General features: G+C 37.2%; 4 protein-coding genes and 1 non-coding gene across 6 annotated transcripts; 2 read left to right on the top strand and 3 right to left on the bottom strand.

Moving 5' to 3' along the window:
- The first annotated feature begins 10,662 nt into the window (after positions 1-10,662).
- On the top strand, positions 10,663-13,120 carry LOC108987785 (abscisic acid 8'-hydroxylase CYP707A2). Its single transcript, XM_035685350.1, has 7 exons — positions 10,663-10,931; positions 11,024-11,342; positions 11,465-11,851; positions 11,972-12,146; positions 12,228-12,334; positions 12,426-12,544; positions 12,694-13,120. The coding sequence occupies exons 1-7, from the start codon at positions 10,729-10,731 to the stop codon at positions 12,803-12,805; spliced, it is 1,422 nt and encodes a 473-aa protein (XP_035541243.1). The 5' UTR covers positions 10,663-10,728; the 3' UTR covers positions 12,806-13,120.
- Positions 13,121-51,512: 38,392 nt separating this feature from the next.
- LOC118347792 lies at positions 51,513-51,620 on the top strand. Its single transcript, XR_004800939.1, has one exon. It is a non-coding gene; the product is annotated as a small nucleolar RNA R71 (small nucleolar RNA).
- Positions 51,621-70,677: 19,057 nt separating this feature from the next.
- On the bottom strand, positions 70,678-84,270 carry LOC109001427. Of its 2 annotated transcripts, none has more exons than XM_018978706.2 (9): positions 84,038-84,270; positions 83,852-83,920; positions 83,707-83,736; positions 82,224-82,256; positions 79,079-79,149; positions 78,417-78,498; positions 74,753-74,845; positions 74,483-74,564; positions 70,678-70,834 (listed from the first exon to the last, which is right to left on the bottom strand). In XM_018978706.2, exons 1-8 carry the CDS (start codon positions 84,158-84,160, stop codon positions 74,508-74,510), a joined length of 558 nt encoding a protein of 185 aa, XP_018834251.1. In that variant the 5' UTR covers positions 84,161-84,270; the 3' UTR covers positions 70,678-70,834; positions 74,483-74,507. The 2 variants fall into 2 exon arrangements, with proteins under 2 accessions (XP_018834251.1, XP_018834250.1); XM_018978705.2 differs by lacking the exon at positions 70,678-70,834 and adding an exon at positions 73,892-74,124.
- A 4,252-nt stretch (positions 84,271-88,522) lies between these two features.
- LOC109001428 (AP-4 complex subunit epsilon-like) lies at positions 88,523-107,888 on the bottom strand. The gene is made up of 11 exons (XM_018978708.2): positions 107,039-107,888; positions 106,365-106,550; positions 99,787-99,999; positions 99,561-99,671; positions 98,968-99,165; positions 98,731-98,862; positions 96,288-96,344; positions 96,066-96,182; positions 94,796-94,873; positions 91,613-91,756; positions 88,523-90,208 (listed from the first exon to the last, which is right to left on the bottom strand). The coding sequence occupies exons 1-11, from the start codon at positions 107,639-107,641 to the stop codon at positions 89,120-89,122; spliced, it is 2,928 nt and encodes a 975-aa protein (XP_018834253.1). The 5' UTR covers positions 107,642-107,888; the 3' UTR covers positions 88,523-89,119.
- Positions 107,889-140,223: 32,335 nt separating this feature from the next.
- Positions 140,224-142,109, bottom strand: LOC109001429 (protein MODIFYING WALL LIGNIN-2-like). The gene is made up of 3 exons (XM_018978709.2): positions 141,575-142,109; positions 141,261-141,466; positions 140,224-140,917 (listed from the first exon to the last, which is right to left on the bottom strand). Exons 1-3 carry the CDS (start codon positions 141,677-141,679, stop codon positions 140,680-140,682), a joined length of 549 nt encoding a protein of 182 aa, XP_018834254.1. The 5' UTR covers positions 141,680-142,109; the 3' UTR covers positions 140,224-140,679.
- Between the last annotated feature and the right edge of the window lie 2,070 nt (positions 142,110-144,179).

Genomic DNA, 144,179 nt, shown 5'->3' on the forward strand with positions numbered 1-144,179 from the left:
GACTAATCATTTATTAAAGTAAATCTACGTATAGACCTTCTAAGATTAGCGATGCTAATTTGTAAAGAAATGTGCTACGAACTTCCCCTTGTATCTAAATAAGTAATCTAGTGCAAGATCCATTAAAAAATATATTTATAAATATATTTTGCTTATAATAATTTTTTATTTGTAAATATATTTATAACTAATAGTCATTAATAAATTACCAATCCAAAAAATTGAATGTTGCTCTTAGACAACGTCCGCTTGATGTTAACTCGAGTGTGGCTTGAGCGAACATCACACAGATTGTTCACTCGAGGCTTCGCTCGAGTGCGGCTTGAGTGAAGTAATGATAGTTTTTCGTTACATGAAAAAACTTGAAACCATCTTTAAAATCTCCCATTCACCGTTTGGATAAGAGGTAAGTTTTTCGTACAAAGTGAGGTGAGATGAGACCTCTATATCCAAATTGGACCTAAAAGTAAGAATAAAACATTAAAAAAGAAAAATTGTCTATAAATTTAATAAAAATTTCTAGATAATTTGATAGGCCACGTCGTTCATCAAGAATCCATAAACCAAATCCCAAATATTTGGGATGATCTGGTACGTGAGGAACCGGAATGCATGGGGCGCGACTGGGTCAGCAGGAATTTACGCATGAAGTGCGCATGAAGCCTCGCACGAACGCACGAAACCGACTGGGTCAGCGCGCAGGACGCACGCACGAACGCCTGAAGCAGAAGAACGAGTCTGCAGAAGAAAGGGTCTTCAGTACTTACGTTTACGTTTATGTTAGTTTCATTTTCATTTTACGTTCTGTTTTATTTGTTGTATGCTCTGTTTCATGAGCAATATTTTCGGTTCTTAGTCCGCAAGTTGAGTCCGCAAGTTTCCTTTTATTTAGTCTGCACGTTCCTTTTATTTCGAGATGTAAGCTACCTAACTCTGCTATTTAAGCAGACGTGAATGGTGAATGAAATCATCGAAAATTTATTGAGTCAAATTGTGGTACATTCTCACCCGAAGAGAATACAAATTTCCTTTAGTATTTTCTGTTCTATACATTTGGGACCTATCATTGGCCTCAGAGCCAGGTTCATTTTAATGGGAACCAATAAGGAGCGTATCGAGCAGTTGGAGGTCGGGCTTGGTGGAGTGCAGGATGGGTTACATAGGATGGAGCTCGGCATGACCGATAGGCTTCGTCAGATGGAAGAAACTCTCAATCGCCTTTCCGATGTCTTGCTTGCCAACCAAGAAGTTCCTAATCACAATCAAGAAGGCCACGACGGGGGACGTATGGTGGTATCCTCCAAAACTGCAAAACTTGAATTTCCTCGATTTTCAGGAGATGATCCGACGGAGTGGTTCAATCGTGTGAACCAATTTTTTGAATTTCAAAATACTCCAGAAGCTCGAAGAGTTTCTTTGGCTTCTTATCATTTGGAAGGAGAGGCCAACCAATGGTAGCAATGGATCCGCAGAACATTCCAAGAAGAAGGGCGCGCTCTCTCATGGGAAAATTTTGAAGATGAACTCTAGGCTCGCTTTGGGCCTTCGGAGTGCGAAGATTTTGACGAAGCCCTTTCAAGGATTAAACAGACGGGTTCCTTGCGTGAATACCAGAGGGAATTTGAACGCTTGGGCAATCGAGTTAGAGGCTGGACACAAAAGGCGCTGATCGGAACATTTATGGGTGGTTTACGAACAGACATCTCAGACGGGATTCGCATGTTTAAACCACAAACATTGAAAGAGGCCATCAGCTTCGCACGCATGAGAGATGACCAGCTGGCAAGACAACGGAGATTCATAAGATCTCCACCTCCAGTGCGGGCCCCCCTAGCGCTTCCGCCACTAAACCGAATAGCACCAACAGCACCTGTTGCCCCAGTTCGACGTCTAAGTTGGGAAGAGATGCAGCGAAAACGACTGCAAGGCCTATGCTTCAACTGTAATGAACGATTTACTGCAGGGCATAAATGTCAAGGGCCCCGGATTCTTATGTTGGAAGGAGACGATGAAGATGCAAACGTTGTCTGTGATGGTGAAAATGAAGAACCAATCGGAGAGGAGAACCACGAAGGGCCTATCGATCCAACAATTACGTTGCATGCATTAACAGGTTGGACAGCACCCAAGACCATGCGAGTGGCTGCCAGAATCGGTGCACACAACGTCATTACGCTAGTCGATAGTGGGTCAACTCACAATTTTATTAGTGAGCGTATGGCCAACCTACTTCGATTACCAGTGATACCAACTAAAACCTTCACTGTGCGGGTAGCTAACGGCCAGAATCTTAAATGCCACGGGAGGTTCGATTAGGTACCAGTAAATTTGCAAGGCATCAAATTCTCATTAACTCTATATGCTCTACCACTCATAGGATTGGATCTCGTTTTGGGAATTCAATGGCTCGAACTACTCGGGTCCGTGGTGTGCAACTGGAAAAAGATGACCATGGAATTTTCTTGGGGGAACCAGACCAGACTATTGGTGGGAATCGATGGCCAAGATATTCAAGCGGCAACTCTTAAAGAATTATCCAAAGGTGTTTGCCCAGGCCATACCATCTTTGCTTTGTGCATGCAGGTCACCAATAAAGAAATCCAAAACCAGATACACCCGAGCATGCAAGCTGTGCTACAAGAATTTTCGGATGTCTTCACAGAACCGTCGAGCTTACCACCTGTCCGTGAAATTGATCAAAGCATTCCATTGAGAGAGGGAACCGAACCAGTAAATGTGCGGCCATACCGCTATGCGCATTATCAAAAAGATGAGATTGAAAAACAGGTCCAAGAAATGCTAAACTCAGGACTTGTTCAACCAAGTACTAGCCCATTTTCATCGCCGGTATTATTGGTCAAGAAAAAAGATGGCAATTGGCGTTTTTGTACAGATTATCGCGCACTCAACGCAGCAACAATTAAAGATCGATTCCCAATCCCCACTGTTGAAGACATGTTAGATGAACTCTATGGTGCCACGTATTTTACCAAACTCGATTTACGGGCTGGGTACCATCAGGTACGAGTAAATCCTCTTAATATTCCTAAGACTGCTTTCCGAACGCATAATGGACATTACGAGTACTTGGTTATGCCATTTGGCTTATGTAGTGCACCATCTACATTTCAAGCCATTATGAATTCCATTTTCCGTCCTCATCTTAGAAAATTTATCTTAGTTTTCTTTGATGACATATTGATCTATAGCCCTAATTGGGGTGCACACTTAGAGCATGTCAGGCAAACCTTAGAAATATTGAGGCAACATCAATTCTTTGCCAAGGCAAGTAAATGCGCCTTTGGGCTACAGGAAATGGAATATTTGGGGCATATTGTTACCAACCAAGGAGTCGAGGTGGACAAAAATAAAATAGCAGCAATGGTGGCATGGCCACGACCTACTAATATTTCAGATCTGCGTGGATTTTTAGGCCTGACAGGGTACTACCGAAAGTTCGTCCAAAATTATGGCATTATAGCTCGGCCACTTACCAACCTCCTCAAGAAAGGCCAGTTCGGGTGGACCGAAGAAGCTGAGACTGCCTTCCTTGCACTTAAGCAGGCCATGACATCAACCCCTACATTAGCAATGCCCAACTTCAACGACTCCTTCACCATTGAGACAGATGCCTCCGGCGATGGAATTGGAGCTGTATTATCCCAACAAGGCAAACCAATAGCATTCATGAGTCGAGCCTTGGGAGTGACAAAAAAAGCCTGGTCCACGTACGCCAAAGAAATGTTAGCCATCATTGAGGCTATACGTTTGTGGCGCCCATACCTTCTGGGTAAGAAATTTTACATTCAAACTGATCAACGCAGTCTCAAGTTTTTTTTGGAATAGCGGGTCGCCACACCAGAACAACAAAAATGGGTAGCAAAGCTTCTCGGATATGACTATGAAATACTGTATCGCCCTGGACGTGAAAATTCAGCTGCAGATGCACTATCCCATAAACAGGGCAGTCCTATTCTTCACGGAATTTTCATTCCGCAAGCCAGTTTATGGGAGGAAATCAAGCAAGCCGCAGCGACAGATCCGTACGTCAATTCAAAGGGTCGTTTGGCAACTGACCAACCCAACGGACCATACAAATGGCGTCACGGGCTACTTCTCTTCAAAGACAAAGTTGTCATTCCAGATGACAGAGCCCTACGCGAGAAACTGCTGCATGAGATTCATGATACCAAGATGGGCGGACACTCCGGCGTTTTACGCACATGCAAACGATTGAGGCAGCAGTTCTATTGGCCCGGCATGCATAAATCAGTCCAAGAATACATCAAAGCGTGCGAGGTATGTCAAAAGGTCAAAACCGAAACACTAAATCCTGCAGGACTCCTTCAGCCATTGCCCGTTCCCTGTAGAGTGTGGGACGACATCTCCTTAGATTTTATCGAAGGTCTGCCAATCTCCCAAGGCAAGGACACAATTATGGTGGTTGTCGACAGGCTGAGTAAATCAGCGCATTTCCTTTCATTGACCCATCCATTTACTGCTAAAACCGTGGCAGATAAATTTGTAGAAGGAATTGTCAAACTCCACGGAATGCCCCAATCCGTGATTAGTGACCGAGATCCAATTTTCATTAGTAAATTTTGGCAAGAATTCTTCAAAATGTCAGGTACTAAATTGCAGCTCAGTTCCGCATACCACCCACAGACCGACGGACAAACGGAGGTAGTCAATCGCTGCCTTGAACAATACCTGCGATGTTTCGTGCACCAGTGGCCTCGCAAATAGAGTTCTTATTTACCTTGGGCAGAATATTGGTACAATACCACCTATCATAGTTCTACAGGGATGACTCCATTCCAGGCACTATATGGCAGGCTGCCTCCTGCCATCCCATCGTATACAGAAGGACTATCCCCAGTTCACGAAGTCGACCAACAACTACTCAATTGAGATGAAATACTCCAACAACTCAAGAGTAACTTGGCCAGCTCAGTTAATCGAATGAAGCAAATTGCAGACACCAAGCGGAGGGATATTTCGTTTCACATCGGCGAACGGGTTTTGTTGAAGCTACACCCTTACCGTCAACAAACAGCTTTCAAACGGGCCCATCAGAAATTAGCTACTCGTTTTTACGGGCCCTACGAAATCTTACAGAAATGTGGACCAGTGGCGTACAAATTAAAATTGCCGGAAAGCTCACGCATTCATCCGGTGTTTCATGTATTGCTACTTAAACAATACAGGGAGCATGACGGCCATAAAGAGCCAACGCCGACAGCGTTGCCACCCATCTCAGATGAAGGAGTTATTGAACTCGAACCACAAGCAATTTTGGACACTCGCTGGATCAAGCATGGAGGACAGCTTCTCGAAGAAAGCTTAGTGCAATGGAAGCATTTGCCCACGGAAGAAGCCACCTGGGAACCCACTACGGCATTACTAGACAAATTCTCGCATACCATCCTTGAGGAAAAGGATCCGCTGGTTGGGGGGAGTACTGATAGGCCACGTCGTTCATCAAGAATCCATAAACCAAATCCCAAATATTTGGGATGATCTGGTACGTGAGGAACCGGAATGCATGGGGCGCGACTGGGTCAGCAGGAATTTACGCATGAAGTGCGCATGAAGCCTCGCACGAACGCACGAAACCGACTGGGTCAGCGCGCAGGACGCACGCACGAACGCCTGAAGCGGAAGAACGAGTCTGCAGAAGAAAGGGTCTTCAGTACTTACGTTTACGTTTATGTTAGTTTCATTTTCATTTTACGTTCTGTTTTATTTGTTGTATGCTCTGTTTCATGAGCAATATTTTCGGTTCTTAGTCCGCAAGTTGAGTCCGCAAGTTTCCTTTTATTTAGTCTGCACGTTCCTTTTATTTCGAGATGTAAGCTACCTAACTCTGCTATTTAAGCAGACGTGAATGGTGAATGAAATCATCGAAAATTTATTGAGTCAAATTGTGGTACATTCTCACCCGAAGAGAATACAAATTTCCTTTAGTATTTTCTGTTTTATACATTTGGGACCTATCATAATTATTATATACTTTAAAGTTCTAAAGCTGGTTCTTGGCGGATTGGTTTCAAGCTGGAAAGCTTTTTACCAAATATGTATGTATATAGAGTTAATTATTTGAATTTAGGAAAACTCTAGGCGTCTCCTTCCCCCCAACCCCCCTCGCTCTCTCATAAAAAATTAAGGGCACTAGATCTATTTTTGCTGGAGAAGTCAGCCTCCTCCTCCTCCTCCCTCTCATTCCCTCTTTCCTCCATTCATCCATCTTGTCTATCAAAATTTCTCTTGTTTAGTTTTATTTTTCTTTCTTCAAGGTCGAAAAAGATAGATTTACAACTTTCCGACAACCCCAGAGAGACGCACGGCACAAGCAGATTCACAGGTTGAAAATCTTCAAAGAAAACTTGTCGTTTTGCTAAAAAATACCGCGCGTGGTTCTCTTGCGCCGACCACATCTGTACGTGGCTCTCCCCAGCCACCCCATCTAGCAGCTCTTCTCGATACACGTGTCAGATCACCAGATTCACCACTACCAGACCTTTCAGATTTGACATTTGTGGCTGAATAGAAATAAGTGTGTAGCTTTCATGGGCCGTCACAGATTCTGAAGTTTACCAGAGTTTGTCCAAATTGTATTTTGTCCATTTCACATCTTTCTTACTACTTTCTTTATTGTTAATTAAAATAATAAAAAAGAGTTCGTTTCTTGGACGTTTGAAGGGTGAGATTGAGTCTCTGTTTAGGTAGAGAGTGTTGCTTCTTGGACATTTGTCTGTAGAGAGTATCAGCAATAGTGAAGATCAGGCCAGTCATAAAAGGAAATAGTGTATTGGTGAAACTTTAAATGCATTATTTTGATTTATGATGTCATGTTTGTTATGAGAACATCCCAAAATGTATTAAGTCATGAATATAAGTTTCTCTAATGAATGAATGATGATAGTTTTCTTTAAAAAAATATTTGTATATATATAGAGATATTTTCTACTTATCATCTTTACACACTACACTTATTTTATTTTTATTTTTTCTTAATTTTTTAATTTTTTTTTAAATTTGGTTTTATTTTTCCTAAAGTAATTGATTTTTGCTACTCATTATCCATACACCATACATTTAGTAAGAGAAAAAAATTAAAAACTTATGTGTGGTGTGGTGTGTGGATAACGAGTAGAATTTTTCATTGATAAAAGGTTTGAAAGAATTAATTGTGGTTTTGATTATAAATGCTAATTAACATAAGCATCATGTACTGTTTGTAGCAAGGAGATACAGATTAAAACTTCTATAAAAAAAATAAATAAGATTAAATCTTATATTCTAATTTTAAACTTTTTTTATTTTTGTTACCTTTAGTTTAATAAATCGCTAAGACTCCATTAAATATGCAATATCATCTCTAATGGTAGAGTGACATCATGTGTCAGTAATTTTAAAAAAAGTTAAAATAATATATTTTTTTTATATTTACAGTCATAGTAAACTCCGGACATCCCATTTTAAAAAAAATAAATAAATATGAAACCAACATAAAAAAATTAATTTCTCAAATTTAAAATCAGAGTAAAGCTAGAAACTACTCTGTCTTTAAGGTAAACTATAAAAAAAACTATTTTAACATTAAATCTGAAGATAAAATGAAATAAGAAAAACAATATGTCATTAATCACTCTTATAACTAGGGCATAAATCCTCATCACCTTGGACGTGAAAAGGGTTTTGTTTTTTTAACTTTTTTTCATCAATGGTATTCAGAAAACCGATATACAATTTTTAAACGATTGTCTATTAAAATATTATTACTATTGTTTTTAAATTCAAACCTATTAAATAAATAAAATTCAAATAATTTCAAAATGAATTAATAATTTTATTAATAGGGAGTCGTGCAAAATTGATATATCGCTTTTGTGCATAATAGCATTTAATTCCAATGAGTTGTGTAAGCAATGAGCACATCGATTTCTTCCAATTATAATCTCCTTCTCCACACGGGAATCTCTCCTAATTAATTAATTTGCTTCTTGTTCCTTTGCCGCTTTACCCACGTTGCTATCTGATATCTGATATCTTTTCTTCTTTTATCCTTAATTATTCACTCTATAATTAATCTTTCCTTTTTGCAGAGTGCGATAGACTGTTTTCATGCAATCTGGGTGTGACGTAACGCACTAATGTTCATGTAATGTCTGCGCATGGCCGCATGCTTTTATTATTGTTATGTAGTTAAGAGTGTCAAATCGTGTTTACAGATTATGTTTATTTCGTGTCAAGTCATTAACATTTAATTATATAGATCAATCTAAATCTAACTAATTAAGTTAAACGTATCAAATTTTCAAATCCTAACTCAATCCATTTAGATAACAGGTCGTGTTGTGTCACTCTTTTTTATCAGTTTAATAATTAATCAGAAATATGTTAACATTACACTACTTATTGAAATCCGTTTGTTTCATTTTTTGACCTGAATCCATTAATATCAAACTCAAATCTGCTAATTTCATGTCGTGTTCGTGTTGGGTTCACGAATTGTGTCACATATTGCCACCACTATATGTAGTAGGAAAGTGTTGGATGAACCATGCATATATAGATGCTTGTAATATTAAGAAATTAAATATTCAGAGATTAGATTACGATTTCAAGAGTATTAGGTAAGAGGTTGGTTGATCGAGGATTTATATGTGCTTAATTTTCTTTCTATGCTTCTACACATAACATATACATTTATATATATATATATATATGAAAAATTCTTCTCATCATCTTCGTAACATATGTAATTTTTATATTTTATATATATATGTTTTTAAAAATGTATAATATATGGATGATGAGTACAATAAATAAACTAATTTAAGAAAGATTAAAATTAAAAAATATGCGTACGTGTACGAAGTTACACCATACAGAACATGATTTGTTTGAAAGGTCAACAGATACATGATATTAACTTAATAGGCACACATGTATGGCTTAATGATACAAAAATGACTTTTCTAGATCATGCTCCAGATCAATCAAAATAAATAAATGGTTTCATATAAATCTTAGGAAACCATTTATTTATTGTGGGTTTGGATTCGGAAAAAGTCATAATTATAAGGGTGTAATCACTCAGGATATATAGTGACTCGATAGTTATTGGATTACTGTTAAAGTGGTTTGGTATGTACTCGTCTTGAATTTAAATATGAAAATGTATTCATCTTATAAAATTGATATTAATTGATTAAAAATTCATTGAATTTTTTAGTGAAATTGCGGTCTAAGGTCTATGACTTAAATTGGCTTTAGAGATTGCCTGTAGCTTCCTTCTATTTAAGCCTCTCATTTCCGGTTCTTAGCGGCTAGGGTGCTACTATGATCATGTCCTACAAGAGAAGTTACATCTAATTATCCCTCCTATAATTTGTTTTTTAGAAAAAGACCATTATAATGGACCCAAAAATTAGGCATGAAGTTAAAACTTATAGAACTTAAATGTAGACCTCCACCCGGTAGAGTCCACCGTAGATTAATCACCATTAAAAATCAATAACCATACATTCTATGATAGGAAATTAGGAAATTAAGATTTAGGTGCTATTTAGATAGCGAGTTGAGATGAGCTGAATAGAGATGAAAGTTGAAAGTTGAATAAAATATTGTTTGAATATAATTTTTTAGTATTATTATTGTTTTAGAAATTGAAAAAGTTAAATTGTTTGTTATATTTTATGTAAAAATTTGAAAAAATTATACTAATGAGATGAGAAGAGATAAAATACTTTTACTATCCAAATGAGGCAATTCCTTAGACTTCTTACTAGTATTATAATATCTAAAATAAGAGAAAAATTGACACATAAAATGAGTTAAACGACATTTACAGCTATCTAAACGAATTTTTTAAATAAAATTAAATACTCAATAAATATTGTGCGGCCGATTTCACGTGTCAATCTTCTAGGTCTTAAGAACTCTAAAATATATTTGAATTCAAGAAATTAATAATTATTCTCCCTTGTTGGGTCTTGAATCAATTCAGTCTAAGGTGGTGGAACCTCATTGAATAGAGTCCCAGCCCTCATCAGCTGACTGCCAGCAGATTGCTTGGGTGCCCATAGATTTTACAGGGGCCTTTAGTAAATTAGCTCCAAATATCGGTACGGACCCTTAGGTTGAATTTGATTATTGAATTAAGTTCAACTTAATTCAACTCAAGTCACATCAAATACATTATTAATGAAATTTATTACTTTTAAAAAGATGTTTAACTGAAAAAGATTGTGAATATTATGTATAAAGAGAAGTTGAGTTGAATTTGAATGCTAAATTTAATTTAAAATTAAACTGAACACAATTTAAATGAGTTAATCTAAGTTCGCCTTTTCTGGTCACTAAGGAGTCCAGGCGCATTGCGCGTTTGCATTTCGTTTTTGTTTTGGGTTATTTAGAGATAACCCACACGCAGAATGCTTCGTGTACGGCCTACGGCCGGCCAAGTCATACTAATTACACGCTCTTTCTCATCCCCTCCTCTCTCCCTCTCTAGACTCACTCTCTCTCTAACAGACCGAAACATGAAAGAATGGGCTGTAGGAGATTCCGTGTGTGGGACTCTCTCCTCTCTCTCTCTCCCTCCCCAAAACACTATATATACCCCCAACCCACCTTCACTTCTTTCCTCACACAACTTCTTCTCCATTACTTTCAGCTCCCAATCCTACTCTCAGTCACACCCACAAGAATCTAGTCGTCATGGAATTTACATCCATGTTCCAGTTTTGCTTTCTAGCCTCCATTTCCCTCATCTTTCTTATCCATTATCTCATCAAATTCTACAATTCAAGTCGCCGGAAACTGCCTCTCCCGCCCGGCACCTTGGGTTGGCCTTACATAGGCGAGACCTTTCAACTCTACTCTCAGAACCCAAATGTCTTCTTTACCTCAAAACAAAAGAGGTTGGTCTATACACCCAAGTCTTGACGTTTCACGTGATTAATTTGATAGCTACTGGTTTTATTAATGGTTGATTTATCTTTTTGATACGTAGGTATGGCTCAATCTTCAAGACCCACATATTGGGGTGTCCGTGCGTGATGATCTCTAGACCGGAAGCCGCGAAATTCGTGCTGGTGACGAGAGCTCATCTTTTTAAGCCCACATATCCTGCAAGCAAAGAGAGGATGCTGGGGAAACAAGCCATCTTCTTTAACCAGGGAGACTACCATGCCAAATTGAGGAAGCTTGTTCTTCGCGCCTTCATGCCCGAAGCAATTAGAAACATCGTTCCCGACATCGAAGCCATCGCCAAAGATACTCTCCAATCTTGGGAAGGCCGGTTAATCAACACTTTCCAAGAAATGAAGATAGTGAGCTCCCAAGCTTGAAATTTCCCTTTGAACTCAATAAACAGAGCGAAGCAGGGCTCCTTCCCCTGTTTCAAATTGTGTTCTGTTACCTAACCAAATATATGTGTTCTTTCGCTTTGCAGTTTGCATTCAATGTTGCCCTGCTTTCCATATTTGGAAAAGATGAGGTTCTCTACCGAGAGGATCTCAGGCGGTGCTACTGCATTCTTGAGAAAGGGTACAATTCAATGCCCATTAATCTACCCGGCACACTCTTCAACAAATCCATGAAAGCAAGGGAGGAGCTTGCTCAGATTTTGGCCAAAATTCTCTCCACCAGGAGGCAGATGAAGCTCGACCATAACGACTTGCTCGGGTCTTTCATGGGTGAAAAAGAAGTCCTCACTGACGAGCAGATTGCCGACAACATCATCGGAGTCATATTCGCTGCTCGTGATACCACCGCCAGCATTCTGACATGGATCCTCAAGTATCTTGGCGAGAACCCCAGTGTTCTTCAGGCAGTCACTGTAAGAATCCTTAACTAAAAACCAATGATCTTTTCATGACCCAGATTTTCAAACATCTAGAAAACAAGGAGGAGTTCACTTACATTTTCTAGTGCTTATGATTTTTTTTTTTTTTAACAGGAAGAGCAGGAGGCCATAATGAGGAGTAAAGAAGGGAGTATTGCAGAGAATGTTCTCTCTTGGTCTGATACCAAAAAGATGCCAATCACTTCGAGAGTAATCCAGGAGACACTTAGAGTTGCCTCAATTCTATCGTTTACTTTCAGAGAGGCGGTAGAAGATGTAGAGTATGAAGGTCAGTTACTGCAAAATCTACTTTTAGTAAATATACTCTTCATTCCTTTGTACTAATTTGTGTTTGGAATTTCTTCTTCAGGATATCTTATACCCAAAGGATGGAAAGTATTGCCACTCTTCAGAAACATTCACCACAGCCCAGACTTCTTCCCAGAGCCTGAGAAATTTGATCCCTCAAGATTTGAGGTAAATTTTGATTCAACAAAATGGATTCGATTTACTAATATATTTTACTTTCTAGAGCAAGATTCTAAATTGTTTTTGAATTATCTGACAGGTTGCTCCAAAGCCCAATACTTTTATGCCATTTGGCAATGGGATCCACTCCTGTCCTGGGAATGAGTTAGCAAAATTGGAAATATCAGTCATTCTCCATCATCTGACCACAAAGTACAGGTAGGTAAACTTCAATGATAGGATCAATGGTTCAATAGTCTTTGGCCTTTTTCACCTAGTTATAATGTCCATAAAAGGCCAGCTTCTAAAAATAGCATTACTTGGGAGTTTCTGCGTTCTGACATGGTTTCTGCATCAATTATCTGCAGGTGGTCTATGGTTGGTACACAGAATGGGATTCAGTATAGCCCTTTTCCTCTCCCCCAGGATGGTTTGCCCATCAGATTCTCTCTGAAGAAAGAGACTACTCCAGAAAGCTAGTTCCAAGCACAATAATGACTTTCTATATACAGAAAGAAAGGAATCTGCAATTGAAGAAAGAAAAACTCGTCCATTAATTTTGGGACAAGACACCCAAAGGAACAAATTTAAATATTAGAATGCCAAAGGAAAGCCAAGTGTACAGAAGAGCATTCTTTTTCTTTTCTTTAAAGGGATGAGGAGAAAAGTTCCTCAGGGTTTAGGTTGGTTTATATAGATCTAGGAAGGGTCTTGTTATTTGCTTACGTACCAATATAATGTGCCGCAAGGCGTCGGTTTTGAATTCAATGACCAAGATTTTGATTCCACGTGATTTGACAAGTTGTGTTTCCTCCCTCTACCCGTCTTTGTTAATCACAATAACCCTTCTTATATAATTATGTTATAAAAATTTATGTGCAGTTATTAATATAATCGATTACATCATTTTTTTAATATAAAATAACTCATTTGACCAATCATATCAGTGGAGTGTACAATAATACGCAAAAGTATTATGTGCGGCAAGCAATTTTTACCACACAAAGTGCTTTTTCGCGGCGATTGAAGGACTCCCCTGATATGAATTCTTAAAACAGTAATTATTGACTTATTGCAAACAAATAAATTCCCATTGTGTACGTATATAGATTTTATCTTCGGCTCAAAATTAGGCTCCAACTGTTGTGTAGAGTCCAATAGCTTCATAATGAACTCATAATTTGGCCAGTACGTACGCCATATCATTAAATATATATATATATATATATATATATATATATATGTAGAGAGAGAGATCTGTATTGCTTTGAATATCCTTGTTTATCATTTGTGGAAGATAACTGTTAATGATTTAATTTGCACAATAGATTGGAATGGAGAAAATAATTATCTCTAGCTTACGAGATGATTTAGGTTTCAATATGATACTCTTTGCGTTCATCTATATGATAAATAATAAATAAGCGAATAAAATTAAATAAAGAAAGATAAAGATTTACGTAATTCGGTATAATGTCTACATCCATAGATTATTTAGGGGTAAAATCAATTATAATGGATGTTTTTACAATCTTTCATGGCCTCATATATCGCACATTAATACAAAGAATTTAAAAAAGATTCTTTGGAGTCATTGTTTGTGGTGGAGTTTGGGCATAGGAAACTTCTGTGTAAAGAGCTTGTGGAGAGTCTAAGGAGAGTTCGTCTGATTTGTGGGGGATCTCCTCATATATATAGAGGTCTATTTTCTTAGTTGGGTTCATCCCTTTCCTTTTAAGTGTATGAATCACTTTCTTCTTAGGTGTATGTATATATTTTTTCTTAGGAGTCCGAGTCAGCTTTTCTTATTCCTTCATGACTTTATCTCTTAACTTAATTTTTTATCTTATCTCAATACTAAATTATAAACTGCTGATTTCACCCATGCGAGAACTTAATTTAATCCTTTACTTGACTTTGCTTGAAGCAAACTAACAAACATTGTAGGATATATATAGCTAGTGCATGCTGATCAGTTTGATCATTTTCAGAGGTCCACCACGTACGAATGATACTCACAATACTTATCAGTGTTGTAAAAGGTCAAATATTACAAATTAGACAATAGACATGCATGGCAGGATCGAAAATCATCGCGCGTTATATTAATTGTCCTGGTAGCGCATAAACTTAATTAAGAAAAATAAAAATGCACGCATGTTCAATTTTCAACTTCGTAGATATGCATGCACAAGGCATTTTACATGAATTGGTCATTTTCAAATGACACAGAATCTTGTAATTGACATGTCCTAATTTCCCCTTCACATCCTTTTACAAGAATGGAACCCGAATCGAGGCATATCAGATTCCCCTTGGACATGCAATATCTTCAAAATCTAAGCGAAAATGCTGACTTTTGGTCTCATTCTTAAGACAGGTGTCTCACATGTATACCATGCAGATGTTGTTGTACTTGTTAGCTAGAGTTTCGAAAGGTTGATGCGTTTGCATATTCCCTTTCAAAAGCGTGGAAAGCGAAAGGAAGAAAAGAAAAATCAAATTAGTGTACTCATCATCTTATTATTGTCATGGTTTTAAATGTCAGAGTGAGAGAAATTGTCTTTATAAATATCTGATTTATTATAACTTACAAAAGCATACATCTACAAAAATATTATTTTGATAGCCCGTTAGTCATAATCTTGATCGCTATCTCATGTCCACTTTGTACACGAGTCATCGGTGTACATACATACATATATTCAGATATATATAAAAAATGATATATAACTTACAAAAGCATACCTTTTTGTGGATCCCCTAAGATGGATCATTCGGAATACTACTTCTATTATTAAACCAATTGGGTTTATTTTTCATTTTTTATATCTTATTTTGGAAAGATTATTCAACCTCCTCTTTTTTTTATGAGTTGCAATTATGAAAGCATAGTGATCATTAAGAAGCTGTCGATTTAATGATACTTTTCTCCCATGAAAATTAATGAGGTGGACTATAACATTTTCGGTCTTGAGATTGGACATGTCTTGAGAAAAAAAGCATCACAATTTTTATCCATAAAGAGACGCATGAGAATCAAAAGAACTGCTCCGAACACGTGTAGGAGGGTACTGCCGCTATAATTAGGGGGAGAGGAGGGTCCAGGGATATTATATGATTTGGGTTTGCAGCTTGCTCAGCAGACTGAAGTTTGATGATCATATACTTCTCCAATGTCCAGAGTTAAGGTGGGTCTTGAATTTTTTAGGGAAAGAAACGTGGACCTTGGACTTTTCTTAAAGCCCAATAACATTCAAGGACCTATCATAATTAATTTGGTCGATGTAAGCACACTAGCAATTGTTTTCAAGTCGATTTCAAAATGGTCTCAAGGCAGTCGACCATGTTGTACGACCTTCTCTACATTTTTTTATGAATAAAAAGGGTAGGAGGGGTAACAAGAGATGATTTTTTTTTTATCTAGCTGTGATTGCAACAGCACTACTCTATCCGTTGAGAACCGAACAAAAGTGTCCTTTAAAAAAAAAAGAGACAGAGGTCATATGTCCAAGAGTGACCTCCTCTCAAATTTTATTAAAAGCCCTCACTTGTGGCGGAGGAAAACCGTGATAACAAAACTGGACACTTGGGATTTACAAGTATTCAATAAAACCACCCCATATATGAAGCCAACACAAGCCAAAAACCAAAACCAGAGAGCAAAAATAAACAATAAACTATAAGTCAAGACCAAACTAAACAAGCCTATTAAACTAGACCGTGTAAAGCTTCTACCATGCCCCTTCAAGAGCGGGATCTAACCTTCCGTAACTGTGCCAACCCACTTCGTTCCATTCGAATAATACCCTTTAGCCTGTATGGCAATTCCTCTGTTGTATACCAGTCCATATTGAAGCCACTACTTCCCATTCGAGCAAGGAAATCCACTGCCATATTCCCCTCCCGAAAGACATGTTGAAGTCGAACAAAAGTGTCCTAAATGACAGAAAGCCACAATTACTTCCTTAAGTCGGATTTGAGCCATAGCCTAGATTTCAACCTCACTAAGGAGTTCAATAAATCCTTATACAACTAATACTAATATTCGATTTGAACACAAGAGATGTACTTGTTAAACCATATGAGAGTAACTCAAGCACCATTAAGTCACTACCCTTGATGGAATACGACCTTATCTACATACTAGATAAGAGAAAACATTAAGATGCTATAACACTAATGTTGTCACCGATCATTGCTACATGTGATACCATTATTATCATCGTTGTTGTTGTCACTGTGAAGGAAGTTATTCCTTGGGCCGGACTCGGAGAAAGGCCCAAGTAGAAGCCCAGATGTGAGGTCTGGGCAGGGTCGAGTGTGCTAGGAGGACTTGGGTCGGAACCCGGGCATGAGATCAGGGTCGGGCTGTGCACACGTCGGAAGCCCAACTAGAAGACATGAGAAAGACTTAAGGAAAAAGGGATGCCACACTCAGTGCAACCCAGAAATGTGCATAGAGCGGTGCAACCCTGCATTAATGCGGCACCGAGAGACTTAAAGGAGAAGGTATGTTGCATTCAATGCAACCCAAGAATATCCAGGGCAGTTCACATCGTGCATTAATGGAACAGAAGACACTTAGGGATCGAAGAAGGCTCACCGCATTCAATGCAGCCTGGGACATGACAAGTAGACGTCATGAATATCCGATCTCCTACAAATCAACACCCCATTACCATGGAGACTTGATTGACAAGTATAAATAGGCGCCTCCAGCAATCGACAAGCAGGTTAACATCTACATATATTTCTACTACTTTCTCTCTTCATCTCCTACATTGAAACTAACTTGAGCATCAGAGGTACCACGGACCCCGAGGTCCCCATCTCCTCCTTGTAGGGAAAAATCTGAGTACTGTCAGCGTGGAATCGCCAAGGCCCGCGAAACACAACATCAACAGTGGGGCCTTCTGTGGGATTTTCTGTTTCCCATAAATAGAGTGTCCTTCACATGCCGGCGACAACACGCTCTCATAGCTAGCGACTTGAAGAAGCAAGATCCAAAGATATGGAAGGAAGACTCAATGAACAGGTTGCGACCATACAGAGACTCATGGACGACATGTAGACCTTTCGTCGAGAGAATACTGTCCTGGGAAGGGGCGACGGGGAACCAGAAGTAGATCAACAGAGCCATCACTCTGAGATCTACCAACCCCCCCCCCCCCCCAAAGCAACAGTGGCGGAGGAAGAACGACGTAGAGTGGACCTCTAGATCCATAAGCTCCAAAACAAGTACGATGAGGTGGCTATGCAGATAGGCCCACCATCAATTGTGGATCAACTTCTCACCAACACTGAGCTGCCAAACAGTGCTAAGGTTATGGCGGTACCTTTACCTCCGAGATTCAAAGTTCCATAGATAGACACATATGACGGGTCAAAATATCCCTTGGAATATCTAGAAACTTTCAAGGCCGATATGACCCTGCACGGTTTCCCTAGTGAGGTCGCATCCAGAGCTTTCCCCTTTACATTGAAGGGAGCAGCACGAGCTTGGTTCAGATCCCTACGGCCTAGGACCATCATCAACTTCACCGAGTTGGGTTGTCTCTTCTTAACGCAATTCATGGCCAACCGAAAGAGGAGAAGACCCACTGCCACCTCCTAACTATGAAGCAAAGGGACGATGAGAGCCTCAAGTTGTACCTCTCTCACTATAACAAAGAGCATATGACGACGGATGACGAAGATGCGAAAATCACCATGGCAACATTATTAGGGGGAGTCTGGCCTTGCAACCCCTTCATGATGGAAATTGCTTGAAAGACCCCAACTTCGTTAAAGGAATTCATGGACTGCCAGACAATTTTATAAATGCCGAAGACACACTCCAAGTGCTAACAGCTCCTAGATAGACTGAAATGGAAAGAGCAGACAAAAAGGCGGTGGACCAGAGCAGAAGGCCCATCCAAGAAGGTGACAAGCAGAGAACCCATGAAACAAAGCAGAAGGAATAGCAGATTTCACGTGGAAAATCCATGCCACAACTACATTCCAACTTGGCGGTAGAAACTGAGAAAGAACCAAACTCCTAAGACGAGCAAAGACGGGATTCAGCCTATCCTAAAAAATTCACCTACCACAAGACTGGCGCCCACCGAACCAAAGATTGCTTCACCAGGAGGCAAAAAATGGAAGAAATGGAAGCTCAGATAGACCAACATGGTGACGAGAGACGCAGTCAACAACGCGATGATCATTGGTGCCCTAAGAGAAGCAGAGGCTCTGCACGGAGGAGCAAGAGCCCCGCCCGGAGGAACAGGAGCCCCGCCCAGAGAAACAGAAGCCCTGCCAGGAGATGAACTATAGACCGGCACCAAGTGAGCCCGCATCGAGGAGTGAGAATAGAATAGAAGCCCCAATAGGTGAGATACATACAATAGCTGGAGGATATGCCAGAGGAGGGACTACCTCATCAGCATGAAAGGTCCATGATAGAAAAGCCAGGTATGATGAAGTGTTCACTACCTATAGGTCAGCCCCTGGTGCCAAAGGCCAACCAAGAAAGCACTTTATAACTTTCAACGAGAAGGACGAAGAAGGTTTGATGTGCCCCCATGATGACGCCCTGATCATAATGATGCAAATTGTCAATTATTTGACAAGGAGAGTGTTGATCGATAATGACAGCTCCGCTGACATCCTATTCTGGGAGGCGTTTATTCAGATGGGGATCACACCAGACCAGCTGCGCCCAGCGCCAACACCTCTCAAAGGCTTCACCGGAGACATGGTCCAACCTATCAGAGCAATCACTCTACTCGTCTTGGCCGGAACAGTCCCCTGGATGATATCCCTCATGGTAGACTTCCTTGTGGTGAAAGCCTCATTTTCCTACAACGCAATTCTCGGACGTCCCACCCTGAACCACACGAAAGCAGTAACTTCCACATACCACCTCAAGGTAAAATTTCCAACTCCAGGGTGGGAGAAATGTGTGGTGAGCAAAAAACTACAAGAGACTGCTACGCGGGAAATGAAGCAATAGAGGTCCGAACTCTCAAAGAAGACCAAGAAGGAATCATCCTACCCCCACCCTCGGCACTAACTGAGCTGGACAAATAAGTAAGAGATGAAGAGGCCCTACGGTAGGCAGAGCCTAAAGAACCCTTGGCCCTGGTGCCAGTGGATCCAAGAAGGTTGGAGGACACCATCCGAATGGGGACTAAGATGGCCACCGAGCTGAGACAGGCCATGAGACGAGTCCTTGCCGAACATCAAGACGAGTTTGCGTGGAGCCACGAAGAGATGCCAGAATTGATGTGTCCATCATCGAACACCATCTCAACATGGACCACGAGGCGAAAAGAATCAAACAGAAATGTCGTAGCTTCAGCATAGAGAAGTATGCAGCCATTGCTGAGGAAGTAGATTGTCTTCTAGCCGCGAGGTTCATCAGAGAAGTACATTACCTCGAGTGGCTCTCCAATGTCGTCTTCATAAAAAAAAAAAACAAGTGGAAAGTGGAGAAAGTGCATAGACTTTACTAACCTAAATAAAGCATGCCCAAAGGATAGCTTCCCCCTACCACAAATAGATTTGATAGTGGATTCAATGGTCGGACACCCCATACTCAACTTCATTAATGCATACTCAGCATACAACTAGATCAGGATGCACCTAGACGATGAAGAAAAGACGACATTCATCATTGACCGAGGCTTCTACTGCTACAAAGCAATGCCATTCGGTCTAAAAAATGCAGGAGCAACATACCAGCGATTGGTCAATCGAATGTTCAAAGATCAAATTTTGCAGAATATGGAAGTCTATGTAGACGACCTTCTAGTCAAGAGTAAGAAACCAGAACAACACCTTGGTGATCTAAGAGAAGTTTTCGCAGTACTCAAAAAGTAAAAAATGAAGCTCAATCCGCTGAAATGCGCGTTCAGCGTTGAGTCAGGGAAATTCTTAGGCTTCATGGTCTCCGGGCATGGAATCGATGCCAATCTCGAGAAAGTCAAAGCAATTGTGGACATGTTGCCACCCAGACGATTAACGAATTCCAAAGGCTGGCCGAAGGGTGGCTGCCCTGATCCATTTCCTTGCAAGATCAACCAACCGTTGCCTTCCTTTCTTCAAAGTCCTTAGGAAAGCACGGGAATGGAACGATGAGTGAAGATAGGCCTTTGGCAAGTTAGAAGAATACTTGGCTCATCCACCAATCCTCAATCAGACCGAACCTGGAGAGGACTTAACCGCGTACCTAGCAGTGTCACCAAATGCTGTATCCACTGTCTTACTCGGAGCGAAGAAGGAGTTCAATGGCCTGTCTACTACATAAGCAGAGCCTTCCAAGGAGCAAAAACCATATATCCTCAAACGAAAATGTTAGCATTCGTGTTGGTCATTCTCGCCATACGACTAAAGCCATATTTTCAAGCCCACCCAATAAAAGTACTCACAAATGTCCCACTAAGGAAAATATTACAGAAACCCGACATATATGGCCAAATGACTAACTGGGCAATTGAACCGAACGAGTTTGAGATTGAATACCGGCAAGTATTGGCAGATTTTGTGGCTGAATTCTCAGACTTTCCGAAAGAGATAATCATTACACCCCAAGGCAAACCCTGGCAAGTCTATGTCGACTGCTCATCTTGCCGAGCTGGGGGAGGAGTAGGGGTGCACATAATCACAAAATCCGTTGAAGAACTCATCTATGCGCTCAAGCTCGTCTTCAAAGCCACCAACAAAGAGGCCGAATATGAGGAATTACTTACTGGTTTGACAATAGCCAAGTCATTAAGTGCTGCTTAGGTCAAAGTAAAAGTTGACTCCTAGGTGGTGGTCGACCAAGTAATGGGACAATTTTCTACTGAAGGAGAAAATCTAAAGAAGTACCTCCAGCAAGTAGGAGAGGAACGTGAGCTCTTTTAGTATTCCCACGTATAGCAAGTCCCGAGGGGAGAAAACCTAAAGGCAGATCGGCTAGCAAAAGTCACCTCAGGCCAAGAAGAAACACCCCTTCCAGATAACACCACAATCCAAACTATTGACATACCAACCATCAAGATCAGAGTATCCACGATCTAGATATTACAGCCCCCAGATTGGGCCATCGACATCATAAAATTCCTTTAGGAGGGACTTTGTTCTAGATGAATGGGAAGGGGCAAGAAAGATCAAGAGCAGAGTGGCTCGCTTTACATTGGTGGAAGGAATCTTGTATAGGAAAGAACGCCTCCTAAGATGCATCTCATCCGATCAAGCCCAATATGTACTGGCTGAAATACATGAAGGAGTCTGCGGAAACCACTTCGGCGGAAGAGCACTAGCAGCACGAGCCACACGAGCTGAATACTATTGGCCTAACTCCCTCAGAGATGCAGAGGAACTTGTGAAAAAATATTCCAAGTGCCAAGTGCACGCGCCTATTCCCCATTGTCCTCCCGAAGAGCGCACCTCCATCACCACCCCCTGGCCCTTTGCACAATGGGGACTCAACCTCATTGGTCTGCTCCCTAGGGGCAAGGGAGGGGTAAAATTCGTTCTAGTGGTGGTCGATTACTTTACAAAATGGGTGGAGGCAGAAGCCCTAACAACGATTACAAATTTCTTCTGGAAATCTATAATTTGTCGCTTAGGTATTCCCCAAAGTTTCATATTAGATAACAGACGACAATTTGATTGCTCCCATTATTGAGAGTGATGTTCCGAACTCAGAATCAAAACTAAATATTATTCATCTCCAGGACACTCGCATGCGAATAGATAAGTAAAAGCCACAAACAAGACGATACTCAACATCTTGAAGAAAAAGCTGGGAAACCAAAAAGGGAGATGAGCTGAGGAATTCCCCTACATACTATGGGCCTACCAAACGTCAGTAAGGACCCCCATGGGAGAAACTCTTTTCGCCCTCGTTTGTGGGACCGAAGCCATAATACCAGCGAAGGTGGTTGTACCCATATACCGTGTACAACACTACAACCAAGAGCGCAACAATGAAGGATTGAAACAAAACTTGGACTTCTTAGAAGAAAGGCAGGAGGAAGCAGTAAGCCAAACAACGACCAATAAACGAAAGGTTAAACGATACTTCAACAACGAGTTTGGCCTCGGAACTTCAAAGTAGGAGACATGGTTCTAAAGCAGACTGGAGTCACCACCTAGGAAGAAGGAAAACTAGGCCCCCGATGAGAAGGGCCTTACTTAGTAACGACAACTAGGAGGCCTGGCTCTTATCGTCTTAAGGATCAAGAGGTCTCAAACTACCCCACCCATGGAATACTGAGCAATTAAGGAAATATTTTGTATGAAGGCCGTGATGCCACCCCATAGTGTAAGATAACGACTTGTTAATAAAATTTCTATGAACTAATTTCAACGTTCAATTCTCCTGTCCCTTGCTATGAAACTTTAAACAAGTAAAGCTCAGTCTCTTGATTGGTTGTGATGCATTAACTAAAACCCAGTCTCTTGATTGGCCATGAGGCATTGGTAAAGCACCAAAACCCTGAGCTCTGCCCGTACATTAGCCACTCGGAACACAAGTCCCTTGACTTGCCGACCTTAGTGCCGAGTTGCTGCCTACAATGGCTTGGCTAAGGACCAGAGCTCCCGAGCTCTGCCCTAAACAATAGCCAGTTGGAATACAAGCTAGTCTTTAGACTGGACTTGCAGCCTTTGCGGGGTACAAGCCCAGTCTCTTGATTGGCCACGATGTTTTGGTTAAGGACCAAAGCTGTAATAGCCCGCCAGAAATTCATTGGTGGAATTTATATTGACTTTAGGAATCTTGTAAAAACCCCATAAGTTTTTACGAATCGACCAATCGCATAGGTTTTAGTCTGTCAACATAGTCAATGTTATCACTCACTATGGTGCTAGAAATATGAGTTTTATTTATTTAAGGTGGTTAGAAGTGTCAGAATGCATTATGGTCTATGACATTAGACTCCGTGAATTATTTAGGATTTTATGGCGCAATAAGTTTATTTTCATATTTTCGAACGAAGTGCCTGTTTGAAATTATGAAATTATTTTTAGGGGCACTTCGAGGTTGAATTTTGGTAATATTTTCACTGTAGGTTAATATGAATATTTAGGAATTTTTAGTGCTAAGTTTATAATTCACTTTTTCAGAGTAAATAGTAACCTCGGTAAGCGCACCAATTGTTTCAAAATCACAGTGTGGAATGTCCAAATTAGATTATAGAAGTTTTATTTGGACACTTGGCAAGATCTTAGCCACACTTAGTGGTTAATATTAGACACTTGGCACCATGAGGAACGTTTGTTGGATTTGAAGGAATGAAGGTTTGAGATCATGCCACCTAAGTAAACTTTGTTTCATCTGATCAACCAAATTGTGCCAGACCAAAGAGGTTTTCAATCCTAGTGAAATCCTAAATGGTGAGAGTCCAATTGAAAGCCCAACAGCATGGTTGAAATCAGAACCCTAAACGGTTTCTCCAACACCCTAAATTTGGCCTCTAAACATTTTCTAATCCAATTTCTAGCACTGTGTTTAATCACTTGATTAAATCACTTTCACATGCTATTAATCCTTCAAATTTGTGTTAGAACATCATTATCCAACCTTTTTAACCTTGAAAAATTGATTGGGCCATGTGATATTGGATTTGGGCTTGATAGCAACCCAAACCCTCTTTAAACTCCAAAATTTAGGCCCATTCGGTTTAGGCCCACGAAATTGACCACATTAGCATTGCTTCATGGCTAAGTTTTGTACCCCTACTTGTCTGGCCAGATCTTTACAAGAAGGCCTAGAAGGTTCTTGAAGTACAAAACTAAAGGGCCACCTCACTCTTTCACTCTTACACTCCACCTTGAGAAAAGATCTTGGACTGATTTTTATGAGAAGAAAAGGGTAACACTCAAGCTTCCTTTCAGTCCTATCCCTTTCCATAACTTGTTTAAGAGGCTCTCCAGTCCACTTCCCATGAAAAGCAACTCTCCTTTACACTTTTCCTCCATAGAACACAAAAGATACTCTTGGACAGTTGTTCTTACCTCTTTTGAACCCCTGTTTCGAAGCTTTTGTAAGTGTTTTCTTGCAAACTTTCCTTCATTAAAGTTCTTTATTTTGGAGTCTAGTTTATGTGGATACCTTATTTGTTCCATTTCGAGATCATTTGATAGGTAAAAAGTTATTTAGACCCTAGAAAGGTCATTCTGGGCGGTAAACTGGAGAGTATGTTATATTTTGGAGTTTTTGACCAAGCTAATGAATAGATTTTGGTCCGAAATTTTTATGGAGTACTGTTAACATGTGTATATGATTATTGGTTGAGGATTTGTTGCATGATTAAAAGTTTTGGTGAAATATTTTCTTAGGTCTAGAAACTTAGAAACTGGAAGAGGAAAAACAGTTTCTGTTTTGAGAAAGTTTAAATCTTTTATGATTTAATCTTATTCCAATGGCTTTGATATTTTTATTGGAAGATCCTAAGCCTCTTATATACATGTTAGAATGTTATTTTGAAGATATTTGATGTTAGTTTCGAAGATATGAAATTTTATGCAAGGAGATATTCGGTTAGGCCAAAGTGATGATGTTCTTGGCTAAATTTATGTTTTGGTTGATGTTTAACCATGTGATCTTGAGTTTGATGCTTGAATCTGTTTTAGAATATCTTTTTAAACAATATCATGTTTTGATTTGAAGATCACATAATTATAAGTCATTGATCAAGAGGTTGATCAAAACCAGTTAGAAACAAAAATCTGTTTTGAACTTAGAAGAGAAACCAAAAAGTTCAAGTATGGTTTTAGTGATTTTGATGACTTTTGTTCAGGATTCAAAACATGATTATTCTTAGGAATATTTTATGAGTATAGGAGAAAAAAAAATTTGGTTTAATCATGAGTTTTGAAAGTTGAAAGAATTACAACAAAAATCAAAGGAAATAGCCTTTGTAAGTTTCGGCCCTATAGAGTTTTAATGGTTGTGTTTAGTTTTAAATTTTTCTGAATTGATATTTGAGCTTAGGACAAAATTTACATAAGGTATGTAGATTTTGGTGATTTTTGGAGTTAGGATGCAACATCCTTAAGTTAGGGGTAAAATGGTCATTTTCCCACATGTAGAGGGTAAAATGGTCATTTTACTCGAAGTTGATATTTTTTCATATTCCTAATTGTTAGTGATTAAGTTCTAATTTTTAGAAATTACTACTTTCAGTTTCTCGTGATCGCACTTGAGTTTTATCTCGAAGCACGAAGATCGAGGTAAGTTAGCTTTTAACTTACTATCAGTGTAATGTGTATGAGTGATCAGTAAGAGAACTAAATTGCATGTATGCATGTTATCATATGTGCCATGCCAAGTCATTATATATTTATCTGTTACACAGAATTTATTCTGTCATGAATTATTCATCTGTTACACAAGATATTCTGTCACGTATTTCTATACATTACAAGTATGTTATGTTAAGTTAAGTATGTCATATGTTACATGTATTTCATGTCACTGTCACATGTTACGCCATGTTAAGAAATGTTGTCTGTTACATGGTATGCTATGTTATGAAATGTTGCCTGTTACATGTATGCCATGTTATAAAATGTTGTCTGCTACATTTATGTCTCAAAGTATATCATGTTTGTCATCTTACGTTCATGTCACGTTATGCTACATCAGGACTTCTGTCTTTTATGTCACGTTCATGTTACGTCACATTACGAAATGTCATGTATGCCAGTTAAGTTATTCATGTCAATCATGAACCTAAGCGCTAGGATGGGGTAATATCCTAGTGAAACTCCTTTTTTCACGCTGGAGTGTCTAAATAGGTGTGAAATTCCCTGAGTTGATGAAGTACAGTCAACAGGTTGCGAATGGGGCTTAATTAGTTGGTCACCGGAGCGCGCTAGGAACTAATGCCGATGGTGCCACACATTATGTTACGTGTATCTACAGCAAGTGTGGCACAAACAAATAAGTCATGGGGCCACAACAACTGTGGAGCATGAAGTATGGGGACACAACAACTGTGGAGCATACATTATTTGAGACACAACAATTGTGACATGTAGAATACGTGGGGCCACAACAACTGTGGAGTACATATTAACGCACTCACAGTTGGTATAGAAACCTGTGATGTGATGCAGTAATCGGCAGGGACACACGGCTCAATGGGACTTGTGTAGCACCCGTATGGTCACTTTAATGATTAAGTCTATTGAATAAGATTCCAAGTTCATACATTTCACGTTCAAGTCATGTTTCACATTATGTTATGTTCAAGTTTACGTTCACGCAATCATGGTAATCCCATGAGACAAGAATATGTTTCAAGTTCATGTTATGTTATGTTCACGTTTACGTTATGTTCCAAGTTCACATTTATGTTATGTCATGCTCAGGTTCATATTATGTTTCAAGTTCATGTTCAAATTATGCATGTTCACGTTCATATTATGTTTCAAGTCCATGTTATGTTTCAAGTTCACGCTCGTGCTATGTTTCAAGTCCATGTTATGTTCCAAGTTCACGTTCATGCTATGTTTCAAGTCCATGTTATGTTTCAAGTCACGTTCATGCTAAGCTTCAGTTTCAGTTTAAGTTATGCCAGTTATGTTATGTTGTATGTCTAGTTATGCTATGAGTACTTATTATTTGATTATGCATTCATGTTTTTACTTCCATGCATGCATCATTAACCTGTGTGGAAGCTTCCTGTTAACTTGCTGAGATTTGTAATCAAATCTCACTGTGGTAGTCCCAACTACCATTCCCCCTGAATGGTAGATTTTGCTACAGGATCTGAAGGAGAATCGAGAATCGACCAACTGGAAATGATCGACTAAACAATGGTGTGACGTAGATGGTAGTACAGTAGTTACCTCATTACTATTTGTATTTGTGGTGTTCAATCTCCAACACTCTTTTGATCACAACTATTTTGGACTAGTGTTGTGATCTCAGTTGTTTAGTACGCCATTATGTATGAAGTATGTTTTAAGTATTTGGGATATTTCGATTTGGTGCATAGTATTGCTGAAGAAAAAAAATTATCCGCTGCCAATATTGCATAATGCTAGATGCATGTTAGGAATATTGCATCTTATATGTCATGAACGGGGGCAGGTAACCTTGTGTTGCATGTCTTGACGCTTCAAATGTACGTCCGATCCCAAGCGGAATTTGGGGCGTCACAAAAGCCCTAAGCTTTGCCTGAACAATAGCTACTCGAAACACAAGTCCCGCGACTTGCTGACCCTTGTGCCAGGTTGCTGCTTGTGATGCATTGGCTAAGGACCAAAGCCCCCGGGCTTTACCCTAAACAGCAGCCAGTCAACACACAAGCCAGTCCCTAGACTGGACTTGTCGGCCTTCGCAGGGTACAAGCTAAGTCTCTTGATTGGCCACGAAGTATTAGCGAAGGACCGAAGCCTTGAGCTCTGCCCGAACATTAGCCACTTGGAACACAAGTCCTTTGACTTGCCAACCTTTGTGTCAGGTTGCTGCCTACATTGCATTGACTAAGGACCAGAGCCCATGTGTTCTACCCTGAGCAACAGCTAGTCAAAACACAAGCCAATCCCTTGATTGGACTTGCTGGCCTTCGCAGGGTACAAGCCCAATCTCTGGATTGGCTATGAAGTATTGGCTAAGGATCGGAGCTCTGAGATCTGCCTGAACAATAGCTACTCAGAACACAAGTCCATTGACTTGCCAACCTTCGTCCCAGGTTATTGCCTACGATGCATTGGCTAAGGACCAGAGCCTTGAGCTCTGCCTGAACAATAGTCACTCAGAACACAAGTTCCTTGACTTGGTGACCCTTATGCCAGGTGATGCATTGGCTAAGGACCAGAGCCCCCCGGGTTATGCCCTGAACAATAGCCAGTCGAAACACAAGCCAGTCCCTAGACTGGACTTGCCAACCTTCGCGGGGTACAATCTCACTCTCTTGATTGGCCACGAATTATTGGCTAAGGACCAGCTCTACCCGAACAATAGCCACTCGAAACACAAGCCCATTGACTTGCCGACCTTCGTGCCAAGTTGCTGCCTACGATGCATTGGCTAAGGAGCAAAGCCTTGAGCCATGCCCGAACAATAGCCAGTCGGAACACATGCCAGTCCCTAGGCTGGACTTGCTGACCTTCGCAGGGTATAAGCCAAATCCCTTGACTGGCCACAAGGTATCAACTAAGGACCAGAGTCCTCAAGGGACACAAGTCAAAACATCATCAAGAGAGGCAAAGGAAATGAAAGAAAACAATAGGAAAAACGGCAAAAATAAAATGCAACAAGGAGAAGGCAGAAACCATACATCCAGGTACATGAAATCATTATATTGTTCATACAAGATTACAAAGAGAAAACTACAATGTAAAGTCGCAAAGATACAAGGAAATTACATCATAAAATCTCAAAGCTACAAGGAACAAAAAGAAAACTTAATAAAGAAGAAAAACAGCCTAGGCAACTCCACGTCGGCAATCTTAGAACTCTTTCTAAGAAGGAGGAGAAGTGTTCTAGTGGATCCTCGGGCGAAAAGCCCTTCTCCACTGCCACCATGCCCCTTTCTGTTCTTGCCCTTCTCTACCGTGAACACGCAGGCATCGAGTTCCAGTACAGGTGTTTGAAGAGATTCTGATATCCCGAGAAACCTCCAGAGTTGAGCCTCGTCAGCAAATGGGCAAGAAGAAGCGAAGCACAATAAGCAAAAAGGCAAGAACAAGAGGCCCAAACCAACAACAAAAGATGGACGTCTTCGCCCTCCGACGTTCAAACCACCGTATCCAGCGACAGCCTGAACACCACCAGAGGATTTGTCGTCCACTAGAGCGTAAAGATGCCATCAAAACCATGAAAAGGAAAGGAAAATGAAGATACTAGAACCCCAAACAGAGGGGCAAAGTCACAAACCACATGAGAAAAGGCAGAAGCAAATAGGATGGATTCCTCGACAAAGAGAAAAGTCCTTTTATTGGCAGGGTTGGTGTTTGGCACGGCAGGCATCATAACTCCACAAATCACCCTGAGTGGCCACACCCTCCAGAAAAACCAGAATCCCTTGATTACCGCAATGTGCTGACTTAATGCAGACTTGATGCATATCTACCAGTACAACGTGCAGAATTAATAAAGAAGTTAATGCAGGATTAATGAAGAATTAATGCACAACTGTTGGGTTAATGATAGTATAAGACAGTCATGGCACATAAATCAAAAAGGTGCCATTCAATGTAGCTTTGAAACTGGCAAATGTCAATGCAAAACGGAGCCATGGCGCAGAAATCGAAGAGACACCATTTAATGTAGAAGCATAACTGACGCTATGGTGCCACGTATGTAAAATGAAAACGGTCGCTCGGCACACGGCCAAGCAAACAGGAAACTTAATGGGAAGCCCATACAGGAAAGAATAAATTCTTCTCGGACACGTCCTGAAAGAATTGAGCAGAGTAACTGTTGGGATTCATCCCCAACAACAGTATGCCCTGCTTGGTTTCCATCAACAAAATGCCCTGCTCGATTTCCATCAATAGAATACCTTGCACAGTTTCCGTCAATAGTATGCTTTGCCCGAAGTCAAACCATGGTCCAAGCCAAGTCCAAGGATAAAAGGAAGGAAAGTGGAAATAAGCAAAAGGAGCAAGGAAAGAAAACAAATAAATACGAAAGGCAAGAAAGAAAGACGGAAAAGGAAGCAAAAATTCAACCATGATCAGCAAAATTGAAGGTATACTCATGTATTAATTTTTCAAGTTACACTAAAAGCCCATGCAGGCCTGAAAACAAAAAAAGAGCTAAGATTATGGAGGAACATCATGGAAGGCTAGAGGCATCTCCTTTCTACCTAAAGTCTTCATATGGTGATAAGACCCACGATCCGGAGGGAGTGTTTGAAGGTCGAAGGTCTGAAGGTCGAAACTGGGGTCCTACTTCAGCTGGTCTGCAGGCACTCAAAACCTTCTTTTTACCTGTAGAACAAAGCATCATCATAGAGGGTAGGAGCCAATCTGAGCTGAGACTCAATGAGATCCGCCCATTGCCCAGCAACCTCCATCAAAGACTCCAACCGGGTAGCTTCGAGTAGGAGTCGCTGAGCAGAAGCCATTAGTTTCTGCGTCGACAAGGTAGTCCTGAAATACTTGTGAAGAAGACGAGAATGCTCCTCGGTGGAACGCCTCTTCTTTCTCGCTATCATCTCGACTGCCCCTTGGTACTTTCTCAGCTCATCCCAGGCAGACTCTAGCTCACGCTCTAGCTTCCCAACCTCCGTCTGGGCATTTCCATTTTCGGCAAGAAGGAGTTCGAACTTCTCTTGAAGGTCGTCACGCTCCTTCCTAGTGGATTGCAACCCTTGGGCCTTCGAAGTGATCTCTAGATCCTTCTCCTCAATCTCCAAATCCCTCAACTAGATCTCCTTACCTTTCAGCTTTATCTCTAGGTCCTTCATTCGAATCTTATGATCTTTCGCCCTGATCTCCCGATCCTTCTCCTCATTCTCCTTCCTTTGAGCCCAAGTCTTCTGACGGCAGAACTCATTGTCCTCCAGCAGAGAGTTACACTCCACGAATAGATCATGGAGGTCTTCACTCATCTTCTTCCCCTACAGGTGCATGAGGATGTTCAGTGCCTTCTGAGCCCTAAGCTCCTCCTCAAGAGAATCCCAGTGGCCTGAAGATCAGGAAAATAAAGTTATAAAAAGAAAGCAAAAGTTAGAAACAAGTTAAACAACGAAAAAGAAACACACTTATGCTGACAAATAGAGGTCTAAACTTTCGAGCCTATTTCGCGGTTGTTTCAACCTGGGCCTTCTCGAAACCCAGTCCTGTCTCCTGCGGCTTAGCTCCCCCAAGAGAAGAAGAGGATCCTACACACACCAACGACAGAACAACCTAAGGAGACACGGACGATAAGCCAGACTCCTCCCTGCCTTGAACAAAAGTCTCACCCTAGGGAGTCTTTGTAACGCCCTGGTCCCACATGAATCGAAGAGTTACTCCCTATAACTTAAAACTCACAATTCATCAATATATTTATAGACTCATCAAACCTCTATAATACTGCCTACTCTTGCTCTCCAGTAGAACCATCAAGATTATCTGAAAAATAATTGGAGATAAGGGGTGAGTTATCAACAACGCAATAAGCAGAGGACATGTACTAGTGTGTAAACATGAGCATTTTCACAGAGTTCAAAATGTAGAAATAAAACATTTCAGTATCAATATGCAAATCTCAAAAATATATATTATCAGAAAACCAGAGCGACTTTTCGAACATTTCATATTCAGAAACCAACTTTTCATATTCAAAGACTCCCTTAGCACAACATGACTGAACATCTTCATCTTATTATAATATATCAGAACAGAGACCATGTTTAACCCCCGTGGTAGGGTTGTGCATCCTGCGGAAAGCCAAGCAGAACATAAATCACCAAGAATATCAAAGCGATTGCACTCAGAACAGAAATCCACTATTATATCCCGTGGTAGGGCCAGAGGTCATTATTATCTCCCGTGACAGGGCCAGAGGTCACTATTATATCCAGTGATAGGGCCACATATCAGAGCAAAACAAAATCAGAATCACCATATCAGAATCAGAATCAGAGTCAGAACAGAATCAGAAAGTCATGCCAAAGGTTTTTCAAGTGCCACATCTTATCAACACAGAGTACTGAATAGAATCAGATCACAAAAACATAACATATACACAAAATTTCATATTCGCTCTCTTTTTCAAAGTTCAGAAACAGAATGTCAAAAAGAAGCTCATGTCTACACCAGTCATGACAAAAAATACTTTCTTCTTAAACAGAATCTCATGAATAATGCAGAACAAATAACTAAGGTAGTTCAAATTTCTTTTCATAACCAAATATGTATATTTTCCAAAAAGCCAACCTCAGCTCATTTTATTTTATGCAAGTCTAGCATAGGAACCCCGCTTACCCGAACTTTTTAGCTTATTCAGAAATTCTCCACAACAGTACTGCACAATTGTCACTCGTCACCTACAAAATTTCATGTAACTTAAATAAATCTCCAGTGAACAACAAAAATCTCATATTACACCTGAAGTACCTATTTTAATTCCTCAATACTTAAAAATTCTCTTAACTCTAAAAATCATCACTTTCTAATTTCATCAATATCCACTTAAACGAATTCATACTGAAGAGAGTAATCGAATAAATATTATGATAAATGAATACTGGTGTTTTTAAAATACTAAAGTACCCATAACATATTATAGATTAATAGAATACTATGGCTACTTAAAATCCCATAAAATAAGGCCAACTTAAAGATGAGTTCAATTGAAAACTAAATAGTTCAAATTAACAATATAATCATTTTTTTTTATGTATAATAAAAACCAAGCCCAATCATTAAACCACAACCAATTAAACCAAGCCCATTAAAACATAAACCCATTAAACTAAAACCACGTAACCACATATAAGAAAACATCATACAAAGGGGCAAAACTATAATAAAATTTCAAAATTATTCTTCTTTCTACGTACGGGCTGAATACTTTCCTATTTCGAAACCTTACCGAGAGGGAAAGCAGACATGCAGCAGATCCTTGTTCACCAAAGGGGTCCTCGTGACAATGGATTGGGGCGGTATTGGGTGGTCGGCGACATGAAATAATACTGAGAGAGAGAGAGAGAGAGAGCGCAAGGCTACGAGTGGCAAAGTGATGGATGAACTGATGACGGTGTACAAAAACAGAGAGAGAGCGATGAGAGGGAGAAAGCACGGAGAGTGAGAGGTAGAGAGAAAAGAGAACATGGTGAGAAAGAGGGACTTACGTACGATGGATGCGGGAGTAGCATGATCAAGCTACGGCCGTGTCTTGTGGTCGTTTCAGTCGAGAAACATTGGCTGTCAATGGAGGGACATGGGGTCTTGCTTCCTTTGGTAGTGCTCTATTTTTTAGAAGTAAAAATAGAGGTGCATAAGAAGGCCAAGCAAACAGTTTTGGCTGTCAACAGAGGTGCATGGAGTTGGGTGGTGGGCAGGCGATGGTGTCCAGACGTGGTGCAATGGTTACCCATGGTTGCTGAACTCCACGTATGAGCGGGACGTTCTCACGGTAATGGCCCGTTGCTGCGGCTAAGGCCATGAAGGAGGTGGGCACCGTGAGGCTTTGAGTCTTGGTGATGGTCATTTACGGTGGAGGGATAGGCATCGGTTTTACGTGGAGATGGAGGTTGGCATCGAACTAGGAGGGGCTAGGTGGTGTGGTTGGTTGCATCGACGATATAGGGCAGTTTTCAAAGGTATAAGATGAGAGTGTAAATTTATATAGGTGAAAAGAAAACCCTAGAGAATGAAAAGAAGATAGACGTGCATGGGTAGTGCCGTGCGTGGGGGAAAAAATTTGGAAAAAAAATAAAAATAAAATAATACTAATTATGGTCCAACAATAAAATTATTCATTAAAGCAAAGAGTAATTTAAATGCAAGCATTAATTAATATCAAGAAAGCACATCAAAATAAATTTCACAACTTAATAATTATAAAATAAATTCAACAAGAAACTAAAAAAATAATATTTAAATTAATTAAATATTATTTAATTATTTTGATGAATTTAAATTTTAAAACAAGAAAACAAGATAACGTCTACGCGGTCAAAACAAATAATCCTTAAATAATCCTTCACTAAAAAAAAAATACACTAAAAATATGTGGTATTACAGCCTTAGAATGGTCAGAACCCTTCCCGGTCGGGGGGGATGTGGGCAAAAAGCTATCCTCCACCAGGATAACGTCTACGCGGCTTGGAGATTTGTCGTGACTTGGGAAACCGCATATTCCTGAGACAAATAGTCAACAAGGCATGAGGCAATGGTAGAAGAAGGAGGAGTTCGAGCAAAGGAAGAACAACTACCTGAGAGGTCGAAGGAGGAGGTATCACATCTAGAGCAATCAGAAGGATCAACTCGGAGATTGAAGAAGAAATCACCCCCATAACCGCCGGTGTGCCCAGCTCGGAAATAGGGGGAGGGGTAGGCTTCAAGATCTTTGAAGAGGTCAGGACTTTTGGGGAGCTTGGCTCCACAACCTTCTTGAATGTCGGTTCCACAACCTTCTGGGGGGTCGATTCCACAATTTTCAGAGGCGTTGGCTCCACAACTCCAAAAGAGATAGCCTCCATAGCCATTGTAGAAGATGTACTAGGAGTGGTGTCAAGGCCAGTCGACTTGGGAACTACAGAGCAACTCGGGGGAGTCAGACCCGACGACTCTGGAGGAGATACAGGAGGTGTCATCAAGCATTCACCAAATGTAGCCTCCACCTAGGCAAGCCTTTTCTCGAAGAGAGTTGGCCCACTAACTAGAGGCTCAGGTCAAGGGACCTCCACCTGGTTAAGCGTCTCCTCGAATGAAGGAAAAACTCCCATTATCGGACAGGTATCACGAGTGGACGAATTGTTGAAAGATTTGGAGAAGAGGAAGGCAATGGCAATGTCATCCGCCTCGTCCTCCCAAACGAAACATGAAAGAAAAAGAAAATTGACTCACATAGCATAAAAAGAAGAAAAGAATGTCATAGTTTACCAAATCTAAAAAATGTTACCTATCAGAAGACCTTCCCGTGGGACTAGGCGAGAAGGAAAGGAACTTGTTCTCGGAGAAACTCGGTGAAAACTGCTCTCCCCACTGCGAGGGGTGCCCAATGAAGATGGACGCATGAAACTCACAGGAGCCCTCTAATCAGGAAACCTAGAACCCGGGCAGGAACCCCTGGGGGCTCTGTAACCTTGTGTTCGAGATGCCGAGCAAGGATCATCATACTCACTAAAAGAAGACCCTATTGGTGGGTGGACCGATGAACCAAAAGGCTGCCACGACTACGGGCAGATGGGGTAGTTTAGGATGGCCTTGACGGATGAGGGTGAAGGCCCCCAGCCCCAGGGCGAGCAGACCCAGAGCTGCTTTAGTCTATTCTTGGCCTGTTCCCATGGTCACCTTCTGGCGGAGAGGTGGCCCAACATTTTTCCCTAGGGGGGAAGGAGGAACCATCAGGAACTCCCGACCAAGCACATGTGAATGATGGGGAAGCATTATGTAACACCAAATATTAATATCTGTCAATAGCATATCAGACTTAGAAAGGGTGGGGTGAGCTGCCACCCAGGACATCACGATGTCAACCCTAAATTCTTCTCTCTCTGACAGTTTGATGGAAAGAGATTTGGAACTTGGCACTTTGGCCCAGACCACTCGGACTAGGAACTCCTTACCTTCCAACTCCTCTTCTGGGAACTCCCAGCTCGAACTAGACTCGAAGAAGAAACATCGTTGCCACTATTTTATCAAAGAATGATGGAAAGGTGGCCTTCTGGCAGAGAGGTGGCCCGACGTTTTTCCATAGGGGGAAGGAGGAACCATCAGGAACTCCCAACCGAGCACATGCGAATGATGGGGAATCATTATGTAACGCTGAATATTAATATCCGTTAGTAGCATATCAACTCGGAAAGGGTGGGGTGAGCCGCCGCCCAGGACATCGCAGTGGCAACCCTAAGTTGTCTCTTTGACAGTTTGAAGGAAAGAAATTTGGAACTTGGCACTTTGGCCCAGACCGCTTGGACTAGGAACTCCTTACCTTCCAACTCCTCTTTCGGGAACTCCTAGCCTGAACCATACATGAAGAAGAAATGTTGCCACTCTTTTATCGAAGAATGACGCTTTTCTAGGGAAACGAAGTGTTTCTCTAAAGAATGGGATTGGAAACTCCCGAGCTATCAAATCGGGATAGTCCTCTGAGGAATCACCAAGGGCTATCCGAAAGGCAATACAACTGGCCATCATAAAACGCCAAGCATTGGGATTGAGTTGCGCTGGGGCCAATCCTAGGAAGTCCAAATTGTCTCTAACAGGGCGGTAGAACGGCAACCGCAGTCCATTGGAGAACATAAAGGGGTAAAGAGTAGCTCATGTCGCCAATCCATCAACATCCATCGCAGGGGCAAGAGGACCAGGAACCTCCAGAACAGTATCTGGAGGGATATTGTATAACCTATGGTATGCACGAAGGTCGTCATTGGTCACAGTGGACATCAACAGTTTCCGAGCAAAATAGTTGAAACGGGCATCAATATCACCTTGGTTAGTCATGGCATAAAGAATAAGAGGTTAGAACTTTGAAGTCTCGGGAATGAAAGAGGATGAAGGTCCAAGGAAGAAGATGAAGGAGAGGGTTGAAATAAAAATAAAAAATGGCAAAGGAGAGAAGGAGGAAGTAATGGGCTCAAATAGTGCGATTGGATGACTAGATTTCTGAAATGGTAGCACGAAATTTGAACGGATTAGTCAACTGTGGGAAATCGGATCAACAGTTACCAACAGGGCGCGTACGTCACACGAACTGATCCCGAACGATGAGTGCAGGAACAAGAGTCTATCCGAGGAGACAACTTCAATTAATGGGAGCACGGACAAATCATTAGCTCTATTCATAGGGGAGGAGACGCATCTAGGGATCGTTTCGCAACCCAATAATCTAGAGAAAGTGAACGGGTGAATGTGCACGAGTGGATATCACTTTCCTCCAGAATTCCAGCACAGGGTGGAGACTCCCATAAAAACTCCTTGGTTTGAATTCATAGGGATACAAAAAAAAAAAAAAAGTTCATAATTTCTAACCCACAAGTGCGCTGAAAATTCGCGAGGTATTATGAAAGGAGTTATTCCTTGGGCCGGACCAGGAGTAAGGCCCAAGTCAAAGCCCAGATGTGAGGTCTGGGAAAGGCCGAGTGTGCTAGGAGGACTTGGGTCGGAACCCAGGCATGACATCTAGGTCGGGCCGTGCATATGTTGAAAGCCCAACTAGAAGACATGAGAATGACTTGAGGAAAAAGAGATGCCGCATTCAATGCAACCTAGAAATGTGTAGGGTAGTGCGCCCCTGCATTAATGTGGCACCGAGAGACTTAAAGGAGAAGGTATGCGACATTCAATGCAACCCAGGAATATCTAGGGCAATTCACACTTTACATTAATGGAATAGAAGACATTTAAGGAAGAAGGCTCGCCGCATTCACTGCGGCCTGGGACGCGACAAATGGACATCATGAATATTCGATCTCCTACAAAGCAACACCCCACTACCATGGAGACTAGACCGACAAGTTTAAATAGATGCCTCTGGAAATCAACAAGCAATTTAACATCTACATACATTTCTACTACTTTATCTATTCATCTCCTACATTGAAACTAACTTGAGCATCGGAGGTACCACGGACCCCGAGGTCCCCATCCCCTCCTTGTAGGGAAGAATCCGAGTATTGTTAGCATGGAATCGCCTAGGCCTGCGAAACACGACATCAACAATCACCATCTAACAAAAAGTAATAACATCTATTTTGTTACCAACCACCATTATTTGCACCACCACCATTGCCATCATTATCATTATTAGTCTCGCTAATTGTTTCACTTGGCGGGTAGTCGAATCATCAAACTGAATCTATTAGTCTTTTTCTTCAATTTGTCTTATATTTCAAATTAAAAAAGAGTGGGAGGACATTGCAGATGTCCAACCTGGATAGGACTTTTAATGACAACAGTGTTGGCAGTGGATAAAATGAGGGAAAAAATAGGGACTTTCAAATTCAAGTGTCGGTCATTTTTCCCCCACTAATTTGTTATGAAATAAGGTGGTAGACTTATTCTATAGACATTTCCTAATGAGAGATTTTAGCAGATTAGGGTTTCCTTTATGTCCTACACCTTTTCTAAATCAAGCAATTAAAGACAAAATCAAATACTACAATCAATAATTGAATATAGATATTGTTGTTGCCTACGTACCTATCTCCATTGAATAATGAGCCTCCCAATTATGAGCCAAAGTAGATAGGGTTCAGGGTAGTAGAGAATGCCAATTGGAGTGAAGGGGTGGCTTGATTTCAAATAAAAAGTTGGGTACTCTCCATTCGTATAGTGCCCTCGCCAAGTTGGGAAAGGTCTTCTTTTTTGAATTACGTAATGTGATTGCACCATTTTTGGGACCTATATATGATGTTGGAAAGGACTACATGTACAACATCACCTTTAGGTATTGAGAAGGCCGCTCTTGATGTAAGACAACTCCACCAACTGATGATGTCAATGGTACTCCTTTGAAGCACACAGTCCAACAACTGTAAAGAAAGGAATGGAAAAAGGGACCCCTGACTCCATTTAGTCTGATAATTAACAAACTTTTAGACAAAGGAAATTAGATTTCTCCCTAGGAAGGCATGAATTACTCAAAAGTTCACACCCTCTGATTCATCCAAAAGAGAAGGAAATGACAAGTTTTACCCTATCTGCACCCGAAGCCAATCCCCTACCAGTCTTACCACCATGCCACAAAATGGGAGCTCTCATGGGTCCTTTTATTTCTAGCATAACAACGGTTCGAGGTAACAAAATAGTAAGTAACAGGCATCGGTTCATAAACACTATAAAACAGAGATGGTTATGGTGCGCTGTACGTTACTCAGCTCATGCAAAACTTTGGCCCGTTATGTTATATATGGAAGAGTTGAATTTATTGTTAGTCTGGTTACTCAAAGCCAGCAATTGGTTGCCGAATTTCACCCCACAACTAGAAGAAGATCGCGCTTCAGGAGTCATGCCATTGTGTCTTGTAAAGGGTTTTCAATAGGGAAAGTAGTTTATGTGTCAACCTAGAACTAGATGATGGGTCAAAATTCTTACTTTTTTGAGTAAAAATTAGTGATTAACCTAAATCTAGTAACATTTTTCTGATTTATTTGATAATAGATGTTTATTTTTGTACTATCTACTTTACCCTTGAAGTGAGAAAAGCAACTAAGTCAACACCTATTTGCTAGGGATCTACTGGCCCGAATGCTTGAATCTATTCCACCACAAACCCCTTTGTTCCTTCTACAGGATACTACTACAGGATCTTCACTACTTTTGTTCCTTCTTTGTTTATAGCTCGGGTTAGTCCCCAAGGGTCAGCTTTGATTTTCTCGAATCGTGTCAGTCTGCATCAAGGAAATCTCACAAAAAAAGGATAACATATATCATATATATATGATTACTGACCAAACCTCTCAACCAAATTTCTTATTTCATTGCCTCTACTACTGCCAAATATTTTCCTCTATATATGGTAGATATGTTGACTGTAATGTTGCCTTCTAACTAATGGCACAACTCGAGAGAGTGAAAACATGATCTCCTCTTATCCAAATCACCGGCATAATGTGAATCAACATACCCCTCCTGAGATCCCAATCATAGATGTCAGCAGTAATTTTCGCAGTGTGGAAGAAATATAGTAATCATTTCTGTAGGAAAGCACTGGACTGCAGTAGTTATAGCAACATGAGGTGAAGTTCACCACACAACGCACACCTTACAAACTAACAAGTGGTTCCTGGGTAAAGAATAATCCCCGAATGGAAAACAAAAGGATAAACTATTGTTGGGGAATAGACTTGCTTTGCCACACTAAATGATGCCAATTCACAGCAAGGCTGTGAGACCGAATATCATCCCAAGCAAGCTTGATATTCAAAAAGCACACAAATTAATGGGTCCAATCCCTACATAAAAGAAAAATACCCAGAAGCGAACATGGGGGGACAGGCAACACTCCAGGCCCTTTCGGGGTTAGCCAAGTTTGCCCCTTTCACTTTGGACAACCGTCCTTATAGCATCATAAAGAGGGCCTCCCTTTCATGATAAAAGATGCCTCATTTATTTGATCTCTATAGATAACAAAGATTATATTTTCAGGAGGAAGGTCAAGAAAATGGGTTGGCAGAAATTGCTTCTATTCGTTATATTGTTCTTCATTACAGCAGAGTATATATTTATATAGCAGTGTACAAAATCGTGAAAACAACGGAATCAAATCCTGACAAGGAAGGTACAAATATTCTAACAGAATTACAGCTCATTTGTATTTATTCTAGAAGATTCTGGGGTCCCTAATTTCAACCGAGATGTTGAGGAGCTGTGATCATCCGTGACTTGGGCAGCTGAGTTGTATTGCTTTTTGCTTTGGTGGCATATTTTGGGCAGATCTCAACACCCCCCCACAAGATGGAGAGTGGATAGTGAGAACTCCCATCTTGAGTAAAAGAGAGGACAATAATGGGGATGGAAGTGCTTTGGTGAGTAAGTCGGCTAGCTGTGAGCTTGAAGGAGTATAAGCAGTAGAAATGATCCCTTATTGAATTTTGTCACGAATCAAATGGCAGTCTAATTCTATATGCTTGGTACATTCATGAAAAATGGGATTAACTGCAATGTGCAAGGCAGATTGGTTGTTGCAATATAAAGTAGCAGGCTGAGAGTGCATAACTTTGAGATCAACAAGAAGATATTTGAGCCATATAATCTCACATGAGGCAGCTGCCATTGATCGATATTCAGCTTTAGCAGAGCTTCTAGAAATGGTAGTTTGCTTCTTGTATTTCCAGGAAATGAGAGATTGACCAAGGAATACACAATAACCAGTGGTTGATCTTCTTGTATCTGGACAAGAACCTCAATCCGAATCATAATATGCAGTGAGATGACAGGAAGAGGATGCAGCAAAAAATAAACCTTGTGCTGGAGAGTTCTTGACATATTTTAGCACCTTATATGCTGCTTGAAGATGAGGAAGACGAGGGGCTGCCATGTATTGGTTGAGCAAGTGAGTTGATTAAGTTAAGTCTGGCCTTGTAATAGTCAAATAAAGTAGGCTGCCAATAAGTCTCCTGTATAGACTTCGGTCATCAAGCAGAGTGCCTCCATCTTTTGAGAGCTTGAGATTAGAATCCATGGGTGTTGTGCTCAGTTTGCAACCAATGAGACCAGAATCATGCAATATATCAAGTGCATATTTACGTTGACAGAGATGAATACCAGTGGAATTTCTAGCCACTTCCAGACCTAAGAAATACTTTAGTGTGCCGAGATCTTTAATCTTGAATTTAGTGTGCAAAAATCTCTTGAGAGCTAAAATAGCTTGAGGATCATTAGAGGCCACGACTATGTCACCAACATATACGACTAGTGCAAGAAAAGAATGTCCAGATTGCTTGGTAAAAAGACTATAATCAGCTCTAGATTGAAGAAAACCAAAGCTAAGTAAGGATGATGAAAATTTAGCATACCACTGACGAGAAGCCTGTTTAAGGCCATATAGACTTCTTTTCAGCTTGCACACTTTGTCTTTCCCTTTAACCAAGTATCTCGGAGGAAATTTCATGTAAACCTCTTCGTCTAATTCTCCATGTAAGAAGGCGTTGTGAACGTCAAATTGATGAAGAACCCAACCTTTAATAGCAGCGAGAGCTAAGAGAGTTTTGACAATCACGAGTTTGGCAGCGGGGGGAAAAAGTTTCGTGATAGTCAAGTTCTTCTTGTTGTGTGTATCCTTTGGCAACGAGACGTTCCTAGTGTCTTTCAATGGTGCCATCTGCATGGTATTTAATTTTGTAAACCCACTTGGATCCAATAGCAGTTTTTCCTTGAGGAAGATCAATAATGTCCCAAGTTTTGTTTAATTCAAGAGCAGCAATTTCACTGTCCATTACTTTGCACCACTCAGAAGATTGGGCAGCTTGTTTATATGATGTTGGTTCAGATTGTTTAATAATGGAAGCAGAAAAAATGGCATGTTGGGGTGATAATTTTTCATGTGAAATGACAGATGATAAGGGATATGGATGAGTAATATGTGAAGTACCTTCTTCTTGGGAGCAGATCAATGAAGGAGAAGACCCACCAGCTTGTTGACAGTAGTAATCCTGCAAGTAAAAAGGTTGTTTCTTGGGTCTTTCAGATCATCGAGGAGCTATTTGGTGTTTGAAAAATGTGAGAAGGGGAAGAGGTGAATATAGGTGATTGAGGAAGAGGTGACTGAGGTGGGGAAGTGATATCTGGTGGAGGAGTAGAGTCTAAACCGTGAGGGATGATTTCTGGTTGATGAATTGGTGAAGGAATATCTGGTGGATGGATAGAGTCTAAGCTAAGAGGATTGATTTCTGGTTGGTGAGTTGAGGGGGTAATATTTGTAGGAGGTGTAGTGTTGAGGCCAAGAGGAATGAGGGGATTGTGAATGGAAATGGCAGTTTTGTATGGGAAAATTTGTTCATAGAAAATAACATCACGAGAGTTAAAAACTGATTTGGTTTGTAAATCCAATAATTTATAACCTTTTACTCCAAAGGGGTAACCAAGAAGGATGCATTTTCTGGCACGGGGGTCAAACTTGTGGCAATGAGTTTTCAAAGTGGAGGCATAGCATAGGCAGCCAAAGAGTTTTAGGTGGCTATATGTTGGTTTTACTTTGAATAAAAGTTGGTAGTGTTTGATTTTGGAGATTGGGAGAAGGGGTGCGATTAATTAGATAAGTGGCAGTCATAACACAATCGTTCCAATATGAAATGAGAATGCCAGATTGAAACCGTAATGCTCAAGCAATGTTCAAGATGTGTTGGTGTTTGCGTTCTACAATCTCGTTTTGTTGCAGACTTTCAATGCAACTTTTCTCATGGATTGTACCTTTTTCCATATAGAAATTTGTCATGGCAAATTCCACACCATTGTCTGACTGAATGGTATGGACTTTTGTTTGAAACTGTGTCTCTACTAGAGAGCAAAGAGATTGAAGAAATGGTCGAGTTTGTGATTTGTTTTTCATTAAATAAAGCCATGTTGATCTTGTGAAATCATCAACGGTTGTAAGAAAGTATTTGGATCCATCATAGGCCATATGAGAACAAGGTCCCCATATGTCACAATGGATTATATCAAAAGGTTGTTGTGCTTATGTTTGAGTAATGGGAAATGGTAAACGGTGCTGCTTTGATAAATGATAAGTATCACATGGAGAAATCTCATTCATGAATTTTTGTTTTGATAAGTCTTTTTGTAACAATAAAATACGGGAATCCGAGGGATGTCCCATTCTACAATGTCATAGTATGTGTTCAGAATGAGGGCTAGAAATAGAATTAAAATGGAAAGGTAAGTCAGAGGAGGTGGCAGTAAGGGCTTGAGCAAGTACTGTTGTCAACTGTAAATGGTATAAGTCATTGTGAGCCTCACCCTTCCCAATCGTTCTCCAAGAGGAAAGGTCCTCCACAAAACACTCATTGGTGAAAAATATGAAACAACAATTGATGTCCTGAGTTAACTTTCTAGTTGAAAGAAGATTAAAAGTAAATGAAGGGATGCAAAGAACATTTTTCAAAATAATGGTAGGGGTGAGTTGAACCATGCCTCGATGAGTGACAAGTGCTTGGTTACCATTTGGTAATTTAACATAAAAAGAAATTTTGGTTGGTTCTGAGGTGTAAAGGGAGGTGCAATAGATAATGTGATCTGTTGCACCCATGTTTATAATCCATGGAATTTGTGAAGATAAAGAAGATGGATTAAAAGCAGAGAGACATAAGGGAATACCAGATATGGCTGAAGATGATGGATGAGTAGATACTTGATTAGCCGAAGGTATTGGGGTCTGAGATTGCAGCAAAGCAAGTAGATTGTGATATTGCTCTTGAGTTAGAACATGTTTTGTACCATTAGTGATCTGCTCTTGGTCAGAGATGTTGATTTGGTTAGCAAATGAATCCATGAGCCTGATCCGATTGTGAAGCTTGTGGCCTGGTGGGTAGCCATGTAGCTTGTAGCACCTGTCAACAGTGTATCCAGCAAGATTACAGTGAGTGCAGATAGGTTTTTCCAAATTTGGATTGGCTTTAAAACATTTTTCCAAAAAATGTTCTGAAATTTTGCAATTAGTGCAAAAAGGTCTGTCTCTTTTTGGAAAACCAGATTGTTTTGTGGGGTCTTTGTTGTAGGTAAAATGATTTATGGTTGCAAAGACAAGTGAATCATAAGGGATGGGAGGATTGGAAAGTTGTTTACGCTTTTCTTCTTGCTGGACAAGGGCATATACTTCGCTTAAACTTGGTGGTGGCTTAAGTAAAATAACTTGGGCCTTGATGTTAGTGAAAGAATCATGAAGTCCCATGAGAAACTTCATCATCCAGTCACATTGCTGGTTGGCAATGACAGTTTTCATGGCACCACATGTGCAGGTTGGTATGGTTTCAAAATTTACGAGTTCAGCAAGCAAGCTCTTCAATTTTGAAAAATAAAGGCTAACTAAGTCGTCTCCTTGAGAGAGAGCATTGATAGATTGTTTCAACTCATAGAGCCGAGGACCATTGTTTTGTGCAAAACGTTGTTCTAACTCAAGCCAAAGAGCAAGAGCAGTTTCAACATACACAACAATGTTCTTGATTTCCAAGGACATAGCATTTTGTATCCAAGTTACAACCATGTCATTGCATTAAAGCCATGGTTCTAACAAGTTACTGGAAGCAAATGGTTGAGAGATAGTTTCATCGATGAGCCCTAGTTTCTTTTGATACGCAAAGATATGCGAATGGTGCGAGCCCAAGAGTGATAATTATCAGTAGTTAAAAGATGATTTGTGAGTAGTGTGACAGGGCCATCGTTTGGATTGAGAAAATAGGGGCTAAAAGGGTCTTTGGGGTTGAGGTTAATGGTTGCCATTTTACTGGCTTTCTGATACCATAACAAAGATTATATTTTCAGGAGGAAGGTCGAGAAAATGGGTTGGTAGAAATTGCTTCTATTCGTTATATTGTTCTTTATCACAGCAGAGTATATATTTATATAGCAATGTACAAAATGGTGAAAACAAGGGAATCAAATCCTGACAAGGAAGGTACAAATATTCTAACAGAATTACAGCTCATTTGTATTTATTCTAGAAGATTATGTGGTCCCTAATTTCAACCGAGATGTTGAGGAGCTGTGATCATTCGTGACTTGGGCAGCTGAGTTGTATTGCTTATTGCTTTGGTGACATATTTTGGGCAGATCTCAACAATAGATTCTGATTGTGATTGTCTTAAGGCCTAAGATATATTTAAGAAGAACCCTAATGAAATCCCTTTATAGATAAATTACCAGCAATCCCTTCCCGTAAAACTTATTTTCCTTTCTAGATGCACCGTGCACAACTTCTGAAGTGGGAAGGGGTTTGGGTTAGACTGCAGCGGAAGTGAAAGGTAGTAGTTACAGGTAGTGAAGCTAATAAGGAGGAGATCATTGTGATTGGGAATGGGAGCTCTATCACTCAACTCCCCGAGACTCATTTTGCTGCAATTTCTTTATCGGGAGAATAATATATATCATTTTTCTAGGTGCTCAGCAAGGGAGTGGGATTAAGTATTAACGATGGATTGTGTTGGCAATTTCTCATGTGAATTTAGAGCACTGTCCCCCTTCCTACGGTTTCTTATAGTGACACACAAACCACGCCCCCTCCCTCTCTAATTGTTTTTTTTTTTATAAAACCATACTACTGTAGAATTATGAAAAACAAAAAAATAAAATTTTGGCAATATGGTGACACTCCTGTGAGGGTATTTGTCCCACAAGTTAGTGATGGACAAAGGGAATTGAGTGAGTGCAATTGTGCACCAATGACCCCTATTTATAGGCCATCATACACCGGTTGGCAAAGGGTATAACCATTTGTAACTTAATGGTTGGCAAATGACACAACCTTAAGAAGTGACACAACCTTTTATTTAGATCAAAATGTTGTCTTTTGACACTTTCTTAACTATCACCTCCCATGGGAACCATCACCATGGAAAGGGTGTCAATCCAAGGGGTATACCGTTTGGTGATCACACCCCTTAGAATTACATCTCCCAGTTAATCATACAAAACAGTGATGATCCAGTTGAGTATTTTACCTTAGTACCAATATAAGCTTTCTACTACTCAACTCTCATCTGCATATTCTTGCAGATCGGTGTCAAAGCATGACAAGCCTCTACATGCACACATTTTTTTCATTACCTTATCTGACGACACCCTCCACCATATGTGCTCTCACTGACCACATATAAAGGGTGACTTCATTTCACTAAAAAAAACTTTAACGAACAGCATCAATTCTCTGTGACTAGATCAATAATAGATATCTCTATCACAATTGACGACTTCAACCGAATACATAACACATGTATCGACCTGTACTGAATTTTTGTTAAGTACTTCCTCTAGAAGCTATTCTTGAGGCTTTTCCTAATCACCTTATCAGCGACTTTACAAATGATCGACCAATTATTTGGTTAATCAACCTGCACTGAAATTTTACCAAGTACTTACCCTAAGGGCATTCCTGAGGTTTTCCTTAATTACCTTATCAGTGACTTTACAAATGACCAAAATTTTCATTTAGGTCTCACAATAACTTCAATTTTCTAGGCGTCCCCAAAATTTCCTGAGTTATGTGTCGACCATGACGTTGCTTCACCTAGGTTTCTCTGAACCCCATTCTAGTCACATGTTCTTTGAATTTCTCCAGAGATAATCCTTTGGTCATCGAATCTGCTACTATCTCGGTCAAAGAAATATAATTAACCTTGACCTCACATCTTTCTACTATATCTAAAATATAGTGATAATGCACATCAATATGTTTTCCATTGGAACTCTGTGCAATGAGATGACAGATTGATTATTATAAAACACATTGATTGGTTTTATGGATGTACCCAAATTTAAGCTTTCAATAAAGTGTTTCATCCACACTGCATTACTCACTACAGTACAACAAGCAATATATTCTGCTTCCATAATAGACTTAGTAACACAACCTTATTTCTTACTCAACCAAGAAACTGATGTTCCACCAAATAGAAATATATATCCAGTTGTAGATTTTCTATCATCTATATCACTTCCAAAATCAGCATCATTATAGCCGATTAATTCTAGATCACTAATCCCAAAGCACAATTTCAAGTTTTTGATACCTTGTAAATACCTTAATATACACTTCACTGCTTGCCAATGTTCCTTACTTGGATTGGATTGATATATGCTTACCAATCCTACTGCATGAAAAATATCTAGTCTTGTACTTGTCATTGCACACATGAGGCTTCCCACAGCTTGAGCATAGGGAACTTTAAGCATTTCGTTTAATTCCTCCTCATCTTTTGGGAACATAGTTTTATTTAAAGCATGACTTTTGCAAACAGGTGTACCTAACGATTTACAATTTTCCATACCAAATCTTTTAAGTACTTTTTCTAGATATTTTTCTTGATCTAAATACAACATCTTTGAATTTCTTCCCCTAGAAAATCTTATACCAAGAACATAGGTTGTTTCACCCATGTCTTTCATTTTAAATTTAGATTTCAAGAATTCTTTTATTTCATTCATCATATCTAGACAATTACTTGCCATTAATATATCATCAACATATAATGATAATAATGTTAATTTATTATCATTTTTCCATATGTATATACAATGATCTAGTAGACTTATTTCATATCTCATTTCCAAAATGGCTTGGTGAAACTTCAAGTACCACTGTCTTGAATATTGCTTAAGTCCATACAGTGACTTCTTCAACCTGTAGACTTTTTCTTCATATCCTATAATTTGGAATCATTTTGGAAGAATCATAAAGATATGCTCCTTTAATTCACCATTAAGAAAAGTTGTCTTTACATCTAACTGATATAATTCCAAATTCATCTTGGCAACAATAGACATGATAATCCTTACAGATGTGAACTTCGCCACAGGGAATATGTGTCTACAAAGTAGACACCTAGTTTTTGAGTGTATCTCTTGGCCATTAACCTTGTTTTATACATTTTCAAACTACCATTAATTTTAAATTTTCTTTTGAGAACCCATTAAGAACCAATAGCTTTTCTATCTTTTGGAAAGTCATCCAGAATAGGTGGAATAGTGCTGGTATCTTCAAATATCAACCTAGAAAGGTGGTCAGCCACCACATTCTTAACACCCTTCTTGTCCTTAATTGTGAGATTGAATTCTTGCAAAATCAAAATCCATCAGATTAGTCGCACCTTAGCATCCCTCTTGGAGAGAAGGTACTTAAGAACGACATGATCAGTAAATACAATGATAGGTGATCCAATCAAATAAGCACGGAATTTATCTACCGCAAATACTATAGCTAGCAACTCTTTCTCAATGGTAAAGTAATTTATTTGAGCGGTGTTTATAGTTCTACTAGCATAATAAATAACATAAGGTTTTCCCTCCTTTCGCTATCCAAGTACAGCTCTCACTGCATAGTCACTTGTGTCACACATGATTTCAAAGTTAGGAAGACTCCAATCAGGTGGTTGCACAATAGGTGTGGATGTTAATCTGTCAATTAGCGTTTTAAATGCATCTTGACAAGCATCTGTCCACTCAAATGGGGCATCCTTTACAAGAAGGCTAAGATCATAGAAAATTTTTGTGTAAACCTTCTATAAAAACCAGCATGACCAAGGAAGGATCTTACCTCTTTAACAGTTTTTGGAGTTGGCAACTTTGAGATTAACTCAATCTTGGATTGGTCAACCTCTATATCTTTAAAAGAAATAACATGACCTAATACAATACCAGAGGATACCCTGAAATGACACTTTTCCCAATTGAGCACAACGTGTTTCTCTTCAAAGCGAACCAAGACTCTCTTCAAAATTATCAAACAAGTGTTAAAGGAGTCACCAAAAATAGTTAAATCATCCATAAAAACTTCCATACAATTTTCAGCCATGTCACTAAATATGCTCATCGTGCAGCGTTGAAAAGTAGCAGATGCATTACACAATCCAAATTGCATTCTACGAAAAGCATACGTACCAAAAGGGCAAGTGAAGATGGTTTTATCTTGGTCTTCTAATGCAACTTCAATTTGATAGTAACTAGAGTAACCATCCAAAAAAGTAAAAAGGGTAACCAGCAACTCACTCAAGGATTTGATCAATAAAAGGGAGGGGAAATGGTCTTTTCAAGTGTCAGCATTTAATTTTCTGTAATCAATACACATCTGCCACCCAATCACAAGCTTTGTAGGTACTAGCTCTCCCATTTCATTCTTCACCACAGTAACGCCTGACTTCTTGGGGACAACCTGCATAAGACTAATCCATTTACTATCAGCAACAGGATAAATAATCCCTGCATTTAACAATTTTAACACTTCATTATTTTCCACATCTTTCATGGTGAGATTAAGTCTGCATTGTGGGTCTCTACGACGGTTAGCTCCTTCCTCTAAATTAATTTTATGAGAACAACATAAGGGGCTAACACCTTTCATATCAGCAATGCTCCAACCTATAGCTGACTTATGCTCATCTAAAGTGCGAAGCAATTGCTCACCTTGAGAGTCATAAAATTCAGATGAGATAATAATAGGAAAAATATCACCTAGACCGAGGAAAGCATATTTTAAACCTTTAGGCAAAGGTTTCAATTCGGCTTTTGGTGCCTCCGAACTTGAAATAATCTATTTTTCACTTCTCTTGGGCAACTCCTCAATTTTTGGTTGACAAGCCTATGTGCCATGATCCTGAGTTCCATGAAAAACAGCACAAACATCAACAACATCAGATGAATCACTAATAGTATGTAACTCAGAGTTAATAAGGAAGTATTCAGGGGGTCAGAATCATAAGCTATGTGAACTCCAATGTCTATGAGTGCGTCAATCATGTATGTTTGGTGACACTCATAATCTTCTATCGGTTGTTTTCCAACATGAGAAATATTCACCTCGAGAGTCATATTCGCAAAAGAGAGTTCCATTAGACCGTTCCTGCAATTAATAAGAGCATTAGCAGTAACAATGAAATGTCTACCTAAAATCAAGGAAATTTTAGAACTAGAATTAACAACAAAACTGGTGTCAAGAATTAAGAAATCAGCAAGATAATAAAATTTATCAATTTGAATCAAAACATCCTCCACCACACCCCGTGACACTTTGACTGAACGGTCAGCTAGTTGCAATACCATAGGCATGGGTTTGATTTCTCCCAACCCTAACTGCAAATAAATTAAATAAGACATCAAATTTACACTGGCTCCTAAATCTAGCAAGGCTTGCCCAAACTCATGATTCCCAATATTTCATGCAATGGTTGGACAACTAGGATTCTTGTACTTAGGAGGAATTCGTTGCTCAATTAGAGCACTAACTTGCTCTGTCAGAAATGTTGTCTTCTTAACATGGTGCTTCCTCTTAATTGTACACATATCTTTGAGAACTTTTAAATAAGTAGGAACTTGTTTTATAACATGTAAAAGAGGAAGATTGATATTTACCTGCCTGAAGTTCTCCAAGATTTCATTGCTAGAATCCAAAGTTCGTATACCAGATTTTAAAGCTTGGGAAAATGGTACCTTAATTGGGCTCTTGATTACCTCGACTACCATGAGCAACTCGGCACTATCATTGCTTTGTTCTTCTTCTTCAACATCCTCTGGCTTATTAGTTGTTGGCATGTGTAAGAACTTACCATTTCGTGTCACAATGGCATTGATCTCCTTCAAATTTCCTTGAGCCATATGTTGACCTTGGGGCATACGTTGAGCTTGAGAAGGGAACTTGTCATGCTCATTCACACTCAACAAAGTCATCAACTTGGAGACAGGACTCTTTATCTCATTTTTCTCAACAACTTGCGTAATCAAAGACTCAAACTTTTGATTAGTTTTACCTTGTGCCTCAATAAAAGCATGCAAAGTATCTTCTAAAGGGTTTCTATAAGAGGGAGATGCATGATATGGTGTAGAGTACTTCCTTGATGGTTGTGATTGTGCAGGGTTGTGAGTGTTAGACTTCCCATGGAAGTTTGGGTGATTTCTCCAACCAGGATTATATGTATTTGAGTAGGGTGAAAAGGGATTTTTATACATGCCAAGAGAATTGCAATGTTCCCATACACTCCTCTGATCTCAGTAAGTGTTGGGCAATCTTGTGTAAGATGATCTACTCCCTGACAAACAAAACAAAGTTTAAAGGCATTGACTTGGGGAATATTACAAGCTGCCATAGTTTCCTTCATCTTCAATGCGACTAACTCTCTAGTTAGGCCCTCCATCCTTGCCTTCACGTTATCTTCTTCTCTAAGATGATAGATGCCTCCACTTGAATGAGTTTGATTGGAGCGTGCTAGATTGGTACTGTCAAAAGCATTTGGTCCTGTCCAAATGTGAGCTTTTTCTACAAGTTCATTCAAATACTATATTGTCTCATCCGGATCCTTCTGCAAAAATTCATCATTACACATCATTTCAACAAAATGACACACTCTAGAAGTAAGACCTTCATAAAAATAGCTAACTAGACACCAGCTTTCATAACCATGATGGGGACACAAGCTAAGTTACTCTTTAAAACGTTCACATGCTTGATAGAAAGTCTCACTATCCTTTTGTGTAAAAGTTGAGATTTTCCTTTTCAAAGCATTAGTCTTATGATGAGGAAAGTATTTTTTGAAATAGATTTGGGTCATCTCAACCCATGACCCAATCGACTGTGGTCTCAATGAATACATCCAACTCTTCACCTTATCCTTTAGTGAGAAAGGAAAGAACTTAAGCCAAATAGTATCTATAGTGCCAAGTTGACCATGAAATTTAGCAACAACCTCTTCAAACTCCCTAATATGCACATATGGATTTTAACTCTCCAAACCATGAAAAGTAGGGAGAAGTTGTATCATACCTGGTTTGCGATCCATTGGAGGAATATTAGGTGGAAATATAATGCATGATGGTGTTGTTGTGCATGTAGGATGAAGGTACTCATGTAGAGTCCTAGGTTGATCTTCGTGCACACTTATGTTAGACGAAGAAAATCATGAATTAGAATGTGTATCAAAATTAGATGGCGTGTCAAATAGATTATCAAAGAGGGTGTCAGTGTCTACTTCAGGTCTCCTTGCAAATCTACCTAACCCGTCTCTATATCTATGCATGCAACACTAAAAGAGAAAGGGGAAAAAAAAGTAAATCTAAAATTAAAAGAAAGCAAAAGAAAGGAACAAGTTTACCACCGCCATTGGTGTGTCAAATTTATCAAACCAATTCCTTGAATGTGCTTTTTGAACCGTCTCTCCGGCAACGGTGCCAAAATTTGATTATGCCCAAAGAATAACATGGTTGTCGCAATATAGATTCGGGTGTCGAATCCACAGGGAGATGGTAGAAACACTAAAAGAAACTAAAACTTTAAGAGAAAAAAAATCAAAGTAGCAATGTAAGATGAATCTTTTCTAAAAAGAAATAAATTAAAGAGCCAAAATGTAATAATGAAAAGGTTTGACCAGAATTAATAGCAGCGAAGCATCAGGAATCCCTTACTTGAACTTGATAATTCTATTCATAATAGATTCATGGGATACTCAATAAGAGATCACAGCACCAGACTCTCTAACCGAAAAATATATCTTTATAACCAATTTGTTCAAATGTAATTCTTGAAAACCACTTTTCTTTTGAAAGCACGAATTGCTATCCTATTAGACTTAGATTCAAAGATAACAATATACTCAATAGCAATACAACAGCAGAGAATCACACCAATAAGATTGACAACCAGATCTGAACGTAAACACCTCAACAATCCCATAGAGAAAGCATGACTGAATCTATGAAAAACATTGGTTACAAAATTATCCAAATACAAGAAAGACTAATAAGAGATGATAAACAAGAATTGTATCAACAAGAAAGTTTATTACATGAATCCAATAGAATTGAAATCATCAACATTCAAGAAAGTTCATCCCTAGCTTCACCAAGGAATTAGCTCTCCATTCAAAAGAAGAAGAATACTTTTTCTAGAAGATGACTTTCTCCAAACCCTAGCACCCTCTCTACCAAAACAAGAAGGGATTCTCCTTTTCTCCTCCTTGGCTCTCTATTTTTGTGATACCCCGTATTTACGTGTATTTTGACTAAGTAACTTATTACATTTATTAAGATTATGAGTTTTCTTGTTTTAAATTTTAGATGATTTAGGTGATATTATTTTATGATTTTTAATTATTAATTCAATGTGTTTTCTTGTTATTAATTATTTTTCATTATTTAAATTGCTATTTAATTTAAATTAGTTGTTTGTGGGTTTTTAATTAATTTATTATTAGATTTAATTATTTTATTTTAATTTAAGCACTACATTTAAATTATTTTAATTGACTTATTGTTTTGAAATCTTTTTCGTTGGATCATTTTTGTGATCCAATATGTGAGAATTGGACCTCATTTCTTTCCCTCCATTTTTCTTTTTCCTCTTTTTCTTTTCTTCTTCTCTTTTCTTTTTCCTTCGTTTTTCTTTTTCTCCCTTGCTTCCTCCTACGCGCACGAGCCCCTCTCTCCCCCTCCCCGTGCGTTTTCGTCGTCCTCCAGCCCGCCACTGTGCGCCACCGTCTGGCTACACCATCCCTCTCCTTCCCTTCCCCACCGGCCAGCGACCACCCCCCTTCAATCCCAGCCCCTTTCGCACTGCCGTGAGTCCCCACGCATGGCTAGAAGAAGCCGCAACCTTCTCTTCACTCCAACGCCACCGTCGCGCCACCTCCAACCACCATTTTTTCACCACATCTTCCTCGACCTCTTAGCAACCTAATGCACCCAACCCCAGCTTAGATCCGCCACCAGTGAAGCCCCACCATCAACATTTCCGTTTTGGGCTTTTTGGTCTTCAACCGCCCTCTAGGCCACCACCCACAGCCAACCACCACCACCATTAGCTTCACCGACATCCCTAAGCCCTTCTCTAGCAATCTCGGGTCTTGGTTTGTCCTTGTTCAAAAGTGAGTTTTTGAGACCCACGGCCGCAGTGCATTTTGCATTGTTCTATTGGTGTGTTGCTGTCTCTTGCACCTCCGTGATCCTTCGGAAATTATAATAACACGTTGTAAGTACTTTCCCAAATAACTTTTGAGATATAAATGTATTTTTACGCTAACTCATTTATTTACTGTGATTGGTTGGTTGTGCCAAACTGAGTCTGAGGAGTAAGGGGGTCGGATGGATTGGAGGATGGAATTGTTTGTGTGTTTAGTTTATATTGGTTTTGGTTTGTCCTTGTTCAAAAGTGGGTTTTTGAGACCCAAGGCCACAATGCATTTTGAACTATTTTGTTGTTGTGTTGCTGTCTCTTGCACCTCCGTAATCCTTCGAAAATTATAATAAAGCACTGTAAGTACTTTCCCAAATAACTTTTGAGATATAAATGTATTTTTGTACTAACTCATTTATTTACTATGATTGGTTGGTTGTGCCAGACTAAGTCCGAGGAGTAAGGGGGTCGAATGGATTGGAGGGTGGAGTTGTTTGTGTGTTTGGTTTATATTGGGATTTTTTGGTTGTTGGATATTGATGTCGTGTCTTGTACATTGCATGTTTGCACGCATGTTCATGTTTGTAAATGGAAACTGGATTTTCGTGTAATTGCATTCATGTTCATGTGTTTATTGAAAACTGGATTTTCATGTGAGAGAAAGGAAAGAGACTGCAGGGATCGTGGTAGAGTCCTGCCTGTGATTCCCGCCTACGGTGCACGCGATAGGGATGGTGGTAAGCAGGGATGGTGGTTGTGTCCCACCTGCGATTCCCGCCTACGGTCCATGCGGCAGGGATGGTAGTATAGTCCCGCATGTGATTCCCGCCTACAGTGCTTCTATATGTACTCATTATGTACAAAGGAACTGTACGGATGGTGGTAAGCAGGGATGGTGGTAGAGTCCCGCCTGTGATTCCCGCCTACGGTGCACGAAGTAGGGATGGTAGTAAGTAAGGATGGTGGTAGAGTCTCGCCTGTGATTTCTGCCTACGGTGCATGCAATAGGGATGGTGGTATAGTCCCGCCTGCGATTCCAGCCTACAGAGTCCGATAAATGGTTGGATTTTGTGTGAATCATTTTCTGGGAAAATGCCGGATTATATTTTTGGGCCAAAATGGGATTTTGGCGTGTGTTGGAAAACATTCATTTTCGGGAAAATGAGGTTTTGGGGTCTGTTTGTTGGTTGCATTAATGCATTTTTATCTTATGAGTTGTTTGGATTATTACTTACGTACGGTACCGTTTTATGGTATCGCAGATTTTGATGCAGATGAGGATGACGAGCCTTAGGCTTTGGCTCCGCTGGAGGAGTGACCTGGGGTTGCTCACGTGTATCGAGATTTATTTTCCCACTTGTGATGTATTTTGCCCTTTGTACTATATTTTGGGACAACTGTATTACTCTTTAAAACATTTTGTTTTAAATGGATTTGTATTAAACAATTCTGGTACTTAGTTGACTTACTTAAATTATCCGCTACGTTTTTGTTGTACACTTTCTGCATGTACACATACTTGGCACTTATCGTTGGGATGCGTGACCCATGTTGTCATCATCCCGACGTCACGATCCCCGCATTGCCGCACGAGGGGTCTAGGCGTCACAATTTTCCTTACTTTTCACGAGCCATCCCAATTAGGAAAGAAAATTGCGTGCAAACTTGGGTAGGTAATACTCCAGATTTCCAGGTGCATATTGAGGGCCCTTGTTCGCTTAGTAGACAGTTGAATTAGAAAAGTTTTATTTTGGAACAATTGTAACCCATTCAATTCACTTTCCAACGCATCTTTAATTGCCTTAATTGGATATCAAATGGCGAAGATATGACCATAATACTAACAAGTACTCAGAGAGGCTGCAAAGTCTGAATATTTTTCATTAATTGCTCATTCCTTCCTTGTTTATGACTCGAATTTCTTTGACCTTGGATGTCTGAAATTCTCCATTGATTGTTCTTTTCTTCCTTATTAGCCAGACTTCAGTTTAATCATTTTTAAATTCATTCCTGCAATAAAATCATTAGACACTTAATCAAAACTCGGGCACTATGGAATTAAAGTTTAAATTGGAAAAACATAATCAAAATGCCCAAATAACACATATAATTTAGCAATTAAACTCGTAAAAGCTATGTTCATAGTACACTTTCATGCACTTATGAGCTCCAAAACATTATTTTTGTTTATCGATTCTATTTCATCTTTCATGGTCTCAAGTCATCTATCTAAATTGATACTATTAATTACCTCAACAGAATTTTCAAAATCATTTTCTAAATTTTTCAAACTGGTATTTAGTGCATAATGATCTTGAAATAATATCAATGATCGTATGGTTCTTTTACTCCCACTATCTCCAACATCAATACCTAAAGATTGATTTTCATCTGAATTTCTTTTGTTTTTATTATTTTGTATCTGAATAATATCATAATTTTCATTGTCACACTTTGTGGAGATTTGATGATTTTCTAAATTATTTAATAAATCTATCTAATCAACTGGAGTAATAAGGTTTGTATTTTTCAAGAAACCGTCATCTCTACTTTCTATCAATCCTCTTTCAAAATGATAAAATCTGTAATCACCTTCGTTTTCTACATACCCAATAAACCTGCATTCCCAGGTTTTACTTTTTCAGTTTATCCCATAGTGGCCTTAGGATAAGCACTTATGCCTTACAACCCCATACTTTGAGTTTACTTAAATCTGGTTTATGTCCCGTCCATATCTCGTAAGGTGTAAGAGGCGGTTTTGCTTTGGTTTTAACTCTATTTATTATATATGTCGCAGTCGATAATGCTTCACCCAAAAAAATGTGTTGGTAGATCAGCATATGCCATCATCAATCTCGTCATATCCAATAGAGTTCTATTTCTTCTTTCTGCAATGTCATTTTGTTGAGGTTTATATGGCATAGTATAAATGTATCTTATACCATTCGATTTGCAGAAATTATCCTAAGCTTCAAATTCACCTCTTCTATCACTATTCAAACCTTTAATGGGCCTACCCAAGTGGGTTTCTACTTCTACTTTATATTCTTTAAATTTCTCAATTGCCTCAAATTTATGTTTGAATAAATAAATATGCTCATATCTTGAATAGTCATCAGTGAAAGTAATAAAATACTTCATTCCTCTATGGGTTTTAGTTCTAAAAGGTCCACAAACATCAGAATGTATCGTTCAAGTAAATCTATGGATTTCCAACTTTTTGAAAAAGATTTAATACTAATTTTTCCTTTGATACATGGTTCACATATATCAAGATTATTTGAGTTTATTTGTGGTATTAATCCACTTTTATACATTCTCGTCATCTTATTTTTATTTATATGACCTAATCTTACATGCCATAAATATGCACAATCAGTAGACACATTCAAATAATCAGAAATAGATACTTTATTCATATCAACATTCAGTACATACATATCGTGATCTTTCACGCCTTTCACTGAAACATTACCCTTACTTATTACAACGGTTCTAGACTTAAACTTAACTGTGTAGCCTTTCTAATCTAGTACAAGCACTGATACTAAATTCCTATGAATATTAGGTACATATAATACATCACTAAGTAAAATAACGAAACCATTCACTTTAAATTTACATATACCTTGCCCCAAGATATCGCAATATGTGTTGTTGCCCATATACACTTTGTGCTCTCTTGTTTGTTTATCGTCAAGTTTGACAAACATATCCTTATTCTTGCATATATGTCTTGTTGCTGCAGAATCATCCCACTATGAATCTGACGCTGGTTCCACTAGCATAACTTCTAAGACTGTCATCATAATTTCTTTGCTTTCTTGTGCTTTTTCCTTATTATGACATTGTGATTTGTAATGTCCATTCTTTCCACACTTAAAATAGTTTCCAATAAATCATAAACAATTTTGACTTCATCTTGTTCTGTGCAAAATGCTTGTCCAGAGCCATCAATAAATTTGATGATTCATCATCTCTATTCCTCATTTTCATCATTTCTCCTTCAAGTACTAAAAAGTACTAGAAGCGATGTCATTGTTATTTCATTTTCACTGTGTTAAAGAAATAACAATGTGATCCCAAGATGGAGGAAGACTATTTAGTATGGTTGTAACTTGCATTTTATCAGTGAGGGGATGACCAGTATTAAATAATTCTTTTGCAATCAACTCCATTTGAAGTACATGATCGCCGATGTCATCATTCTCTTTCATACATGTTCGGTTATACTTATCTAATAATAACTGTATATAAATATCCGACCTTAAACCATACTTAGCATCAACTGCATCCATAATTTCTTTAGCAGTTTCACAGTCTTAAAAAAGAGGAAGGATATGATCATTTGTACAATACAAAATTAATGCTCTTGCCCATGTATTGTGTTCTTCCCATTTATCTTCACTTGGTTCGCTGCTCTCACTTTCATTCAGCCCATTTTCTACACTTTCTTATGGCTTTGGTGTTGTTAATGTGTATAAGATATTTTCATGGGTTAGAAGAAAAGTTATATACTTTTTCCAGGCCTGAAAATCTCTTCCATTCAGTTTTTCTATCCTCGAGTGATTAATACTTTTCTTCAGTGCCATAAATAATAAACCTTAAAAAATTTAACAACAAATAGATTGTAGAAATAATAAATGTGTTCAATTGTAAATAAATTAAATATAATAGTTCAACTGTGAAAAATTAAAATTATTACAAATTTAATAGTAATAATAATCCTTGGATTTAATCTAAGGTGGCTGCGTTGAAATCCTCCTACTATATTTTAAATGAGGAAAATAATCAAAGTGACGTCCCATTCAAGGATTCCTACGAACTTTCCTTGATGTTTCTCCATTATCAAAGAAATTTTGGCGATCATCTCTACTAGCAGGTGCTCTATTTTGATTTGGCACAAAATTTGGAGCATAACGGCTTTTGAACGAACCAAATCGGGCTTGAAATGACCCCGAACGACCTGAAATACCAAATCTGGCCCGAACTGGTTCAGAAAACCAAGTCAACCTGTTCAGTCGGTTCAAACTAGGTCCAGGAGAAGAAAATCGGTGGTCAACAGCTCGGTCAACGATGCGGTCAATGGCTCGGCTGGAAGGGGGTGAAACAGCACCGTTTGAAAAGGGCCATTGCTTCTCTTCAGTGGCCAAAACGACACTGTTGTTTGGTACTATGGGTCGAACGACTATGTCGTTTGGCCCAAACAATTTTGAATTTTGAGAATCGTTGGACAGTTTCATCCAGGGTCTTCTTCCTCGCTCTAGGCCTCTTCCGAAACTGTGAAACTGAGATCCTCACTTCCGTTCGGCAAAATGGTCAATGGCGTTGAGGATTCCGATGTGTTCTAGAGATCCTTGAAGTCCAGCAGTGGTGATGAACTCTGGCAACCCCTCGTAATAGTGACAATGGGTGATGAAATATTGAGAAATGCACTATTTCTTTGTGTAAAAATATCTCAATAATTTTTTTCAAAATAATAACAACTTACAATATTTTGAAGATTCCCAATATACTCTAGGCCTCCCACTGTGATTTGAAAGAGTTTCTCTCTTGGATTTGAAAGCCTCCAAAGATGGTTATAATATACAAGTGTGGTTGCCAAACCAAGTACTTGTCTATATCATCTTCTCAATGAGTGAAAAAGTTCCATCTGACATGACCTGTCTCTTGATATCATTGTAGAATTATGAAGAACAAAGAGAAACTAAATTTTGGCAATATGGTGACACTTCCGTGAGGGTATTTGTCTCACAAGTTGCTGATGGACAAAGAGAATTAAGTAAGTGCAATTGTGCACCAATGACCTCAACCCCTTTCTCGCAACCCAATCAGACAAAGGACGTTTGTGGATTTATTATTGAATACGCCTCAGGTTATTCCTGAGGTATCTATTCCTTTTCGGCAGCCTAAGCATGTGGATGGAGAAGTGTTTGTGCAATTTACAAAGGAAGAATTGGATCGGTCTGCTGTTCCATTTAGAATTTCTTTGGTTTTGAAGTTCTTGCGGCAAAGGCCTTCTCTGGATCACATTAGAGGGTTCATACACAGCCGATGGGGCCTTTCGACACAGCCAGTGGTGTCTGTGATGCGCAGGCCACGTAATGTTTTTGTAAGGTTCTCTAATGAAGAAGATTTCTTGAAAGCCATATCTCGTGAAAGTTCAGATATTGAAGGGGCTGCCTACCGAGCTTTTCAATGGACGATAGAGTTTAAAGAGGATGAGGAACCAGTGCAGGTACCAGTGTGGATTATGCTCCTTGGTCTTCCTCCGAACCTATATCAAGAATCATATCTCCGGACTATAATGGCTCCAATTGGAATTTATTTACATAGGGATAATGCTACAAGATGTGCGACTAGAACTGATGGTGCAAGAGTGTGCGTGCTGATGAACATTGATCAAGATCCATTAGCTGCTTTTTGGATTGGAACACCACGGCACCCTAATAGTTTTTTCCAAGAAGTGGAGTATGAAACTCTACCAGCATTTTGTTCATGCTGTAAAGTGCAAGGGCATAACCTGAAAATGTGTAAGACTAAGATCAAGGAAGGGAAAGAGCCCAAGAACGTGAGGAATTATAAATCAAATAGAGTTTGGGTTCAAAAGGAGAAGGAAGCTGAGACCAAGAAAGATCCACCAGTTCAGATTATTGAGTCTTCCTCTGTTTTGGTGACTCAAAATTTAGAGGACAAGGTTCAGATGCTAAAAGACGGAAATAATGAAGGGGCGGTGTCTTTAGACGCTGAAATTGCTAAGGAAGGATCTGAGTTGGCTGAGGAAGAAGCTGAGTCGTTGGTGCATAAGCAAGATTTGACAATGGTTGCTGAATCAAGTGGAGCTCAGTTTGCTAGAGAATTGGCTTTAGTTCTGGGTGAGGACCAGATGTTGCAGCCTGTGGTTATGCCTCATATGGATGTACTGGGAGATAATTTTGAGGGGCATATTGGAGGTACAAGGGTTCTTGGTACGGAGGATTTGCAGCTGATGAATTTAGGTCAAGATCATATTGGTATGGAATCTAAGTCTGAAGATGAAACTGAGTTGGCACATCCTGCTAAGGAGAAGGATGGATGTTCTGATTCTGAATTAACGAGACCAAAGGTAATTCCTAAACGTATGCTAAGAAGTTCTAAAAGGGTTCCAAGCAAACCCGTGAAATTCATTCTATGATGAATAAAATAATCTTTTGGAATATAAGAGGGATTGGCACCTCGAAAAAGAGATTAAGATCTTTGGTTCGGGTGCATAAACCTTCTGTTCTTTTTCTAGAGGAGCCATTCAGGGATGATAGTCATCTGAGTTATTGGAGGAACTATTTTTCGTTTAGTGAATGTCTCTCTAATGCGGACAAGGAAGGAAAGATTTGGTGTTTTTGGATTGCTGGGTTACATGTGGATGTCATGGGAGGATCAAATCAATATATTTCGTTGATGATTAACTCCTCTGTTTTGATATCTGTTGTTTATGCTAAGTGCCGGTATTTAGAGAGGCGGGTTTTATGGGAGGATCTGCTTGTTATCAATACATTGCAGTTGCCTCATGTTATCTTGGGGGATTTTAATATAGTACGGAATGACAGTGAACGACGTGGTGGTTGTCCGAGGCTGCTCACGGCAATGGATGATTTTTGTTCGTTTATTGATAATGGTGGCTTGGTGGAGTTGTCGTTTTTAGGGAATAAATATTCATGGTGCAATGGGCAACCGGGGATGGTTCGTTCATGGGCACAGCTGGATAGATCTTTATGCAATCTCAAATTCCTTGAGGCTTTTCCGTCGGTTCACAATCAATATCTACCCAGGAGGTCTTTAGATCATTCTCCCATGCTATTGGGGCTTTCGGATTGTCCAGCCAGGTATGGTCCTTCTTCTTTTAAGTTTCATTTTATGTGGACCACTCATGAGGATTTTTGGCATTGTGTGTTGAGTTCTTGGGAGGTTCCGATATATGGTTCTGGGTTGTGGAAGTTAGCAGGAAAATTGAAGAGATTAAAACAGACACTCAGAACGTGGAATAAGGAGGTTTTTGGTTGGACTAGCCGACATATTAAAGAACTAGAAAAGAGAGTGGAAGAAGGTGAAACTAATCTGCAAGAGAGGTATTCAGAAGATGTTGAAATGGATGTTTTAGCTAATAAGATGGAGTTGGATGTTTGGTTAAGAAGGGAGGAAGATCGGCTTGCCCAACAGTTTAAGCGTGATTGGATATTACAGGGTGAAACGTCTTCTTCTTTTTTTAAAGCTTTACAAACCAGGAATCATAATATGGTTTTGGAAATGAATATGAATGATGGTCGAATTCTTAGTAATCCAGAAGCTATTCATGAGGAGGCTTGTGTTTATTTTCAAGATTTTTTAAAGGCCAATCAATCGAATGTATTGCCTAATTTGGCTGACTTGATTTCGGGAGAAGTTTCGGAAGAGGAGAATAATATTTTTGGTGGTGCTCCATTGATGGAGGAAGTAAAAAATGCTCTTTTTTCTATTCCTAAGGATAGTAGCCCTGGTCCGGATGGTTTTGATTCGGGGTTCTATCAACATTGTTGGTCTTTAGTTAAAGATGATTTATTTGAAGCAATTACAGATTTTTTTAGTGGGATTGAATTTCCTAGGTTTTACACTGCTTCTTATATTGTTTTACTTCCAAAAATTCTTAAACCAACGTCATTTGGGAATTTTAGGCCTATAAGTCTTTGTTCCGTAGTTTATAAAATATGTTCTAAGATCCTAGTAAACCATTTTTCAGGGATCTTTAGTCGTATTATTTCAAAGGAACAAGGAGCTTTTCTTTCAGGTAGAAGTATTTTTGACAATATTAGTCTCACTCAGGAGCTTATTCATGATATTAATAAAAAAATCCGAGGTGGTAATATTTTGATGAAAATTGATTTTGCTAAAGCCTATGATACGATTGATTGGGAGTTCTTATTTTGTGTATTGGAAGGTTTTGTTTTCTCTCTGAAAATTCGCCAGCTCTTGAGGCAATGTGTCACTACACCTTGGTACTCGATTGTAATGAATGGCACTACAAAGGGGTTTTTTAAAGGTGGAAGGAGTTTAAGACAAGGTGATCCTTTATCCCCATACTTGTTCATTTTAGTGGAGGAAGTTCTTACTCGTTTGATTAAGAAAAAGTATGATGAAGGTAGAGTTAAGTGTTTTTCGCATCCGAGACATAGTCCTATTGTTTCTCATTTATTATATGCTGATGATATGATAATTTTCTCAAATGGCGGGAAATCTTCTATTTTGGAAATTGTTGGTATTTTGAGTACTTATGCTTCATGGTTGGGCCAGCAGGTTAATAATGCTAAATCTCATATCTTTTTTTCTAAGCATGTTAATAATATTAGACGGAGGCATATCTTATCTATCACTCACTTCTCGGAAGGGGTGTTTCCTTTTAAATACTTAGGGGTTCCTATTGTATCAGGAAGATTGAAGTCCTTACATTTCCAAGATATTGTTCAAAAAATTCGAAATCGGGTTGAAGGTTGGAAAATAAAATTCCTTTCCGCTGGGGCGAGATTGATTCTTTTAAAACAAGTTTTGTCGAGTATGCCAATACATCTTCTCTCAGTGCTGAGTGTTCCAAAAATGGTGTATAGACAGATTAATAAGATCTTGAGTACTTTTTTCTGGGGTTCGGTTAATGGGAATCCTAAGAAAAAGTGGGTTAATTGGGAGAAGCTGTGTAGACCTGTGGATGAGGGAGGGCTTGGGTTGAGGATGTTAAGTGATGTTCAAAGGTCGCTACATTCTAAATTTGCCTGGAATCTTCTATGTTCTGACTCTATTTGGAAAAAATATTTTTCTGCAAAATATATGCATGGTATGCATCCGTTGGATATTAACGTAACTAGAGGTACCAGTTTCTGGAAGCCAGTTGCTAAGGAATTGCCGTTTGTTCTCTTGCATTCTAGGTGGAGAATTCGTGAGGGGAATATTTATTTTTGGAAGAGTTGCACGATTGTGGGTGATTTGAATCTAAAAGTTAATCAGGTTATGTTGAATAATAGCTGGGACATGAATTATTTGGAACAATTAGTAGGGTCCGGTAAAGCTGCAGAAATTACTAATGAAATTAAGGGTCAAAGGATAGGTGAGGATAAGCTCATTTGGATGGGTAGTTCGGATGGTTTTTTCACATCCAGGAGTGCCTGGAGTCTTGTTCGGGGGAGTTACAATAAATTTGAATGCACGGATTGGATATGAAATGATGTTATCCCTAAAAAGTTTTTGGTGTTTATGTGGAAGGCCATGAATTTCTGTCTGAGTATGGATGATCGTATAAGGAAGCTGGGAGTGCCTTTAGTGTCAAAGTGTGAGTGTTGTCAACAAGGTGCTATAGAGGAGTTTGATCATGTTTTGTATAGTGGGTACATGGCGGCCGTCATTTGGAAATTTTGTTCTAATATGTTGGGGATTCCGTTTGTACCAAATCGGTCTTGGAAAGCAACAGTAGAGGCTTGGTTTCGGAGGGCATCAAAATCATCACAACTTGGTACGTTAATCGGTTTTGTTCCGATGATAATTTCCTGGAATTTATGGAGGTGGAGATGTAAAGCCAGGATGGAAGGTAAGAAAGAAAATGTACATGTTCTATGGAGATGGGTTAAATACTAGATTCATTGGGTTGGTATTAAAATTAATAAGGCTTCTCGGTTAAGGGATAATGATTTGAAGGTGCTAGATTTTTTGAATTTACCTTTTATTGCAAGAAAGAATGATGTTTTGAAGGTAGTTAGATGGGAAAAGCCAAAGAGAGGGTGGCTTAAAATGAATGTGGATGGTAGTAGCCGCAATAACCCGGGATCATCGGGTGCAGGAGGTGTTGTCAAGAATGAATTCGGGTCTGTGGTATATGCTTTTTCCGAGTCCTATGGGCATGGGAGCAATAATCGTGCAGAAGTTATGGCCCTATGGTCAGGCCTTAATTTTTGTAAGCAATGGGGTATTAATAATCTTGTCATTGAGATGGACTCTTTAATTATAGTGAATTGGATTAAAAATGGAAGATGTACTCTTTGGTATTTAGAGGATTTTTGGGAAGAAATAGTTGGAATATTGGGAGAAATAAACTTTTATGTTAGTCATATATATCGGGAAGGAAACATGGCTGCCGACTTTTTGGCTCATCTAGGCAGTAGTGGTGTCTCGCATGTGTGGGTAGGTCAAACGAAGCTTCCACATTTGCTGAAAGGGATTATCAGAACAGATGCATGTGGTCTACCTCAGATTCGTAAGTGCAAAATGTAATTTTTTTAGAATATTTGGGAGTGTATTTTTTTTTTTTTTTTTTTTTTGCCTTTTGAGTACTTGGGCTTTATTTTATTTTTATTTTTTTTCTTTCTATTTGTAAAAAAACCAAGTACTGTGATTGTTACCACGGTTTTCCTCCGCCACAAGTGAGGGTTCATTAATAAATTCTGGCAGGGGTCACTATTGGACATGTGACTTCCTTCTCTTTAATTGAAAAAAAAAAATTGTGCACCAATGACCCCTATTTATAAGCCATCATGCACTGGTTGACAAATGGCACAACCATTGATAACATAATGTAACAACCTAATCCTATATTATTAGGAATAAATGGATAATTTTATTAAGCTCAATAAATGAGTTAAAGCTCATAAGAGAGTTATCGGATAATTTATTTTAACCTAGAGTTAAGCCTATATTATTTAAAAAAAAAAAACCTAACTGATTTTGCTCCATGTACTCCAAGCCATGCACGTCTCTCTCTGTTAGTCACACATGCACATCTCTACATCTATTTATACACTTCATGCACAGCCCTTTTTGCACATACTGTCTTTCATGCATTCTAGGGATTTCAAAGCCGCAACAGCATCCTCCCACGCCAAAAACTACTTCACTTCACAAAACCACCAGCCGCAACATACCATCGAGAGACCACGTACGCCCCAAACTGAAACCAGCCACTGCCCAGCCAACGCGAAACCGCAGCACCACTGCAACCCAGTTTTCATCCACTCGAAAAGGGGCGCAAACCTCCTTGCACCACCACCGGCCTGGGTTTTTTCAAACCACCAAACAACCTTCTTGGTTCTCCCTTTCACACGACCAATGCAGCCCCTATTTTAAGCAAGGGAAAAAAAACAGAGACGTCCCTCTCAGCCACCATCCAACGTCAAACTGCTCCACACCGTGACTCCAGCCAACCACCCAGACCTCACCACCAAAGCCAGTCGTGAACCCACGGCAGAAAACAACACCCTCAACCTCACCGAAGGACCTCTGTTCTTGCATCCGAAAACAGAGCACGTCTCTTCCCTTCACAAGCTGCCCAGCCGTGAACCACCCTCCACCACCATAGCAGTCAACATCCCCAAGCTTGGCAGCACCTCCCAAGAACACACGATGAAAATACCACCGCCCTCTCTCTCTCGATAACTTGCCTCCTCTCCTCACGACGTGTCCTCTCCCTCTCGTTCATCTCATCTCTGTCACTGTTCATCTCTCTCTCTCTCAGTTGCGTAGTCACCCACTCGCCGGAGTTGCCATCGATCCCAGCCATGAGTCGCCGCTAGTTGTTGATCAAGGTAAGCCACTACCCACTGCCTCTCGAAGCGAGGTCATCTCCTCCCTTCAAATGTCTAAGATCCTGTACCTAGAAACACATAATAGGTGAGGGTGTAGGTAAATTACAAAAATATCCATGCCTAAATATTTTTAGGAAGATTTTAGGAAATATAGACTATTTTTAATATTTTAGATTATAAATAAAATCACATGTTTAATTAGAAATTTATGCAAATTATGTGTTTATTTTTTGGGCGACCGATTACGTGCTGAAAATAGTAGATTAGCGCTGCAAGGTAAGTAGCATAATCATACCCTTACACATATGTACGGTAAACGGCATGTCTTTTATAAAAACGTATTATGCTCATACGGCCAAACATTAGAAACTCTATTTTATGTACCCAAGTCATGATAAAATTATTAAAATCCATGATTTTATGTGAATATTTATGCATTAAACTATTTATGAAAAATTCATGATTTTATGTGAAGACTTATGCATTAAATTATTTATGAATTCACGATTTTATGAAAAGAGTTATGCATTAATATATTTATGAAAAACCATGCATGATTTTATGTGAAGATTTATGCATCAAAATATTTATGAAAAATCATGATTTTATGTGAGGAGTCATGTACCACAACATGTTATGAAAGAATGCGATTTCATTTGAAATCTATGATATAATATGACAAGTATGCATGCGATTTCTTTTGAAATCTATGATATAACAAGTATGCAAGTATGATTATGATAAAGTGTAAATGATAAAATATGTAACGGCCTATGTTATGGTATGAAAACAGTACCTATGTTATGAGCATATTGCATTGTCAGGTCGTACATGCTGGTAGTACACCCAGTATGTCTTCCTTATGTATGGATTCCACAACCCGCAGCCACGGGCGGAATCGGAATCTACTTTGATTCGCTAACCCTAACTCACGGGGGTCAACAATGGGTATCGGCCTGTGACAAGTAAAACATAAGTTCATGTTCATGTTATTTACATATGTATTTATGAATATGCAGGTTTTTCAAGAAACCTTATCTCTATTATACTTACTGTATAATTTGTTGCTTATTGAGTATTCGACTCATTTTTGTACATTTTTATGTTTTTAAACCACCCCAGGTGAGGACATTTATGAGGATGAAACTACTTGATAGGACTTGACCTAGGGAGGCGAAGCAGATGCCTAGATAGTTTATGTCATGTTCAGTTTATGATTTAAAGTTTAAATAAATTATTTTGATAAGCACAGTTTTTTTTAATAAGTGCTTCCGCAGACTCTATTTTGGATTTTAAATATTTTATAAAATTTGTTTTCTTTATGAAATCTTTATCATTTGGCGCATCATTAAAAGAAAAGTTTTTAGTCAAGTTTAGTAGTAGCACACTGGCTCCCCGAAAATTCTAAAAATGTCTTTATTCGGGAGCAGGGTGTTACACTTAATAGTTGGCAAATGACAACTTTAAGAAGTGACACAACATTTTGTTTAGATCAAAAGGTTGTGTCTTTCGATACTTCCTTAACCATCACCCCTCATGGGAACCATCACCATGGAGAGGATGTCCTTCCAAGGAGTACACCGTTTGGTGATCACACTCTTTAGAATTACAACTACTTCTCCATTCATTTGTACCAAAAGTTTACAAACAATCCATATCACTCCATACACTCAATTTCACACGTTGCATTCCATTTCCCTCACTACATTCCATTTCCTTCACTACAATAGCATTAATCTCATATGATCCCTCTTCTATCCATATCTGCTCCCCATCCATTCGTAGAGCCATCTGTGCTAATGCACGTGCTGCTCCATTTCCTTCACGATAGATGCAATCTACTTGCCAATCAATTTTTGAGAATATGATCTGTTTTAAATCTGCCAATAGTTGCCCTGTCCAATCAGTCTTGCTTTCTTTAATTGCTTGTATCACATTCTTTGCATCTCCTTCAAACACTACTTCTTTAACCTCTAGATCAATACATATTTCCATTGCTTTCCACAAAGCACAGCTTTCTACTAGGAAAGGTTGGCCAATAAAGGAAAGACGTGCATGAAGAAAACAGAATCTGACCCTCCCTCTCTAATTAGTAAAAAATAATAGCATCCTTATTGTCCCTAACCACCATTAATTTCAATGTCACCATCACCTGCCATTAAAAATTAATAGAAAAAACTATTTGTAAATTTATTTATTCACACACCAAACACACTACTAATATGGAAGACTGCCACATAAATTAGCATTAAACTTATTTGTATTTTAACTTTTTCTTATAACTATAATCAATGTCACAGTTAAGTAATGTGTTTAAATAATGGCTTATAAGTAGCAAAACTCAAAATAATAACATCAGTATTATCACTGGTCACCATTATTTATAGCACTACTATTGTAATACCCAAGCCCAAACCCAAACCCTTATTAAGCCCATGTAGTCTAATTTTACTAAGAAAACAAAAAAAGGAAAGTAAAATATAGTGTAGGGCCTTGCAAAAATTCGAAAATCTGACTCCAACTCTACATAGTCGGAGTTGGAGCTACAATAAAACGGAGTAGGAGTCAAAGTTTTTTTTGCATTTAAAGTTGAAGTCGAATTTGCTGTCTAATCGACTCCTCTCCGACTCTTACTCCGACATCACCTTCGACTCCGACCTTGACTTTAATAAATTATGTATTATATATATATTGATCATATATACTCATATAAAAAGTCTAAAACTTATATAGATAAATTCAAGATTATTAATAGACTAATAATCAATTATATGTACTCACTAGTATCACAATCATACATATTACATATATTAAGATAGATGAAACTTGACTAGCTATTATTGAGTCATGTAATATATATATTATATATTATAAGACTATTAATTGATTTCCTAGATTCCAATATAGTAGTATGTAACTAGATTCTAACACAATAGTTGGCTTGTATTTGAATGGCTGGTTGTGTTTCCTATTTGTAATTTATTCAACAGTGAGTGATTGGATGGACATGCCATTGGACCATGATGGCTCATGGTTGCTCTTACTTGCTAGTTGTTAGTTGTTATTTGGAACCCTGGGTGTTAGCTTGGGCCTTGGCTAGATGGTTAAACTTCAATTAATATTATAATATCCTTAAAAAATTATAAGATTATAAATTATTTAATAATTTTCATTTTCATTTTCAGTGATCATATCAACATGCTCAAAGAATAAGAAGTAACTGATATAAACCAGAAACATGAGGAAGAGTTCTCGAAATTGTTTGAACAACAGGTAATGAATTATTTAATGCGTAGTAGGCAAAATATAGAATATACAAATGACTTGTTCGTTTAATTTTTTAAAGGATGAATTCGAACTAAATTTTGATCGAAGAGATGAGCGTGAGATTGTTGATGAGCTTATTTGTAATACATTATGCAAATATAAAGCGAAATGTCATGAGCATTACAATAAGTTCGACAACAAAGACGGGCGTGCCAACATCCTTTTCAGGATATCCGACTTTGTGAGTAGGAAAAATTTGGTGACATGTTTGAAGATCCTACATATAAGGTAAATGACTTATTTTATGTTTCATATTTTATAGTTTTCTCTTGTTAATATTTATTAATTATTTGTAGGTATAAAATTCTACAAATTTTATTCTTACAAATAAAGCAAATAAATCAAATTTGAAGATTTATCATCATGCAGGTTCAAGATCTTTCCATCGCCTCTCTAAGAAACTAGTAATGCTATTTTATATAATAGTTTGCTCAAGTTTTTTGTTTGCCGTATTCTAATAAGTTTATATCTATAAAATATGTATTTTGTAGCAAAAATCAGATACCGATCACAATCTGACAAAATTATATGATGCATCACATACTGATCGTAATGGAGAGTAGACTCATTTTTATGTTCATAAAAACTATGTAAGCATATAATTATCTATTGTTTTGTGTAAATACAAATATCTATTTTAACTAAACATATTTACACATTTGTGACAATATTAATTCATTCTCTTATGTGTAGGTAAAAAAGATTGCCCTACGTGTTGAATCTACATTTTATCAAAGTTCCTCAACAAGTGATATTGACATTTTTAAAAGATTTCTGGGTCCATGTTTAAGATATTTGAGGGGTTTGAATCGTTGCGTCAAGCCTTCTAGCTCGTCCTCATCATCCAATAATGCCTCCAACACTTCTAGAGCTTTAGAGTAAGCGATGCTTGAAATCGAGCAATTGAGGACAAAACAACATGAGCTAGAGGCTTAACTGGCATAACAAGCAAACAGAAATGAGCTTGAAACAACAATAAGAGGATTTCAGGAGAGAGATGCAACTCCAAATATAGATGATGATGCAACAATTCAGGCCTCCTAGGCTCCTAGCAACTAATTTAATAATTTACCTATTGTTTGTGCATGATGAACAATGTTTTCTTTATTTAGTTTGCACTTATGAGACTGCTTTTTATATTTATTGAAAAAATTCTAATGTATTTTTATGATATTATGATTGTGTATTTGGTTATTTAATGATAAAAAAAAAATTCCTATAGTCAGAACGCCCAAAAACTGTTTGAACATATTGTTAGTCTAACCAATTGAACGGCTACACAAAACATTCGAAAAAATCTGTAATTTCCATTCGAACATAAATACAATTACCATTCATGCGTAATAAGCGTTCAAATGAGTTCTTACGACATCGAACATTACATATACGTTCGAAAACTATATTGAACCTTTGAACGTCTTACCCTCATAATATGTTCAAATGTATAAGAATTTGACCAACCACTCGATGCACTGCATTTGAACATAGATGTATGATCGAACACTAAATTTAACAGTCGAACGTTTCTACGTAGCAATACGTTCGAACGTTTTCGAATTCGATCGACCAATCAATCAATGCATTCAAACATAGATCAACGGTCGAATGTAACGAATTAACCATTCAAACGTGTATCTAGGATGAAATTTAATTGTCCCTAAAAAGTCATTATGTTTGAACGCCATCGAATGATTTCGAAATTCAAATTTTAGTATTTTGGGACTTGGGACAATTTGACAAATTGCTATTTTTTGAGATCAAAATTTTTGTCTCAAAAAACCTTTTTTATTGTAGTGTGGACTCATACGCATTTTGGCACAACATATTCATCAAAGATTTTAATAAAACTTCATGTGATTTATGGTACAATTATATTTAAATGAAAACCATGCACTATATTTTTATTGAATTAATTGCATTATATGAATTATGATGTTCATAACTTTAGTATAGTAGGGTACCGATACTAAAAAAAATTGGGAAAGATTCTATACCCAAAAATCTTGACAAGGTGTAGACCCACACAATAAAAAATGTATGGGAATGATAACTACGTTGAAAGGCACTAAGGTGTAAAACCTATACCGAGAAGTTAATGAGAATGATAACTACACTGTAATGAGAATTAGGTTCAAATCTCAAATGGAGAGGAATTTATGGGAATGGTAGCTACACTTGGAAGATGCAGTTTGCCTCTACGGAGAATTGTATGGAAGTGATTCTTTACATGGTACAAGATTTACAATTTTACATTTAATACTATGATTGTAATAATTATTTTTATTTTCGATTTTATGCATGATTTAATAATTGAGGCTCATATGTTATATCCAGTTTAATTAATCCTACTTCCCGAGCCGTAGATTTTTCATTCTATACTTTTGCAAGATGAGGAGACTAGTCTACTAGACGAGATCATTGAGTGAAGAATTACATTTGTCGTCAATCATCATCACACTATCAAGCTTGGCTTACCTTATCTTTACTCGTTTTTTAAAGGTTCTTTTCCACTTGACATGATGGAGTGGTCCTTACCGTTGCGCCTTTCCATGACTGTAAATGACCTATTTCAAACCACCAACTATTCATATAACCTACAATAGATGAGAGGATGGCACTAGGCGCCCAGAGAAGCTTCATGCCTAAGTCAGAGAGTTGTAGTCTCAATATAAGAGTGCAAGTAATATTTATAGAGGTGTTGAGGAAGTACATAACCATTAAATCCAAGGGCTCATCATGAATAATCACTTAATAAGTGGACAAGATAATTACCTGATCTATCGGCGTTATCATATCACCCGGTTTGTGTCATGGGACCTTGGGCCATGAGTCTCCCAGTCTTGGGCCCATAGGCCGAATATGTCCTCGTCGTGGGCTTATTGCCATAAGAACAACATCCCTTCCAACGACCATGTTGTTGGACTCTCTATAGGATGGATCTTTGCTCGTGGTTGAGGGAAGGTTCATGCCCATTACATACATCGTACTCACTACTCACCATAGCAAGGAAGGCAATCCAAGCATCGAGATTGGAGTGGGGTTTTCAGGTCAAGGAGTGGAGCTTTGGCAATGACTATGGGAAGGGTTTTGACAACACAACACTATCTAGGTTATGATAACATGTGTTGGGAAAATCTCCATGTACGCGCCAAAATTTGAAGTTAATGTTCGAAAATTTATAATCATTGTTTATGATGCTGAGGTAGCGATGTGTCAATTTGTGTTTGTAGCTCGCAATCATGTACAATAGTCAAGGGTGCATCCAAGGGTTTTTTTGTTTTTTGTTTCCTAGTGGTGGACACAAGTTTTGTGGCTTGTTTTGGTTAGTCATGGAGCATATGGGAACCATTGGGAAGGCAAGAGAAAGGAAGGGAAAGAGCACAAAAAGTCTCACAAACAACACCAATTGACAGTGAACAAACTCTCAAAGTTACATAGCGATATCCTATTGTTTCTTCATGTAAAGTAGCTATATCCCAAAGGGAAATACTCTAATCACAAATGGATTATATAAAAGTAATCTCACAAACTAATGTGACTTGATATGATTCGTCAGATTGTAAAGTTATTTTTATTGTAAAGTAGATCTAATAGATCAAATGAATCTACATCAGTTTGTAAAATTGCTTTTGTATAATCCCCGTAATGATGCTTCCAATAACTTCCTCCCTTTTTACCACAATCCCTCCGTCATTGTTGGTCCCTCAAATCTTCTTTTCTTAGTCATTTTCCTCAACCATCTCTCCCTATAATTAGCATCACCACCTCACTACATTGCTATGTTTTACTGCCATGTGATCGGAGCCATTACCAAGGATCTTTTATTTTTGTCAGCACCACAGTACATTTTTTCTAAGCATTCCATTACATCTAAAGACTGAACATATTGATTTAAGAATATCAATTTTTTGGAGTAGTGATTTTCAATCTTTTTTTGGACAAGTTTATATATTTAAAAGGTAGTTTCCCTAAACTTCATGAAATGCCACTACAAAAAACAATGTCATCGAGTTGAACATTAAAAAAAGGCCAATCTGGTCATACACTCCTTGTCATGCTATGGTCGACTTACGTTTAGGATCCGGTGTGATTTGCCCTGACTGTTAGACTTGGAACAATCTACCAAATTTAAATTGTTACTCCAGTAAGCACACAACTTTCATGTAAAGGAAAACAAACAAAAGATCTGCCATCCTCGATTCCTCATGGCCCATGCGACAGAAAAACTGTGAAGAACGACGAGAGGAAAAGTTTGTGATTCTCAATTATAAAAGTATACCCGACTATAGTTACAAAAGATTTCCTGACCAAACCTAACTAAACAAAACACCAAAGACATAAGTTAGGTTCAGACATGCTAAACACAACCTTGAGCACATGCAAGCAGATCGCAACTAAAAAGTATTATGTCATCATTTAGCATCCTAAATCAAAAACAATACAACCGGAGCATTTTATGGTGTTAATAAAGATTCTTTGCAGATGCTATTACAACTAGCAGCACCCAGTGACATTCTGATTGTGCAAACAGGACATGCCAAAGAAAGATAGACGTGCAAGCTAGGGAGGCAGCTATGTCAATACCTGCAAAATACTTCTACAGCACAAATCAAGGATCATGGATGGCATTGCTGTTGCATGCGTAACTTAAACTCCGGCTTCTCAACTGCAAAAAATTAGCACATTAAAAACCAATTTAATTAATCACCAAACACTTATCAAGACAAATCCCAATTAAGCTTTCTTTTCTTTCCTTTTTTTTATTTTGTTTTATTTTTCCATATTGTTTTGGTCCTTCATGGATAGGGGTGGGAGGGCAGGCTAAGAGGTTGAAGTAGAATATAGATATTGCACCTTCTCCAAGGCATCTGCCATGCCCGAGACATCTTGCATTCCTTGCCTCAGGTGTTCAACACGAGCACGGATGAGGCTGTTCCGTTTCTCAGCCTAGCGAATGAAGTAGGGTAAGTTTCTATGCCACTACTTGATAATATAAACAATGAAAGAACAAAAAGACCGAGGCATTAACTCTCTGACAAGGTATGGTACCTTTTTTTTTATAAGAACAAAAGCAATGAGGTGAACAAAATCAGTTCCACTGAGGTTCATCATACAGCAAAATTAGCTCATGATCTTTAAGGCAAAATCTAATTCATGATAGCCAAAAACAAAAGCCAACTAGGAACTCAACTGATGTTTCTGGTCAGGGAGTATCAATTTCACTATTGACCCATTTTTCAGTTTTCAGTTTTCCAAAAGACCCTATAAAATTAAACTGCACGGTAACTATTACTAAATGGAAAATCCTTAACTTCCCTTTTAAGCTAAGAGGAAAACTGAAAAAGGCTAAAAACAAAAGAAACAAAACTTACGGCAACGGAAACAAAGACTATAATGATCAAGCAGTAACAACATTATATATAAAATCTAATCTCTCTCCCACATTTTTTTATACCATTGAAAACCAATTCCAGTGAGCAGAGAAACAATTTGAAATAAAATAATGTCCAAACAGAAACAAGAAAAGTGAGAGCCAATGTACCTGGACTGTTAAATGACCCAGCTGGTCACTGGGTCAGAAATCACTAGTCATCAGATCAACCCAAGTTGACTGGTGACATGAATTCGTAATGTTTATTCATAAACTAACTTAAATAACAATTATATGATGTCAAATAATGTATCCATAGTGCATATTTAAACATTTTTGTGCACTGGTGGATGTGTTCTTTATGATCTTCTGTCATGAGTACAAACTCCACTGTTGCATCAGTTGCTTTAATGGGCAAAATCAATAAATTTAAAAAGAGAATCCCCAACCGAGCTTTTTGTTTTGAGGAACACAAATAATTAATGGTGTCAAGTATATTGGTAAATATGCTAGAGGTGTGCTGTCCAGGGGGTGCTCTCCATGATTATCTGATCATGAGTTTTGAGCCTTCTTGGATGCATTCCATTGGATTTTATAGCAGGTCAGGACCCCAAACTGCAATGTAACATGTGATCCATGATAAGTGTTATTTTTATGTGATTTTTATCACTTTTTTATTTATGAAAAGTGTCATTTTCCCTTCAATACTATTGATTTTATTTTATTTCTATATATTTTTATTTATTTTCTTGGATTTGAAGGAATGAGAAGATTTAGTACAAAATGAGAGCATTTTGATACAAAATAAGATATTACGGATCCAGACCGATAAGAGGTAGTGAGATCTGAAGAGGGCCAATGAGATTTGGGCGAGGAGCCTTGTCCCATGGGCAGCAACGAGATTTCTCTCGCCCAAAGGCGAGAAGACTTACCTCTCGGTAGGCAAGGAAACTCGAGACCAGAAGGTGCAAAGATTTGACGACAAAGCTCTAGGTGGTTAGATTGGGCGACTAGTCTAAACGACCAACTTAAAAGATCAACCCAAACGACATCATGGGCAACAACTAGAAAAGGCGAGTCTTTCATCCCAGTCGGGAGTCTTTCCACTTAGTAGGCGAGGAGAGAGCCATGTGGTCTTTGTGACCTCCACGCCCGCTCATTTGTGACCTCCACGCCAGTTATATTCAGCACACACGACATCTACTCGGTGGAATAATTCATTCTGACTGAGATCAATCGGTTGCTGACCACCAAATCCGAGTTCCGCAATCAATCTATTGGCAGCCAAATCCTCTCGAACTCTGCAATTCAAGCCGCATATCACTGAATTTTCTATTTTAGATAATTCCGATATTCTTGGGATAATTTCCTTTTATGTTAACATCTATCTTTAGAAACTATTTTTCAAATTTTTAGGCTAAATTGTAGCCGCATTTATTTTTTTTCCGGATTTGAGTTTTGACATCTATTTATCCCGTCTTGTGAGATGAATAGGTAGTCTTGGTTCTTAATCTTAGTTTTAGTTTTAGTCTTGGTCTGAGTTAGGGAGTTTTGAATCGGAGTCGAGAGTTTCTATGTTTTAAAGTTTGAGTCTGAGTTTAGAGTTCCAGAATTTATTTTTAAGTGTTCTTTCGAGAAGGCGGAACTGGAGGGCAGAGGCGAGAGCCGCATGCTTCATCAACCGACTTCAATGAAAAACATCAGTTTTATTCTTTTTCTTTTCAATCTCATTGTGAACTAATTCTATTTTCTAGAGTTTTGATGTAGCCTACCATTGAACTCACAATTTATATTCCAAATTATTTTATTTTCATGATTGAGTGTTTATTCCTTATTCTTAATGCTTACAATTTTCTAGCTAACTATTGTTCGATCTTTTGGATTGCAATGAGACCGATAGGTGATTTGTGATTAAAGCTCTAGGATTAAACACCATTAGTTGAGCCAAAGCAAAGATGCTTTATCCCGACTAGTGTGATTTTCAAGAAAAATCCAAAGAACTTAATGAGTCTCCAATTAGTTAAATTCACATAGAGATATGGAATTATTAGTTTGAGATATTTTTGGTATTGTTCGAGAGAAAATATTGAATAGTTAAAGGGTTTTTATCATCAACTTGAGATAATTAGAATTCTATAACAAGGAATAATAAATTGTGTGGGATTTGCTAAGTGAAGTTAAACGCTCTAGTATTATCTTTAAAATCTTAATTTTAATATTTTTGTCTTCAATTTAATTTAGATAATCCATTCTTCAAATTTCGGTTTTCCAAATAGTAATTAATTTAGTCAATTTCAATACTCAATAGCATAATTATTCCACATGGGTTCGATATCCGTTTTCTTTAAAACACTTTACTACTTGTTATGATTCTGTGCACTTGCAGATATATTTTTATGCAAACAATCCATTTTTGCACCCTAGGAGAGTTAAGAGGAATAAAAAGGGGGAACGAGGAAAGGATCAATCCTATAGGTGGAAGAAACCTAATTTTAGAGAAAAGTTTCCTTCAGATGGGGAGCAAAACGGTCTTTCTAATAGCAACTCTCTCTCATTTAACATGGAATGTTTTAATTCTGCAATATGCAGGATCTAGTGGTTTGATGACATGAAACCCTAAATGCTGTGCAAGTGCATGTGTATGACTCGGTTAAACCCCAATTTCATTTAACACCCACATCACACGGATCAGGTAATTATCACCTTTCCACCCATTAGACATGGCCCTTAGAAATTATTTGCATCCAAGGGTTCAAACCTTATACTTGAGGAGAGAATACCCCCAAGACCAAGGCTCTTACCACTAGACCAAACCCATAGACTTGAGCCAACCTTGGGAGTTAGTCTAGTGGTCAATTATATGGATATCATTTGCACATATCAAATTTATGGCCTTAAGCACCTTCCTTTCTAGGGCAAGATTTTATACCAAGAGATCTACAGGTTCATCCTGATCTGAAAGGGGAACAACAAGAGATGAATAAAAAGGTTTTAAACAAAGTCATTGAGCTAGAGTCTCTTCATCCAATGAAGATATACCTGACTCTATCACAACCACAAATAAAGACTAGTGTGCCATAAGTAAAATTCTCTATGATGAATGATAGCTGAAATGGAGAAATGGAGCACTTTTTAAATCTAACATACCATGTCCAGCATACCCATCAAGAATTGGATCTCATTCTTCTTTTCTATTGAAAGATTTCCAGCAACATCCATTACATTGGTCCTGCATTTGAGTCATTAGTCCCTTGAAATAAGATGATCACCTTGTCAAGCACTCTAAAATTGTAATAAATAAATATTGTATTGCAAATATATCAAAGAAAAAATCTAATGCCATTCTAACCAGTATAACATATTGCTGATGCATAGTCCTCATCAAATCTTTTGAGGGCATTGTTGTGACTAAACTATAAAGTGTATGCCACCAATGACAGAACCTTCTCCTAAAGTTTTAAATAACTTCTGGTAAATGTTTGCAAAGTGGGTCCAAAGTGCCCTAGACAGAATATGATTATGTAGGAATGCTTTGAAAGCTTGGAAGGTTTGCTGACTTTCCACAAAGAAGTTTTAGAGTTATAAAAGAGAAGCTGCTTACGTGGGTTATGGTAGCAAATACAACTATCTACAGATATTCATAATTCCTCGAATAAATTTTAACCAATAACAATACTTATATCAATCTAGCTGTTCTTGGCAATATGACCAGCCAAGCAACCACACACACACACACACACACATATATATATAAGTTCCAACCAACCATATATTTGAATGCACATTAATCACAAATTAAAGATACCTACTTATTCAAAAACAATGGGTCCAGACTCTGTTCTTCAACAAGTTGCTCTATGGAATCTAGAGTGGCTCCCACCTGCATGTAGATGTCAATTTGGCATGACAAAACTAACAGGGATGCAATTAAAAAAAAGAAACATGCTAGCAACAACCATATGGGCTACCATGAAGAGAAATTCAGGTAGTACACCATGATATGTGCCCTAAGGCATATGAAAAATCAAATGATTCTGAAGTGTTGTGCTAAAAATATAACGTTTCTGGCTGAAAATCGTATGGTACATCTAAGATGGTAATACCTTCTACATTTGTAGTGTCACCTGAACATTATACACGGCCATCGTCCAAAATTAAGGAGACTTGCAATCCTCTTTATATAGACAGGTAAACCTTTTAGAATGCATGATTACATGCCGCTTGCTAATCTTCAATTGCAAGTGCAAGATTACTCCTTTCAAATCAATTTCCTATAAACATTACACTCACATTTGGATGTCTTCTGAAAGAGAGGGGGAGAGGGAAAGAGAGAGAGAGAGAGAGAGAGAGAGAGAGAGAAGAAAAGACATAAGTTAAATTTTAATATACATGCTTGTTTACTTCTCCTCTCCTAATCTTCGTCCTTATCATCAACCACCAACTACACCTATTATTCTCATCTCTTAATAAGAAAGACTATGATTTATACCTTCCTGATATTAGAAGTGACTCAAACTTTGACAACTCACATTTATGCCATGAAATTATGTTCACTTACAGTTACACTGTTAGTATGTATAAGAGGAGCTGTTTCCTAACCAGTCCCCTCTGCATCCAACCCAATATACTTGTATGTCGGCCAAAGTTACAACTTTTATTTATTCTAGGTTTGTATAAATAGTTCTAACATGTGAATGCACGAGGTACTGTCAACATTTACTTCATACATTCTTTTGGGAGAAAGAGAGATTTGAGGAGTCCACCAAGAGCCTATTGTATACATATTGAGATATCAGATCAGTTATTGGATTGCATGAGTGAAAATTCACGACTGCCAAGTGAACAATTTCACCCTACCTAAAGCCATGATAACGGCGCACTTCAGCAAAACATGTATAAAATGAGGAAGTCAAGTAAATATGAGACTGATATACCACATTAGGCAGAGTAAGAAGAGTATTTATTCCATCAAAATGGCATTAAGGGCTCGTTTGGACACTTAGAATATCTCAGAATATCTATGAATAGTAGTGAAATGGTTTGTGTTAAGATGTTTTATTGGGTTTTGAGAAAGGAGAGAGAAAAGTTTGAATAAAAATATTATAAAGTTAAAAAATTGTTTGAATATTATTTTTTAATATTATTTTTGTTTTGAAATTTGAAAAAGTTGTATTGTTTTTGTGCTTTGTTTGGGAGTTTGGGTAAGTTGTAATGGTTAGGTAATGATTAGATGAAAAAGTTGAAGATTTGAAATTGAAAAGTGTTTTGTGTTTGAATGATGTTTGAGAAGGAAAAATCTGATAATATTTTAGAATAGCAGAGAACACTTGTGTTTCCAAACTAGCCCTAAGACACTTGATCACATCCAAAAAATGGCCAAAAAACCTGCCTTAATTACTAAAAAAATTAATAATTATAATTATAACTGCTAACTGGACCTTACACAAACTTAAAAACTCCAAGCAAAAGCATGGCTCTTAAATCGAGGGCGGGGGATCTTCCTTGATTTACTTTACTAAGTTGCCACTCTGCCCAGTCACAACCGGGCAAACAACAATGAAGTAAAATATGTAATGAACATCATTGCAATCATAACAACCTATTAATTTTATGTTTTAAAAGTCACCAAGTGCCAAACTCTCCATGGCTAATTTTTAACAACATGGCATTCAAATCATAACTCAATGGTTACAATCACAAACTAGCCTGCAGTATAATATATCCTAATTCAATGTTCATTTTTGAGTGCATATCTCAAGTCAAAATGTTACATAATGAGGTTTTGGGTATATAATTTGTCACATAAATAATATAGACTACCTATGCTTTCTAGTTTTTAATTGTTCACGAAGTTGTCGTGGTGCTTGCATATTATGGCTGTAAATGAACAATGCTACTCGGCAAGCAGCTCGAACTCAACTCAATTCGATTATTAAATGGGTTGTTCACAAACAAAGAATTAGATTTGATTATTAAATGATGCAAGCTCGTATAAAGCTTTCCCAACTCGAGTAATGTTCGTGAACAAACTCGTATAAAGCTCAACTCGATTCATCAGTTCAACTCATATATGTTTATATATATATATATATATATATATATATATATATACTCACAACTATATATACATTATATTATATATGTATAGAGTTCACTACATATACTATATACATATATATCATACAGAAGTTATGATGAATACATATGTTATGTATGTATGCTATGTGTATACAATATTAGCTATAACTTATCAAATGCCATACAATAATTTATGCTTAGATATAGACATAGTAGTATAATAGTATTTATGCTAACTATAGTTATCACTTATCACGTGTTATTAGTAGTATCTTATATAAGTAATATGCATATTTAGTATTCATATGCATTATCAATAATTAATAAGCTCATACTAGGAATATTGCAATTAAAAAAAACCAACATCTCAAGCCGAGTCAAGTTGAACTCGAGCCGAGCTTGGTCTCATTTTTCATTTTAACGATCCGAGCTCAACTAGAATTCTAGGCTCGGCTTATAATAGAGTCGAGCCCGAGCCCAAGCCCAATCCCATTAACTTGCTAAACAAGCCGACCTCGGACAGCTGAAGCTCACCCGAGCCCAGCTCGAATACAGCACTATCCATAAACACGAATGGCACAAATATGGTGCAGTTACCAAATTGGCCCTAAAAAGAGTAACCTGAAAGAAATACATGGACTATCTAAATAATGTCAGGTCATAGGACCTGAGATGGTCAAAATGGCCTCCATCAATAATGATTTTTTTCTATTAAATTAAGCAAAACTCATATAGGAGTGATGGAGACAAACCTACTTCATGTCCATGACACATAAGGCACACACACCTTGTGAAAATTTTATGCAGATAGCCGCATAGGGAAATTCAGAAGGGGAAAAAAGGGGATGACATTAAAGATGATAATAAAATCATTACCTGCGTTTCAAGACACAGAGACTCAAACTCATCCTGCAAAATTCAAATGGGTCAGTGTCAAAATTCAGGGGTGGAAATATTTTTTTTTTTTTTTTATAAGTTTTGTGGAAATAATATTAAAATAGGAAATCACGAGTCATAAAATTAAGAACCTTATGCATTCTGCATAAAGTTAATAAGAGAGGTATTTAGGAAACAGTGATCTAATGCATTACTTAGTATAGTATAAAACAACTACCAGGAAAATCCGTACGAAGAATTATGTTTGAGCTAAATTCATTAAGGAACACAAATGGAATAACAAGAACCAAACATGAGGTTAATTTTAAATCATGTGCCTTATTGCTTTCTTTATTCTTTCATTTAATGCCTGTTGGTGATCCAAGACTGAACAAATTCAACAACACATTATCTAATTAATTGGCTGCCGGCAGAAATCGTTTAGTGACTGCAGCACAAGTCATTCTTCAGCACGTGAGGTTATATCTTCTGGACGACAGGGCAAGACCACCTCCTCCAATGTCAAACAAACTAGTTAATATCACTACTCCTCCCCCTATACCTAGCTAGAAGGGATAGAATATCTGGTGAAGGGTAAGTACACTTTGGTACCACATCCAACAAGCAATTGTATTTACTTGCAGCTGTTTCATATGACCCATGTGAAGGATTCAAGTTAGGCTATGAAGCCAAAAATCCAAGCACATACACGGAGCGACTTTATTAGTATCCGTGTGATGGAGACATGTTATATGTGTCTGGGTTTAATCGGGTTAAAGACATATATTGCATTTGCATGGTCTCCGGGATTTTTCATCATAAAAAATTAGTGTGACTCCAGATACTGATATCAGTCAATGGCCGAACTATATATATAAGAAAAAAATAGTTAAACAGCTTTGGCACATTAGTAGGCCAATGAAAGAACACATTTACTGGTTGTTGGATTGATGCCTAAATCACCAATGCCAAAATTCTTCAGAAAATCTTGTTTATTTTAATCAATGCCCATTGCCTAGAAACCCTAGCAACTCAAAAAGAATCTCGTTGTCCTTCACCCAATTTTAAAATATCATTTTAAACCTGGAACTCACGATCAAAAGTGAAAGAAAAAAGTACACAGAGCCTTCATTAGCGTTCGTTATCTAAGTTTGAAAGATCCCTAGGTCTTTAAGAATTTATACGAACTCAGCAATGCATAAAAGCAAACAATTTGATAAATGGATTTAGTGGCCTACGCGTTCCTTAACTGAGCTTGAAAGATCACTTGGTCTTTAAGTATTAACACAAACTCAGCTACGCACAAAAGCAAACGATTTAACAAATGGCTTTAGTGGCTACGTAGGCATACAACTTCTGAAGAATGCACTGCTATATATCATCACTATTCAATATGTTTACCAAAAGCAAAAAAAAAAAAAAACAAATAAATTAGGTAGGATTCATAAGAAAAAGGGTACTCTGATTACTAAGGAAGTGTTACCTCAATATTTTCATGCAAGGAAGTAACGACCTGAAAAATGTTTTGATGCAACAACAACAAAAACCACGGCAAAGAGAAGATTATTAGTTTTACGACAAGAAGAGTAAGCCCTAATCGATTGCATCAAAGTATGTAAATATAATACCTGAATGAATAGGCGGTGGAGAAGTTGTTGCTCCGCAGCAGTAAACCTTGGGAATGCGTTGCAGAATTCCTAACAGTTCGATCATAAACAAATGAGCATAAGCAAAATTAATTAATCTTTTTTTGAAGCAAGGAAAAAATGTGGAAAATAGAAAATTAAAATGTGAAATGAGTTGAATATAGTTACTTGGTTGGAACAGGCAGTGAGAAGAGAGCGAAGGGCGAGCTTAAACGATTTCTTCAAATCCGAATGCCTCGTTCCCATCGGAAGAGTAGAGGATGGACCTTCTACTTCACCGCTTTTCTCCATTTTTGTTACATTACCCAAGGAGCGCGCGCGAGAGAGAGATCGAAAGCAAAGGGAAACTCACCCAAAAATTCAAAATGAGGTGCGCGAGTCGCATAATATAATACGGCACGAAGAATTGTGATTTCGATCTGCTTTTAAAAATAAAAAAAGCAGTTACAAAAAAAAAAGCAGTAACAACTCAATTGATAAACAATTTTTAATATAATAATATTTTTTATTATATTTAAATACATCAAATCAAAAATTAAAATTAAAATAATATTATTTTATTACATTTTGTATTCTAGTTATAACCCACATATCAGGTCAATATCAAGTAACGTTAATTTATAAATTTATTTTTATAATATTTTATTATAATTGTAATAGTCATATCAAGTATTTTTTTTATTAAATGATGCTAGAAACAGTTATGAATTGTGTAAGGGTTATATATTTTTTTAAAAAAAAAAATAGGATCTACTATTAAAATAACCTTAGTCTGTATTTAAAGATGAGTTGAGATTAAAATTAAAAAGTTAAATAAAATATTGTTATAATATATTTTTTAATATTATTTTTGTTTTATGATTTGAAAAAGTTAAATTATTTATTTTATTTTGTGTGAAAATTTAGAAAAATTGTAATGATTAGATATGAGGTTTTCAAAGTTTTGGATTTTAGTCTTGATTTTTTCATGTAAATCTCATATTTACTTTTTTTTTTAAAATGAATGCACACTCTATAACTACAAATATCATATCTTCTGATGAAAAAAAAAATCCTTTAATTTATCATTTGATTTTGAAGACAGCAAACATGAAAAGATATTATAGCATTTATTGTTATCTATATAAATATTTTTATTTTTTCTCTCTTTTAAATAAAGAACTTTAATATTATTTATAGTGTTTGATTTGGGATAGAATCAAGTATGCCTTATGCTAAGGCTGAGTTGTAGAAAATTTAAACTGCAGTCTTTTATTAACGTAATAATAAAATAGTTATTATACTAAATATAAATATATAAATTTTATTTAAATTGTTTTTTAGTTTTATGAGATGCAAAATAACTTATCATAGTTTTCTATTAAAATTTATAAAAAAAAAAATGTCATTTTCAGTGTTTCACTAAGTAAATGGCTAATCCAAATAAATTTTTATGATATAATTAATTAAAAAGTAAGATTTTATTAATTTTAATTTTGAAAAATCTCTTTACGAAGAGCAACTATTAAAGATATGGTTAATAGTATTCTACGAGCAATGCAAGCATTTACTCTATCCTTAGCTAGATTTGTCACTTGATGTTACAATTTGTCCACCACTAATAACTAATTTAGCAATAAATTCTTTACCTATTGAATTAAATTTTCTACTGTCCTTTCTTTATTAAATCTGTTAATTGTTATACCTTGATTCATATTTTCTCCTAAACAACAACAAAAAGTTAGCACTGTAGAATCGTGCATTGTGAGTATGTGACAATCCCATTGATAAAGTGAGTTCTGAATAGGGGTGTAATTGGTCTGATCCGGTCCGGTTTTGGATAAAATTTAAGACCAAATCGGTATGTATCGGTTTTGTATTTTTCAAAACCGATTACGCACCGGCTACCCTCCTAAACCGGTACTTCCGGTTTCCGGTCCGGTCCGGTCCGGTCCGATTTTTCGATTTTTTTAACATGTAATTTCACAATTTGTCATTAAAAATTTGTTTATAACAAAAGAGATTTGATTTTAAAAAAACTGTTTTATACTTTTATTAATATATTAGACTATATAATAGTATTAATATTAGACTATTGGTATAGTTATAAGTTATATATTAGTATTAGTTATAAACTTTTAGTGATTTAATATTAACATTTTATGTAATAATTTATAAATTATAATAAGAAATTATTTCATATATGAATATATATATTATATATATAATTTCACATAAAAATTTATAATTATACATTATATATAAAACTTATATATATTAATATTTAATATATATAAAATATTTTGTATAAAACTTATATATAAAAATATTATTTTTTATTTTTTTTAATCAACCGGTCCGGTCCGGTTCGGTCCGGGCCAAAAAATTCCGGAACCGGAACCGGCCGGTTTTTACATTTTAAAAACCGATTTCGGACCGGACCGGTTCAAAACTGGTAAAATCGGTCCGGTCCGGACCGGTTTTCCGGTTTTCCGATTTGAGTTTACACCCCTAGTTCCGAATAACAATTAAAAAAACAATAATGTGTAGTATTTGGAATATAATCTTTTAAAAACTAAGTTATTTTATTTTAGATTATTACAGTTGAGGTCGTGTTTCACTGCCTGGACAACTTTGCACTGTTAAGCTCAGTTTGGATCCTGTTGAGATAGAGAATAGGGGACTTGGGACGCCGTGGTACCTCCGATGCCTAAGTTAGTCGTAGGGAGAGGGTGACAAAGCGAGTGTAGGATAAAAACATTCAATCAGAGAGAGAGAGAGCCCCCCAGAGGGTGTGTGGGGGTAGTAATATACCTAGCCAATGTGATCTTCTGACAAAGGGATTCAAGGAGGTGTCGTTCGTACTTGTTAGCCGGATCGTGAGGGTGTCGCCCACATCCCCTCCTGCCGCATTCCGTGTCAGCCTTTCGTCAAGTGGTAGGGCCCTACGCCTGATCGTGGTGACCTCTAACACCTCAATCTAGGCCATGCCATGCTTGTCATTGTCTTCCATTTAATGTGGCATGGCCATGGTCAGGCGAGCCCGCCGTCGGTACTCAAGTGCAGGGATTTTCCCTGGCACCCTGCTCCTAAGTTGTCGGCATCTTCGTCTACACTGCTTTCAATGCTTGGGTGTTAAAGTCATTCTTGACACCTTGATTTGACCCTAAGACCTTGATCGTGGGTGGTTAGGAGCAACCCATACTTCTGATCGGGTCCCATGCAAGGCGCGTCTACTACATTTTCTCATCATGGGCCTTATGGGTTGGCTTGGCCCTCTTAGGCCTAGTCTTGGCCCATGTTAACCGAGTTGCTTGGATCAAGCATGTTCGGTTCAGCCCAGGTCTAGGGGATTACTCCCCTTATAATTACAACTGCAAATTTCAACCAATCTTTCTTTCTGTAAGGTATAAACTTCTTTTTTTAAGCTCTCTCTAAACAGTTTTTTTCATATCCATTTCTCTCAAAAATCCAAATTCGTTCCACTCAGAGGGAGAGTCCATTTCTCTCCTCCCTTAAGTTGTTGTTCATATATCTTTTATTTTTCGTTTTTTTTTTCTTGTCATTTATTCTCCACTTGGTAAAAAATGCTTGATCTATTGTTTTCAAACCACTAGTAACACATGCTCCCACCATCCAATGTCCATCTGGAAAACCTAGGTAAAAGGGGCAAAGTGCCAACAAAAGACCGTTACATAGCTCTCACATGCCACAACATACACTTTCTACCAACCACACGTGACACAACAGAGTTTTCCATATTTAGATCTTCCATATATAGGCCACACAGTCACATCCCTGTTGGCGCATGAGGCCCACGAGCGGATGAGCTGGCAATGTCGTGAGTATTTTTAATATATTACTGTCAATCTAGATGTCCATTCTAATTATCTAACCATGTGAATGTTTTCCCTAATTTAAAATATCGAGTATCTTGAAGGAAGGAGAGGATGTAAATATTTCTATCATCAATACCAACATAGTAGACTGAAGTGATCATTTTTTGGTTGCAACTTTAAAATTGCATCTAAGCAGTCCATCAAATCACTTGTTTAGTTGTGCCCTCCCTAGCTTAGACATTTTTTCTTTTATTTTTTATGCTGCTTACTCTTGTATTCTTAATTTTATTTTAATGCAAATCCTTATGTTACAGAAACATATACATGATCATTTTCATATTTGGAGGCCTCCTATGGGGTGGGGCCCTAGTGAACAACCTAAATTGCGTAGCTCATGAGCTGACCTTACTACAATTCTACAAAGCTAATAGTTAGATATGTACCTAATTTTACGACCCATTATTCTTTCTTACTCGAAACAAAACAGAACAGAACAAAAAACAGCAGAAAATCAAAATAGGTTGATTGCTTGTTTGGATTCACAAGTCATCTCAGCTCATCTCAACTCATCTCACTACTATTCATTACTATTCAGCAACTTTAACTCATAAATCTCACTACTATTCACAACTCATCTCATTAATATTCACAATCCATCTCAGCTCATCTCAAGTCATCTCAAGTCATCTTCGAATCCAAACAGTCAAACCATTTTAGTACAAGGTTGGAAGCAAAACCTAGTAGACTAGGACCAAACAGAAGATATTTTTCCAAACATGCTGGACCAAATTAAAAAATAAAATAAAATAAGAAAAAGAGTAAGCAAACACTGATATGGATGTTGCATATCTCAACCCACCCGCAGTATTATTATATTACGCCATTACACCATTCAATCTTGAATGTCACATTCAAACATGAGGTTTCTCAAGATGAAGATGCAAATGTACTTCACGGAAATATGTAACAAACTGATGGGTATAAACAAAAATAAAAAATAAAAACTCACTTATACAGCGTTATTATTAGTACAAGATGACTCAAATGCCACGCGGACCAAAACCATACAAACATGAACAGAAAACTGCATTTTGATTCCGCAGTGCTCAATAATCATTAATCCAGACGGCTGCGACAAGCATTTCAGGAAAATGCTACAAACTTGACTTGCTCAATGGGAAAACCCCAATCCTAACTATGGCTCTACTCCTACTAACAAAAGCTACACTTTCCTTGCAACAAATACAAATCTGTACCTGGTTGGTTTTAATTCTGGTGGCTGAACTCCTCCAATCTCAGTCTCTTGCATGTTTCACTAATTGTATCATTGAATATCGCCAACTAAACAGCAAGTTGCTCTGCAAAACCATATTCATGTATTAAGCAATCAATATTCGAGTATCCTGATTTAAAAAGTTGCTGTCTGAACAATTTAGCTAAGCAAGTCTCTGAACAAGTTGGGATTTTGACTTGATGGGGTCACACCCATGTGCCTCACGAGTGCGTCTTTTTCCAAGGAATCTCTCGGATTCAGACCCTTAGGAAATTGTGTTGGAAGTGTAGTTCCAGCATGTGCAGTGCTGACAGTAGCATCTAATAACCCAACAGTGAAATTGACATCATCCCTGTTGGTTGTAAGAGAAATCTCAGGACTGCTGCTCTGCCCACTAGCAGAGGCATTTCCATATAATGCAATAATATCAGGTGATTCAGTAGCGCCAACTGCACCATGATTTGATGTCGCACTAATTTGGGTTGGATCAAGAAGCCCTTCTAACTGCTTGAAGGGATCGACAGATGGAGTTGTACTTGCAACAGTAGGTTCACCCAAGTCAAGCAAGTCTGGTGAAGGTTGATGATTTGTCTTCTCCACTGATACAACTGCTGCCTTTGGTGCCTGAGCCTTCTCTGCAGCATGGACACCTGCCTTAGCGATCTTATGGTTAGCTGAAGTAGCCCTCTTATCAATTTGAGAGGATCCCCCAAACAATGAAGCTGCAAGCTTCTGCTTTTCTGGAGAAATTTCAACTTGTGGTTTCCTTGAATCACGAGTACTGCGTGTTTTTGAATTTACATTGACTGCACCATCTACTTGAGTGACATCATTCACTGTATTATGGGTAGTAGAATTTGAGGTAGATGGTGAAGAAGAGTATACTGGTCTACCCCACTTTTTCTGAACACCATCAAGTCGTAGCTTCAGTTCTGATGACCCCGAATCTGATATGGATGGAGCAGTCGCAACCTGGTGGGTGTCCCTAGAATAAGATGGCTCAGATACTGGAACAAGTTCAGTTGAGGGCTCGAGTGAAGCTGCATGTATTCTGGGTGGCATCGGGGGCTTTGGAAGCTCATATGCCTCGAACCTAAGACCATGCATCGAAGCTTCATGCTGGTCTTGGCTTCTGAAGTTGCTGATACTTGACAGACCGGATTGCTCACTCTCAGAGATGTAGGGCTGAGCACCATTTTCCAGTGACTGTTGGACATAATTGTCAAGTAACGACAGGCTTTTGTCAACCTGCAAGGAGAATTAGAGATGTTCGGATTTGGGGATTAGATAATGTGAAGAGTATTAAAACGGATTGATCAAGTGGCAAATATTACAAAGCCAAAACAGTCCAAGATGCTACATAAAGATACTTGGATGCACTGCCCCATGCAGGCACATGCATCACCCCGCTGCAAAGGCATGAGCATGCATGTGAAAACACTCGCACGCACAAACATAAAAGTATACTTTTTTTGATAGGTAATAACATAAAAATATAATTTGGAGGAGAAACAACAGACAAGTTTATAAAAGACACTTTCAAGTCACTTCCAACCATATCAAACGTATATGGCATTCAGAGAGGAGGTTTTTGAGCATACTAAGAAAGGATTTAGTTGTGAAAACTTTAAAAATCAGTTGATTTTATAAAAAACAAAAGACCTAAGTGCAAGAAAAGCCAAACTCCAATAAAGCATAAAGAAGTAAAATTTCAATTTGATCTGACATACAACCATACCACAGACGGGTACCAATTACCAATACTTAACATGCTTGGCAGAACTCACCAGCAAAATACATGGATTCTTTCACTAAGAAAGTGTATACAGACTGTGGAGTAACTATGAACAGAAGCATAAACTGATTCTGAGTTTTCTTACTCTAAACCACGAAGCCTTGCAGTCAAGTGACACTCTTTCAGCTTCATAGAGGGACACAAATTAAAAGAAAGCAACATCCTGAGTCGTTATGTAAGTCCTCATCATACTCCCTTAGCCTTAACTGAATATTTTCAAACCTTCTCGAACTAAGATTGACGTGTAATTTCTAAGTTTAATCTTAAATCCTCCCATAAATGAGAACAAAAAACTATAGTAATGCAAAAAATTAAGTCTATAATCTTCTTAAATGCATGAAATGAAACAGTTTAAGAAAAAAAAGATACTCCAAAGCAGCTCCAGAATATCTGCTATAGACAGATACATAATTATATAATACTAACACCTGCTTCAGTCCCAATCTCACTGAATCTGAGCTCCAGTATCAAGCAGTACGAAAGTGAACTAAATCATGGAAGCTCAAGTACATGATAACCAAAAAGGACAAGATACTTCCAACGCAGGATGTAAATCCTTAATGGTTCCATGTTAGTAGCTTACAGCATTATATCATAACATCTGAAACATGGCACAAAACTAAACCAAAACAAACTGAATGCACACAGTCAAAGGGAAATTAAACAAGAACTCATTAAAAAAGAAAAAAATGGAATCTAAAAAACTGCAAATTTATAATCAGAGCAAACAACTCTAGATCAATACATGCATAAGGGTAGGCAGGCTTAGAATGTCTTTTAAGACTAATAGGAAGAAGGATTTTAAAAAGGTGAGGGCCCTTGCATGAGATTTGAAACTAATACGATACTACAATTACCTCTATATCTTCACAACTTGCATCTGACGGCAAAATATTCTCAACAGCATGTGCATCTAAGCTAATGACTGCTTGCAATTCATATGCCCGTTGCTGCAAATCTGTTGAGTGGGAAGCTGATAATTCTTCAACCAAGGATTGACACTAAATCAAGATCACAGAGTTATCAGTACAAAAAGTCCAAAAAGTATCAGAACATAAAAACATAGATTTTATTAATCTTTGAAAATACAACGAAGAAATAAAGTGGAATTCAGTAGGAAAACTAAGATTTACAATGTGCGACTAACAACAATATTTCATAGAAGTGCAACGTTATAAAAGATAGATATATATATATATATGAGTGTGTGTGTGTGTGAGAGAGAGAGAGAGATTGCTAAGCATCGCCATATCTTAAGAGGAGATTTGAGGGTGCTAAGTAAGTGGCATGATAAACAAGAAATATACAGGAGATAACCTAAACAACAAGAGAGAGAAAGAGAAATAAGAAAGTTCTGAAAACTATAAATAGGAACAAAACTGAACATTCATCTATAAATAAAGGGAATTAAGGAAGAAAGCCTTGAAAGTGTCCACCGTTCTCGCAGTCCTTAAAACTCTGATAATTTATTTCGCTCCAAATGCACTACATCAAACAACAGTGATTCATCTTCACTATTAAAGGTTAACAGCCTGGTCTTTCTAGCATGCCATGAGACACACCATCGGTCGAGCATTGACCTGTTTTAGACTGGCAGGCTGAATATATCCATAAAACACTAGCCATCTCACAGTTAAGCAAAAGGCGAGTGACTGTTTCCCCCACTCTTTTGAACATACAACACAACTAAAACGTGGCGCTTCCTTAGGTTTCCACAGCTAGAATCTTCCCACAAGCTCTCTCCAAACAAAAAATAATAATTACATTTGTGAGTTACCTTCTATTAGGGAAAATTACCTATTCCCCTTCAAACTGCCACTCTTTTTTCAATTTGACACCCAAACAACCAAAGTTGTCACTTTGCCTCATTTTCAATTTGGTGCTGTTTTTAACTAAGGCCTCGTTTGTTTTCACAACTCCTCTCAGTTCATCTCATCTCATATCATCTAATCATTACAACTTTCTCAAATTTCCACACAAAATAAACTAAACAATTCAACTTTTTCAAATCCCAAAACAAAAATAATATTAAAAAAATATATTCTAACAATATTTTATTCAACTTTTAACTTTAATCTCAACTCATCTCATATCATCTCATCTGCGAAAACAAACAAGCCCTAAGAGATATAAACGTTGCCATTTTCAATGGCATATGCTAGTGTGGGTTGAAGAAAAGCCCCAGGTAAACTTCTTCATTTGCTTATGCACCGTTCACTTCACACCTTCAGCATCTCTCTCAGGCCTCAGCCGACACCGTTCGCCACTTAGAGTGGAAAGTGTGCAGACTTCATTACCACCGTCGTTGTGAGCTCAACCTCAAATCATCTCACTATTCAAACTCCCTGAAATCTCCATTCAGGACCATTCCATCAAGCCTTCAAAGTACACGCACTCAATCCCCCCCCCCCCCCAAAAAAAAAAAAAAAATCATCTTGCAATTGTCCTTTTGAATTTTATTTTGATTCTCAACTGGTACTCATTGCAGTGGTTCTCAAGGTCTGAAGCCTCACAAAAGTGTCACTGTCACACACTAGGTTTTTTCCAACTTGGAAACCTCAAGGTTCAAGCCATCTCAGATTCTCAAGCTCAATGTAAGGTTTTTATAAATTTGTTTTTTCTCTTTTAGATTAATAGTTATATATTTTCTTTTATCAGTTAAAATTGATAGTAATATTTTTTTGATCGGTTAAAATTAATAGTAATAATATTTTTATTATAAGTAAAAGAAATTTTATTGATACTTAAATAAGCATAGCCCAAGTCAGGAAGTATACAGGAAAATGCACCTAGTTAGGAACTCGAAATAGATACAAGGAAGTTATGGAAATTGCGACCATTAAAATCCATAGCTATGGCCCACATAAATAAGGTCTTAAAGAAGAATTAAGCTCTTGAGGCCCAAACAAAACAACTGTAGACTGCCAATGTTGGTTCCGGCTGGTTCATAGGTCAGTTGGTTTCCATGTATCTTTATGGGTGTCAATTCAGTTTCAGTTTGGGACCAAAACCAAACCGAAAGGTCAGTTTTTCACCCGTAGTGTTAGCACCCTGGTCTCCAAAATTTGGTCGAGCACCTTGGGTTGTTCACCTACGTTTGTTTTACAACACAAGGAAAAAAGCAAACAGCACAAATTGTTGTTTCACAATGATCAACCAATAATATTACTGTCAATGACCACCTATTTGCTTACTTTTTTTTAATAAGTAAAAAACCTATTTGCGTACTATGGTGCATTTGGAGGGAAATGAATGATCATTACTTCGAGGATTGGGAGTTCTCCTGATCTTCTCTCCCCTTACTCTCTCCTTTGATTTCATGTTAGTCATGGAAAATCTCACAGAATTTGTTGAGTGGAGAGAGGGGCCAAGAGATCTTTATATAGTGTGTCAAAGTAACCTTGGTCATCAAAGTAATAATTTATAGACTGTTCAATTTCTAAAATTCAATAACCTTTATGAATTCATTGGTTAGAGAACTAACATGAGTTCAAAAAACAAAAAGGCTTCACATATATTACTAAATTGACAGACTCCTTTTGACTACACAATTTTTCTCTTGCTCAAGGTTCCCCTTTTGTCAGCTGGCTTAGCCATTTATTGATGTTTGCATCAGTCCCCTCCATCAAAGGAGGAAGAGGATCAGTACAAAATACAAGACGATCATCTTGTTTGCTTGTTCTTTTTTTTTTTTTTTTTAATGATGGGGGAACCACCCCCACGGCAGTGCCCTTAGGACTCATCCATGAAACCTAAACCCCCAGGGAGACTAGCACAGCAACCCACGGCCATGGCCTCCCACTTAAATCGCAGTTTGATCCCAGGGGAATTGAACCTGTGACATGGGGCACATGCACACAAGTTCACCCTTACCACTTGGGCTACCCACGGGTGGGTACAAGATGATCACCTTTATATAAGCCAGACAATCTAAAAGGCTATATTCAGATGCTAGCAAAAGTACTAAGCACTAAAAGCACATATATCAATTAAGATGGAGAAGAGACTTTGACTTTAAGCTTAACTGGTCAAAAACATACCTCATGCAACATATCCACTTTTCTCCCGGCTGCTATCTCAGATGCATAAATTTTCATAAATGCTGTAACTGCATATGCCTTGAAAAGAAGCAAAAAATTATTGTCCAGTTGAATAAAAGATGTAGAATCTTAAAGGCCAAAGTTCTCTAATTAAAAAAAATACAATGTGCTTGGAAATGGACCAGTCACTTTCCTTCTAAAACTGCTTCATAAACTTATACCCAGCATTAAAACTACTCTACTTCGTCACAATCACTACCACAAAATATGAACAAAATACCTACGGAACATAGCAACATTTAGTATTTTGAGGTGCAATAGTAAAGAAATGAGCGGTTTGGATATATCCTGAAGCAACCAGTTTTGATGTTCTACTTACGAACATGCCCAAACAGATCCAAAAGCAACCAGATTTATTCTAAACTTGCCAAAATTGTGTTATCTATAAATCCAAGCATCATTATCTAGAAGATGTTGATGTAGCAATATCTAGGAAAATGACATAACACAATTTTATAGGTTCAGTTTCGGGATGATGAATTGTTTGCGAGGTGGCGTCAACAATATGGTTATGCTACTTATGGAGAGGCAATGACATGGTAAAATGGCATTGATGGTGATGCCAATTGACAATGATGGTGGTAGAGCATAACTAACGAAAGAAAGCCCAAGACACATGTACCATAACCCACCCAAAGGAAGCCCAAGACACACGTACCATAACCCCGAAAAAACTAGTCAATTTAAAGCTTCCTTAGAATCACTTAAAAGCTCAGTTTCACCTAATACGTAGCCAATGTGGAACTTAGCATCCATGACTACCCTTATAACTTATTATTCATATTCCTAATGTGGGACTGGGATGTTACATAGAGTCTCTGATGGTGATGGTAGTGGTGGTGGTGGGATAGGGTCAAAAGTTAATTCTCAACTTGTGGTAGTGTGACATTGACAACAAAGATTGGGGCAAAGATAGTAATGAAACGAATGGATGACTTTGTCCCTGCTTAAAATCTCCTGTTCGTCAAAAGACACATTTTGTTTTCCTAAAAAGAAAATTCCATTTCTTAATAAAAGGCTTTTACTACATTGTCAAACTTTGCTCTTGAGTCAAGTAACTGTTTATTTATTTGCATAATCAAGAAAAAAAAAAGTGCTTTCTAAGTGAAACTCAACATAACCTTAATTACTATGAAAAATACTTATACAGTAAAAATAGGCCAGCCAATAGCAACTTAAATATCCCCGTCCAGAATGAACCGTGGGGTACCTTTACAGTTTCATCATCTGAATATGCCTCTGCCACATCACACAATTTCCCTGTAATATAAGAAGCAGAATACTTCCCATCAGCTGTTCCATACTCCCCCAAAACCCAACAAATGACCTGTAATCAGAATTAAAGATTATGCTGATAAAAATAGAATTCTTACAGCAACATCCGTATGGAGGGTGAACAAATAAAAAGGAAACCAAGTAAGATAGTATGTACTTGAAGAAATAGAGACGGAAGCTTTGGCTCCCCAATAATGCGCAAATATGACTCTACCTGCACCCCAAAATTTTCATAAATAAGAGACACGAAGAAAAACTAAAAAATGTTTTGCACTACACAGTTGAAGCTACTTATGAACGATTGTAGTTGTCACGTGCTTAAGAACTCAAATAAACTCTTTTTTATAGGTAAGAGTAAAATATTATTAATAGAATACAGTGGGCGTAGCCCAAGTACATAGGAAGTATACACGGAATACAACTAGCAAACACAAGGCACTAGAAAGAGATACAGGCAAATTATGAAAACTATCCCCATTACAATCAAATACGGAAGCCCAAATAAAGTTTTGAAAGAATCTCTTCAACTAGTCTGAAGAGCGCTCTCGGTCTTCAAAGCACCTATAATTTCTCTCCATCCCAAATGCACCACATAACATAAGAGGAATCATTTTTAAAATAGCAGCAATATGATCATTATCCTGAAGACCTTTCCAACAAAATATCCCATGGAACCTAAACCCCCAAGGAGACTAGCACAACAACCCACCGCCATGGCCTCCCACTTAAATCACAATTTGATCCCGGGGAAATCAAACCTGTGACATGGGACACATGCAAACAAGTTCGCCCTTACCACTTGGGCTACCCACGGATGAGTAGATATCATCTCAATCTACTTAAAAAACTTAAATAAAAATATATAACATTTAAAAATATTAAATTAATAAAAAGGTTAAATAAAAAAAAGTGCAGGGTAGGGAAGCAAGATAGGGAAAAGGAAGAGAAGTGAGAGAGATTGAATCGGCAAAAAGAATATTGGAGTATTATTTGAATCTTGAGAGTTATTGAGCAAAATTGAAATTCAGTTTCTGAAATTTTTTTGCTGAAGCCAATTCCAGAAAAGATGGCTTGGGTTTTTCATTGTTCAAATTCGTTTTCTATCGACTGAGTTTTTCAAGCACATCCAAACACCAGAAAACCATGAAAACTACTTATAAAAATTGTTTTACATAGAATCAAATACAGCCTTAGTGAAAAATGAAAAAGAAGTAAGAATTTTTTATAAGTAAAAAGAAGTAAGAACTTGCTTTGCCTAAACCTTCTCTAACTGTAATCAATTAACGTGAAGGTAATGGATAATACTCCATACTCTACAAAGAGGATGTACACCATGTGATAGTGCAAAACTGTAATGAACAATCAGGTGAATCATATAAAATAAGGGCAATAAAAGAATTAAATGTCTATAAATGATTTCTGTCATAACAAAGAAATTAGGCCATCAAAGGTTAGTTATATCTTTCTATGTCACACATCATTTCAGGATACATCAGTTCGGTATTCAATCAGGGATGGATAAATTATGAACATTGGAAGAGCTTTTGCTTCTTCATTCTCTCCCTCTTATTCCTCTTCTCACCAGAGTTCTATGCCCCGTCTCTTCTGCTCCTAATCTCTCTCCTTAAATTACTGATAAAAAAACCTCTCCTTAAAATCTCTGTCTCGACCTCTATTCCTCTTGCATTGCCTCTCATATCTCTTCTTTCTTCTCTCTTCCATCTTCTCGATAGGTCTCCTTCTCTTCTTTTTCTATCTCATCATTTCAAGAAAAGATAATTGAATAGTTTTTAGAAGATTGATCCTTACATATATGATGACATGGCATGCTCATCAAGAGAACACAGCGTTGCTCAAACAAATTTATATATGCTGTAGAAAAACCATCAAATTACTTAAGGACTTGACACACAAATAAGTTCAAAGAGCAAGGTTATGAACTATATAACCTTAAATTATTAAATTATTACCTATATCAGATAGTAGATTATGCACCCTGATAAAACAACAAGGCAGCTTTTCTACTTGCATCCAGGAAATTCTCATTCATAAATTACACGAGAGAACACAATATAAGAAGACAAAAATTAGCTTATCTAGATATTTTCTATAGATAAGTCGTCCAGAATTTTCCTATTCATAAGTAGCTCATCTACATGAGTCTTATTTTTAAAACTGAGTACTTAGATACTGAATCTTAAGTAACTAGAAACTCGCACAATGTAATGACCCGAAGTATTTCTTTTTTTGATGTCGGGGAACCTCTCCAAGGCAGGGCCCCTTCGGACCCACCCCTACAGAGTAAACCCCGGTTCCGTGCACCGCACCCTCGGAAGTTTTCCTACACGGAAATGGTTAAATCGATGGCCTTTCACACATCCCCTAGAGATTGTTTGCACCCAAGGGGATTTGAACCTTGGACCTGGGGGGAGCATACCCCCAAGCTCAAGGCCTTTACCACTTGAGCCAACCCCTAGGGGTTCTGAAGTATTAGCATGAACACACGCAAGTATGTATATAGATCCGTTTATTTATACTTATATACATGTTTGTATGTATACATGTACTAAATGATAAAAGTGTAGATCAAAATAACATACAGCAGATGATCTCAGCTGGCTATCTGCAGCATCATCATCCTCCCCAAATCCCTCTGCAATCAACCGCATCAAGTTGTGTGCCACTTTAACATTCACCAGGTCTCCCGCATGCTCAAATACTTTATTCATGGTCTGTAGGGTATACATCAAATAAAATATATACACACATATTTATCAAAAAAATATATTTATACATACAGAAACATTATAAAATGCAACATGCATCATCATAATTACCTGGATAAACCAATGGTTACTGGGTGCAAATTGCTCGGCAAGCTCAACGCATCGAGATGCTATATAGGTTTTGTAATGACTATCATTAATGCTTATCATGTAGTCAATCATTCGGTCCACAATCACATCAACATTGGAGGACTTGGTCATTTTATACAATAGTTCAAAGGTTTTTCTCTTTAGAGTATCATCTGGGTCCTGCATAATACACATCCAACCTCCTTTAATATAATAAAGGATAAACATGATTAATATAAGAGATATGTAGTGTGCAAAAAGAATAGTAAGAAATCATGCATCCAATCCATAGTAGTAACACATGCACAAATGAATAGGAAGCAATATGAATATTCCTCCTCATGTCCTACACCTATCCACTTCTCCAGCTAAAACCCATTTCAAAGGAGGGAAAAAATTTAAAAGTTCGGAAAAAAAAAGAAGAAGAAAGAAATCCTCCCCTTGGCTAATGTGGCAGGAGCCACAGCTCCAACTTTTGTCAATAATGAAATAAAATACAGGGGAAAAAATCTGCTTCAATATTTAATAGCAAAATCTCTCACTTATATATAAAAAAATAGCAAAACCTCTCTCACCTCTAAGCAATCAATCACAGCGAGTTGGTGTTGTTCAGCTATATCAGGACTTATCTTTATCAATCGACCAAGGGCATCAATACCCATATACTTCAAATTGTGGCTGTCACTCTGGTCACAAGATCACATTATAATTACTTGAGAAATTCCAGATGAAAGCTAAAGTGATAAGAGGTGTGAATAATCTACAAACTTAAAGGTGCAAAACACAATGCACAAGGCATACCTTCAAAAATTTGGAAATAACTTCTGCCGCAGCTTCTAATAATTTAGGATTGGGATATATAGACGAGACACAGCATATGCACTCATAAAGGACAGCATTTCCAATATTACTCGAGTCACATTTTCTGAATATGTCACTAACAACAGTATACATCTTTTCACTTGCTTGCTTGTCACCACCTCCCAGCAATGCCAGAATCTTAAGCAACCTGATCTGCATGATTAAATTATGATGGCCGAGTGACCCATATGTCAACTTAAGAGTAAAATGGAAGAATAAAGGTGAAAAAAGAACTTAAAATGTAACACCTCAATCCCTCCCACATTTGGAAATATGAATAACCCACAAGAGTGTGTAGATTATCAATGTCATCATAGCCACAAAATCCCACATTAGCTATTTATTTCGATAAACTAGACTTTTTAAAGTCATTCTAGGGAAGCTTCAAAATGACTAATCTATTTGGGGGTTAAGTGTAGATATGACTAGCACTTTCTCTGGGTTGTTACATATAGCATTAGAGCCACCTAGTAAGGCCAGCCATGTTAAACTGGAGCATTGCATGACAAGGCCCTGACGAAGACATAAGAATTTAAGAGGGGAGTTCATTACACCTGATGGCAATATGAATAACCCACATAGTGTATAGGCTAAAGCTAGTTTTCTTTGAGGGAGGTATTGGGGTGGAAACTAAGTTTCATCTTGTTGGTTGGGATAAAGTTTGGTCACCAATATCTTGTTGTGGTTTAAGGTGCATAATTTGAGGGTCTTCAACAAAGCACTTTTGGGGAAATGGTTGTGGAGATATCATCGGGAAGGGGAGGGTTTGTGGAGAGAAGTCATAGATTCAAAATACGGAAGTATTAGGGGGGGCTGGTGTTCTAATGATGTTAGGGGGACATAAGGTATGGGGTTGTGGAAAAATATCGCTCTGGAAGGGGGAGGGTCATGGTGTCACTCTAGCGTGGTGAAAGGGTTCTTAAGAAGGTTTTTCCCATACTCTACCAGATTTCTAGTGTCAGAGGCTGTTGTGGCCGATTTATTGGTGTTTTCTGTCCATTGGAATGTTCGTTTTTCGAGAGCAGCTCATGATTGGGAATTGGTTATGTTTGCTGATTTTTTTGACTCGTTGTATGCTATGTTGTTTGGCAATGTGTTGGAGGATAGGATGATTTGGAATCCTGGTGGAAATAAAAAGTTCTCGGTACGTTCCTTCTATAAGACCCTCTCGGGATTCTCTAATGATCATTGTTTTCCTTGGAAGGCTATTTGAAATTGCAAGGTACCTTTTAAGATTGCTTTCTTTATACGGACTGCATCTCTTGGGAGAATTCTCACCGCTAATAATTTGAGGAAACGTGGTCTTATCATTGTGGATTGGTGTTTTTTGTGCAAGAAAGATGGGGGAATCAGTAGATCATCTTTTGTTACATTGTGAAGTGGCCCGGTGTTTATGGAATGAGATCCATAATTGGACCAGGGTAGCATGGGTTATGCTTGGAAGAGTTATGGATATTTTTAAGTGTTGGACAGGTATTAGGGGAAATGTCCACATTGTTGCTGTGTGGAGAATGATCCCTCATTGTATTATGTGGTGTTTGTGGATGGAGAGAAATGTGAAGTGCTTTGAAGACACAGAATGTTCTTTGGATGAGTTGAGGAGAGTTTTTTACAATAGTTTACTCTCTTTGGCTTTGGCCATTACTTGTAATGAGGACAATTTTCATGATTTGCTTGTATCTCTCACTAGTGCCTAGTGATAATTAGGCATATTCGATGTATACTCCTTGTGTAGTTGGGCTATGCCTTTTCCTATCAATAATATATCACTTTCACTTATTGCAAAAAAAAAAAAAAAAGGTAGTCATGGGTGCTAACTTCTAGGCGAAAGTCGGCTTCATAAGTAATTCTAGGGAAGTTTCAAATTGACAAGTCTTATGGAGTTATAACGCAGATGAGGCTAGTACTTTTCTTAGGTTGTTACACAAAAGTGCGGGGGTGGAAAGGAAATGACAAAACCAATACTTCATTAAAGGGTAAATAGGAACATCATAATTATGTTCGTCATGATCATCATCAACATCACGATCATGATCATCATCGTAGGTCTATTTTATGGGCTTTAAGGAAGTATCAAAATAGTTGTTTTGTGTCTATAATTAATTAAGGTATAACAAGGTTCAATCCAAGTTCTAATAGAATAGCCAATAAAATCCAAGAAACTAGATATCCTTGTTGGATAAGGATGTCTCATGATGAATCAGATCTGTGACCCCTTGATAGGGATAAAACCTAAATTTAGGGGACATTTTCTTAAAATTATGCTGCCAGCTTTTTCCTAGAAAAGTTAGGAGTTGTTTAAAAGGCTTATGAAAGGGAAAATCAATTCTACTAGGAGTAGGAATGACATTCTACTACCTTCTCTATTTTTAGGGATAACCCTAGATTTTAGGTTTGCTCACCAATTTCTATTGGAGTTTTGGGAGTGCGCAATTTGAGAACGTTTAACAAGATCCTTGGGAAATGGTTATGACAGTATCATCAACAACGGAGTCACTGTGGAGGCAGGTAATTGACTTCAAGTATGGGAGTGCTTGGGGGGTTGGTGAACTAACAAAGTGAGGGGTGTTCATGGCGTGGGTTTATGGGATTTTTTTTTTTATCAGTTTTGCAGTTGGAGAGGGTTCTACGATCAGATTTTCACATGATACTTGTGGTAATTACACTCTTAAGACAGTGTTTCCTTCCCTATATTGAATTGTTTCTGGCCTGGAGGCTTTAGTGTTCGATCTTTTGGACTTCTCTAATGGCATTGATCAGTGTAAAGTTCATTTTATTAGAGTTGCCCAGGATTGGGAAATTTGAGATATTTCCAAGTTTTCCAGCTTATTATACATTGCGAGCATCGGTAGTTTTGAGGAGGATAGGATGCTTGGAAGCTTACTGGGAGTAAGAAGTTCACTGTTCGATCATTGTACAAGGTTTTGATAACTCAGAGTCATCACTCTTTGCCTTGGAACTGTATTTAAAGGGGTAAGGTGCCTTCCAAAGTTATCTAAGGTTGTGTTTGGTTATTGAAACAAACTCAACTCATCTCAAACCAATCATTGATGGGACTCACTACTTTTTCAACTTCCCATAAAAAAAGTTAAACTCATCTCAATCTACTTCATACATTTTAACCTTAAAAGTTAAACTCGTCTCAAACTAAAAAAGTTAAACTCATCTCAATGAGACCCACAGAATACTACTATTCACAACTCAACACAACTCATCTCAACATCCAAATGTAGCCAAAGACCCTAGAGCCTAAAACCAATCTCCTTTCTCAATCTTCCTTGATTGCGAACCCTTCACCTATATATATATATATATATATATATATATAAATAGTGCCTTCCAAAATGGCTTTTTTCGTTTGGACTACCTTCCTTGGAAAATCTTGACCATAGACAATTTGAGAAAGCGTGGACTTATTGTCGGATTGATGCTACATGTGTAAGAAGAATGGTGAATTCGTGGATCATCTATTATGGCATAGTGAGGTGGCAAGGGTATTATGGGACGAGATATTTGGAGGAACTGGACTTGCTTAGGTGATGCCTAGGAGGACGGTGGATCTTCTAGCTTGCAGGAAAGGTGTAACATACAAACCCAAATAGGACTTCAGATCAGTTTTTTTTTTTCTTTTTTTTTTTAATTTCATTTTTTTAATTATTATTTATCTATTTTTATTCTTATTATTTTCGAAATTTGACAACTAATTATATTAAAAGGGTTTGTATTTCATTAGGAATTTCCTTATCGACATAGTTATCCCTTAGTTTCCAGTTTGAATAGATTCCTAGATTTAAACCAATACCCAACTTCAAACCTTAGCATATCTCCTGAGGACTCACGCCACTTCCCTCCCCATTGTCTATAAGAATCCCATGAAACCCTCTAAATTAAACACACAAAATACCTGGAGGAAGAACTCACTCTCGCATAGCTTAGTCCTCTGCCCAGCCACCACTGATCACCCCAGGACATCGGAACACCACCCACCACCCACAGTGCCAGAAACTGCCAGCCATCCTAGTCTCGTCGCACTCACTCCCTCAGGGAAGCCACTGTCGTCACACTCACCCTTCATCCCTCTCGGTAATTGAGTTTTCAGTTCCATCTCTCTAACTCCTTCTCTGCGTCGCACCCCCTGACTAGAGGAGCCGCTATTGCGTCGCCGGCCACCCTAAAAAACCTAGAGCCACCTTCACACCCAACCACCTCTCTCGGAACAAGACAGGACAACCAGGAAGGGAAGCCTGACATAGATATTGATTTGAACAAAGGAATTGTATCACACGACACCTCCCCTCTCACAAACTTCTCTCAGACTTGTGTATTCTGCCTTTGATGTTAAAGTGGGCCTTCGGCTTTGAGGACCATTCGGCTTGGTAAATGTATTCTTGTGAGAGCTGAACTCTCAGATGGGCTTTGTCTTGTACTAGGCCCGATCCTTATTCCTTTCAGCACCTTATGTTAGTAGGCCGAAATCCTTTGTATTACATAGACAATGCTTAGGAGTTAATTAGGTTATTATGTTTTAACTATTCCAAATTTATCTTTAGCAGTATTTTAATTTATATATTTTTACATGATAAAACCTGAAATTTCAGATTTAGTTTTACACTATTTATCTAGTAGATTTATATTAAACCCATTTATATTACAAAGTTATTTATTCATGATTAATTATATATTACAAGTATTCATTAATTTTGCATGGAAACAAGATAACTACTATGTTAAATTCCAAATTTTGTATTTAATCATGTAAAGAACCACAACTCGTTTATCTAGAAAATTAGTAACGTCGAGTACCTCGTATAAGTAACGCGCTACAAGTTGGAAATCAAGAAACAACGCTAAGAGGTAAATAGTATGATCATATAATTGCAGGTGTATTGTAAATATTATTGTTATGTATGAAAATATGATGGTTACCTATGCTATGCTGAGAGCCAAGTCAATGTTAGATCCATTTCACGATCTTTGATGGATTATAACATTATTCTTGTATGTATGGATTTGTTGCTTGGTGGATTGAATGTTATAAAAAAAAATCACATGAATGCCATGTGATGTTCACATAGTATTTTAAGTCAAGAAGGCCATGTAATAAAGTAGCTAGATCACGTATGTCATGTAATGTTCACGTAGTATTCAAGTCACACATGCCATGCAATGTTCATGACGTAGTTGGATCACGTATGCCATGTAGTACTTAGATGATGTATGCCATAGAAGGTTAGAAAATGTTTAGATCATGTTGTGTCATGCCATGTTATGCAATGCCATGTACAAGAATATGCCATGAAGTTTAATAAATTCTCATGCATTAAGAAAGATAAATGTTTTAAGGAAACACAGACCCAAGCATATTTCACTCCATGTTATGACAAGTTATGCAAATTAAGTGAAACACGGACTCAAGTGTGTATCACTCCATGTTATGACAAGTTATGCAAGTTAAGTGAATCACGGACTCAAGCGTGTTTCACTCCATGTTATGACAAATTATGCAAGTTAAGTAAAACACGGACTCAAGCGTGTTTCACTACAAGATAAGTTATGCAGTGTCACGGACTCAAGCGTGGTTCACCATATGTAATAAGTGAAAGAAAAAATGAACAAACCATGTATGATTGTTAGGAAGCACATGTAGTCAGTCATTTATACAATCACGTTACATGTTTGCCATGATTATGTATGATTCCGCTCATGTTGATGATAATGATCATATACACTATGTAAATCTATGATGATATATATATGTTATGAAGAGTCTTCAAAAATTAAGCCTTTGCTAAGCAGAGTCATGTTTACAGTATGATGTGCTACTTACTGAGTATTCCACTTATTTTTGTTTGTCTTTCTGTTTTATTCTATGTTTAATTCTCACAGATGGTGATTATGATGATGCAGAGCTGGATGGCCAGGAGTAGATCTAGTACAAAGACTTAGAAAGGAATAAGTGTTATTCACACAAGAATTAGATTTCTATTATGTTATTTGAATAAAAGTCATTCGTAGGACTAGTTTATGTTCTTTTTACTTTACGTTCAGTTTCAAGATAATTATGTTCAGTTTAGTTTTAATGTCTTTTTTTTATGCTTTCCAATAAAAGAGGTATTTCAGAATTTTGAGTCTCCTTACCGGGCATTATGCTATGTATGTTAGTAATATCTCTACCCTACGGGAAAGAGGTGTTACAAAAGGTCTTCAAGGCGTCCCCCATGTGGCTGTTGTTTGGAGTTTTAGCTTGAGAGTAACGATGGGAGTTTTGAAGATAGGGAGCACCCTTTGGATGAACTTAGAAATTTCGTTTTACATGCCTTATGCCTTTAGTTTTCTGCTATTGTACTCAATGGAACTAGCTTTCATGACTTTATTATATCCCTAGAGGTAATTAGGTGTTCTCTTTTGTATATTCCCTGTGTACATGGGCAATGCCTTTTCATATGTTTCAATAAAATATTATCTTACCTATCCAAAAAGAAGCAAGAGACAGAAAAGAAAGAGAGAGGAAAAGGTACCTGAATAAATGGAGCTGGCATCTGATGATAATCATAACCCTTTGGTAATCTGCGTTCTGCTACTTGTTTAAGGATGGTTACAAAGCTGACAACTAAATCCTTATAAGAATTAACATCTATTGTTATAAGATCAAAAAGAGGGCAAAGCGTTGCACCCATGACCCCAGGATCATTATCACAGAGCCTCTGGAAAAGAAAATAAGAAAATCTACATCAGAAGATAAGAAAACATTTTGATCATCAGGCAGACCAATGGAGAAAAGGTCGAATACAGTTGCTCAAATATAAATGAACCCTATCGATGCAGATCTGAAATTGAAACCAAAACCAATGGAGAAAAGCTGACTGCTTTTCAAGAAATGTAATCATATCGATGGCTTTATTACGGTTAAAAAATGAAATAAGAAAAAATCATGCATGCAGGTTCTGTTACTTATATTTATTTAAGCTGCATACAATTTGTGAAAGTAGTCTTATTAATCCTTTCTCATTTTTGCAACTCCAGCTTATCGGTCGAGGATCAAGATAGATTGTGTAATCAATCGTGTAGATACAGTGACAGCACTAATCCCAAACCCATGATCGTGATTAAGACTCAACCATTACCTGCATCAGATTTACAATTTTTCTACTAGTAAAACATAAAACATTCAAATGGTGACCGACCCACCCACCTTGCGAAAATTGGAGACGAGGTGGGAGACGGAAGAGGGGGACTTTTGGTAGAATCGGTGAAGCGCCATAATGGCCTTCTTCCTCACTGCTTCCTTGGAGTGGCCAAGTAGCTCCACCACCTGTGGCAGAACGGCCGGAATGGTCTCCTCGTTGATCAGCCTGCACACGGCATTCAGCGCCGCGCACACAACGAGATAGTTATCGGACCTCAGGTCCTTCTGGATGGTGTTGACGATGAGGATGATGAGGTCATGGTCCTCGTTGAGGAAAAGTGTGACGGCCAGGTAACCGGTGCGCTTGAGGAGGAGGCTGTCATCGTGGGTCATCTTAACGGCGTGGATGTATCCAAAGGAAGCGTCGTGGCCGAGCATCTCGATGTAGACGAGGCGGATGATGTACTCCTTCATCTTGCGCTTGGGGATGTCGGGGTCGGCGATACGGCGCTTGAGGGTTTCGATCTCGTGAAGGACGATACGGTCCTCCTCGGCCTTGGATCGAGTCTCGCCGATGGACTTCACCAGGTCCAGGAACTCCTTCGACTGACCGAAGCCGCCTTGAGACCCCATCGCCAGCTCGCGACCGATCGTCTTCAGCTGCTCCATATTCCAATTCAAATCCCAAATTCACTCAATCTTTCTCGTTTAGGGTTTTCTGGGGTTGGAATCTGAAGCATTTAGATCTGAGAGAGATTTGAGGGAGAGAGTGAGGGTGAAAACGTGGCGTAAGGATAGTTTCGGGAAGAAGACCGGTGGTGGTACTGGTGGTCGTGAACGTGAAAGGTGACAATTTGTTTCCAGCAGTCCAAATATGAACGCATACGGGTCGGGTTCGGCGTTGGGATTGGTGGAGCCCGAGCTAATGCTATCTCCGTTTCTTTTCCCAAACATCGTATTTGAATCAATTCAATCGTACCCGTGTCATAAATGAATCGTTATACGGATACGATCAATTGAAATAAAAATTAAATAAAATATTTAAAATATTATTTTTATTTTATAATTTAAAAAATTTAAATTATTTAATATATTTTATATAATATATTTAAAAATATTATAATATAATGATCTCTATCTCATTTACTAAACCAATCAAACCTTATAATCTAATTGAATTATTGGAAAAGTTAAGGTTTATTTGCAAATAGTTCAAACATTTTATTACATATTGTCTCATCTCATTTTTTTTAAAATATCATTTAATCACAAATATTTTTAAATTTTAAATTTTGAATTTTTTTATTTAATTATTACAATTTTTCATTAAAGATAAAAAATAATTAATATTTTCAAATCTCAAAATAAAAATAATATTAAAAAATAATATTTTAACTATATTTTTATTTTATAATATTTTTATTTAATTTTTTTTATAAAAAATTTAATAAAATATTATAATATAAATTATTTTATTACTATTAACAAATTATTTTATTATTATTTATAAATTTCTCACCTCTTATTCTGCAAAAATGTATATATTAATTTGAATCGGTATCATGCCTTCGTTAAAATAGACAACACAAACTAAAATGACCTTCAAGTATATCTTGCACGACTCGAGGACAAAACGTCTAAACGAGGATTCTCCATTCTGGAGTTTCGATGCTGACTTTGTTTTCATGAGTTTTAAGTTGAATTTGGATAGTTAGATATTTTTAAATATTTTATGAATAATAATAAAAAAAATATTAATAAAATATTAAATAATAATAAAAAATATATAAAAAATAATAATAAAATAATAAATAATAATAAAGTATCGTGAGAATACCTATCCTTAAAATTCAAACTAGGTCAATTTAGGAGATACTTAAGGTGTGTTTGGTTAACAACTTCCAAACATAGAATTTCTGGCAATACAAAAGTTAAAAAGTTTTTCTATAATTGAAGAGTTTTCACCATTTAACCAATCCTGGACATTTTATTAATATGCAAGGGTGAATATAAGCATTAATGGGTTATTAAGAGTAAACTATTCTTTTCCTACCATATTAAAATATTTTTTCTATTTTTCTATTTTTTGTACTATTTATTTATCTCTTTCTAATAATTATATTCTTAAAACTTTATTTTTTAACTGTTTAATTTCCAAAAATTCATCTATAACAAATGGTCATATTTTAAAATACATTTTTATCTTCAATGATGGTATTTCAAATTCATCTTTTACTAATCTTCATATTTTAAAAAATCTGCTCTCAAACAGTCATATTTTTAAAAATCTTATTGTATTTTTGTATAAATAAGACTAGTTCTTCTCCCATAAAATAAATGTAACGCTCTGTTCCCAAGGATCCGGAGAGTTAACTCATATTACCTAATAATCAACTCCAACATTACTAATACTCTTCCAAAAGTTTCAAATCAAACGTAAATACTTTAAAACTAATTAACCACAAATACTCGTATATAAAATCCTCAATACAGTAACTCTAAAAATTACCAACTTCTTTACATGTCACTTAGGGTAGGTTTGGGAGATGAGATGAGAATTATGTGTTTTGTTTTGAAGTTTAAAATATTATGTTTTAATATTATTATTGTTTTGGGATTTGAAAAATGTGTATTGGGATTTGAAAAAGTTGAATTGTTTATTATATTTTGTATGGAGATTTGAAAAATGTGTAATGATGATATGAGATGAGATGAGAATTTTGTGTTTTGTTTTGGTTACCAAACATGCCCTTAAACTCACATTTCAACAATATAATTATCAAAAATCATCAATACTCATCAAAAACTTTCTATTATTAATCCATTATTCTTAAGTCATCTCATTCAATTCTTCATAGTTTTGATCATCAACTTAAATATAAAAAAATTATCTGAAAATATTAGAGATAAGAGAGGGATGAGTTATCAACAACTCAGTAAGAAAAGATTATATACTAGTATGCAAACATGAGCATTTACAGATTTCAGAATGCAGAACAAAGAACTTTATTTTCATAATGCAGAGTCAGAACATATTATCAAAAATATCAGAGCGAAAGTTCAAAAATATTCTTATTCAAATTCTTTTGGTATAGCATAACTGACCACCATCGTACCAGCAGCATCATATCACATCAGAAGTCATGTTTAACCCTCGTGGTAGGGTTGTGTAAATCTCGGTAGCTAACCGAGCAGAAACAGAATGTGAATCTTTCCCTTATTTATTCTCAGAGCCCCGAGTGCGCACACAGGAAAGACCACTAGAAAACCACTTTGTTTCCAAAGTGGGTGCACCAGAAACAAAAACAATTGGTACCAACCCAAACAGAAACCACTATTAGCACCCGTGGTAGGTCAAATAGATCACCATCCACAAACCACATCCCGATTCAGAATGTCATACCAAAAGTTTTCAGAAATCACATCATATCAGAGTACAGAACATCTTCAAGACAGAATAAAGTTTTCAGAAATCACATTATATCAGAGTACAGGACATAATCAAATCACAAAACATAATTTTATACACAAACTTTCATATTCGCTCTCTTTTGCATGGTTCAGAAGGAAAAAACAAAATAGCTCATGTCTACACCAGTCATGACAAAAAATACTTTATTCTTAAACAGAATCTCATGAGTAATGTAGAACAAATAACTGAGGTAGTTCAAATCTCTTTTCATAACAAAACATGCTTATTTTAAAAAATTAACATCAGTCTATTTTATTTTTATGCAAATCTAGTATAAGAACCCCTCTTACCTGGACAATCTAGCTTTTCAGAATTTTCCTCAGAAATGTCGATTCGACTATAAATCGTCACCTATAAAAATAATCACGTAATTTCCGTAAGTTTTCAATCAATCACGGATTTCGATATTTAAGCATAAGTTTCTTAAATAACCTATTTTAATTCCTCAAAACTTAAAACTTTCATAATCCCAAAATATATCATCACTTCCTAAAATCACCAATATCCACCATAACCCACTTCAAACACAAAATACCAATATTTAAACCCGAAACAGCCAACAAATCTCATAGCATAAACCAATCACACCAACTCCATCATCTAATCCAACCGACCCCCTTACTCCTTGGACTCAGTCCGGCACAACCAACCAATTTACAGTAAATATGAGTTAGCGCGAAAATACATTTAAATTTCAAATTTCTTTGAGAAAATACTTACAATGCTATAATATAATTTTTGAAAGATCACGGAGGTACTAGAAGCGGCAACGCAGCAGCAAAACAGTGCTAAATGCACTGTAGCCGTGGGTCTCAAAAATCCACTTTTGAACGGAGACAAACCAAGACACGAGGTTTCTAGGGTAGAGCTTAGGGATGTCGGTGAAGCTAGTGGTGGTGGTGGTTGGCCGTGGATGGCGGCTTAAAGGGTGGTCGAAGTGCAAAAACATGCCCAAATCGGAAATGGAGTTGCATGTACTTCACCGGTGGCGGATCGAAGCTGGGGTTGGGTGCATTGGGTTGCTAGGAGGTCGAGGATGAAGTGGTGAAGAAATTGTGGCCGGAGGTGGCGCGACGGCGGCGCGCAAGCACAAGGAACGTCGTGGCTTCAAGCCGTGCATGGAGGAGAAAGCCGGCGAATGAGGAGCTGAAAACACGAGGGGGAGGTCGCCGGTGGGTTTGGAAGGTCGTGGGCTGGGCGATGTCGCCGGACGGTAGCGCATGGCGGCAGGCTAGGGAGGAGAAGAAATCGCACGGGGAGAGGGGGTGCAGCGTGCGGGAGAGGAGAGAGAGAGAGTTGAAAAAGAAATGGAGGGAAAAATAAAAAGGGGAAGAAAAGAAAAAGAGGGAAAAAAATGAGGTTCAATTCTCACATATTAGGTCACAAAAATGATCCAATAGAAACAATTTCAAAACAGCAAGTTAAATAAAATAATTCAAACGTAGTGATTAAATGAAAATAAAATAATTAAACCCAACAATAAATTAATTTAAAATAAAGATAAATTTAAATGCATAACAATTATTAATATTAAGGAAACATGTCAAGTTTAATTTTCACAAATTAAAAACCATAAAAATAAACTCACTAAAATATGAAAATTTAAAACAAGAGAATCAATTTTTAAATTAATAACAAATAATCATTCAATTAAAAATACACTAAAATACAGGGTATTACAATAAAGTTGTATTATTTGGATTGTGAAAATGTGTGTTTGTTAATAAAAATTAGTTTAATGTTTAGTAAAATTGATTTCCTTTAATATTATTAAAAGATATAAAATATAATCTGCCTCACATTAACAAAAATAAGAAAATTTGATTTTTATGATATTGTTTCTTGTTTTGAAGAAATAGCAGGAATAAAATATATCTAAATATATATTTTTAGATGTAGCCAACCTTTATAATTTTTCATGTTTCTTTTACTAAAATTTGGCTAATGAGCAATTATGAGGAGGCCAATGTAAATTCTCTAAGAGAAGAAAGTATTATGGATATAATGTATCAAATAAATAGATTAGTTAGTTAATTTGGCTCGTATCAAATTAACCTTGCTAATTACACTAAACATCGAATAAGTGTTGCCACAAAGTTCCAACAATCCAAACCCCATTATTGCCTTTGGTTGGGGAAATCCCTTACCGTCCCATTAGGCTTAAAGACCCTTTTACCATCAACCAGAGTTCAAGGACTTCTTTACCATATCATTCCCATGTTCTCCCAAACATGACATGCCCCTCTCTAGATGTCATGGACAACCTATGTTATGGGGGAAGCAAATGTCTTACGTGGCATGTCTATAATTGTTAATGTCGAAAAATCGCACAACAGGCCAGAAGAAAAGAAAGAGTCATTCCAGACCTGCTATGATGATTCGGGGCTCGATTGGTGTGGTCTGGAGACCCCAACAGTGGTCTAGTGTGACTGTGCGGCATCCGTATATACATCCATGACAATGAATAAGGAGTAAGTGCACGGAAAGTAAAAAAATTAAGATACATAGATTTACGTGATTCGACATAATGCATACATCTACGGACGCTTGAGGAGGGAAAATTCACTATAACATAAGTATTTTACAGTCTCTCATAGCCTCTTATTTCTCATTATATAACATGAGTCAGTGATCTATTTGCTAGAGGAGATGTTCTCGTTGGAACTCTCGTCGTGAGGTTGAAGGAACTAAAGAAGAAGAAGAAGCCGAAGTCTCATTTCTTGTCTGGTCTGATCCCTTTTTATCCCATACCTTGGGAGTGGTGAGGGATGTTAACTTTATTCCACTCCTCGTTGGCGTGCCTGACTTGTTTTTCATCCTTTCTCATTTTTCTCTTTTTTTTCGTCTCTTCCTTCTTTTCCCTTGGACACTTTCTTTTCTCTCATCCCCTCTTAGTCCCTTCTTTCTCTCTCTTCCGTTGTCTTCTAGTAGGGGCTTTTTGATGGGCTGGGCTTGGATATTTTATCCCCTTCAATTGCCTGTGATTCTTAAAGTCAATTTGTTTCAAAAGAAGGCTTTGAGAAGCTTTAAGATAAAACATGCGACAAAGATAGTTCGTTGAAATTCGTTAAAGAAACAAATTTTGGGAGGTGCACTCGATTGCTTAAGGTGTGAGCGCGAAGCTTATATTTGGAGGAAGGCGGGCTCGACCACGTAAAATGTGAGCGTGGAGCTCGGCTTTGGCGGGAGGCGGGCTCGACCACGTAAGGTGGGAGCGTGAAGTTGGCTTTGGCGGGAGATGGGCTCGACGGCCTAAGATGCGAGCACGAAGCTCAGCTTTGCAAGAGATGGGCTAGACTACCTAAGATGCGAGTGAGGAGCTCGACTTTGGCGGGAGATGCACTCAACCATGTAAGGTGCGAGCGCGGAGCTAGGCTTTGGCGGGAGAGGGGCTCGACCACGTAAGGTGGTGCAAGGGTTGGGTAGTCAAGTGACCTGTATGATCGTTGGTCGCCTAGGAGGCTGGCAGTCCCTGGCCTTTCCTGGTCATGAGTTCGTGGCAAGGGAGGTCGGGCAGTAGAGTGACCTGACCAGCCTGTTGACTCTCGGCGAAGAACAGGGGTTGGGCAGTCCTTGACCATTCTTGCCAGTGAGTTCATTTGTATAGACGTTTGCCTGATATGTTGCATGAGGTCGTTTTTGTTTTCAATGGTGTTGGCAGGTTTTGCCCATTGATGTGAATTGTTATTGGTGTTCCTGTTTCGTTGTTGATGTTTGTTGGTGGTAACCTGCTCTAAGTGGTTATGGAGCCCATCAACCCTCAAGGTTCATCTTAGATAGTTGCCGAGCTCGTTGACTTGTTCTTGAAGGTATCCTACGCGAGGCGGTTATGGAGCTCGAAGGCTAATTCTTGAAGGTAACCTGCTTGCAGCGGTTGTGGTATGAGTATAACACTCGGCGCTTGTTAGAGAAGATGTTGTGCTGGTGTCGCTATCCAAGGGCGAGTCAAGGGACTTGGCTTGGTAGTACGAAGGTCAACAAGTCAAGAAACTTGTGTCCGACTAGCCGTCTCGGCTAGCCAAGGGATTGGTGCTCGGCCTAAACTTCGTGGCGAGTCAAGAGGCTGGACTTGGTGGCATGAAAGTCTACAAGTCGAGGGACTTGTGTCCGACTTGCCATTTGCACAAGTCCTGGGATTGGTGCCCGGCCTAAACTTTGTGGTGGATCAAGAGATTCGACTTGGTTGCATGAAAGTTGGCAAGTCAATCGACTTGTGTCTAACTGGCTGTCTGGGCAAGTCAAGAGACTTGTGTCCGATTGGTCATTTGGGCAAGTCAAGGGACTTGTGCCTAGCCTAAATTTCGTGACGAGTTAAGAGACTCGGTTTTGTTGGCATGAGAGTCGGTAAGTAAAGGGACTTAAGTCCGAATTCTGCATCGCAGTGAGTAAAGGGATTTGACTTTGTTGAAAAAGATGCTTGTCCGTGCTAAAAAAGTCAACATGATTAGCGTAAACAACCCAAATCACAAATATGAGGTTTGCAAACCTGAATCGCTTTGTTAGTGCATGGCGAAGGTTGGAGCCATGCCGACAGGATCTATGGGCAGCCATGTTTCGGCAATGATGAAGGTCCGGGTGCCCGCGATGCCAAGTAGCTCATTCTGATGGAGACATATTAAGACGTCGGGGTGACACCTGAGTGGGGCTATGTAGCTGGTGTTCTACACCACAGAAACCAATTCTGTTAATAAAAATAAAATTCACACGAATTTTGAGAAAGACAAACCAGGATGTCTTAGCCGTTGCAGCTAATTTTTGCTTGACTAAAATTGTCTGCTGCCAGTTGCTGTTTTTCCTCTTCTTATTCTCTCTCTTTTTTTTTTTAACTAAGTTTGTTCATTGCTAGGGAAGTCATTTGTCTTAAAGTATCTTCAAAGCGATGTGGACTTAACCATGTTTTAGAAAATTTCTTGTTCTTTTTCTCTCGGGTCATGTACTGTGGGCGAGTCAAACATTGGATGGTTCCTTGTATTCCATTACGTGTATCATGCATGGCTCATGTAAGGTGCACATTACACAAGCCCAGCACTCGCATAAACATCGATTGTTATCTGCCGAGAAGTTGTCTGCCTAGTGAGGTGGCGGGCATCATGCTTGCCATGCATGTGGCCGAGGAAGATGTTCAAGATGAGGGGTTGAAGCTGAGTAGTTGCTCAAACTTGCCTTAGGCGAGTTGTTACTTGCTCGTGTGGCCGAGCAACCAGTGGCCAAGATGCTCATGGCCGAGAAGAGTGGTAGCTTAGTTTGTAATGGGTTGGCCGAGATGTTTTTGTCCGTTCTGTCTGTGGTTGGGCAACCTGTGGGGTGGCTAAACATAGTGGTGGTTGAGATGTTTCTGTTCATCCATGATGCTTGTGACCGAGGTGCTCCTGTTACTCAGCTACATGCATGTGGCCAAGGAAGATGTTCGAGATGGGTGCCCGCCACTTTGTGGCCGAGAAACTTGGTCCGAGCAACTTGGTTTCTGGCCATTGTGTGGCCGAGGAGCCTGTGGTCAGGCAAACGATGGGTGCCCAGCCATGACCATAATCATTTATGACTCTCTTGTAAAAGAAAGAGTTACTTACGAATTGCAACAAAAAGAAAAAGAGAGGAAACAAATAGGCCAGATTGTCATATATAAATAAACTTATGCTATAAGAAAAATGGGTATTTGTGATTTTTTTTTTCAAATGACTATTTACGATAAAAACAGATCCATTTTAATTGGAAATAGTCATTTTGTTGAAAATAAGTAGACACAAATAAGCAATTTTTTTTTATTATGAATTAATTTATTAAATATCAAATGCTGTTTTATGGCATAATGTGGACCATGTTCTTTTCATAGCCTTGATAAACTAGCCAAGCTTTCTTACTAAAAAATAAAAAAAGAACATAAGTAATTGGGAAACGTCTTTATTAGCATAAAAACGAGAGTCAACTTACACCTCAAGCACTTTTTATTCCGTCTGTCCCTTGCACATATAATCCTTGCGATGGTAATAAGGGAAAAATAAAGCAAATGTGAGTCTGCGCAAATATATGAACATATACACTTAAGCTATTTATTTTCTTTCTTTGGATTATGTCAGTAAGCTTGTGAACGTGGTGAGTATATTGATGACATTTAGATATGCCTCCCAAACGCAAAGTAACATGTGTGTCATCTTCATCCATTACTAACTTCCTGTGTGATTCACTTGCGTAGGCATGCCATGAATAGTGAGCCAACATCACCAGACCTAGAACAAAGTATTTTATCAAATTAAATACCACATTTTATGCTCAATTTAAATAATATATCTATAAAATAATTTAATTAAAATACATATTTTAATTACTGTATATATAGCTGTTGGAAGCCAATGTCGAGGTAGAGGCACTACGAGGGGTGGCTGCATAGAGAAAGTAACGAAAGTGGATAAAATTAAAGTTAATATTCCTGATAATCACACCGGTGGCTCTAGAAATTCGGTAGCGTGACTTGCTTCTTATGTTGGTACGCTTACTCGCACGTATGCACCGATTGTTACATCCTCTTGATCTAAAGTTCTTCAAGATGTGAAAGACCATATCAAAAAGCGTTGCTTGGTAATAAGCTATACATCTCAAGCAACTAAGTATATAACATGTGAAATTACCCAAGTACCCCTGTAATGCAGCAGAAATATCTAACAATTCACTCAACTAATTGGTTAGTATTCAAGCATGCAATTAATTTAATAATTAAACAAAAACATAAAATAAATAAATACACTAAAATTGGTATCGAAAGAAAACCCTTTAAAGAACTCTTTAAAGGTAAAACCCTACGGGGCAGCCAAACCTAGGAAAGTCAATCTTATTATTTGAAAATCAATTATAAGTACTTATTAGTTACAAAACATTTGCAACTTGACTCTCTTACTTGCTCAAACAAACGACCTATTTGTCTTCTACCGCTGTAGCAGCTAGAAACTCTGGCGATCTTCAAATATTGTCTTTCCTCCTATAACTCTAGGAGCTGAAGTCCAATCACAAGATCCTCCATGCTCGAAGCACGATCACACTCAAAGAGAGATCACAAATATGAAAATTCACTGAGAAATTTTCTCACCAAACAATGCACTAAAAAGTGCTCTAAAAAATATGTAGATCTGAATCTCTACATATCCTAACCAATAGGATCCCCTAAATAAAAAATCTGAAAATCAATTCTAATTGCCATAGGATTCTGCTGACGGAACAAATTTGATAGGAGTTTCAGGTGCAGCAGGAATCTACTGACGAGAGAACTCTGCTGATAGACTACTAACAGCCAGCGCTGAAGCTTCATCGGATAACTGCTTTAGATAACTTCTTGATATAAATTCTTTCTGCTTGATATCTTTTTTTTAATCTTCTATCCAGATCACTTGATATCTCATATCTTTTCGAATATTCAATATTGATCAAAAGTCTTTTGAACCTTTATCTATTTAACCACTTATCTTCGAATTCAAATATTCATAGATAAAGATAAAAACAAATATTTATCTATTAATCTATTTATCTTTGAATTTAAATATTCCTAGATAAAGATAAAAACAAATTACAGTCATCCAATAATTCAAATAGGTCGTAGTTATCTAATACTAGCCAACAAACTTTTACATCAACAATCTCCCCCTTTGGCGGATTGGTGACAAAACCAATTTGATGAATGTAATATAAAACCTGTCAACATCACAAACAATAGACCAAGAGACGACTAGAGATTCCAGGCAAAACATAATGACATGAACAATGACTAAGATTAAATTTCACAAGATTTAAAATCTAAATATATTCTAGTCTTGGAATCGAATTATATTCATATTTTAGTTCTCCTCCTCAGTATTAAACTTTATTAATCAAAAAAATAAAAATTCATTCAACTCTCCATCAACAACACACTTAGTCAAACTCCCCCTAAGATTCACAATACGAATTTCATAATACCCGAAGTAAATCAATCTTTCAATATATCTCTCCATTTTTGTCACTAATATGATAAGACTCATAACTCTCATGTGTCTCAACTTTTCATGGATTAAATGCATCTGATGTATGCGCATGAATGCAAGTAAAATCATGACAAAATGAATGAAGTAGTTTGGTTGAGACATAAAAACAAACACTTGGTGGGCACTAGTTTAAAACCGAAGTGTATAAAGTATCAACCACAAAAAATCCTTCCTCAATACATGAAAAAAAAAAGACCCACTTCACACAATACTTCTTCACATACAAACATAAAAAAAAAAACTTTAGCTCCAAGTTGCAAATCAAAACAAATATCAATACTCCCAAAATGCATGTGCGCCGAGCCCTAAAATGAAAATGGGAGAGGATATAGATGTGAAATACACTTACCATGACTCGAAATCAAGGAGTTGAGAAGGTCTGTGCGAATTCTAAACAACGAGGAAGTAGGACATGATAAGGGTAAGAAGTGTTGTTTGTCTAGGACACAAAGAGAGTGAGAAAGCCATTGGTGAACAAAGACTAAAATATCGGGAGTGGGGGGAAGGGGCACGTCTTAGTTAACTCACATGGCAATCACATGGATAAGCCATCACAGCTCAAAGTCCCATCGGGACTTAAACTCTCAGACCAACAAAAACACACCTTCCAGACTTGTGCATCAAAATGCAAAATCACAAAAATAAAAATAAAACACACCAAACAACCATAAAAATAATATATTTTATATTTTCACCATTTTATTTATTTTATATAAACCAAAATAAATAAATAAATAAAATAAAAAATTTAACAAAATCTTTATTTTTATATATATAAGCAATGGGGCAAGTAACATGCCTAGATGCATCTTAGTTCAAACATAGTGTCACTCACAAAAAAATTCAATAGAGTACACCCTCTTATTTGCAACAATCACTATGGATGTTCACACCTCATAAGATCATTAATGCCAAAGTTCATGTGAGTGTGTGAGTAAGCAAACTTATATAGAGCAGTAACTTTTTATTTCTTTTTCTCTTCAATATTTTTTATATTATTCTTCATGAATTATTTTCTTCTCATAGATGCTCCCAAGAGATTGTCACTCACATCAAAAGTCAAAATTTATGCCAGGGCTTAGATACATGAGTATCTCCTCCAAACACTAGTTTGCACAACCCCTTTCATATCCTTTTTTGTTGCTTATCTTTTTTCCACAATGATTTGAGTCACGATTCTTTCTATAAGGACTTAAGAAATAGATCCGTGTATAGTGTTTGTCTTTTTCCGCAATGATATAATACCAACTTTTTCTATATGGATCAACTATTTGTGTTTGGCAAAAAAAGATCTTTTTATTATTGTACTAGGTTCAACTAGCATTAGTCAATTCAAGGCATGAACTCCCTCTATGGTGAGCATCTCAATAATAAATATGGAACTTAATTATAAGATGCATACACATAAGTTTCTCACAGTGCTTTGTAAATGAACTTTTTCAAAATAACCCAAAGGGTTAGTATTCATAAAGTGAACTGCACAAAGTAGAGAGATGCATAAGTTTAAAAAATTATTTTGTGAGAATACGTGCTCAAAACTTTGACATATCAAGAAAAATTTTTCTATTATTTTTCTTATTTAAAAATTGAAAATAGAAACATAAATTAAAAACAGAAAAATAAAATACATGTTCTAGACTAATAAAATGAAATGCAAGAACATGCAAATAGTCTTATCAATTAATGTGATACGACATCTTTTTTGACCACCCACTTTGCTTTAAATTTTGGCCTATTATTTTCATCAACACCACTTTGTATGATATTTTCTTTATTGTAAAGGCAAAATTCTGCTAGTTCACTAAGGTTTAGAGTTATGAAGGTGATTTGTTGACTCATCTCATCGACTTGATTTTCTAGAGTCTTTCCCTTATTTTTTAGCTTTATTTCACTTTAATTTTTTTTCACTTTATTCAAGTTAAAACAATATGGCCTTATATGGCCAAGAATACCACAATGATGACAAGTAGGAATAAACTTACATTTGGACTTACCTTGATTGGGCTTATTTGATATTGATCTATTGTATGAGGCTCTTAGAACATGAGTTTTAGACACGGCTTTGTTTGGAGCTTCCTCATATCGATTTCCTTTAATAAAAATGATACATTTTGATGAAGTGATAACGGATGATGAGCCTTTAAATTCCATACCTTGGGAAGTTGTATACCCCAAACCCGTGCGATCACAACTAAATCTTTGAAAACTCAACATCTCTTCAAATTTCTGTGTTGCTACTTTTTGCTTACACTCCTGAAACTTTTCCAATTCTTTTTCAAGTGCAGACTTTTGATCTTTTAATATTGATACTTCAATACCAGAAGTTTTTAATGCCTCTGAATGATTATTTTTCTCATTCTCCAAAGTAGTAAATTTATTGTATAGCTTCTTGTTGAGTTTCTTTAATTTGACCACTTCTTCACACACATCATTGTATGCTTCCTGTAAACTTAGTTCTTGGTCAGCATCAACAAGTGATACATCTGAATCACTGAAATTACATCAACTTTCAGATTTTGTTACTGCAATCTCAGGAAAATCATTAACAATAGAAGAAAAAATCATAAAAGATTTTTCATCATCAACTGATGAGTTTGAACTTTCAAAATCTAAACTATCACTAAATGTGACATTCAATACTTTTCCTTTACTTTTCTTGAAATTTAGACATTCAATTCTTATGTGGGCATAACCAGAACATTCATAACACTTTACTTTATTATTATTATCAATTTTTTCTTTATTCCAATTTTTAAAATAATTTTTCTTTGCAAAAAGTTCTTTATCTCGCTTTTGTTTTCCACTAGCCTTTTTGTTAATTAAGAATTTTCTAAATTTCCTTGCAATGAGATCTATATCCTCATTGTTAAAATTTTCTTCATAAAAAAAATCATCTTGATCATCTTTTATTGTTTTTAAAGCAATGAACTTACTTTTTATTGTTTAAGGAAGTGATGATTCATACGTTTGTAAGGAACCGACCAGCTTTTCAACCTTTATTGTATCAAAATCCTTACTTTCCTCAATGGCAGTAACCTTAGGCCGAAATCTTTCAGGTAGAGACCTCAAAATCTTTCTCACGACCCTTAAATCTTCCACCTTCTCACCGAGATTAAACCTAGAATTAACAATATCGTTAAGCTCAACATAAAAATCTTTAAGATTTTCATCTTCCAACATCTTAATCTCTTCAAATTTTGAAGTAAGCAATTGTAATTTTGAGTTTTTCACAATTTTTGTTCATTCGTGTGTAACCTCCAAGATGTCCCATGCTTCTTTAGTAATCTCACACATGGAGATTCTCTTAAATTCTTCCAGAGATACAGCCATGAATATAGATAGCATTCAGTCCCTTGCTATTCCAATTACAGTTGTTGATCTCATCTTTTGTCCAAGCATCAATACTTGTTGCTAGTTTAGTCTATCATTTTTTAACGGAATACCACACTCGTTCATCCAACGATTTGAGAAAAGCCCTCATACGAACTTTCCAATATGCATAGTTTTTTCCATCAAAGTATGGTGGGACATGTAGCGACATAGTCAACAGGGGAACGTATCACACTCGAATGAGTGAACCGCGCTTTAATACCAATTGAAATTACCCAAGTACCCATGTAATGCAGCGAAAATATCTATCAATTCACTCAACAAATTGGTTAGTATTCAAGCATGCAATTAATTTAATAATTAAACAATAACATAAAATAAATAAATTGCATAACACTAAAATTGGTATCAAATGAAAACCCTTTAAAGAACTCTTTAAAGGTAAAACCCTATAGGGCAGCCAAACCCAGGAAAGTCAATCCTATTATTTGAAAATCAATTACAAGTACTCATCAATTACTAAATGTTTGTAACTTGACTCTCTTACTTGCCCAGACAAACGACTCGTTTGTCTTCTACCGCACTAGCAGCCAGAACCTCAAGCATGATCACACTTAAAGAGAGATCACAAATATGAAAATTCACTGAGGAATTTTCTCACCAAACAATGCACTAGAAAGTGCTATAAAAAAATATGTAGATATGAATCTCTACAGATCCTAACCAATAGGATCCCCTAAATAAACAATCTGAAAATCAATTCTAATTACCGTTGGATTCGGCTAACAGAACAAATCTGATAGGAGTTTCAGGTGCAGCAGGAATCTGCTGATGAGAGAACTTTGCTGACAGACTGCTAACAGCCAGCACTAAAGTTTCATCAGATAACTGCTTTAATAACTTCTTGATAGAAATTCTTTCTGCATGATATCTTTTTTTTGAATCTTCTATCTAGATCACTTGATATCTCCTATCTTTTCGAACACTCAATCTTGATCAAAAGTCTTTTGAACATTTATATATTCAACCACTTATCTTCGAATTCAAATATTCATAGAGAAAGATAAAGACAAATCTTGATCTATTAATGTATTTATTTTTGAATTTAAATATTCATAGATAAAGATAAAGACAAATTACATTCATCCAATAATTCAAATAGGTCATATTCACCTAATCCTAACCAACAAATCTTTACATCAACAACATGTTACTTTCAAGTTACATTGTATTTACACTAATTGTTTATAATGTTTAAAATGATTAGTTTGAGCTGAATTTTGGTTGATGAGAGGATTGATTGACGGTTGAGGAACTGATGTCGAATGCATTCCGGAGATACAAAGGTCGATGCCATGCGCACTATAAAAAGTTCAGTACTACAATAGAGGCGCGCCAAAATCCATTCCAAGCAATGCCACCAAACGAATTGGAGAAGGTTTGTGAGATGTTTGAAGATCCTACTTATCAGGTAAATTTGCTACTATCTTTTTTAATAGTATATGATAGATGTATTAAACATATAGACTAATATTTTGTTTTAGCAACGGAGTACTGTGAACAAAGCAAATAGATCAAATTTAACGGTTCACTATCATGCGAGTTCTTGATATTTTCATCGTTTGTCTAACAAAATGGTAAGTTATTTTAGTTCTCGTTAAATATTAACATATAATACCCTTTTCTGATTTAAGTTCTAATATAGATTTTCCTTTTGCAGAAAGAAGAAAGTCCTGCTGAGTATGATCTGATCCAATTGTATGCTAAAACAAATAAAAATCGTGATGGTGTTTGGGCTAGCCTCGAAATAGAGGCAAATTATATAAGTTTAAGTTTCTTTAATTCCATTGTCACATAATATTTCTGTTACTTATACTAACTTTAATGTTTTTGTTTTGTAGGACAAGATGATATCTCTTAAGGAAATTACTGTGGATCCATCTGATACATCATCTGTCAACGATGCTCAGATCCTTTCTCAAGTTCTTGGATCACGTTCTAGATATTTTAGGGGATTAGGACATTACGTGAAGCCATCCTCAACATCATCATCCTCTTATTGAGTGAGATCGAGTGACGACAAGACTAAGGAATTGGAGGAAGCAATACTTGAGATAGAATGATTGCGGTCCAAGGAAAAAGAGTTACTGACCCGATTAGATTAAGTAGCGGATCTTAAGGCGAGATTAGAAGAGAACATGCAAAGGAGACTGGGGATGAACAGTTGCAGTCAATTATGTCCCAAAACTCTATACCACCACCACAATCTTAAAATTTATTTTTTCTTTCATTGTCTTTTCTATTATTATGTTCCAAAATATTTGACCAATTGATATTCGAATTACAATTTGTGTAATACTAGTATAGTATTTTTAATTAATTAAATTTTGTTATATATGATTAATACCGTTCAAATGGTAAATAACCAGTTCAAACGGTAAATTACTATTTATAAATCCATTCGAACAAAAACAGATCCATTCGAACAAAACATAACCAATTCGTACAACAAACGAGAAATACAGTCCATACGAACGTTTGAACAGTAAAATATTTCTTCAACGAACATTAATTTTCAAAACACTGTTCGAACGGACATAATTTCACAAAATAAAATGTCTGTTCGAACGGTCATAATTTATATTCGAACAAAATTTATTGGTTCGAACACTCCATTCGTTCGAACAGGATCAAATATTGTTATTTGTTCGAATTAAAGTTTTAATTTGTTAGATGGACGGGTCAATTCGAACTGAAAAATATTCCATTCGAATAATTTTTTGAGACGAAATTGGTTCGTCTAAAAAAAAACTTCCGTTCAAATAATTTCGACTGGTTCTGCCAAATTTCATCCCTAAAAGTGATTTTTTGAGATGAAAATTGAATTTCGTCTCCAAAAACCTTTTGAGAAGGTCTTTTAGAGACAAAAATGTTTCGTCTCCAAAACTATTTTGGGACAAAATTAGGATTTTTTGAGACAAAATGTTGTCTCAAAAAACCATATCTCATGTAGTGTACCTTATTGATATGCAATTTTAGGGCATATTGAGGTCTTCCTACAACTGAAATAATTTTGAGGGGCCAGAATAAAGGTATTCGAGAACTGAGTTGTATGTATCCAGGACATTGTTGATTGAAACATTGCCTTCTTCCATTCACCTAATAGAGTTTAAAGTCATGGAATAAACTAAATGAAAATGAAACATTTTACTCTATTACGAAGAGAAAAGAAATAAACATTGAACATAGCTTACTAATATTCCCCACAATATGAGTAAACAATTGAGTCTTGTTATCTTTGAATAATGATGGCTTCACATGAAAAAAATTCACCCTAGATGTTAAGATTTGTTGCGAAGTTGAAAAAGATTAACTGCCAAATACAAACAATTTAAAACTAGAAGACTTACCGTCAATCCCGTTTTTAAGCTATCAACACCATTTGAAAGTGTCATGCAAAATATAATGAATTATTTTATGTTCACATGATTGTCACATGTTTATTTTACTTTATTTGTACATACTATAAATATGTACTTCACTTCACTTTTGTACTACATAAACACACGGAATTGATCTTTTAATCAAACAGAGGTTTTATTCCAGACCCTTCGACTGCTTCTCTCTGCTAGGGTTTCACCCTTTCTCTGCTAGAGTTTGATCTTTACATGGTATCAGACATTTTATTCTCATTCCATGGCGCCGTCTCACAAATCAGTTTCAGAGGATGCTACCTCTCCTTTTTTTCTTCACCCTAGTGATATTCCTGGTGTCCCTTTGGTCACACAGCCTCTCATCGGTGATAACTATCATGCCTGATCTCGTTTGATGGTGATGGCTCTTTCGGCAAAGAATAAGCTTGGTTTTGTTGATAGATCTATCTCAATGCCTTCGGATTCAATAGATCATCTTCTTTCTCCGTGGCTTCGATGCAATAATATGGTGATATCTTGGATCTTAAACTCTGTTTCTTCTAAAATTTCTTCTAATATTTTGTACATTACTACTGATTATGAGATCTGGTCAGATTTTAAGGAGGGTTTTTCTCAGAAAAATGGTCCTTGCATTTTTTGGTTGCAGAAATCTATTTCTGTTCTTTCTCAAGGTCAACTTTCTATGAGTAACTATTTTATTCGCCTTAAGGGCCTTTGGGATGAACTAACTAATTACAAGCTTATTCCTGCTTGTTCATGTGGAGCTGTACGTACGTTGAATTCCTATGTTCAACAAGAGCGTGCTTTACAGTTTCTGATGGGCTTGAATGAGTCTTTTACACCTGCTCATGCATAGATCTTGTTGATGGAGCCATTGCCTCCTCTTGATAAAGTGTTTTCTCTTATTTTACAAGAGGAACAACAAATATGTAACATCCCGATCTTATATCATTAGAGATAATTACAAGGATATTTTTTTAGGTTTAATAATTAGGTTATTATTATTATTATTATTATTATTATTATTATTATTTCTCTCCCAGCTCATGAGTCCTTTTCTTAATAAAACTCATCCCTACCAGATTTTCTTCTATGAATTTCAAACAATTCACTCATGCATGTTCACATCTTTTATTTATTTTTTATTTTTTTTTATCTAGGGTTTTCATTTGGGTTCTCAATTATATATATATATATATATGGTACACTCACCAACACTATAGCCGTACTCTCCAAGTTCTCCACGTTGAGTCTTCCTCTCACGCACCAAACCAATGCATGCACGGCTTCATCCGTTTCCTCCACATGCACGTCACTGTGTCCATTTATACACTTCATGCACAGCCTTGCACACACTGCCTTTCATATATCCTAGGGTTTTCAGAACAAAAAAACAAGCCCTCGTCGCTACCTTCCACCACCGTCGCTTAGCCAAGCCTTCGTGCGCCCCAAACCGCTAGCCCACTGCACAGAACCAGTCACAGTAACAAGTCTAACCCCTGCTTGCACACGTGCCGTAGGAAGCTCCTCCATGTCTCCCCCCTTAGCCACAACACCACGACGAACCACCTAGATCCACCCTAGTCTACCGTAAACCGCGGACAACCCCATACGGCAAGCCCCTATTTCAAGCAACTAAAAACAAAGAAAACCATAGCCCTCAGTGGCGACTTCCTTGCCAGACCACGCTGACACCACTTCAAGGGACATCAAAGCACCACCCATGGTGCCAGAAATGGCCGGCCATCCTAGTTCCGTCGAACCCACTCATTTCCGATAGCCCACGACCGTCGTCCCTGTTCTCTCTCTCGGTTGTTTTTCGATGTGACAGAACTCCCCAGCCCAAGCAACACCATGGTTGCACCGTCGCATAGTTCATCCTTCGGCGTCGCACCACCATAGACGAGCCTCCTGTTGCGCCGTCGTGACCCCAGCTAGCCACCTAGCCGCCGTTGCACTCAGCCCTCTCTCAATGAGCCCTGCCTTGTGCTTCTCTCTCCCACTCCCTTGAGCCTCTGTTGCTCTTCATGATTTAAAGTTGTGTTTTCTCTTAGATTTTAGTTGCTACAGGTTTTAAATGAGATTACATATATGCCCTCTTTTAATCTAGTATCTTGGAGGATTGTTTTAAATTACATTTATAGATTTATACTTAAGAATATGATATTTATGGAGACAATTACGTTATTTTTATTTGAATTTGAGTTTAATTTTATTAAATTAATATATTAGTCAAGAGCTCATTTTTATAAGAAAGTATTTAAAGAATTTGAAATATGTTTTAAAGTATATTTTTGAGCCTAATATTTTGTTAATATTCATTTGTCTATTTAGTAGAATTTTAATAAATTATTATGTTAAGAATATTTAAATGATATTAGTATTTATTAGGTTTCTTATAAGATTTAATAATTTAGGAAACTTATTTTAAGAATTGAAGTTTTATGACTTATTTTAAAATAGCTCAGGTATTCTACTAAATTATAATATGCTATTAGTATTGTAAATAATTTAAGATATCAGTATTCATTAATTTTGTGATAAACAGAATATTTATTTGATTATGTTCTACGATGTGAATTTAATTAAGTAGGATTTAGTACTTATTGTTCCCAGACAGATTTAGTGATAGATATTATTGCGTATAGGTGTCGAGTTACGAAGTGATATTCAAGAAGAAGCGCAACGAGGTAAGTAATTTGATCATAAATTAGGATCATCACAGTTTAGTTTATAAATAAGTATTATTCAAGCCAGTTCATTTCCAACCAATTATTTATGAACCACTCATGTTATATGCAAACATGTCATCCAGCATAGTATACGATCGTGTCATTCCGCATCATATTTAAATTCAGAAATTATGATTATGTATGTAATATGTCATGCATTTTATGTGTATAAGACACGTAAGCCATCTTAAGTTCAAGTGCAAGATGAGATAAGATCAGTTAATAAGATGGCCATTCAGATGCATGGTACCAATGCAGTTCAGTTTCAGGGTAGATGTGCAAGCCATGAACTCAGTTGTGGTCCACCAAGTTGCAGATTAAGTTTGCTAAATGACATTTATGATCAGTTTGTGGATTCCTAAAAGTCACAGTTGGACTTTTTGAGTAGAATGTAAGGTTTGTATCATGAGCTTGACAGAAAATGAGATTCGCGATGAGTCGTTGACTTCATAGTTGTACAAAGACTTTTATATATGTAAAAAGTAGAGCCACTTGGTAGGCGTTTGTTTTCTAAAAAGTTACTACGTATGAGATTGCACAATGAGAGAAATGGTCCTTAAACACCCAATTTGAGATTTGTTGGTTAATCATTTATACTTGACCACATGATTTCTCTCCCGCATGATATTGCTCATCGTGCACATGATAATAATGTATTCTATGATCATGTGGCACGGTTGGGAGCATTTAGTGAGCACACACATTTACTATGAGTTTTGGGATTATGGTGAAAAAGGTATGTCGACAGGTTTAGATCGGCTCACCCACATGATCAATCGCCTTGGGTGCTTAGGTAGCGATCAAAGATGAGACATTATGTCCCTTGATGCTTATGTAGCATATAGAGATGATTCACACAAATATATATGCCGCCTTAGCTAGGCTAAGATGAGGTCTTTGTTATGTGTAAGACCGCGAATGGATAGCCCACAATCCGTATAACCTATGGTTTAGCTAGATGCGAGATCCTTGTTTGCGCTTTGGATATCGAGTAAATGGAGGGACTCAAGTTAGGCACTGAGATAGCGACAAGACTAAGATCTGTACAGTGTATTGAGATTAGACATATACTCTTTTTGAAAAGAGAACTCCATTGTAACGTGTATTTCATATTACATGTACTTCATGAGTCTTGATGTCTAGCCTTTAAGGCCAACGGAGAGTTACACCTTGAGTGGCAATTTATATAACCCTTTATTCCTTTGGTACATAACACTCACTGGTCTTAGCAAAAGAAATCTCTCTCTAGAAATATGTATCTCTCTAGTCACGACATTTAGACTATCAAAATTTGTGAGTGTTTCTCTGATATTACCCGTAGCACATTTCACCATCAATGATATGATGACTTCAGATGAACAATAACAGTTGTGGAAGTCTGTGGAACAACCGCACTCGATCTGATATTAGCAACTCAAGGTAAATGCTTCCGTTGTTCTCTGATCTAGAATTTCTAGTACTTGTAACTGAATAAGACTACTCGATAAGCTACATGAGATTGATTTGGTCAAGTTCTAGTTGGACTTGATTCGTTTATTAAATTAGCCATTTGTAAACACAAATTAATTATTAATTATTATACGATACAACTCGTATAAAGTTTTGTGCAACTTGTATAAACTTTGTAAACCTGAATAACTTTGTATTTATTACTTTTTAATATTTTTTTTGTATTTATAATGAGAATATCCTACATATTTATATAAATAAGAGAGTCATGTTCCTAATATTTAAATACTATGTTCCTATATAAATATATAAACTATAGAATGTTATTATTAAAAATCCATAGATAAAGTTATAAGATACGATATAAATAATTTATTTTGTTTGAATGAATATCATACAAACAAAATTGAACTTGTTCAAATAATAAATGATTTATCCATGAATATAAAATATAACCCAATAATAAGTTTGAACTCCACTCATATTTAAATAAAATTTAATAAACAAGGCTTGACTACTCACTACTTACTATAGCTTAGATCATTCACACTCATAACAATGGCATTGTAAGAGCATTAGAAATTTAGAAGTGGCCTAACCATTCTTTAGCCAAAATCTGACCAGGAAATTTATTTTTTCTAATTTAGCTAGCCACTTTTCAACAACATCAAATAACAAACTCTCTAAATCTATCACTATTCTATTAAAATATTAATTTTGGTATTTTCATTTATTTTAATTCTAGTGGCAATTGGAATACTTATTCGTTGTTAAAAAATTGAACATTAATTTTCTAACATTTATATTATTCCAATGTATATAATTTCTTAACAGTCATTCTTTTACAACTGTCATATTTTTTCAATGAATATATTTTTTAACTGTTATATTTCTCCAACAGTTAGATTCTTCTACTATAAAATATAACATTTTCTCAAAAATTTTATTCACTTCAACTCAAGTTTCTCTGTGAAATTTTTTTTTTCATTTTTTCCCAATGGATCTTTCGTTTTTTCAATTCAAATTCTGACGAAGAATTTGAGATAGCGAGACAACTTGTTCTGGAAGAAGATGGGTCAAACTCACGTGGTTCTTCTAAAAAATCACGTAGATTGATCAGGCGCTAACAATTGCAAGCTCACCAAAAAAATTTTCGCAACTACTTTGTTGATCATTTAGGTTTGGGTAGTGAGAAGTTTTGAGAAGAGTTGTGAATATTAGTAAAAAAGTAATGATAGAATATTAAATAGTAGTGAAAAATAATGAATAATAGTAAAACGTAGTTGAAAAGTAATAATAAAGTAATGAATAGTAGTAGAGTATTCTGAGAATACCTGAGGTACTCTTGGTACCCAAACATCAAATGGAGGCTTCAAATGAGTCGTTCTCTATTTCTTCGTATCTAAATTGCAGTAAAAGCCCATGAACCTTATTTTGTCTAGAGACGAGATGGTTCTGGAAGGCTTGGTTTTTCTTCCCTTCAAAAGATTACAGTTGCTCGAAGGATGCTTGCATATGGTGTCACGACTGATTTTATGGATGAATACTTGAAGATTGGAGAGAATACCGCATTAAGGAAACCTAAAATCTTTTGTCAAGATTGGATTCGAAGATGAGTTGAGATGGATTGTGAATAGTAATAAGATGAGTTGTGAATAGTAGTGACATTTATGAGTTAAAGTTGTTGAATAGTAATGAATAGTAGTGAGATGAGTTGAGATGAGCTGAGATGTCCTGCGAATCCAAACGTCTCGGAAACCCAACAATGATGATATTGCTAGATTAACTCGTAGTTGGTTAGAAATGTAGATTTTCAGGTGTGTTAGGGAGCATCGACTGTATGCACTAGAAGTGGAAGAAATCCCCAACTACTTAGCATGGTATGTTCTTTGGTCATATCCACGAACCAACAATTATTTTATAATTAGTGACTTCTTACGATTTATGGACTTTGCATACTTTTTTAAGATTACCTAGATCTCATAATGATATAAATGTGCTTGATAGATCATTTATATTTTCTAAAATTGCTCAAGGGTATACTTTGATTGTCAATTACACAATTTATGGTCTATGCAATGAGGTACTATCTTACTGATGACATTTATCCGCAACGGGTGACATTTGTTAAAACCATCTCAACTACCCAAGGAAATAAGAAAACATACTTTTTGGCAACCCAATAGTCCGCAAGGAAGGATGTGGAGCGTGGAGCGTGCTTTTGGTGTGCTTCAAGCACGATTTGCTATAATTCATGGACTTGCATGGTTTTTCACATTGAAACGCTCAATGATATTATGATGGCATGCATAATTTTACATAATATGATCATTGAAGATGAACGGGCTGACAACGGATTTGAAGAGTTTGAATATGAACAATTTGTAGAAAGCACACATGATCCACTGTCAACTAACCCTACACCTGAATTTAGAGAGTTCATTCAATGCCATCATGCTGTTAGAGATAAGAAAATCTATTGTCGACTCCAAGCAGACCTCATCGAGCACTTATGGAAACAATATAGTGCTACATAATATTTTATGGTTGTATTAATATTTTATGGTCAAATTAATGTTTTATGGTTGTATTAATGTTATATGGTTGCATTAATGTTTTATAGTCATATTAATGATTTATGGTTGTATTAATGTTGTATGGTTGTATTAATATTTTATGGTACTATCATGTATAATTGAATTAAAGAAGCCAACAAACATATCACATGTAACACCCCAGGCACAGGGCCAAGCCTAAGTGCCAAACCAAGCCCAGAAAAAAAATATGCAAAACGCACTGTTTCACCTCAACTTCTCATTTTTTTTCTTTTCTTACCCCTAACCCATTGATATCCCATTTTTCCACTGTTTTCACACAACCACAACCCCCCCCCCTCCCTCAAATCTCAACTTTCCCTCTCATCAGTTTCTCACTCCACAACTTCCCCCCCCCACCTCTATAGTTCTTCTCTCTTAGTCGCCCCTCTCCCTCTTTGTGATTGCTGATCGTTGTTGCCAACCCTTTGGTGTCACCGCCTCCCTCTCCCTGTTGCCGATGTTGGTAAGTTTTCTCTCTCCCTCTTGCGTTCTCTCCTTCTTGAGTTGTGTTTGGGTAGTAAGATGATATCAGATATTCTTTGAATAGTAGTGAGAAATTAATAATAGAATACTGAATAGTAGTGAACAGTAGTTAAAAGTTGGTGAAAAGTAATAATAAAATAATGAATAGTACCCAAACTAGCCCTAACTTAGTTAATCTCTTTTTTCTCCCTTTCTCTCTCTATTTCTCTATGGTTGCTACCGCCCAAGCACTACTCGGCACTAATCCATCACCTGTTCAATTGAATCAATACCTAAAGCTACAACGTCGTACAAGTTGAAGCTGTGAGCCCTACATTGAAAATCATCACCTCAGAGCTGCCCCACAAGCAGAGCACCATCTTGATCAACCTCTTCATCGAGTCTCTCTCGGTTGCCCCTCATTCTGCAGGTTTACCCTTTTGCCCCAAGATTTATTTTCTATCGGTTACTTAGTTACCAAATTGATTTGCTTGCTAGTTACTTAGTGTGCCAAACTAATTTTCTTGTGGTTACTTAGTGTGCCGACGCCCTTGCTTCTCGAGTGGTTGTTGCCGACAAATTCCCTTGTCTGAGTTCAACACCGAACATCTCTGACGCCTTAGTCAGCATCGCACCGATACTAATTCAACCGCACAAAATCTGGTATGGTAATTTGAGTGATTGTTAAGTATTTTACACTATTTATTTCGTAGCATGTATGGTTGTGTTTGCTAGAAAATTGGATGGTGTTGAGATTGAGAGCATGTGGGTGGTGTAAAATTGTGGTTATGTGGTTAAACCAAATTTGTCATATTAGAGCATCATAGAGAGAGTTTTGTAGACATGAGCAAACATGCACAATCCTACCACGGGGGTTAAACATGGTCTTTATTCGGATATGATGCTCTGATATGATATGATAAGATGATGATGTGCAGTCATGTTATGCCAAAGAGTTTTTTTTTTTTTTTTAATATGAACATTTTGAAATGTTGCTCTGATGTTCTGATAACATGTTTTTGGAATCTGCATTCTGAAACTAAAATGTTTTGTTTTGCATTCTTAATTCTGTAAATATTCATGTTTACATACTAGTATATATTCTTTACTTATTAAGTTATTGATAACTTACCCATTTATCTTCACAATATTTTTCAAATGAAGTGAACGTTTCAGCTGCGAATTAAGAATAGGAAGCAGGGACAAGATTGTTGAGTGTAAGGAATAAGTACTAAGATTACTAAAGACTATGATTCAGTAGATTGATTTGTTCTATTTATTTGGTTTATTGGGATGTTGACACTTTTATTAAGTATTAAGGAGTTGTTGATTTATTTGTTAGATTATTATTTTGATGACTTGTAAAGGGATACATATGTATATTTGGTGGAATTAGATGAATTTATATTTATGGAGTCTTTGAAAACTGATGAGATTATGTTTATGGAGTCTTTTGAAATATCTATTTGTATTGTGGAAGATGATTTTAGGCGACAAGAAGTAATTCTCTAGCCCATCCGGACACGGGGCGATACATCACAAATAGACATGGACATGAATTTTACAAATCTCGTCTAATTCTCACAGTGTCACAAATTCATTCAAAATCACATTAAAATATCAAAAGTGCTTTATGAGGAGTTGTCAGCTGCCAAGCTTGAAAGCATAAATGAAGATAACATAAGTGAAGTCGATCTTGAAATTGTTAAGAAGAGCAAGTGGGAATGTTACCTTCGGCCGGCTGTAATAAAATGTCGTCACATACTCTGTCAGGAGAACACATACAGGTGCAACAGTCACTTCATTCACTCCTAAAGCTCCAAATGATAGAGAGAATGTTTTTGTGAAAACATATATCACCTCTCTGATCTGCCAGATAACTACTTCTATGCTATAATGGATTGTTTTTGTGAGAAAACTTGGAGACACAATCCTCATAACTGGTTGGTTATTGCCAGTAGTGCCCTCACAAGGTCCAGTGGCCTCTTCAAGAACCTCAAAACTACCCCTCCTACTCCTTTTTTTGAGTAGGTAGTTATGTAGTTTGCATGGTTCGTTTAATCATTATAAATCTTTTGTTTTTGAGATTCATCACAGTTGTTTCTTAGTTTTAATCTAAATGTGACTTGAGTGTTTATGATTCTAGCAAGACCTTTTGAACATGTTCTTCGGGGATGTTTACAAGCCGATGCCTCTAGCTTATAATCTTGTTTTTGACTTGATGTGGCTGACACCCAGAGAACATGTTCCTTCAGAATTCATTTCGATAACATACAAAACAACAATTCAATTAGTAACATTTCTTGGTTCATTAGCAAAAATGTAGGTCTTGGCAACGTCAACAGTCTGTCCTATATCGACAAGAATATATTTTCATTCTTCTCTATCAAAAGTACATCTTCAACACAGTCTCCCTAAACCATTCCGACATTGTCTTATTTATAGAGAAGTTGATTCCATACCCTTAAATTCAAGCACTTGATGTGTCTACTATTAGGACAAATAAACCAATCCAATCTTAGAAACAAGTTGTTCAGAAATAAAGACATTAAATAAACAATACCAAGTTATGCTATATATGTGTGTACATAATTGTGCAAGTTGATTTGCCTTATGCTCATACTTATGGCTCTACTCATCAATATAACTACAATTCCAAAGCACATCCTGCAACAAGCACTAATTTATAGCTCAATATATTATGTGTTTCATTCCTTCTAGCCAATTATGTTTCTCTCCATCTCTCCCTCACCCTCTCTCTGTTTCTTTATCATCGAGTCTCTCTCGATTGCCCCTCATTGTGCCATTTTACCCTTTTGCCCCGAGATTTATTTTCTGTTGGTTACTTAGGTACCAAATTGATTTGCTTGCTGGTTACTTAGTGTGGAAACTGATTTTCTTATGGTTACTTAGTGTGCCGACGCCCTTGCTTCTTGAGTAGTTGTTGCCGACAAATTCTCTTGTCTAAGTTCAACACCGAACGTCTCTGACGCCTTAGTCAGCGTCACATCGATACATATTCAACCGCATGAAATTAGGTATGGTAATCCAAGCGATTGTCAAGCATTTCACACTATTTATTTTGTAGCATGTATGGTTGTGTTTGCTGGAAAATTGGATGGCATTGAGATTAAGAGTATGAAGGTGGTGTAAAATTGTGGTTTCTGATTATGGTGATGTGGGCAGAGGGGACTTGATAATGTGGGTGTTAGGCATGTTGATTTGACATGTCAAGATAAATGCAGGCTTGGTATTGGTTTGATAAGTCTAGAGAAATCTTTATTTCTAAACGTGTGAGTTGTTTGAGTAACGTGCTTGTGGTAAACGGGTAAGCAAACTTGAGGAGGATGGGCTAATGTTTGGGAAGTAGTGAATTTCTTTGAATGTTGTAATGGATTTATGCACACTATATCTGTAGTTCGGGTTATCGATTTTCATTGGTAAAGTTAGTTTTTGTTGTTTAGGGTTCGTTGGTAAATATAATTTTGTGCTTGTTTGGATTATTAATACATTAGTGAATGTTTTCTGGTTTAGGTGTGATATTGCTAAAGTTTGAGCCAAAGTTTTAGATAATACACTGCAACGGTCAGGTAAGTGGAGTTTATATGCTAGAATTTGCATAAAAAGAAATAAACTAAGGTTATTTTGTAAAAAATTTGTAAGTTTTGTTATGAAAAGAAATTTAAAACAATTTCAGTTATTTGTTCTGCATTACACATGCAATCTGTATAAAAGAGAAAATTATTTCTGTCATGACTAGTTTAGACATGGGCAAACTTTTGGGCATTTTGTTTTTGAACTGTGCAAAAAGAGTGAATATGAATTCTGAAAATTTGTCCATGTTATGTGAATATGTATTGAATATGTAAAAGTGATATGAATCTATTCAGTACTCTATTATGATATGATTGGGCATCTGAAAACCTTTGGCATGATATCCTGATTTGGTATCTGATTTTGTTTATGGCTCTAATCCGATGATTCTGATTCTGTTATGGTGTGGTACCAGCATTTATTTTCTACTCTGATATATCACCTTGCCATGGGTAATAATAGTGGCATCTGGCTCTGTCACGAAATATAATAGTGACCTATGATCCTGTCACGAGACATAATAGTGACCTCTGGCCCTGTCACAGGAGATAATAGTGACATTTTGCCCCGCCACGGGATATAATAGTGGTCTATGTTCTGAGTGCATTACTTTGGGTGACGAACAGTGATAGGTTCTGCTTGGTTAACCGTAGACATGCACAACCCTACCATGAGGGTTAAACATGACCTTTTTTCTGATGTAATGATCTGATATAATACTCTGATATGATATGATATGATATGATAAGATGGTGATGTTCAGTCATGTTATGCTAAGGAGTTTTTTTTTTTTTTTTTAATATGAACATTTTGAAATGTCGCTCTGATATGTTGATGACATGTTTTTGGGATTTGCATTCTGAAACTAAAATGTTTTATTCTGCATTCTGAATTCTGTAAATTCTCATGTTTACATACTAATATATATTTTTTGCTTATTAAGTTGTTGATAATTCACCCATTATCTCCACAATATTTTTCAAATGAAGTGAACGTTTTAACTGAGAATCGAGAATAGGAAGCAGGGACAAGATTGTTGAGTGTAGGGAATAAGTACTGAGATTACTAAAGACTCTTATTCAATAGATTGATTTGTTCTATTTATTTGGTTTATTGGGATATTGACACTTTTATTTAGTCTTAAGGAGTTGTCGATTTGTTTGTTAGATTTTTATTTTGATGACTTGTAAAGGGATACATATGTATATTTGGTGAAATTAGATGAATTTATATTTATGGAGTCTTTAAACATAGATGAGGTTATGTTTATGGAGCCTTTTGGAATATCTATTTGTATTATGAAAGATGATTTTAGGCTACATGAAGTAACTCTCTGGCCCTTCTGAACATGGGATGTTAAATCAAAAGTAGACATGGACATGTATTTTACAAATCTTGTCTAATTCTCATAGTGTCACAAATTCATTCCAAATCACATTAAAATATTACAAGTGTTTTATGAGGAATTTTCAGCTGGCAAGCTTGAAAACATCAATGAAGAGACCATAAGTGAAGCCCATCTGGAAATTGTTAAGAAGAGCAAGTGGGAATGTTACCTTAGGTCGGTTGTAATAAAACTTTGTCAGGAGAACACATACAACTGCAACAATCACATCTTTCACTCCTAAAGCTCCAAATGATAGAGAGATTGTTTCTGTGAAAACATAGATGGCCTCACTGATCTACCAGACAACTACTTCTATGCTAGGATGGATTGTTTCTGTGAGAAAACTTGGAGCCACAATCCTCATACAAGGTTGGTTATTGCCAGCAGTGCCCTTACAAGGTCAAGTGGCCTCTTCAAGAACCTCAAAACTACCCCTCCTACTCCTTTTTTTGAGCAGGTAGTTATGTAGTTTGCATGGTTCATTTAATCATTATAAATCTTTTGTTTTTGAAATTCATCACAGTTGTTGCTTAGTTTTAATCTAAATCTGACTTGAGTGTTTATGATTCTAGCAGGACTTTTTGAACATGTTCTTCGGGGATGTTTACAAGCCGATCCCTCCAGTTTACAACCTTGTTCTTGCCTTGATGTGGCTGACACCTAGAGAACATGTTCCTTCATACTTCATTTCGATAACATACAAAACAACAATTCAATTAGTAACATTTCTTGGTTCATTAGCACAAATGCAGGTCTTGGCAACATCAACAGTATGTCCTATTTCGGCAAGAAGATCTTTTCATTCTTCTCTATCAAAAGTACATCTTCAACACAGTCTCCCTAAACCATTTCAACGTTGTCTTATTTGTAGAGAAGTTGATTCCATACCCTTATATTCAAGCACCTAATGTGTCAACTATTAGGACAAATAAACCATTCCAATCTCAGAGACAAGTTGTTTAGAAATAAACACATTAAATAAACTATACCAAGTTATGCTATATATGTGTGTATATAATTGTGCAAGTTGATTTACTTGTTAGGTCGCTTAGGAAAAATCAGAATCTTGTAGACGCTAGATTCACATAAATTAGGTTAAGAGATCAAAATCCCAGCACTCAGAGCCTCCAAAAACAAAAAACTATAAACACTAGAAAGTATCCAATAACTTTCAAATGCATACACTAACGAATGAATAAAAGTGTTATTTGAAAGAAAACCCATCACCACTTGAGGAAGAACTCAATTGAATTCAATCCAACAAAAATTTAGGGAAAACATAAGAGTAGGAAAAAAAATACCTCTATCAAACCTACGATTTCAAATACAAAGGCTTCCCAAGCTCCATTCTTCTTCGTTGCCGCAAACAAATGAGAGCAAGAGAGAGAGGGAGAGAAGTAAGTGCCCAAGAGGTGTGCAGAGGAGTGAGGAGGTGATGCTTTTCTCACCCCCTAATAAGGTCTAAAGTAGGAAGAATATTTTATTATGAAATAATGATTTAGGCAGTAATTTGGACCGGCTATATTTAGCCAGTAAAAAATGTGAAAGTTAAAAATATTGTAGATATGTTGAGGTTGATGTGGATGCATTTTAAACAACTAAGCAAAATATTGACTAAATTTTGACTATGCCTATAAGTTTACTATTACTTTTTTTTTTTTTTATATCGGGGAACCTCTCCAAGGCAGGGTCCTTCGGACCCACTCATGCAAAGTAAACCTCGGTTCCGTACACCACACTCTCGGTAGCTTTCCTACACGGAACTAGTTAAATCGTTGGCTTTTCACTAGGGAGTGTGGTCCCAAAGGATTGTTTGCACCTATGAGATGTTGAACATTAGATTTTGAAGGAAGTGATACCCCAAGACTAAGTCTTTCACCACTTAGTCCAACCCCTTGGGGTTCACTACTAATGCTCTAAGAGTGTAAGAGTGTCTTGGTTATTTATTAGATGGAATCAAGCTTTATAATCATTTTAAAAAATTTCAATTATAATTTTTACTACGTTTTTAGAGGATAAGCTTATATATATGTGATTAGTGTTTATTTTGGTTTGTTCTATTTTTATTTTACTAAGTTTTGGTTTTCTTCTTCTTCTTCTTCTTCTTACGACTTACTTAGTACTACTGTCGTTTTATCTATACAACCGAATCCATTCCGCTCTTCTTGTAGATAGAGGTATTTACTTTTGAGCAGTTTCCATATCAAAATTGAGTGATTTCATTCATGATTGCCTAGTTGACCTACTTTCCCCACTACATATGTTGAAACTTACGCTGTCCTTTATTGTTTTGGGTAATCCTTTTTGTGCTGAGGACTTGTAGTTATGAGCAACATGCTCCGGAGTAACTCCCCTTTCTATATTGGAGGCTTTTGACTTGTATTTCTTCCGCAGATTTCCAACAAAACCCGTCTAGAAAATGGGTTCTTTAAGCAACAAACTTGTTTGTTTTTTTCCTTCGAATGTTCCTCTTTACTGATTCTTAGGTTGGTCCCAAGTGTGAGATTTTGGGTCCGATTTAATAACTCTCACTTACGAAAGAATACAACCCTCCACCTTTTTCTTTCGCTGGTCTAAATTCTCCAACTAGTTTGCGTTTGGATAATGAGATATTTTTAAATATTCTGTAAATATTAGTAAAAAAGTAATAATAGAATATTAAATAATAGTGAAGAATATGTAAAAAATAATAATAAAATAATAAATAGTCGTAAGGTATTTTAGATACAATTAATAGTCTCTGATTATTTAATTTTATATAATGAAATAGTGGGATGAGGATGATAAAAAAGATGGTACATATCATTACTCTTTTTGGAAGGCTGGGAGCATGAGAGTTCCATATAATGGCCATTGCCAATTTGTCCTTTCATAGCCTAATCTCCAGCATCTCCTTTCGAATACAAAAGATGTTTCTCTTTCATTCTTGTTGGAAATTATTTCTTTTAAAAATGGATCCGGGAGCAGATCAAGACACTTGGGGTGTGGCCCATTTGTTTTATTCTCCCTTGTTCCACCACCAAAAAAATAAAAAAAAAAAATTCAAATCAAAAGAACAAAAAAATGCCTGATTCTACTATCTTCATCAGCTGGTGTAGGTGCTATATCACGTTGGCACAGCCGCTTCTCCCATTCTCTTTTTTCTAGGTTAGCCTGAAGAGATAAATAAGCCTCAGATCTTTTCTTAAATCCAATTATCCATAGAATTGAATTCCCCGGCCGCCTGCAATTCGTCTCTGTTTTGTCATCCTACTACTTGTGCATGTATTTTTTGGCCTTTATCAGCCTGACATCTTCTGTTTGCTGTGAAGGCTGAGCCAAGAGTTGAACCTATTGTGACCAGTACTAGAATTGCTGAACCAATGTAAGTTCCTTCCTTGACAATGTAGCATTCCCCATCCAACCATCCTTTCCCATAGGGTTGCCTTCTGCTCATACTCATGGCTCCACTAATCAATATTACTGCAATTCCAAAGCTCATCCTGCAACATGCATTTATTTATAGCTCAATATGTTGTGTGTTTTCCACCAAGACCATGCTACTTTGAATCATTTTAGTTTTAAATTTCGGGTTAGATTAGGAAACCGAGACATCCTTAGCTGTCCATGTTCCTCTTTGGAATTTTCTAATGATGTGGTCTCCCTCCAAAATCAATTACATTGGAATTTGGAAAGGAAAGCAAAAATTAAAGAGTCAGATGTAAATCTGTGTCCTAGCCGTGTAATTTTTTGTATCAACAAAGTAAGTAATGGGTTATATGATAGCTAAGAATAAAGTGCAAAATTGTAAAGCAACGTTAGGTTTCCGAAAGATTGATCACCTACCATGAAATAAAAAGGAGGATTTTGGCAATCCCCGGTGCTCGAGCCTTGCAGCTACCTCTCTTCTCTCTTGAACAAGCATTCCTGCAAATTATCAGATTGCCCATGATTTGAGCGACAAGCAAACAGAGCAAAGCTGCAATTCCAAACCCAAATGCATGGCTTCCTGGCAAACTGCACAGTTTTCCATTTAACTTGAGATCCACCAACTACGAAAGCAAACAAAAACAAGAAACAAAGGTCGTGAACAAAGAACATTCTGAACACATGATGCATTCTTCATGACAGAAACAACAATTGAGTTACTAAAGCACTACCTTTGTTCTCTTTAACTCGGCGGCTATACAAGAAAGGAAGGAGACGAGGCCAAGGGAGAGGATAATAGAGAAAATGAAAACGAACCCATATTGGTGTTTCTCCATTGGACTGCTGTCCTCTGTCGGAGTAGGCTTGAAGTCAGAGAATAAACAGGCGAAAAGGCTTGGAGTTTAATCAAGGGATTTGAAAATGTGGCTATCTCCTGTTGATGTTGGTCCTCCCTTTCCTTGGCTTTCTTCCTCAATGGTAGTTGGAATTTTCTTCCCAAGAAATCTTTCATTGCTTTCAAGGAGAGATACCGTCCCTAGTTCTATATTTGGATTATAAGTGAAGCTTTGAACCAAACAATTGGAAGTGGAGTTGGTCAACTTTCTTCCCTTGTAGGATGGAGATATGTGTGTGCTTGAAAGTGAGATAGATGCAATTTTTTATGCATTTTGATTTGGTAGAATAATAAAAATATAACATTATCTAAAGAGGGTTTGATGGGTTTATCTGGGTTTTGGCAATTTCTGAAGAATGTGTGGAAATCATTCTCTCAATATTAATATTTGGGGTTGGTTCCTCTTCTTCTCCCTTTTCCTCACAAAACAAAGAATATATGGAAACTCAGTTGGAGCCCTGCTGTGGATTACTTTTAGAATTTTTCTGTGCCTTTTTCAGAGAGATTGATTCTGTTTTCACGTGGAATAATGATAGATATAGTTATAAGTTATTCAAATATCGCATACTCTATTTTTTTAAAAAAAGTGAAGCTTATCTTTAACATAAAAAAATTATTTTTTTATATAAATTTTATATTTATTATTATTATTTAGAAATGGGTGTGCGTGTGATGTAAGTCTCCTATGACTTTTTCACATTATCATTAATAAGACAAGAAAGACGCTGAAAATGGACCCCGGTGGCTTGGAAAGAAAGACCTCAATGCATGCATTGGAACCTACCCCTGCAAGAAAGAAAGAAAGAAAGAAAGAAAGAGGAGGGAATAAATTTTGTGTTGCCCGGCCCCGTCGCTAACGTTAATGCTTTGAAGTTTCTTCTACGATATTCTCTAAAATAAATTAAGGGGACGTTTGTATTCATAGTTCATCTTAATTCATTTTAATTTATATCAATTCATCTCACTATTATTCATTACTATTCAGTAACTTTAACTCATAAATCTCACTATTATTCATAATCAATCTCAAATCATTTTCGAATTTAAACTTTTCTTAAATATTTAGATAATAAAATAAAATAAGATGAGATGAGATTATATAATTTATAAATAATAATAAAATTATTAATTAAAATTAGATAATCTCAACTATATATCCAAACGGATCCTAAATTAATTTATAAAAAACTGAGAGTCCAAAGCTATCCACAAAATGTTGGTGGCACCAGCCACTAGGACTTCGGAAATCTTATCTTGTTTTGTTGCATCCAATACGGGCCAACACTTTCACAAACCTATCCGCACGTCCCAATTTTGTCACAGAAGCCCAGGCCCCTTTACGCTTATGGGCCAGACTGAGTTTTGGTGATTCTCAAGAGTAATTTAGATTCAGAGATAAATTGAGATGATTTGTAAATAGTAATATAAAAGTTGAATAATTTATTATATTTTATATAGAATTTTGAAAAAATTATTTAAAAATTTGAAAAAGTTAAATTATTTATTATATTTTATGTGAAAATTTAAAAAAATTATAATGATGAAATGAAATGAATTAAAGTGGATTGAGATGGATTACGAATACAAAGGAGGCCAGTGTCTTTCCCCGTTTAGTGATGTTGGAGGGAATGAATTGGGCTATTCTTAATACAACGAAGAAAACGTCCACAAAGATCATAATTTTTTAATTTTGCCTTTTTGATATTTATATATACTTTTAATGAAAAGTGGAAACTGATTAAATGGAAGAGATCCGAAGGAGAAAGAATGATGGATGCAACTCAATTTAAAGAGAGATGCTATAAAGTAAAAATAAAAAAAATTATATTATGTAGTCTTACCAATGTTTTGAATACCGTACCGGATGGCGTACCGGTCAAGACACTGGAACGAAATATTTCAGTACCGGTACCGTTTCGTGTACCGTTTCGAGATAGTCGATATATGAATAAATTATATATATAAATATATATATCAATTATATTCTAAAATAATAGTTTATATATGAATAAATTATATATAAATACATACATACATATAAATTATAAATAGTCTAATCTAAATTGGGGGTCAAAAAATAAACTTGTAGTTTGAAAAAACGAAAAAAAAAAAAAAAACACAGGCCGAAATATCAGCCGGTACCGGCCGAAATATAGGCCGGTACAGGCCGAAATTTAGGCCGAAACGGCCGGTACCGGCCGGTACGGCCGGTATTTTGGCCGGTACGGTATATATCTAGTACCTGTACCGGCCAGACGGCCGAAACGAAAAATTTCGGCCGTACCGGCCGGTACGGTACGAAATTAAAAACATTGAGTCTTACACCACATATCTTGAGGAAAACAAATAAAAATATAAAAAATAAAAATAAGTGTATGATATAGGACTGCTGAGTAGAAAAATTCTAAAAAATAAATCTATTTTTTAGAACATAAATAAAA

Source organism: Juglans regia, chromosome 2 (assembly GCF_001411555.2).
Source record: "Juglans regia cultivar Chandler chromosome 2, Walnut 2.0, whole genome shotgun sequence".
Taxonomy (NCBI): domain Eukaryota; kingdom Viridiplantae; phylum Streptophyta; class Magnoliopsida; order Fagales; family Juglandaceae; genus Juglans; species Juglans regia.

Bases quoted from the DNA above. Each gene is read 5' to 3' on its own strand.
- LOC109001429 (XM_018978709.2), bottom strand. From the start codon at position 141,679: ATGGAGAAACACCAATATGGGTTCGTTTTCATTTTCTCTATTATCCTC. The intron at 141,467-141,574 runs GTAGTGCTTTAG...TTGCTTTCGTAG, and splicing joins CCGAGTTAAAGAGAACAAAG to TTGGTGGATCTCAAGTTAAA. The intron at 140,918-141,260 runs GTAGGTGATCAA...TGCATGTTGCAG, and splicing joins ATCCTCCTTTTTATTTCATG to GATGAGCTTTGGAATTGCAG.
- LOC108987785 (XM_035685350.1), top strand. From the start codon at position 10,729: ATGGAATTTACATCCATGTTCCAGTTTTGCTTTCTAGCCTCCATTTCC. The intron at 10,932-11,023 runs GTTGGTCTATAC...TTTGATACGTAG, and splicing joins TTTACCTCAAAACAAAAGAG to GTATGGCTCAATCTTCAAGA. The intron at 12,335-12,425 runs GTAAATTTTGAT...ATTATCTGACAG, and splicing joins TTGATCCCTCAAGATTTGAG to GTTGCTCCAAAGCCCAATAC.
- LOC109001427 (XM_018978706.2), bottom strand. From the start codon at position 84,160: ATGGAGAAAAGCGGTGAAGTAGAAGGTCCATCCTCTACTCTTCCGATG. The intron at 78,499-79,078 runs GTAGGTATCTTT...ACTCAAATGCAG, and splicing joins GACCCATTGTTTTTGAATAA to GACCAATGTAATGGATGTTG. The intron at 74,846-78,416 runs GTATGTTAGATT...TTCATTCGCTAG, and splicing joins TGATGGGTATGCTGGACATG to GCTGAGAAACGGAACAGCCT.
- LOC109001428 (XM_018978708.2), bottom strand. From the start codon at position 107,641: ATGGAGCAGCTGAAGACGATCGGTCGCGAGCTGGCGATGGGGTCTCAA. The intron at 98,863-98,967 runs GTAATTATGATG...TATACCCTACAG, and splicing joins GTAACCATTGGTTTATCCAG to ACCATGAATAAAGTATTTGA. The intron at 96,345-98,730 runs GTATGTTATTTT...TTTGGGGTGCAG, and splicing joins GCCAGCTGAGATCATCTGCT to GTAGAGTCATATTTGCGCAT.